At 35.6% G+C, this 131541-nt stretch overlaps 1 protein-coding gene across 2 annotated transcripts; it reads right to left on the bottom strand.

Annotated features, from left to right (window-relative positions):
* Positions 1 to 62502: 62502 nt before the first annotated feature.
* LOC150095127 (uncharacterized) lies at positions 62503 to 130151 on the bottom strand. Of its 2 annotated transcripts, XM_090410909.1 has the most exons (4): positions 130062 to 130151; positions 99794 to 99877; positions 87895 to 88023; positions 62503 to 63978 (listed from the first exon to the last, which is right to left on the bottom strand). In XM_090410909.1, exons 1-4 carry the CDS (start codon positions 130062 to 130064, stop codon positions 63064 to 63066), a joined length of 1131 nt encoding a protein of 376 aa, XP_090267035.1. In that variant the 5' UTR covers positions 130065 to 130151; the 3' UTR covers positions 62503 to 63063. The 2 variants fall into 2 exon arrangements, with proteins under 2 accessions (XP_090267035.1, XP_090267036.1); XM_090410910.1 differs by lacking the exons at positions 99794 to 99877; positions 130062 to 130151 and having other exon boundaries at positions 62503 to 63980; positions 87896 to 88023.
* Positions 130152 to 131541: the final 1390 nt, after the last annotated feature.

The following is a 131541-nucleotide window of genomic DNA, read 5'->3' as shown; positions in this document are numbered from 1 at the left end:
TTGGTTAACTGTCTGACCCTCTGGTACCCATTCAACAATTACCATGCCATTGATATATATATTAAAAAAAAAACGATCAACATTCCCTTCAGTTTTGACTTGCTCATTCTTGCTTTTTTCATTCTCGATGACACGGGAGTTTTCCAGTGCATCTATTGTCTCTTTGTTTTTTCTGGATCGTACTGGAAAATCCATGTCTCATCACATGTGATAATCTTCTCCTGCAAGTCTGGCATTTTCAGTCAGTGGATGAGGTAAAGGAGAAAATGGCAGCAACTGAAGCAGATAACACCTGATGACTTGCAGCACTGTTTCCAACAATGAAAAATTTGTATGCAATGGTGTATAGATAGAGGAGGAGAGTATGCTGAAGGGGATAACAATTAAGTTGTACAATTGTAATAATAAACCACATTTTTTTTTGCAACCAGTCTTGTTATTTAATAGCCACACCTTGTATAATAACATAATAGATTGAAGTTTTTAGTTCTTAAACTAAACAGCTAAAGAAATTAAAATCAATACTGTAGAAGTAGTTAAGAATTTTACATACTTGGGAGCAAATGTAAATACATAAGGTGGAACTGACATGGATATAATGCTAATACTGCTTTTAGAAAATTAAATAACACACACACACACGTATATATATATATATATATGTGTGTGTGTGTGGAAATTGTCCAAATATCATAATAAAACTAAAAGATCTTCAATAGCAATCTCAAGGCTGTATCATATGGATCAGACATGGAAGTTGACTAAAAAGCGAAGTTAAATGAAACAGGTTTTCAAACAAAATGTCTATGTAAAATATTAAAAATATTTTGGCCCCAACATATAACAAACGATGACTTATATATAAGCTGACTGAGCAAAACCATATCACCAATGAAATAAAAAAACTTTGATGGAAATGAATTAGAATGGACAGCAGCAGAGAGATTCCTAGAGTGGCTTTGACATGGATCCCAAAAGGAAAAAGCCTAAATTAACTTGCAAAGAATAACAGAAAAGAAAATAAGAATAGCTGGCTGACAGACTGGAGTTAAGCCGAGCTGGTGGCTCAAGACAGAGGTATCTAGAAGAAACGGATCTCAGTCTTATGTAACATGAGGCACAAAGAGGATAAGTACTTTAAAAAATAAATTTAAAAGTTTATTTTTAAATTCTGAATTCTGCTGAACTAAAACCTTAGGGCAGCATTATGTCATGATGAGTCATTGCCATCATAAATGCACTTACCATGGTAGTGAGTAGCAGAGCTACTAGTACTGGAATAAGGCTGAAGACCCCCCCATTCGCTGTGAGGTGGAAGGAAATGGGAACCAACTACCTATTTTCCCAAGACTACATAGCATAGAAGTTCAACTAAAAGATTACCAAGTTAGGGAAACTAGCTCTCTTGCAAATCAGAGGCAGGCCATTAATCAGCAAAATAGGAACTTGGTATGTGAGATCCATGAAACAATTGTGGAAAACTTAAAATGGAAGAAATGAGACAAATGAATATCAACATTCTTGGAGTAAATGAAGTAAGATAGTCAGACAGTGAAGATTTCTGGAACAAAAATTACAGAATGATCTATTTAGGTGCTCCAAATGACAGCAGATGTTGGATTCCTGGCAAATAAGGAATTAGAAGATTAAAAGCATTTGGGATATAGCAAAAGAATAATCTTGATTAAGGTTGAAGCAGAACAAAGAGGCTTAGGCTCTTATACAAATATACATGCCTACAACAGGAAACAAAAGCATATGAACAAGATTGAAACAGAAAAAGAAAATATAATATACTACAAAGAACTAAGTGGCTGGAATTCTGACACAACTGAAATCCAAACACTTCAGATACTAAACTTTGGAAATTGACTGCTAATCTACAAAGAGACTTACCAAAGGCAAGTGAGACTAACATGCTAAAAGACCCAGATGGAAATATGAAAATTGGAGAAATGGAGATTTCAAATACCTTGGCCTTTCATTTTCAAAATATAACAAACTAGAGATAAATACTAACAAAGACCATCAAATATCAAAACAGGTTCAACAGCAGAAAAATGCAGCAAATTCCCCAAAATATAAGAACAAATTATTTTGGGATCCATTTACAATCTCTGAAGTAAGAGATGCCTTGGAGAGACTCATCATCATCATCAGTCTTGGGACTGGTAGCTCAGCAGCAATTTCCTCCATTCCGCTCTGTCATTGGCTTTCTTCTTAACCTCCTGGTAACTCCTCAAACCCGTGCTATCTTTGACTTGGTCAAATTGTGTGGACTGGATAACACACATGGAATTATGATCAACTACTACTTCACACATACAATGATAGTCTAAAACAAGGCTGGAAACCAGTGAACTGAAAAACTATCTAAACAAAAATTGTATCCTACCACATTTTCAGGTTGCCTTTAGAAGAAATCACTCTACAACTGATCAGTATTTCTATTTAACCCAGTCAATTCAAGATAACTTCCAGATTAAACCTACCAAATCCACCATTGCTGCTTTTATAGATTTTAGCAATGCCTTTGACAAGATGTGGAGGCATAAACTCTTTTCCAAGTTTTGTCATATTGGAATAGAAGGAAAGGTTCTAAACTGGATTTATAGCTTTCTAAGAAATAGAACAATTTGAGTTAGAATAAATAATACCTATAAGAATAAATAAATAATACTTACTTTCAAAGAAAGTGAAAATCAGACAGGGACTCCCTCAAGGCAGAATTTTGAGCCCACTTCTTTTTTCAATATACTTAAATAAAAAGACTTAGATAAAAATATAAATAAAGAAACAAAGATATTTATGTTTGCTCGGTCCTATTCTCAGCTCATAACTTAAAAACAGCTGAAGGCCACTTAAACAAAGCCATTGAAAGTTTATCTATATACTGTCAAAACTAAATTTAACCCTACTAAATCAGAAATTTGTGTATTTACCATAAATAATCATCTCAGAAAGTGGAGACCAAAGATTAAGCTAAACAATCAACTAATTACATTTAATAAAAACCCCAAATACCTTGGAGTTACTCTGGATCCATCATTAAGCTTTAATAACCATATCAACAATTTTGCAGTCAGAGCAAAAAGAAGATTAAATATCATGAAAAGTATCTCTGATAGAGAGTGGGGACTGATGCTAAAACCTTAAAAGTCACATTCACCTCTATTATCTAACCCATAATGGAATATGCTTTGCCCATCTGGATGTAAACATCACAAACTAGTTTAGACAAGCTTACAAAACTTTCAGAAAAATGCAGCTAGAATTATATGTGAACTTAGGAATATAACTGGAAAAAAAAGCAGAATTTGAATCCAACCTTGTTCCTTTGAATATTAGATGGCAAGAAATCTTACAAAATTTGCAGAAAAAAGAGCCAACCTTGCACATCATAGAACAAGTGAACTTTTTAAAAAGTAGCAAACAACAACAAACAAACAAAAAAAACGACAATGCATAAAATCATGGAAAATAAAATTCCCTTAGACTGTCCAAATAAAATAGCCAACTACCAAACATTTCCTCCAAATCATGACAAGAAAAATATAGTTATTAATTTGGAAATAGGGAAACACGAGAATAAAAGCCTAGCCTAGAAAACCCTGAAATTTTGAGATCATTAGCTCTTTCAAAAATAATGAAATATGGAGATGATTCAATAAAGATCTACACAGATGGCTCTAAAAATTCAAATGGCAATTCTGGGAGTGGCTTACTCATATATTATTTTCGCTCTCAAAATATAGAACTAAAAACAACCAAAAGTAGAGGATGCAACTCATACCATGAAGAATTAATAGCCATTAATTGCTGGCCTAGTTGGCCGAGTAGTTAGCATATCCGCTCTCCAGTCAAAAGATTCTGGGTTCGAATCCTACCATGGGCATGGATGTTTGCGATTATATGTGAACATACTAGAGATGGTGATGGACAGTAGATGCCATTGGTGTAGTTGACAACAGTTCGCTGTAGTTGGTGGATGAGTGGTAGAGACAGTGAGTTGTAGAGTGGGTGCCCTCCCTAGATGAGTCTTTGGAGGTGTCACGTAATAATAATAATAATTAACAGAGCACTGCAGCATTTGGATAAACAAAACCCAAAGGAATTTATATTTTTCACAGATTCCTTAGCAGCCCTTCAAGCTATTAAGAAGTGTTACTCTAGCCACCAAGAAATACTCAGAAACATATCAAAAAACATAAACAAACTACATAAGGATTCCAAAATAATTTTTCTGTGGATTCCATCTTATATGGTATTAAAGGGGGAATGAGACTGCAGATGAAATAGTAAAAATGGCTGCAGCATCAAGTGATATCACAGATTTTGATCTTTTTAAAACTTCTCATTTATTTCAAAAAGAAAATGATTTCCAAGACATGACTCACCACTGGTATTCAGCAGAAAAACCAGGAGTTACCATCAACTCCAAGTTTAATCGCTATGCCTCAAGACTGGTCACACAAACCAATCAAGTTTAGCAATGGCATAAAAGTCTTCACTATCTGCAAAATCTGTTACATCAAGGAAGCATCACCATGCATTTACTAACTTGTATGAATATTTCTAAATGTGAACTTTATAACAACCCAGAAAAGGTGCTTTATAAAATACATGAATTTGACCTCTATGATCTGCTGTAATAATACCATGGGATAATAAAAAAAAATTACTAATTAGAATACTTACTCTAGCAATAAACACTGTTACAACTCGAACAATGCATAAACCTTTTAATCTATCATTAAATCATTTACAGCTTTCAACACATACAAACTACATGTATAACGTGCATACAACAGCACTGAATGTTCAAAATGTCTCCATTTTGCCTTCACATACACCTGAAGTCTGTGAGGCCACTGATCGATAGTGGCATGCACAACTTCCAACAGAAACACTACCACTGCTCACTTCAAAGTCACCTTCAGGCTGACAACGCTAGGGTGTTGTCTTTTGCAAGCTACTCTCTCAAGCTCTGACCACAATTTGAAGCCCAACGGATTCAGATAGGGGTTTCCGGACAGCCAATCAGATGGTCGTATGTGGTCAGGCACATTCACCTCCAGCCACTGTTGTGTGGTCCTTGCTTTGCATGCAGGGACTGTCCTGTTGGAAGATCCAATCCCTACCATAAAACAAGATGTTGTTCAGGACTGTACCACAGGTTCCAGAACAGTGTCTTGATACACTTTAGTACACATCCTACTGACCCCATGTTTTTAAGAGGTTGAAACAGGTGGCCATATATCTCAACCTTGTGAAGTGCTATTACCCTGATATGTCATCTCACTCTCACAAACAATCAATGATGCAGGGTGACGACCTCTCTGAATCCTGGGTGTTATGGCATGTACTGTGCGACCATCCAGGGTGTACATCTGATCATTTTGGAAATTAAATGACTCTTCAATTGTGAAAGTCTTCTCATCTGTGAAAAGGATATCTCTGTCTGTTGTTTGCATACTGCCAGAGAAGTGCCTTTGATTTTATCACCCTCTGCTGCATAAGTTGTGGTATTAGGAAGTGTCCAATACAATAACAATAGCTAGTACATATGACACTGTTCTCTGCAAAACATTTATCTCTTGTAACAACACTGCATGCATTCTCACAGGATTATGGCAGAGGCAAGCCCTCACAAACTGTTGTGTCCTAAAGTAGTGTGGTCAACCTGTTCTTTGGTGGTCAGATATGTCTTCTGTATTGTTATAATGGCTAATAGTCCAACTGTCTCTCTTCCATGGTCTTATTACTGTTCTGCTCTCCAAATACCTCTCCAACCAAATAGCAATTCATAGTCATTCTCCACTCAACAGAAAAATCCCAATTACTCTCCAGTCCTGGTTCCCCAACAAGTGTGAAAAAGATGTGAAGATAAATAAAAATTCAGCACAGTCACTCCCCCCCTTCCCCCACTGTACTAAACTTACAATGCAAGACTGCAAAATCTATTAAAAAAAATTCAAAATTCACTTTGAAAGGAGGGAGCCATTTGTGCAGAAAGATGGTTTCTGCACTTGAACCTTCTAGTTTCTTACTAAGGCTACTGGATGTAATTCCTGCTCTTCTATTCTTTCACTACTTACATCCATATAACATCAAAGTAACATCTCAAGATCAAGGTTGCCTCTTGGCATTAATCTTTTCTTCTAACTCTTGTATAGGCAAAATCACCTCTTACTATACCATAAATACTAAACTAGCTATCATCATTCCTATGCTTGCCTCTTAACATCTATACACATATCAGCTTCAAAATTATCAAACCAACTTCTCATCCTCTCATTATAGAATAGCCTTTACCATACTATTTTTCATAACTATGATCTCTAGCTGGTCAAGAAATACATAAGATTCCTTCTTTGTGCGGGTTTTATATATATATATATATAGAAAAAAGTCAACCCAGTGACTTTTTTCTATTTGATCACTTGACAGGCTACATTATTCCACATATTTTGGAATGATGTGTGCACCATTTAATAATTTCTGACAAAATGGCGCACACATCATTCCATTTCTAACATTACTTCAAATACTGTGAAAATTTTAACCCAATTACTCTGAAATGTCCTTCAAAAATTCAGCTTGATTGTGCTAAAACAGGGAGTTCACTCCCTCCACAAGCACCTTTATAGTTCACATTATTCAACTTTTATTATTATTTTTTTATGAAATTGGGCATATATGTTATTTCTTGCAGTTTTTTTATCCTTTGGGATATTCAGCACAAATTTAACTAAAATAAATGCACCCCCCCCCCCCCCAAACACATCTAGAGATCACACTATTCAAACAGTTTTCTAGCAAACTGGGAATGAGTATAGTTGCTTCTTATGTTGCTTTCTAGAAAATTCTATCCAGGCAGATGAAAAATATTTGTGTGTGTGTGTGGGGGGGGGGGATAAGCACTCCTACAGATCATACCATATTCAACTGTTTTCAGCAAAATTTGAATTATAGTTGGTATTAGTATTACTTCCAAGCCCCTATGGGGTTCAAAGACTAATTGCAGGAGGTCAAATACTCATATCACTATAACAATACTTCAGCTCATCTTGCCTTGAAGACATTAAGCATCGGAATACTCACAACCACCCATTCTACACATTCACCACCTGATATGGAAAAAATCTCCATACAATTTCTATATCAAATGACTTTTGCACAGTTTCCAGGGATTCCTTTGTTCTAAAATCCTCCCATCATCATCATCATCAAATCCCTGACATATATCCACTAGGGGTGTACAGGGGGATATGATAATACTACATGAAAAATTTACATCATTACTAACTTCCTATCTACAATTTTCCTCCAAATCAGTCTGATACCTGTCAATACTCCAACATTGTCAGATCTTATATTTCTATATTCTACGCACTTTTTACTGTATCAATCCACCTATATCTTGGTCTTCCTCTGGGTCTTTTTCCTGCAAAGGAAAAAGATCCATAACTTAAAACACAGAATCAACAAAGCTGGTATGGTAGGAAGTCAACTGAATAAATTTATATGGAATAAGAGAAAAATTAGTCAAAACACATTAGTCATACAGCTAATTAAGTGTTTTGACTAATTTTTCTCTTATTCCATATAAATTTATTCAGTTGACTTCCTACCATACCAACTTTGATGATTCTGTTGTCTATTTCCATATTTAGTTTACCATCTTCACTAAAAATCATGCCTAAGTAGCTGAAATGTTTTATTGTCCTAAAGTACTCCAGTTACAATGCAGTTGATATTTTCAATGCTTCTGCCTTTTCATACCATATCTATTACAACAGTTACTCAATTTGGTCAGGGAATCTTGCAGACTTGTAGCAAATTTATTTATAAGTATAACATCATTTCTATAAAGCAAAGAGCTGACATTAACATCTCCAATTTTGATGTCAGGTTTAATATCACTTTCCTTCATAATGTGATCTGTATAGATAATGAATAAGAGAGGGGATAATGTACATACCCATCTGACACCAGATTTAACATTAAACCATCTTCCTGTACTTCCTTCAATTCTAACTACTGACTTACAACTCAAATAAAGACTAAGTATTTCGTGATATAATGCCCCACTGACACCATACAACTGCAGCGTTTTGAATAGCTTCTATCTCTTGGCACCTTGTCATATGCCTTTTCCAGATCTACAAAACTTAAATACAGATCTTTGTTATATTCCCATGACTTCTCAACTATTTGTCGCAAAGTGAAAATATGATTCTGACAGCGTCTATTTGGCTTGAATCCAGCTTGTTCTTCACCAAGCTTCTCTTCCACAATCCCTCTAAACCGTTTCTCGAGTATACTGGCATAAATCTTACAAGGAACACTGAGTAGAGAAATACATCTGTAATTCTCACATTCAGTTTTGTTTCCCTTTTTATATATGGGTGCTATGAGAGCTCTACTCCAATCATCTAGAGTACGTTTCTCTGTCCATAATTTCTTAACTGTGCACCACTGTAAGACTTTTATACCTCCATACTTGAGCATTTCTGGTCGAATGTCATCTACTCCAGCTGCCTTTCTACATTTCAGAATTTTGAGGGCTTTTTCTACTTGAAGTATGAATATGTATTCCTGATTTGCATGCCTAATCAGTGTTTTCTTTTATCACTGTGCTGTCATCACTGCTTGTTTCACTTAGCAATTTTTCGATGTACTTACTCCATAAGTCAAGGATATCTTTTTCTCCTTTTAATATCACCTTTATCATCTCTAATTCCTTTTACAACACTCTTTCCTCCATTTCTGAGCTTCTTCGACAACCTCCGGAATATCTTGCCACCTTCTTGATATTTATTTTCTATGTTCTTACCAAAGTCTTCCTATGACTTTTCTTTGGCTAGTTTCACACAGTATTTAGCTTTCTTACATTTTTCTCTGTATTCTCTAAGAGCACAAGCTGACTTATTTGCAGGAACTTTTATGCTTTCTTCTTTTTCTTCACTGCATCTTTAACTTCCTGTGTCCATTATGGACCAGATTTTTCTATCCTTGCAGACAACCTCACCACATACCTCTCTGGCTGAATCAATCAATGTTTTCTTACTGTTCCAAAACTCTTTCATTTTTTTCTTGAATAATGTTTGTGTATTTTAGTCTACAGTTCACATATAAGAGCTGTTCAATTTTTATTCGCTTTAAAACTTTCTTAAAGATTCAGTGTAGTGGTTGAGACAGTTGTAGGTGTCCTCCCGCGATGAGTCTTCGGACTCCATGGAGGTATCAGGAATAAAAATAATAATGTTCTTCTTTTCAATATGAAATTCAATTTTATCCTGCGCAAGACTAAATGGTGATCACTTCCAATCTGAAATCCTCTGTACACTCTAGTGTCCTGAACTAGAGAGAAAACATCACTATAAAACAATAACACAGTCAATGAGACTTTTCTTATTTCTTGCCTCTTCTCTCCATGTGAATGTGTGCACATTTTTATGTTGGAACATGTTGTCAGTAATAACCAGTCCATGTCCTGAGCAAAAATCCAACAGGGATTTGTCATTATTATTACCTTTGCTCTTTTCTCCATATTTTCCCAAAATATTTTTGTATGTCTGACAATCATTTCCTACTCTGCTATTTAGATTCCCAACAACGACCAACTTTTCATTTTTCATTGTGTCAGTTGCTTTCTGTAAAGCCTCAAAAAATTCCTCCACTTCTACCTTCTGTGGGACCATAGGCACAAATAGGTCTCATTGTCCGGTTCCCCATTTTGATATTTGCCCACATCACTCTACTTGATATTGCCTGCCGTTCAAGAAGATTAGGCTTGTATTTAGTGTTGAATACATGGCTACTCCTTCTTTTCTTTGATTGTCATTGTCCGAATATAACATTTTATACTTACTGCTCAGAAAGATCTCACCAGTTTTTGTCTTTTTTTGTTTTAGTCACCCCTATTATGTCGATCTGGTACTTATCCAATTCCTCACCTAGCTCCATTTCTTTGCCATTCAGGCTTCTTATGTTGACAGCACAGATCTTTACCTCTGGTGATGTTGAGTTGGGGTGTGTTTTCAGATTTGTTCCAGTAGCTTACTTTTCACTGTTTGCCCTGGTTCCCTGGCAAAAACAACGGAGCCTTGTTCAACTGGGTGATGTTCCAGCCGGCATAGTTGCACAGTTTTCAGGGATGACCTTTTGTTCTAAAATCCTCCCATTATCCTATGTAATAATTACCGTGTACTGATCTGATAGACTCCTCCTGTCACAAACTAATCTAATATGTCTCAATCACCTCCAATTTACCAAGCTCCTCTACATATTACATTCTCTTAAATCTGTCCTCATACTCAACATTCCAGAGTCTTGTGACAGTCTTTAATTGCTTCTGCACTCCCCTCCAATGTTTCGTTATCACCAGCATAACTTAGATCTGTGCACAGAAATCCAAATGAAGTCTGATTAATGTCTTATAGAGTGAAACTATCACTTCTTTATCAATACTTGTCTAGATTCTTTGCATTATAGCAGCAATTTTCTGGGTAATCCTTGCAATGTTCACAGTGTGTGTTCTGAATTCAGTTCACTCCACCAAAATCACCAGTTTCCTCATCTCTTCTACCTCCCAAAGTAAAGTTCCTCCAATATGATAAACCTCATTCTCTTTTATGGTCCAAGTACATAACTTTAAACTTAGCAATATTAAAGTGACATTCTTCAGCCAAAAAACATCATCCTATTCAAATCCTCTTGCAATAACTTTCTGACATTGCTTTTCCTAATGTAGCATCATCAGCAACAGGAATTGACTGATGGGTATGGATAGCTACTATCCATCATGTGGTACTTTTTTTTTTTTTAACCACACACACACAAAAGACCTATAGCACAGTGAAGTGTGTGGGCAAGAGGGGAAGAAAGGAGGAGTCTGTTCACATTTTGCTTGAATAGCTGAGGATTGTAATCTCTGGGAAGGCAGAGTAGGATCATTAATTAGACAGATTGCCCTCTTCTATATAGAATTGAGCAATCTGAGAGAGGATTTTGGTCACCATCCCAAATACAGCAGCAATATTCGATGTTCCATGGCTGGGAAGATTTGGGCTTTGTATAGTTAGCAGCTGTGAAGTAGTGTCTTGTGCAAAAAAGTACATTAAGTTTTCTGGCAGCAGCAGAAACTGTAGTTGAAATACGGTTGTGTCAGGAAAGATCGGAGCTGAAGGTCAGTCCAAGCAGAGAAATCTGATTGTGTTTTGATATTTCAGTATTACTGAAGGTAAGGGGAAGGTATGTGAACTCTTTTCTTGGAAGAGATCAGAGAGAACTGAGTTTTGGTGGAATTGAAGTTTACAAGGTTGTCTCTTGCTCCTATGGGACATAGTTAAGAGATTTGAGTTCAGGTCCCTGGTGATGGTAGATCTTGAGGATTCTAATACTTGAGCACTGCAAGATCTGTTGAATGAAAAGGAGGAATGGAGTGTAATGAAAGAACCCTGGGGTATTCCTGCACTGATGGGGAAATCTGAAGAGAGTAAACTGTCCACCATGACACATAGTGAGCGACTAGTGAGAAAGTTGGAGATACAGTTGCAGAGTGTAGAAGGTAGACCATAGGATGACAGTTTGATGAGTAGATCCCTGTGCTAAATCCAATCAAATGCCTTTGAAATGTTGAGGGCAACCACATGAGTTTCTCCAAATTTCTCCATGGATGAGTCCATGTGGGTGGTGAAAGTAAGATCAGCTGTAGATCGTGAGTGGCAGAATCCATACTGCTGGTCATTGATTAGTTGATATGGCTGTAGGTGGTTCAAGAGTTGGTTGTTGATGACTTTCTCCATACTTTTTGAGAGAACAGAAGTGAGAGCAGTTGGATGGTAGTTTGTTGGTTGACTTTTATCACATTTTTATGGAAACAGGTCCACATTGGCTGGATGTGGACCTGTTTCCATGTTGTACGGTGGATGCCAGTTGAATATGATATATTGAAGAGGCGATACAGGATAGGTATTATGCTCTGGGGCACAATTTTTAACATGATAGGTGGGATACCATCAAGACCTGATGCCTTGTTTATGTTCAGGTTATTAAGGATTCTTTGGATTTCTTTTTGTCAGAAGACTATGGGAGACACGAAGAGAACCATTCTTTGTGGAGTGGAGAGAACTTTGCCCAGGTCATCAATGCAGGAAATGGAAGAGAAGAGTGATGCCAGTAAGTTGGCCTTGTCTTTTGGTGAAGTGACCATAGTACCATCGGGATGTGAGTGTGGTGGAAACCTGGGTGGGAAGAAGTTGTGTCCAATGGCCTTGACAATGGACCAGAAGGAACAACTGTCATCTGGGCAGGAAACAAGTTTGCAGCATTTGACCCTTTCAAAGTGGGACTTGACTTGGTAATGATTCTTCTGCACCTGTTATGAGCTGCAATATAGGCAAGGAGGGGAGCTGGAGTTTTGGTCTTGAGCCAATTGTGGTAAGCAGAGGTTTTTTTCTTGTACTGCATTAGCACACTTTTTTTGAGAACCAAGGCTTGGATGGTGGCTGAGAATTTGAAGTGGAATAAGAGATAAAAGATTTCATTCCTGTGAGGGCGATTTCTGTTATTTGGTCTGAGCAGGTGTCTGTATCAGAAGAACTGAAGCAGTAGTCACACCATGAGAAGGAGAAATAGAAGTCATGGAGGTCTTCCCAGTTGGCAGCCTTGTAGTAGCAAAGGACACAAGACTGTGAACTGATGGGTGAAGGTTATTCTGGGGCAAAAGAGACTCATATGAGGTTGCAGTCCAAGTTTTCAAGAGGAGAATTGATAACCACAGTACCTTGTTTGTCTCTCATTGAAATGCTCAACTCCTTGTCTACTCTGCTGCAGAATACTGTGCTCGAGTTTGGATGAATAGTGTCTATGTGAAACTTGTAGATACACAACTGAATAACATCATGCACCTGATCTCAGGTACGATTAAATTGTCCTATTTATTGGAGATAATGCAGAGGTTCTTCTGCATGAACGATGCCTGGTCAGCAAGGTGGTTTGAAGAATCACTAAAAGAGTGCCACACTATGCCACGTATTATGGAGACACCCCCTGGTTTTGAATTACTTCGTAGAATCTGGTCATCTCCCAATAGAATCAGAACAGGACACAGTAGATGTGCCGATGCCACACACAAATGGGATAATACGATTCCCACAAGCTGCGACTGTGGAGCTGAGAATGCATAATCCCTCAAGACCAGTGTTACAGTTGACCTTCATTGTGTTACCTAACAAAGCAAATGCCAAAACTTGTAATGACTATAGAATGATCAGTTTAATGAGTCATGTTCTCAAATGTTTCTGAAAATAATTCAAAAAAGAATATGCAGAAAATACCATCAGTGATACTCGATTCAGCTTTAGAAGTGGTTTGAGAACGAGAGAGGCTGTTTTCTGTTCTCAAATCTTATTCCAAAAATGTAGTAAACCAAAACAAGGAAGTATTCATTTGCTTCATAGACTTCGAGAAAGCATTTGACAAAGTCCAACATACTAAAATGATTGAACTATTAAACAGAATTGGATGAGATGGTAAAGATATTAGGATCATCAAAAACTTATGTTGGAACAAAAAAAGGCATCTGTTCAAGTTGATAACATTATTAGACTCCATTAACACCAAAAGAGGAGTAAGACAAGGATGTGTGCTGTTGCCTCCCCTTTTTAACATATACTCAGAAGCCATAATAATAATATTATTATTATCACATAACACCTCCAGAGAGTTCAAAGACTCATCGAGGGAGGGGTACCTACTCTACAACTCTCCTTCTCCACCAACCGCAATTACCTTCATCATCTACACCAATGCCATCTACCGGCGACCACTACCACTAGTATTTTCACAGACAATCACAAACATCCAAGACCACAGCAGGATTCGAACCCACAGCCTTTTGGCTGGAGAGCGGATATGCTAAGAACTCGGCCAACCAGGCCGGCATTTAAAAAAAATCTTTAAAGAAAGAGAGGAAAGGATTAATGTGAATGGTGAAATCATCAATAATAACCGATATGTTGATGACACAGCTCTCCTGGCTGTCAATATTCAGAATTTTCAAAATCTTCTTGAACTAGCAAACAAAGAGAGGTGAAAAAATGGGATTAAGAATAAATATCACCAAAACTAAATTCATGGTCATAAACAAGAAACCAGTTCTTAATTCAGCACTTTCTTTAAACGGGAAACAAATAGAAAGAGTGACAAAATTTAAATATCTCAGTTGCTGGCTAAATGAAGAATGCAATCCAGAAATAGAAATAAAAGTTAGAATTGAAATGGCAAGAACAAATTTTTTCCTGGTGAAATCAACACTGTATAACCACAAATTAAATTTAGAGCTTCAAGTATGCATGGTTAAATGTATAGTTCTGTACTGCTGTATGGTGTAAAAACTTGGATCTTGAAGCCAACACTTATAAAAAAAATTGAACACTTTAAGATGTGGTTATACAGAAGAATGTTAAAAATACCACGGACAGCAAAAACATCCAATCAAAACGTACTGGAACAATTGGGGAAATCACGTGAACTTTTACATAACATACTTCAACTGATTATAAAAGGGAAGATAAATGGAAGAAGAGGACAAGGAAAATAAAGATCTTGGCTGGAAGACAGACAGTGGACTGACATGAGCTCTGAAAGATTATGCAGAATAGCTGAAGATCGCTAAAAACTTGCCAAGGTGGTTAACAACAAATAGGAGACTGCACTCAAAGAAGAAGATACCCATTGAAGAGAGATAAAGCAGAAATAGCTTATTTGTGAGAGAAAGACTGGAGGAAATCTGTAATAAACAGAGGTTATCAACTTATTGGATTGTTCATCTCTTATGGAAGTTTTAGGTGCAATACTCCAAATGTGTGAGCAGTATTCCAATGGGCATTATTACTAAGGAAAGAGCCAAAAGGCTTCATTTCAGCAATGTAAAATTACATAGGCAGAGTGGATATTAAATCCAACATTATTTCAAAGCCAAATGTCTGTATTAAGTATGAAAGTTTCATAAGTTGACTTGAGAACTCAAGGATTGTATTCTTGTAAGCTTTTAGGTCAATTTACGAAACTTTCAGTTTCTACAAACATTTGGGCTTTGAAATAATGTCGGATTTAGTATCCACTCTGCCTATGTATAGGATTACCAGATGTTTGGGATTGGCCTGGACAGTTCTGGATTTGAAATTATGTCCGGAGCTGTGTTCCAGGAATGAAAAAAGTCCAGGATTTTCAAATTACTGGTGTTTAATGATTTCCTTGTGTTCATTTTCAAAATTATGGATTTTACAACCATGTTATAACTAACTCTTTTTATTATCCTGACGTTTCAATCTTCATATCAAGTTCATCATCTGGAGCATACACAAATATACAAGACAAGCTGAGTTACATTACAAACTGTAAGCTAGAGAAACGATTTAATCACATGCTATTCTACTGGCATGACTTCTAGTGAAAAAAAAATATATATACAGGGTGTTCGGGATAAATTTGACATATTTATAATTAATTATATTTTTCCGTAAGTTACATGTATTAACACACACTTCTCTTCATTTAAAAGTTTGGACCCTTCTTCATTCATATACAAGATGTCAGAAAGGATGGATAGCTGGAACCCACCTGAATCATGGAAGAGAATAACTTGTATCATGATGATTCGTGCCCGCCATCAAAATAAGGATATTACGACTGCTGCCCAATGCTCCCTGAATACAGTAAAAACAATCAGGCATGAACTAGAGACTTGCAATGGTGACTACGAGGATGTAGCAAGAAGAAAGATCCCTAGCAGACGATCTGATTGCGTTCGTACAGCAGAATTCCTCGCAAATCTGCAGGAACAGGTGTTGAAGAACCCTGGCATTGGAATTCGGGCTTTGTTCGTGGAGTTGCTAACTGTAGTCAAGCCCTGGATAACAAGGGTAGCCAATGGTAGGCCGTATGTATGGCAGCAGGATTCGGCCCCTTGCCACACCTCTGGGAAAAGTCAAAAATGGTTGTCTGAAAATTTCTACGACTTCACCAGTCCAAATGTTTGGCCTCCAAACTCCCCAGACCTTAACCCCATGGATTATTTTGTATGGGGCGCAGTTGAAAAAGACACCAATCGCACTTCCAGTAATACAAAAGCCCAGTTAATGGATAAAATTAAAACAGTTTTTGCGGCCCTTCCCAGGGAGACTGTAGCATCAGCTTGTTCGAGGTTCCGAAGCAGAATTGAAGCTGTGATCGATGCTAATGGTGGTTATTTGAGTAAATCTTGTTGATAGTATTGTAATTAACTCTGCCTGTAATGTTTTTTTGTCAATTCATTAAATTTAATAGATACAAAGAAGATTTTCTTTTTCCTTACGAAACTGTCAAATTTATCCCGAACACCCTGTATATATAAATTACATCAAGCTAGATTTAATTTAAGATAACATGAATAAACATTTTTTCTTTTAGATAGTTTTCTTTCAGTAACAGTGATATTCTATTCTTAGTGTTACAATTGTTATTTTTGATTTAGGATCCTGGATTTCCTATAGTCCTGTTTATAGTTGTTCTTAGAGAGGAAGGTTCCATGGGTCAAATACATGCCTTCCATATGTATGGGATTTTTAGACCTTCATTATTGTTCAGATTGGGGTGGTTGATAATGATCTCATAGGCTTCTTTAAATTAGCATTCATACCATGCTTTGGTGTGATGTGGACAACTAGTGTTTCTCCAGTCAATTCTATGTAAGGTGTTCAAGGGCATGATCAGAAAGGCCAGCTTCACCATAATTATTAGTTATAACACGGTTGTAAAATCCATAATTTCAAAAATGAATGCTGATCACCATGCAACACTAAAAGAAAGAATTTCATTGTGTGTTTGATGCTTGTGTCTCAAAAGTCTAACTTTTTTTTTTTTTTTTTAAGTTTTTGTGTTCTTTACTTACTACGGGAAAGAGAACATGTAGTTTAAATGAAAAGTTGCAAGTTGAGCATAAGTTTTTTAAACTCGTATGACAGTTATCATGTAAGTTGCACATTGTGTAATGGAGACTTCTCAGTTGCACACAAGGGAAGAGGTGATATAGAAGATCATATAAAAACACAAGAGAGCAGTAAGTAGTGTTTCATCTTCTAATATTGTTGTTTATTTTAAATCAACAGACATTACTGATTATGACCTTAGTGCTGCTAAAGAAGCCGTAAAGAACAGCAGTTGAATATGGGTCAGTCGGTACTAAGGGATAGGAGAAATCTGTTCTGAAGCAGGACGTTTATAGAGGGAAATGGGGCCAGTGGTTTTCAGGCAGTATGGTGTGAGATAGAGGTGAATAGAATCAAATACTTGGTGGGATGTTGTTATAGACCTGGTAATGTGGATGGTGGTGATAGTGAAATGTATAGTCAAATAAGCCAAGCAAATAAGAAAAGGGTGATCATTATGGGTGATTTTAATTATGGCAATATAGACTGGAATGAAGAGATAGCAACTGGAAGTAAAGAAAATGAGTTTCTTGAGTTTTTGCGGGATAACTACCTCAGACAGTATGTAACAGAGGGCATGTAACAGAGTATGTAACAGAGGATTAAGGGTCTTGGATTTGGTCATCTCATCGGAGGATGTAATTATCAATGAGGTATCAAATCATCCACCAATTGGTGAAAGTGACCATGAGGTGATTACTTGGGTGGTTGCCAGCAGTGCAAGGACCCCTGTGAAAAAAGGGTATATGTGGAACTACAAGGGGGGGGGGGGGTGATTATGAAGAGCTCAGGAGACAGCTTGCAGGTGTAGCATGGAATGAGGAGTTAGCTGGAAAAGAGATCAATGCAGCTTGGGGGATTTTCAAAAACTGTTTAGTAGATGCAATGTCTAAATGTATTCCAAGGGTGAGAAGGTTAAATAAGGTGGGTGTGAGATGGATGAATAAAGAGATTAAGCATGTGATATAGAAAAAGGGCATTGCAGAGGCAGCATAAGAGAAGCGGAAATAACCAATTCCATGAGGTCTACAAAGACTAAGCAAGGAGGGTGACTTGGTTAGTGAGGGTAGCTAAAGAGAGGTATGAACAGCAGTTGGCTAATGAAGCCAAAAAGAATCCTAAGGAGTTCTTTCGATATGTAGCCAGCAAAAGAAAGAATAATTATGGAAGGATGACATTGATTGGAGGAAATGGTATAAAGACAGCTGTTGCAGAATGTGTGGTGGAGATACTTAATGAGCAGTTCATAAAGATCTTTCAATCTTGTAAATGTGACTTCATGGAGAGATTAAGAGCAGTTGATGATGGGGAGGAGAGACTGACTGTAAGTGAGCAAGAGGTGTTTGGGGAGTTGAGTAAACTAGATGTAAATAAGGCTGTGGGACTTGATAATATATCACTGCGTATTCTGAAAAAATGTGCCAGAGAGTTGACACCTGCCTTGACATATTTTTTTAATACGAGTCTTGCACTTGGTCAAGTCCCTAAAGAGTGGAAGGAGGGCAAGATTGTGCCACTTCATAAAGGAGGTGATCGAACTCAAGCATCAAACTATAGGCCTATCTGTGTGTCATGTGTTGTGGTTAAGTTGTTGGAGAAGCTTCTGAGAACTAGGATCCAGAGTTGGGTTGACAACAATGGTATAATCTTTGATGGACAGCATGGATTTGCTAAAGGGAGGTCGTGTTTTAGTAATCTACTTACTTATTACAATAAAGTGACTGCTTCCTTGTACAGAGGAGAAGGATACACAGTGATATACTTGGATTTCACAAAAGCTTTTGATAGAGTACCTCATGATAAGTTGACAGTCAAACTAGAGCAGATGGGGTTGGATATTAGATTAGTGCATTGGATTGGAGACTGGCTATCTGATAGGTATCAACAAGTTGTGTATGGGGGTGCAATATCCAGGAAAAGGAAAGTCACTAGTGGAGTGCCTCAGGGTTTTAGTGTTTTAGGGCCATTACTATTTAACTTGTATATTAATGATATTGGCGAAGATTTGGATGGAGATATTCAGTTGTTTGCAGATGATGCAAAGTTGGGACGAACCATAAAGAGTAGTGAAGATGTTGTGGCCCTGCAAGAAGACTTGAATAAATTGAGTGATTGGGCACGGGAATGGGGATGTGAGTTCAATGTTGCAAAATGTAAGGTTTTAAAATTTGGAAAACAAAGATGGGATGCAGAATTTATGCTTGGTGAGAATATATTGTTGGAAGTAGAGGAAATAAGAGATCTGGGGGTGATAGTGGATAAGGATCTAAAATTTAGGGGACACATCGCCAAAATTGTGAAGACAACACAAAGATTTCTGGGAATGATGCAGAGGACACTGACGTGTAGAAGTAGGGAGATTCTTGTTCCATTGTATAAGGCTTTGATTAGGCCACACATGGACTATTGTGCCCAGATTTGGTCACCTGGTTTTCAGAAGGATGAAGAGATGTTGGAAAGGGTCCAAAGGCGACTGACTAAGGTAGTTTCTGACCTCTGGAATGTCGAGTATGAGGAAAGATTGAAAAGATGTAATTTACAGTCTAGTGAACAGGAGGAAGAGGGGGAGATATGATAGAGACCTACAAGTTGGTAAGGGGTTGTTATAGGATCAATGGTGGAGAAGTTCTACAGAGAATAGTGGGAGATCAGGGGAGAACCAGAGGTCATCCCTGGAAACTGTATAAAGAGGGTGTGCGTAGGGGAGTGAGAGGCAGGTTTTTTTCGTGCAGAGTTGTGAGTGATTGGAATGCCTTGCCTGAGAGTGTGGTGTCTGCAAGGAGTTTGAATGTGTTTAAGATGCGGTATGGTGAGATAAAAGGACCTCCTAGATGAGTCTTTGACTCCATGAGGTCTTGTTTAATAATAAATAATAATAAATTCTGCAATGCATGAAATCAGTTTCAAGACATCAGACTGTACACCTAAGTTAATGAAAAAGTTATTCAAACCAAAATTTTCAGCAGCTCACACAAAAACTGAAGTAATAATTATAAATGTGATATCACCATTAATTTTCAATAAAATGTTGGATATTTAAAACTGTTAGTTACATAGCTGTAACAATTGATAGTTCAAATCATCAAGACATAAAACTAGTCCCTATAGTGGTTCAATAATTTGAAAAATTCAGATAAAATTACATTTTGAAGATGTACCAGGAGAAACTTCAGGCATTCTGGGCAATTATCTTTTGAAAAATGTCAAGATATACTCTCTTGATAAAAAGGTGATATGTTATTGTGCTGACAATACCAATACAAATTCTGGAGGGGCGAGAAAAATGTATTCAGAAAAACAGAAAGCAGTTTGTCTTGTCCTGTCCTAGGCATTGGCTGCTTGACACATATACGAGGGTGGTCTGAGAAGTTCTCGGCCTAACAATGAAAAAACTATTTTCATTGTTAGGCCGAGATTTATTTTTCAATACAATCTCCCTTAAGACTAATTTATTCCAGTGATGCTCCAGTGGCATTATCTCATCCATGTAGTGGTTCTCAGTAAGATCTGCAGCTGCAGTCACCTCTTGATTCGAAGAAAAATGCTGACTAGCGAGGAAGAGCTGTAGTTTAGTGAAGAGATAGACGTCAGAGGGAGCCAAATCTGTGGAATAGGGTGGATGTTCCAACAATTCATAGTTCAGATCCCTTAATTTTCCCATTGCCAAAACACCTTTGTGGGCAGGTGCATTGTCCCGATGAAAGATGATTTTTTCTTCTTCTGCAAATCAGGTCTTTTCTCACGAATTTTTTTGTTGTCTGGTTAAAAGATCGGAATAATATCACCCGGTTATTGTTTTACCCTTTTCAAGATAATTATTAAACAAAATGCCTTTAGCATCTCAAAACATTGATGCCATGACCTTTCTTGCTGATGGAACCAACTTTGTTTAGTGCTGAACAACTGGCTCTGTTCACTGTTTTGACTGCTGTTTGGATTCTGGTGTGTAATGGTGAATCCAAGTCTCATCCATAGTAATAAATTGATGCACAAAATCAGTTTTATTCTTGTTAAAATGCTCCAAGCACTGTTCAGAGATTTTCGTGCGAGTTTTTGATCTGATGTGAGCAAGCGCGACCCCCAACTTTCATAAAGCTTTTTTATTTGCAATTCTTCAAGCAAAATATATCCTACATGTTCTTTTGAAATGCCTATAGTCTCAGCAATTTCACAAACTTTGACTCGCCAGTCATCCAATTCATATCATGCACTTGATCAATGATTTCTGGTGTTGTTATACTTTTTGGACATCCTTCATGCAGACCATCTTCAAGGCTGGTACGGCCACATTTAAATTCGGCAGCCCATTTCTTAATTGTCGAAAATGAAGGAGAAGAGTGCCCATACACTTTTATGTACTTCGAATGAATTTCATGTGGCGTTAAACCCTCTTTTACAAAGAATTTTATAACCGCACAAGACAACAGACAACACTTTTGCTTCAGACAAGTGTATAAAACAAACTACTCGATAGAATGACTTGCAATTTCATATGGAATGCTTATGACAGATATACCAACTTAGAAGAAAAAAAAAAAAAAAAAAAAAAAAGCAGATAGTGTTGCCCTCTGTGGTCGAGGGCGAGAATTTTTCAGACCACCCTGTTAGTAAATAATTGTGCTCAGACTGTTCATATACACTGTCTGCGGATGTGATAGTAATTAATTAACATATACAAATATTTTCATGTATACACAAGTAAGAACAATCCAACTTAAAGAATTCTGTGAATTTGTAGATATTGAATACAAAACAATTTTGTCTCACAGTATTCTGTTTTTGCATGGAACATAAATTATTTCAAACTGTAATCAAATAAGTAGAATCCAATTCAATAACTGCAACAGAGGTGTTAACGAAATATTCTGAATTGGAAAATAAACTTATAAGAACATCAGCAAGTTTTATGAAGTTAGTATAAATTATTTACAGTCCTGGAAGAAAAGTATTGAACAGGCAGAAAAATTTAATTGAATATTTTTAACTTCTGATGTGAAATGAGCTGATTTAGAACAGAGTGCAAATTTTATCAGTATGATAGTACATAATTTAGTAAACACAGATGAATTATTTGATGAAAGGGCAATGTTAAATAAAGTTCTACAACAACAAAAACAAGAATCGGACTCAAAAACTTTAAGCATTCATGATAAATGGTTATCTTTGAGATCTTCAAGAATGCTGGCATCACCTCCAACAGAAAGGATTTTCTCAATTATGAGCAACATCTGGTCACCAGAAAGAGTTCAATTGCAGGTGACAACAGTAAAGGAACTTTTAAATGTGAAAGTGAATTCCAAATATTCTTGTAGTGATTTTTATGACCATGTAAAATCCAACAAACAGTTTTTAATGAAAATACTAGCTAATGAAAAAATATACTGGAGTGGTACATCCACATGATCTTCACAATAGACCTGCTGCAGAAGGCATGCAATCTACTTTTCAATAATTTGAGCATTTTATTGATTGAATTCTTTGCTCTATGATTTCCTTTTATTTCATCATACCAACTTTTGTTTGTCATGCAGGGGTGTATAACTTATAAGTCGTCAGTTTTCTTAATATTGAAATTAATTTTTCATGAAGGGTCCTGGATTATCTTTCAGATCAAGTATGTCAAGATTCTTGGAGATTATGGCTAATGTGTTTGTCCCAGGAGAGGTTAGAAAAGCAAGTCAAATCTGATTCTATTTGCAGATCTGGGTATTATCAAGAGTATGGAGAAGTGAAGCGATATCTTTCTTGGGAGATGAGACAACTGCGATTTGATAGCAATAAAGTTCAAAGGCTCCTCATCTCCACTGAAGAACAGCAAGGACATCAGCGCTCATGATATCCTTGCTGTTTAATGTTGGTTACTTATTGAAGATCTGTTTCTAGTGGTTGTATGCTACAGAATTTATTAAATGAAGAAGAGAAATGGAATGCATTATCATCAGCATAGTTATGAATAAGATTTTAGGCCAGTGGGAGAATGTCATTTATGTACAGGAGGCAGAGAGTGGGTAAAGTAGAGAGCCCCAAGGTACTCCAAGAAGTTGGGGGAATCTATCAAACATAACACCTAGTTAGCAACCCAACTTCAAAGGGTAGAGGGCAGACCATAAAATGGTAGTTTGCAGAGAAGGCTTATGTGCCAGTCACTTGATCAAGTACCCAAGAAACATCAAGAACAATCATGAAGTTTCTCCAACATTTTCCATGGCTTGGATCAAAACACGGGGAATGATGACTAGGATATAGGATATCTGAATTTAAATTCTGATATCTGTATTCAGATATCCCACAAGGAGCATGGCTAGGGAAATTGAGTGGCAGATTTCCATATTGCTAGTCACTGATCAGAGCCTCCATATGACAAAAGGAAGTCTGTAAGATATAGTTTACACAATTGAGATTGCTAGGTATGATCCATTAAGAATAACAAATTTGGTATGGATAACTGTGGTGGTGCATATCTTTGCCAAGGCTATGAATGTTAATAAAATAGATACTGAACCTTTTCTTTTTACATAATTTTTAATAATGTTTATATTTATTAGAAGCCAATAAATTTTATTTTTACATGTGCTGTTATTTCATAATTAGTCCAGAACAGATGCTCTCTTAAAATGTCAAGTTAATTTGAATGTGTTGCCTATGGTCTGTGTTATCACTAAAACCATTTGAATATGGCTTTGGTGTTGCTAGTTGGATGATGTATGACATTAGTGTTTTAATTATTTAGAATGAAATTGGAGCAACCAATGCTGTTAAGCAAAAACAATGAAATCACTAATAAAAAGATCAGTAAATTATTATTATTATTCAGGCCTCCATGGAGTCAAAAGACTCATAGTGGGAGGTCCTTCCTAATAACATAAAGTCTGTCAAGACTCATCAAGGGGAGGTTCCCCCTAAGAAACACAAAATCTATCATACTACTCCTTAAACTCATTGACCGTTCTTGCCCTCACCACTCTATCAGGCAATGCATTCCACGGTTCAACCAGCCTCCATGCAAAGAAACCATTCCTCACCCTCTTGCTCACAGTTTCCTTTCGTAACTTCCAGGGATGGCATCACTCTTTCCCACTGTTCAACCAAGTGAAAGAACTCCACAGTGTCAACTCTGTAACCACCTCTCAACAGTTTAAAAGTCTCAATCATATCACCTCTCCTTCTATCCGCCAAACTCTGCAGTCCACATTCCCTCAGCCGATTCTCATAACTATCCTTGTACAGTCCTGAGACCATCTTTGTATCTTTTCCACAGTTAATTTATCCCCTTCAAATCCTGGGGACCAAATCTGAGAACAATAATCCAAGTGTGGTCTGATCAGAGACTTATACAACGGAATGATAACCCTCTTATCTCTGCAGGTCAGTGCCCTTCTCATAATTGCAGCAATCCTCTGTGTTACCTTCACCACCTTTGCAATATGTCCCCTAAACTTCAGGTTTCTATCAATCATCAACCCCATATCTCTTGTCTCCCCAACTTCCTCCAATGAAATAATTGAGTATGCAGCATCCCATTGATGTTTCCCAAACCTCAAGACCTTACATTTTACTGCATTAAACTGACACCCCCATTCATTTGCCCATCTATCAAGCTTATTCAAATCCTCTTGCAGGGCTACCACATCTGCACTATTACTAATAATCCTTCCCAGCTTCGCATCATCTGCAAACTAAAGAGCCAATAGGCTTCACTTGAGCGATATATAACAATTATTTAAATTAAGGGAATATTAAATCCCACATTATTTCAAAGCCGAATAAGAAACTCAAAGATAGGAATCAAAGAGTTTCATGCTGAATATAGCAAACTATAAAAGTTTTGGCGAATTGTAGCATAAGCTAAAGCACATAGTTCAACACTAGGGCAACTCGTTGCAAAGGTGGGGAAAGTTCTGATCTGAGGTCAGTAAAGTTTACCCACTTCTAAACTACAGCACAACTTGCTTTCTTAGTTTGATTCGTTTTTTTTTTAGATGAGAGGTTTATACTTTTAAAAAGGCATTATATAAAAATACAGAAAAGTTTTTTTGCTTCTTTTCACATTCAGAAAACATCCATACCCATGGTAGAATAATCTGAACCCACAGCCTGCCAAGTGGAGAGTGAATATGGCCTGTAATTTTCAAGCCAAAATATTTGGCTTTATCTAAATAAATAGTATTACTTATTCCTTGTATTTTTGTATAAATAATTAATAGTAACTCTATGGCACAAGCATTTCTAAAAGAGTGGAGAATGAATATGCTCATCAATCAGCCAACGAAGTCACCTAAAAGAGGAGTGCCATTCCTACTAATCTATTCTCTGACCTTGAAAGTTTATTTTTCACTTAGTCAGACTATAATAAATTTAGTTTAATCCTTTATCCAAGTGTGTGTGCAAACAAAGTTTGCACCTGAAAGTATCTTCAGGACTGGGGTAAAGTGTTACAACACCGGGCAACTCCTTGCAAAGGTGGAGCAAGCAAGAGATGGGAGTGTTGGTAGCTTGCTCCACCTTTGCAAGGAGTTGCCCGGTGTTGTAACACTTTACCCCAGTCCTGAAGATACTTTCAGGTGCAAACTTTGTTTGCACACACACTTGGATAAAGGATTAAACTAAATTTATTATTCTCTGACCTTGTTTCCAGTCCTGAGATATACATCCTTTCCTTCTAATACTGAGATATACATGTTACAAGAGATTTCAATGCCTCAATAGGCTTCCATTTGAAGAGGCATTGACTGGACAATATGGCTTTGTATCTCAAACACCTCAGAGGAGAAAAGTTATTGTTTGTATAAGTAAATCCCCGATACTAACAAACTTAAAAGAGAGTGGACATGATGTTCTCCAAAAAAAATTCAACAGCTGAAACATATTAAAATGTGATCCAAAAGTGCAATACTTAGGTATTGCACTTTCTATCTGGAATGGTTAATACTGAGTAATGATCATTTCATTTTCCTCTGGGTAATCCTCAACTTGTTGGTTAATTTTTTTAGTCCTCGATTCATTTCTATCTTGCACTTTATTATGCCACTGAGTTCCAGCCATCTCTTTAATCTCATCCTCCCACTGCCTCTTTGGTCTTCCTGTAGCTCTCTTTTCATCTCTGAGATTCAGATATCAATTATGTCCATTTTTGGGTGTTACTTCTTGCAACATGTCCTGTCCATTGCTATTTGGGTCTTTTAATAGCAGTTATAATGTCTCTCACCCTAATTTGAGCTCATATCTAAGTATTGCACTTTCTATCTGGAATGGTTAATACTGAGTAATGATTATTTCATTTTCCTCTGGATAATCCTCAACTTGTTGGTTAATTTTTTAGTCAAAGTCCATAGTTCACTTCCATATATAATGAACAGAAATATACAAATGTTAAACATTTTTCTTTTAAGGTAGAGTGGGATGTTTCCTTTGAGTGCTTCACAGTATTCATATGCTATTCACTGAAGTTGAATTCTACCTATAATTTCTTCTTTGCAGTCTTCCTCTGATGTGATCTTTTGTCCTAGATGAACATAAGAGGTTACTATATCAATTTCTTGGCGTTCCATTTGTACAGGCTTTTTGGTGATGTATTTATTATATATTACATTTGTTTTGTCTATGCTTATATTTAATCCTTTCAGCATTCAATTCATTGAACATTTGTTGAAGTTCTTCTGCATAGGTTCCTAAAAGAACAATGTCATCAGCAAATCATAAGTGATTTAGTTCTTTCCCATTTAATATAATATAATATAGAATAATATTAATGCATACAAAACTAACATCAATAAAGAATTACAGAATATATTTGAGAACAACACCTACCTACCTATTCTGCAGCCAAACTGAAACAGCAAGTAAAGTCTGAAGTAAACCAATTGTTAACAAGTACTCAAGGGAAAAAACGTTTTTCCCAAAACCCTGAAGATCTATTAAGAAAACAATTACTATTCAAGAGTTGGAATAACTCAAGAAACATATAAAAAAGATAATTAAAAAAGAACATTTGGAATGTTAATACCATATTAGTAAGGTGTGCCTTCAAAAATAATACTAGCTTTAAAATATCAAAACAAGAGAAGGCTACTGGCAAGACATGGATCAACCAACTAAAAATCAAAAATAAGAACCCACAAACAACACAGAAGAAATCATAAAAATAGCATATAATTTTTATAAGAATAAGAAACTGTATTCTGACTCCGACCAACTTTTTTGTGTTACCACAAGTTTGATATTGGATAATAATACAGAAGCCATCAAGATCAACAGAAGAGAAATCAAGAAAGCCACGTAGCAGGATGAATCCTATATAGTCTATCATCATCTTCATGAATGGCATTTAATTTGATGAATTATCTATGTCTGCCTTGAAAAATTGCTTAGATACTCCAAGTTGTATAAAAAGCCTATAACTTAAAATGGAAAAGGAATATTCAAACATTTTGGAACATTAGAATATTCCACCTTTTAATTTAATGTTTGTATACACTTTGATTTTTAACCTACAAGTGTGAAGGACCATCACTAATTTCTTGCTTTTCGTCAGGGCTAAAAAAATAAACACACACGCACGCACAGGGTGTCCACATTGAACCTCTCTAGTTACTACTACTTAAATGTATGACCATGGTGTTGAAATTGTACAAATGAGAAGGAACACTCAGTAAGATTTTGCAAAAAAACTAAGTACAATTCCACATGTGCTCCTTTAGTAGCATGCACAATGTCAAGTTGATGGTCTATCTATGACCAGGTTATCTGAAGCATGTGAGGGGTATGGAAGACATAGCAGCAAAAATGCAATGTTTCAGGTTCTCTAGGCTGTCCACTTTAGTTACGTAGACTGTGTCCTTCATAGATCCCCACAAGAAAAAAATCAAGTGGGGTAAGATTGTGGTGGCCAGGGAATTGGTCCTCCAAATCCAATCCACTGCTGAGGGAAGACCCAGTCAAGAATTGCAAAGACCTCCAAAATGCCAGTGTAGCAGGACACCATCCTGTTGAAAGAAGATGTGCAGTTGCAAGTCTTCAAGTTGTGGAAAGATGAAATTTTCCAGCATGTCGAGGTAAATCATTCCATTGATATTGCTTTCCATGAAAAAAAAAAGAAAAAAAAGGGAAAACGATAGTGTTTCACATTACACCACACCAGATGTCATGTACATGTTCCACGACACACCGTGGATTAGCCCCCTCCCAATATCCTGACATTATGCCTGTTCACTTTTCTGCTGACATGAAAAGTGGCTCACCTGAAAGGCACATCTTGGAAAGAAAATCTGGATTCTCGTTGACACGTTCCAGAATTTCAGGTGCAAACATTTATGCATTGTGACATCATTTTGCTTGATCATGAAGTAATCACCTGTGTTGTGGATAGTCGTATGCAGGCTTTTGCGAGGAAAGGATATATATGTGGAATTATAAGGCTGGTGATTATGACAAGCTTAGGAGACTACCTTGGGCTATAACATGGAAAGAGGAGTTGAGCAGTAAGGAAATAAATGCTGCATGGAAACTTACAAAGAAATACATAACATAACAGCATCAATGTACAAATGTATCCCAAAGGCCAAAAGGTTAAATAAGGTAGGTGTAAAATGGATAAATGTGGAGCTTAAGCATGAAATCTGGAAAAAGAAAGTACTATACTTTGGAGGAAGTACAAGACGAATAATGGTAATCAGTCACACGAAGTATATAAAGAACATGCCAGGAGAGTGACTCAGTTAGTGAGGAAAACAAAAGTAGAGTATGAGCAGAAATTGGCATATCAGGCTAAGAAAATCCCTAGTTTTTTTTTTTAGATATGTGGCAAGTACAAGGAAGAATGATCATGGAAAGATTAAGTTAAGGGACGAAAGCAGTAGAATGGTAACTGCTGCAGAAGACATTGCTGAGTATTCAGTGATCAATTATAAGTATGTTTCATCCTGATCAGGGTGAAATCATGAGGAACTTAAGTGTAGAGGATAGCTTAATTGTGAGTGAGCAGGAAGTATTTGAGGAAATAAATAACCTTCATGTTAATAAGGCGATAGGATTTGATGACATATCACCACGCATCTTAAGGGAATTTTTAGGGAACTGGAATTGTTCTGTATGTTCCAGGGAACTGGCAGTAGCATTGGCATGGTTTTGCAACAGCAGAGGTTCCAAGGGAGTGGGAGGAGGGTAAAATTGTTCCACTTCATAAAGGCTGTAGCTTCAAATTATAGGCTGGTCTGTATATCTGAAGTTGTGAAGGTCTGGAGAGATTGGTGAGAAGTAGGATACAGAAATGGGTCGATAACAGCAATATTCTCTGTGGTTATCAGCATGGGTTTGTTAAGGGGAGATCATGTTTCACTAACTTACTTATGTACTATAACAAGGTGACAAATACCTTGGACAGAGGGGATGCATACAGTGGCGTACTTGGATTTTGCAAAGGCTTTTGATAGACTGCCATATGACAAGCTCTTAAATAAATTGAAACAGATGGGATTGGATAACAGACTTGATAACAAACTGATAACACTTGATAACAGACTGTGTTGGATCAGTGACTGGCAGTCAGACAGGTATCAGAAAGTTTATATGGGGGTGCAGTATCTTGAAAGAGAAAGGTCACCAGTGGTGTGCTGCAGGAGTCAGTTTTGGGGCCATTGCTGTTCAATTTGTATGTTAACGATATTGGGTCGGTTTAACTAGTGATATCCAGCTGTTTGCAGATGATGCAAAACTGGGGAGAGCAATGCACAATGTTGTGAAGTGTAAGGTTTGAGATTTGGTAAGTAACGATGGGATGTAAAGTATACACTTGGTGGAGAAACTTTAACAGAAGTAGAGGAGATGAGAGATCTAGGAGTGATGGTGGACAAGGACCTGAAATTCAGGGGGGGGGGGACCACATTGCACAAGTTGTGAAGACATCATATCGAATAATGGCAATGATGCAGAGAACCCTGACATGTAGAAAGAGAGAGGTTTTGATTCCATTGTATCAGGCCTCATATGGATTATTGTACACAGATTTGGTCACCAGGTTTTCATGGTGATGAGGATATGTTGGAAAGGGTACAGAGAAGATTCACGAATGTAATCGGTGGTCTTTGGAATGTGGAGAACGAGGACAGATTGAGAGAATGTAAGGTGCAGAGCCTCGTGAATAAGAGGAAGGGGGGGGGGGATATGATTGAGACATATAAGCTGGTCAGGGGTTGTTATCAGGTAGACATGGAAGAGATTTTTCATAGAATGGGAGTAGAACAAGAGGCAATTGCTGGAAACTGTATAAGGAGGGTGTGAGAAGCAGGTTCTTTGCATGGAGGGTGGTTGGTGAGTGGAATGCATTGCCTGATTGTGTTCTGGATGTGGACACATTGAATCAGTTTAAGATGCAATTGGATGAGCATTGTATGATAGTGAGTACCTCCCACGATGAGTCTCTGACTCCATAGAGGTCAAATGTTGTTGAAAAAAATAATAATAATAAACAAGCTAACGCCTTTTATTCCCTTATAGGGAGTAGGCGAGGCCTTTATACCCTATCTAGCTTATGGAGACTGAGTGGGCATTTCAATCTCCACCGATAGCCAATCAGAAATCACTATCACTAATTATAGCAGCCACCAATGAAGAGGCTGGCAAACAAGTGCTGCCATCTCTTGGTACCTAACAAGATATGTTATGTTACTGTCTGAAATAATGTGGGTACTACGGTCGATTTTCTTGAGTTTACGGGATGAAAAATCTGCTTGCCCGTGCCAGAGATCAACTCGGGAATTGGTTGCAGAAAGGCTTAGAAAAAGTTCCTCCAGTCGATGACTAGACTTGAACTTAAGTCTGACTTCAAGCGACCAAGCGCCGCTTTGACTGAGCTACACAGGCCTCCAAATGTTGTTGATGATAATAATAACGATTTCCTGCAATACCTGCACTTTGTACATGTGTAAAAGCAACTTATGATGGACGACCTTGTGAACAGTGGAGAAGAGTATTTGCACTTCACATGATGCTCTCCTAATGGATGTCATATTTCGTACAAAGGTCTAGTGAATCCTCCCTATCGTTTCTTCTGATATTGGTGCTTCTTGTTGTGAGGAAATTTTCTTTCCACAAACAGATACTCTTGGGATTGGGTGCTGCCTTTTTTTGTACAACTGATGGAATTTCCGCTGCACTGCTTTGATTGATTTCGGCTCAGCTAACCACCACACAACTTGCGCTTTCTCCATCCCTCACACAATGTTTAAAACTACAATAGCCCTGTTCAGCAGCACCAATGCATTGTGATGCATTAAAAAAAAATTCTGGATGAACCTTGTAGTGTGTCTGGAACGTTTGAACAACCAAACCTTACATATTTCCAAATTTAGATTTTTTACCATTCTTTGAAACTAGGGAGGTCCAATGTTGACACCCTGTATAATAACTTCCAAGAAAGGGACCAAAACCAATAGCTGAGCAGAAAATAAAGTTGATATCCAAGGCTATTCTTCTGGCCACATTAGTCAAATTATGAGATGGTGGCTGTATGTCATATATTTGTCTGAATCCTGTTAAGCAGGATTCAGACAAATAAGCCCTTGAAGATGACGGGCAGTTATTATGCCCATTCAACTGGCATTATTTCTGAATTTAACAATTATGAAAAGAAAAGATCTTAAATGATTGAAAAATTACAAGATCATGTGGTATTGCAGACATCAAAACAGCAAGGATCCATCATCATTCTAAGAAATTATCCATCAGTCAGCTGTGACCATTTCATAAACCTCATGCTGTAAACAAATCATAAGTAAAGGCTCTGAACTATGTCTTCAGATTAAAGATATATCAATTATAACTCCTTATAATGAATGCTCGACATCAAATGTTGGAGGAAAAGGAGAACGATGGCAAGGTCAGGGCAAGAAAGAGGTGTAAGCAGAAGTTATGCCCATTGGCCTCTGAAAGGAACTATATGACATTAATGCCTTTGTAGAGGAAGCAAGTTTTCTGCATTCAACCTTTCGATGTAAATTAAGACTAAAGTTTTTGTATCAATCACTTGCAGTATGCTGTTTCTCTTAGAACAACTTATTGTTAAACCATAGCTTGGATATTGGGCAAGAATTTTGAACAGAGTAGGAAATGAAGATGAGAATTATTCCAATAAATTCACTCAGGGGGCAGGTAATCAGGAGAGCAAGCAGAGTCTGACAGAAGCCTCATTGATCATACAATTTGGCACGCTGCTATGGTACCAAAAAAGGTTGTGAATAGCAGAGCGAAGGATATACATACTATGGGCCAGGAAACTTACAGATTATAGTCTGAGTTACCAAGAGGAAAGATTATCTCTATGACCTTGATATTAAAAAGATCAACAATCATCAATAATCCATCTTGTATTTTGGATGATTTGCATTAGTCATTACTTTCAACAAATACTTCCACATCACTTTCAGCTTGGTCAGTGGAATTGGAAAAAGAGAAGAAAGAGTAGTAAACACTGAAATCATCTAAGATGACTTCACTGTTTAAGTAGACTGTAGGGAGTGTAACGTCAGTGATAGGAAGATGAAGTCAGTGATTTTCAGTATTTGGAGAGCAGTAAAGTGTATGAATGTAACCAAGAAGAGCAGACAAACAAAGTTACATTCATATGCAAGCATATAAATGTAAATGAGTGAGGCAAGAAAACCTTAAGCCAGAGTAGGGGAAAAAAAGGGGATTCTAGATTTGCATTCTCTAGTACATGACATCAAATTACACAAAGGTACAAGTGGTTGTTGAGGTGATGTCTGTAAGCAGCAATGTACATTATTTATGTCAGTAACTGCACTACAAATGTTGTTGAAGTGGATGTATAAATGATTTTTTTATAATTTTTAATGTTTTTAACTGTAGTGACACTATAATTATTTGATAATCTGTTGATATTAATTCAAGCAATTAGTTGAAAGAAAACAGGTACATACATTAGGGAGAAATACTCAGGACATGCCACAATGCAGAGAATACCTATTCTTCTTGTTTAAATAAAGTATAACAACATTTTGCTTTTGACTTGAAATGCATATTCTAATAATCAATATGCAGAACAATATCAAAATAAATGTTTCCTTTACCTATTATTTTACTCATTGTGTCATTGAACTATGTGAGTGACATGTCTCACACTGATATATCTTGTGTAATGTAGACTAAAGGACATCTTTTGACCAATATACCAAACTGCCATCTTACATAATGTCCATACAACATTTTGTATTTAATTACTAGTGTATTATATCTAGCTTCCACTTGCATATTAGAAATAATGAATATTTCAATGTCAAAGTGATTTGATATTTAACATAAAGAAATGTATTACAAATAACATCTTGTAATACAGTCTTCATGTAAAAATTGTGTTCTGTTGATAAATGTTTTGTTTTACTACACTAGAATTATAGATAGTGTCTCCTCTGTTCATCACAATTAAAAACGTCAAAAGCAAAGAACTTTGTTTTTATATGTGAATTATGTATGCACTCTATGTCAGTAGTAAGGTTCATAATGGTTACCAAACTGCACTATATTAAACTTGAACAAATCTTAAACGTTTTAACTATTAACTGCATGTTACATTAACATAGAATATTAATTGCAACTGCAAAGTTTGTGCATTTTTTCCCCTCTTGCCTTCCAAGTAAGCTGTCTCATGCTGATAATGTAATTTTCTTAAAAATTTGAACAGCACAAGCTGAAAGTAGAATGATTTTAGAAATATGTGCGTAGGAAATGACATAACTTTCTACCATGAATATGCACTTTAGAAACAAATGACATATCTAGCAAATTATTCCTAACCTCTGGACAAATGTAAACTTCAAAGATGCAGCTTTTTAATGATCTTACTCATTTTTTAAACCTAGTTATATAATACTAGTGAATATCATTTCAGAGAATTGATGAAGAATACTGCTTTGGATATATGAAAACTATTAGCCAATAAGAGAAGCGAATTAAAAGCTTCGTGCTGATACTTGACAGAAGTCCCCATGTTTTAATTAATGACATCTTACAGAAGGGGGGGGGGATAATTTGTAATAATTATATATAGTTAATGCCAAGACAGATAAGGCAATGAATTAAGTGTATTTATGTAAATACATCAACAGGATGAATACTTACTGGTTTAAAACTTAGATGTTCATTCAGATTTAATATAACATGCATCAAAACCCACGAAACTTGAATAGTTTTAAGTGAAATAAACAGCATTCTCCATTATCCAAGGACATCTACTAGTTGAACACATATCAATATATTTTGTATATCAACATATTTTGTAAATGAAGGTAGCCTTCTACCTACTAAAGTAGAAGATTATCACACTCATTACATTACAAAATAATGGGTGGTAATGAGTTAATGCAATCAGATAATTAATACATTAAAGACTGTCCAAGTTTAATATACTAATCAAAATGTTAATATATATACTGCAAATACATATTAGTATTAAAATGGTTTGGATATAATTACAAGGGAGTTCTTCACTTATCCATGTTGGAAGTTTTTCCACTTGGTTATACTATAAATTAAAGATGCAAGAAATTATATTCTTGGTTTAATCTTTTATCCTCCAAGCATAAGCAATTTGCCCAGCTGTGAAGTTATTTCACACACAAACTTTGTTTATGAACAGCAGAAGTATTTGTTTGCTTACACACTTGGATAAAGGATTAAACCAAAAATATAATTTCTTGGCATGCTTAATTTATCACTTATCCATATTATGTAAGAATGCATAATTGTAACAGTTCTTCTATGAATTACCTGAAAATACATGTCTTGCATATATTTCATGTGTATATAAGCCTTTATAAATGACATGTCTTTGTTTCAATCAAACACAAACTCCTCTTTAAGTTCTAATTTATATCATTGTGGTGTACTATTTTCAGCTAGTTACACAAGCCTTATAAGTGTGACGGGGGCATTAATTTGATGGTGCATAGTATAGAACAGCTCAAATGAACTACTGTCCAAATTTTTGACACACACAAAGTGGTGGGAAGTCATTTGCAATAATTATATAAAGTAAATGCCAAGGCAGATAAAGCCATTCCTTGAGTGTATTCTGTTAGAAGTTTTTTCACTTGGTTTTACTATAAATTAAAGATACCAAGAAATTATATACTTGGCTTAATCCTTTATCCAAGTGTAAGCAAACAAAGTTTGCACTTGAAGTACTTTCTGGATTGAGGTAACTCATATAAAGAAGCTAAAACTTCACATCACTTGCCTTAGTATCCCACAATGCGAAACACATCTCCTTGCAGACATGAATAATACTATGCATTATGGGAAAGGATCACTACCCAGACCCAGAGGTGATACCACTTGGGTATCACCTCTGGAGTAATGCAGAAGTTATATTTTCATATAAAAGTTGCCAAAAGGCATTACACCTTATTATTAAATTACTCTGGATTAGAGAATGAAGTTGGAAGTTTTTTCACTTGGTTATACTATAAATTAAAGATACCAAGAAATTATATACTTGGCTTAATCCTTTATCCAAGTGTAAGCAAACAAAGTTTGCACCTAGTCCTGAAAATACTTCAGTATTTTCAGGACTAGGCAAAAACTTTGTTTGCTTACACTTGGATAAAGGATTAAGCTAAGTACATAATTTTTTTATATCTTTAATTTATAGTCAAGTGAAACAACTTCCAACATCGTTCTCCAATCCAGAGTAATTTAATGATAAGGTATGACACCTTTTGGCAACTCATATATGAAAATATGACTTCTGCATTACTTCAAACCGTGGTAACACCTCTGGATCTGGCTTCCACTGAAGAGACTTCAATAAACATCGCAACTGTTCTGGGTAGTGACCCTTCCCATAATGCATAGCATTATATACATGTCTGCAAGGAGATGTGCTCTGCATTATGGGATACTAAGACGAGTGATGTGAAGTCTTAGCTTCTTTATACGAGTTGCCCCAGTCCTGAAAATACTTCAGGTGCAAACTTTGTTTGCTTACACTTGGATAAAGGATTAAGCCAAATATAATTTCTTGGTATCTTTAATTTATTGAATGTATTATGTCAACTGCACTGGGGGGAGACAATGCTTATTAACTTACTTGGCTTCATTTGGGAAAGATTGAACTGCCAAATACAACTCACAAATATCATGTCTTTACAAGTAATATTGCCTAGAACCATGAAGTGGACTGCAACTCTTGAGCTCTCAAACCCTTTTAGTGTTAGGAGAGAAAAAAGATAGAGAGATAAGGTTATGCTATCTGGAAATTTTCTTCATTCTTCAAGCGTCCAAGGCAGACTGTAAGAATAATCTGATTTATCCCTGAACAGGACTTCCATCACTCTGAGATGAGATCCAATTATGATAGGGTATACATAGTAGCATATTTATATACATAGGTCTTGTCTTATGATGCCAAAGATATATTTTTAAGTAATACAGGTCAGTCAAAATTTTGTATAGGAATACATCCCAGTGCACTAAATTTTTGTATGAAATTCTGGAATAACATAGAAAAGGATACTAAATCCCTACTGATTTGTTTTGTACTCCATCTTTACACAAATATTACTTTTTCACTAATAACTCATTAACATTTCTACTAGAAAAAGTAGTTATCTTGAAATTTAAGGAGTATTAAATTCTCTTTGTAAAATGATTTAAGTAAAACGTTTTTATAAAATGTAAAAACTAAACTCATGAGTAATGTTTCTTGCAACTTCAAAATGATCCCCCTGTTGCATTAGCCGATTAAATGGGAATTACTTAAAAAAATTATAAGAAACTTTTGGTACTAAATTAGTAGAATTAAAATACAAAGGTTCACTGTCAAGCTTTGGATCCAGTATTTTTAAATGGTATCAATGTAAAAGGTTTTCTACAAGCATGAAAAATGGATGGCTGGGAATTGCATATAGATTGTGTAAAAAATTCCATATTATAGGCCCCTTTCCTTACACAACAGCTGCCATCCACACACAGGACTTGCAAAAACGATTGACATGCGCATGCTGAACATGGACAAATCTTAGATATATATATATATATATAAATTTTATCCCATCCAGCTAGAGAGCATTAATTCAATACACAATTTTGGCAGATTTTGTATATGCAACAGTATGACAAACAACTGGGAAGGCATGACAAATTTTTGTAAAGGATTATAAAATTTAACAAAATCCATCTTGTCAGAATCCTAGAATCACTAACTTGCATACAGATGGATGAATAAAACAAATCTTATTATGTACTTATGAATTTTGCAAAATGCACCTAAAGAGAAAAAAGGTGCACAAAAACTGCCTAATTTTAATGTCTCTAGATCAGGCCTGCACAACATATGGCCTGCAATCCTATTTTGGCCCGTCTGCCCTGATCGAAATTAATTAATCATACAGGGGAATATGAAATTAGACAATTTGAATCAAATTCTTACTAAGATTCTGCCTGTTTACATTCATGCGATTAATCATAATCGTGTTTCTTTCAATTTGACAATAAATTGCATTTGGAGTTATTTCCACTGTCGTATTTAATAACAAATTATTACAATTGCTTTGAGGTTTTGTTAGCGCTAGTGTCGTTGCAGGGAAATTCAAAGTTACACCTCTGTGATAATGACTTGATGTCTACGAACGAGAACGAATCGTATTACACAAAGTTGGCCGTGCCTTGTTTGGCTTTGACAGTGTAGTTGTTGGTTGTTAACTGTTATTATAACCTGCATTATTGTGAGTTTTTCAATTAATATTGTCAATCTCGACACAATAAGCTTAAGTAAAAAGTGTAAAATAGATTTGGAACATCGAGCATTTAACCCTGAGTGGACAAACAAATATTTTTTTATGTTGTTTAAAGACAAAATAGTGTGCATTCTTTGTCAGGAATCTATCGCTGTGCCGAAAGAGTACAATCTGAGACATCATTTTGAATCGAAACATCCTAACCTTGGCAAGTTTGATGCAAGTGAAAAGCAGCAAAGTTACTGAAAGTCCTTAGTAGTGAGCAACAAGTCTCTAAAAAAAAGTGACATCTGCAAATGAAGTTGCCACAAAGGTAAGCTTAAAAATATCACAAGAAATAGTTTGTGCTGGCAAATTATTTACTGAGGGAGAGTTGATAAAAAAGTGTCTGATGTTTGCCGTTTCCGAATTCTGCCCTGATAAGAAAAATAATTTTGAAAATATCAGTTTGTCCCTATGACTGTTCAGCGCAGGGTGGCTGATATTGCCAAGGATCTTAAAGATAAAATGCAAAAATTGGCTAGTGAATTTGTCTATTATTCGCTTGCTATGGATAAAAGTACTGACGTGAAAGATACTGCACAGCTTTTAATATATGTAAGAGGCGTTAATAAGAATTTTGGGGTGACAGAGAAGCTTGCTGGTTTGTGTTCAATAAAAGGAAGAACAACAGGAAAGGAGATCACAGAAAATGTAAAGATGTGTGTAACCGAAAAACTATCCTCAAATTTCAAGAATTTAGTAGCAGTTTGCACTGATGATGCCCCATCTGTGTGTGGAAAAAATGTTGATGCTGGAACATTTATTGAACAGTATGCAGGTAAACCATTGACAAAATTTCACTGCCTAATTCATCAGCAGATGTTATGTTCAAATGTTTTGCAGTTTGATCATGTGTGATTAAAGTAGTATTTGCTCTGGTCAACTATATTCGAGCTCGGGGTTTGAAACACACAATGTTTTAGGTGTTTCTAGAAGATAATGATGCTGAGTACAGGGATCTACCATACCACACTGATGTACGTTGGTTGAGCCACAGCAAAGTTTTGTCATGCTTTGTCGCTCTAAAAAAATGAACTAGTTGAACTTTTGGAATCTCAAGAAGATATGGAAAAATTCCCAGAAATAATGGAATCAAGATTTATTTTTCTTGTATGATGTTTTGGGTCACTTGAATGACCTTAACTTACAGCTTCGAGGAAAAAATAAGTTTTTTCAGTTAACACATCCTATAAACGCATTCAAAATGAAATTAAGTTTGTTTGAAAATCAACTTGCTAAGGGGGATATGTCACATTTCCTAACTTGCCGACAGAATATCAGTCAATGGTGGATGGAAAATATAAGAAGCACATATCACTTCTAAGTGAGGAGTTTCAGAAAAGAATGCCATTGAGTAATGAAGACGAATTCCGCATAAAAGTGATTGAGGATCCATTTTCTGTCGAAGCAGGAAATGTACCTGTCGAACTCATTGATCTCCAGTGTTCTGAAACTATCGGGTCAAGTATAGGGAGAGTGCTTTACAAGAGTTTTATTCTATTCTGGATCAGGATAAATTTAAAAGTTTGTTGGATACTGCCTACCAGGTATTTTTTTATGTTTAGGAACACATATACTTGTGAACAAAAATTTTCGATCATGAACTTGAACAAAACCAAACAGCGTTCATCTTTAAGTGATATCACATTACAAGCCATATTAAGAACAGCCACTTCAAGCATGGCACCAAACTTTGATAAAATAGCGGCAACAAAGCAATACAATGTGTCACATTGTGACATTCAGTTACTGATATTTAACTGTGATATTCTCAGTGAAATTATTAGTAAACTTTGTGTTTATGTTTAAGTGGTTTTTATTGAGAAATTTTGCAGCTATATGTTTGTAAATAATTTTGATTATAATTTTAACTCTAAAAAATTTAAATATGCATTATAATTAGTATTTACTGTAGACCTACTAACAAATTTACTTAAGTTTAGCTGCAGTGGAGTAGTCTAAGATTCAAGGTCCGAAGTGATTTAGCCCTCAAAGGCAATGAAGTTCTGCAGGCCTGCTCTAAATATACACACCTAGGGACAAAATTCTTCCCACGTCAGGCAAACATATATATGTGACGGGAAGGTGAACTTAGGTCAAAGCTGGCTTTGCTGTCTAGAGAACTGCAAGTTTCTCCTGGTGGTAGAGCATGGAAGACAGGCAGTGATCACTAGGACCAATTTGCATTGCAAACACAGAAGGCAGCAATGGCAAATCACTTCTGTATATATTTTTCTGTTAACACAGCCTACCGATAGTATTAATACCAATGTACCACAGGTTTCAAAATTTTTTCAGAATATAGACCCTGTTTTGCCAAGAAAATTTTATAACAGACTGTTATCGAGATATAGTAGTGAAAGATGTGAAATCCAGCTCAGAAGACATCAAGCTGGTTACTGGGGAAGAGCAGAGGAAAATTTCCAATGAAATTAACCAGAATGAAGATGAAGTCCTTGGTTAGATCATATTCTGATTAAGTTAATTTCAGAAGCCTCCTTTCCACTGATTTACATAAAATAGGAATGAGTCACTTTAATACTGATTACATGAAAGTTTAAGAAATACAGTGGTATTCATAGTGCAAAGAGAATATAGAATATACATTTTGGGTTACAACCCAGAATTACAACACTCTGACAGAATAATTCTAATCCGAATAAAGGCATATCTAGTAAATGTCACTCATATAGGTATATGCATCCGCTATAGATGAAAGGGAAGATGAGACAGAAGAATTTAACAGTAGATTACAACAAGCAACATAAAGTATTGATAAGGCAGACTTTCTGTTGATACTGGTGACTGGAATGCAAAAGTGGTAGAAAAAGAAGAATGAAGAACCACTGGAAATTTTGGTTTAGGACTGAAGAATGATGCAGGAAAGATGTTGGAGTTTCGTGTCAAGAAAAAAAAAATTATTGTAAACATTTACTTTTCATCAACATAAAATAGGAATAAGATTGTACACATCTAACAATGAATATAGAAATAAAACTACGTTGTTAACAACAGAAGATAGAGAAGTTGCAGAAGCATATTTGTTTAGTATCTACTGTCTAAGACAGTACAGTTCACTTTAACTCGTGCAAATGGCGATGGATTTTTGTAGCTACATGGATTTAAGCAAATTAATTTAATGCTTGCAATTTTACAGATGATAGCTGGATGAAAAAAAGCAACATTAATATAAGAAATCTTAAATTATCAATTTTAATGTGTTAAACTCTCAAAATGTCACTGTTGAAATTAAAAAATAAAATAAAATAATTGCCAGTTTGTTTAAATATTTAAAGCGGCTAGACAAATGTAATGCAATTTGTTTATAAACTGCTTGTATATGCAGTATTTAAGCAGCTTGAGGAGTAAGCATTTACAGTGCCTCTTATAAAAATATTTACAAATTATGTGTACGAAGGTGGTCTGAAATGTTCTCAGCTTAACAATGAAAAAACAAATTTATAACCTAAAAATTATTTTTATTTTTCAATATAATCTCCCTTAAGACTAATACATTTATTCCAGCAATGCTCCAGCACCACTATCCTGTCCCTGTTGTGGTTCTCAGTAAGATGTGCAAAATACCCCTCTACAATCATCTCTTGATTCACTGACCAGTGAAGAAGAGTTTTATTTTTGGGAAGAGATAGAAGTCAGAGGAAGCCAAATCTGGTGAATAGCGCAGTTGCAGATCCCTTAATTTCCCCATTGCCAAACACTTTTGTGGGCAGGTGCATTGTCCTGATGAAAGATGATTTTTTTCTTCTGCAAACCGGGTCTTTTCTCACGAATTTTTTCATCTAGTCTGGTTAAAAGATCGGAACAACATTTCCCGCTTATTGTTTTACTCTTTTCAAGATAATTAATAAACAAAATGCCTTTAGCATCCCAAAACACAATGTCATGACCTTTCCTGCTGATGGAACTGACTTTGTCTTCTTTGGCACCGAACAATGGGCTTCTGTCCACCGTTTTGACTGTTGTTGTTTGGATTCTGGTGTGTAATGGTGAATCCAAGTCTCATCAATAGTAATAAATTGACACATAAAATCAATTTTATTCTTGTTAAAATGCTCCAAGCACTGTTCAGAGATTTTCATGCGAGTGCATTTTTGATCTGCTGTGAGCAAGCATGGCACCCATCTTGTGCAAAGCTCTTAAGTTTTAGGGGTTTTAATATTGTCAGTAGTGTTTTTGAAAATAGGGATTCTCTGTGCAAAAAACAGTGCAGTTATAATATTTGGGTTTATTTTCTTCACAAGTGTAACAAATCCTTTAATAGAGCACCATCCGTACAAATTCCTACACACAGCTCCCATGAAATTTTAAAATTTTCTAAATATAACATAATAGTCAAAAATATCTTGTCCTGTTGTACGTGTGGTAAGTTCTCTGCAGCATAGAAATTGATTATTTCGTTTTCATTAATGACACGAATGAATCCTAGTATATGAGCTTGACTGCTAATGTCAGTGGACTCGTCAATTATCATCATTATTATTACGTGACACCCCAGGGAGTCCAAAGACTTATCGAGGAAGTGATGAGTCATTCTACTCTACAACTCCCTGTCTCCACCACTCAAATCCACAAACTACAACTACCATAATCATCTACCGCCCACTACCATCACTAGTATTATCACACACACAATCACAAACATCCATGCCCAAGACGGGATTTGAACCCGCAGCCTTTTGGCTGGAGAGTGGATACGCTAACCACTAGGCCAACCCCAATCAGGCTGGCAATTTGTAAAGCAAAATGTTGTTTGGAAAGTTTATTGGTAACTGTTTTCTCCATATCATCTGGAATATCTTTAATTTTATTTTTTATTGTATTGTCCAAATGAGTTTTTCATAATTTCCTTTTTTGCTTTGTCGCCAAACATAATGCTGGTAAAATAAGAGATTCTGCTATAGTATGTGGTTTTAATTTTACAGCATGTTGGAAGTTTTTTTTCCAGTTGGTTAGACTATAATAAATTTAGTTTAATCCTTTATCCAAGTGTAAGCAAATTTGGGTGCAAACTTTGTTTGCTTATGCTTGGATAAAGGATTAAACTAAATTTATTATAGTCTAACCAAGTTGGGGAAAAAACTTCCAACATCTTTCTCTAAATCCAGAGTAATTTAATAATAAGGTGAGACACCTTTTGGCAACTCATATAGGTAAATATGACTTCTCCATTATTTAGACCTTCGTATCACCACCTCTGGATCTGACTCCCACTGACAAGACCTCAATAAAGGTCGAAACCGGTCTGGATAGTGGCCTTTCCCTCAAATTATGGGAGATACTAAGACAAATAGTGATGAGAGCTTGGTCCACCTTTACCATGAGTTGCCTCAGTCCAGAAGATACTTCAGGGCAAACTTTGTTTGCTTACACTTGGATAAAGGATTAAACTTTTGTTAGATTAAACCTTTGACCAGGTCTGACACAAAGGCCTACTAGGCAAATTACCATCATTCGGCCTGACCCAGGACTTATGTAGGTGGACTGCCAGTGTTCTGTCTGGACGCACCCTGTGTGTGATGGTGGATGGCTCTTCCTATCCTCTCACCACCCAATTAATGCTGGGGGTCCCACAAGGTTCTGTCCTCTCACCAACCCTCTTATTGCTATATATCAATGACCTCCAACCCAATACACAGTTTTGTAGACGACAGCACACTACACTCCTCACTTGCATTTGATAAGCCTTACCCTACACAACTCACCTCAACCTACAGAACATCAACCACCACCCTCAACTCTGATCTCGAAGCCATCCTACAATGGGGTTTGGATAACCTCATAAATTTCAACACCAATAAAACCCAGTTCTGTACTATTTCCCATAAAAAATAACCATTTTTTCCCAGTATCCTTTTTGACAGTACCCAAATTTCCAGACAGTTTGAGATCCTTGGAATCACCCTCACATCAAACCCTCTCCTAGCACAAACATTGCATCCTCAGCCTAAAAAAAAAAAACTAGGATTTCTCTTTCACTCAAGATTACTTCACCCCCGAACAGCTATTAACATTATACAAGTCACAAATCTGCCAAACTATTGAATACTGCTCCCACATATGGGTGGGGCCCCCAAAAGTTCTCTCAAAATGCTCGACTCAATACAGAGGAGGGCAATTAGACTTATCAACGATCCATCCCTTAGCAACTCCCCCCCCCACTTTCACACAGACGTATGGTCTCTGCAGTATGTATATTCTACAAATATTCCATGGGAAATGCTCATCTGAAATGACATCAATAATTCCTCCGCTCAGCACTAAACTCATTGGAACACGTGCAGCTGCTGCACAACATCCCTTCACAGCACACCTAGAAACAAACAGAACAAATTTCTTTTCCCCTTCCTTCATCCTTGCAACTGCTGCACTGTGGAACAGTCTCCCACCTGCTGTGTTTCTCAAGGAATACAATTTAAAGCCATTCAAATCAAATGTAAACAAATTCCTCCTTTCCCAACCCACTACCCATACACGGTACTAATGTACTATAGGTTGACCAACCAACCTTCAGTGTATGGGCCCAACATGGAAAAAAAAAAAAAAAATTAAATAATTTTACCGCAATTAATTCAGCTTCCTTATATAATGCAAGTTGTGCCTAATCGGAAATTTTAAGTATTTTCAAAATATTTTACTTGTTTAACTCTCTTGAAATAATCTTTAGTTTCTGAAACGAGATTGATGTGCTTCGTAGTAAATGGGCGTTTCAACTTAGCAGGAACCATTGCGATACTGGATAATTTCCCCCCACATACCAGACACTGGGGAATAGGACATTCTTCCTCATTGGTCAATGTAAAACTGCATTAACTGAAAATTGTCTGAATATTGTCTATTAATTTTTCTTATTTTGTTACGTATAATGCTGTCTTCTGTATGAGACGCATTTGCAGCAACATCATTACTACTATACTTCCAGTTGTCCCATCATTAATATTTGCCCCAGAATCACGTTTTCATTTAATAATAAATTTAACCATTGTGTGCTACTATGATGTTAGACAACCCACAAACCAAATATTCTTTAAAATGGACTGTGCACTATTACAATGTTACACAACACATATCACCGAATGACTGTAAAAGAGACGCTCCTGCCCCCCCCCCTCCTGCAAACATGACCTTTAAATTACACTCAGAACTGTCATGTGACATCTTTCACTGGCGGAACACTTGGTAAGAACCACTGGCCTATAGTCTCAGCAATTTCCCACACTTTGACTCGATGGTCATCCAATACCATATCGTGCACTTGGTGAATGATTTTTGGTGTTGTTACAATTTTTGGACGTCCTTCACGTGGATCATCTTCAAGGCTGGTATGGCCATGTTTAAACTTCGCAGCCTATTTCTTAATTGTCGAAAACGAAGGAGAAGAATGCCCATAAACTTTTATGAACATTGAATGAATTTTTTTTGGCATTAAACCTTCTTTTACAAAGAATTTTATAACTGCACGATACTCAATTTTATCCATTTCAAGGGATGCAGACAACACTTTTACTTCAGACAGCTGTATAAAACAAACTACTTGATAGAATCACTTGCAATTTCACATGGATGCTTATGACAGAGGTACCAACTTAGGAAAAATAAAAAAAAAACATCTTGCCAATAGTGTTGCCATCTATGGCCGAGGACTTTTCAGACCACCCTCGTAAACAGCTGAAGGAGTAAATATTTACAATGCCTTGTAGAAATATTTAACATGCAATGTACGTCTTTCAACAAATATGCTGTCACCAATTTTAGGTGTGTCAAATTAAGTTTGCAACCAGTGACTTTCACTATTGTGAGCACAGGGTACCATCCACCCACACACATGTGCACGCATTGAGTTGGAGTCTAGAAACTTGCATGCAAAATATTTTTCGTGTGCAAGTGGGCCAGTAAAAATAGGGAACAATGATAGGGACTGTATCAGATTTGATTTAAATCACATAAATGAAGCATTTAAAGTAGAAGTTAGAAAGAAGTTATTCAGATAAGACTCCATGGAGATACCGGTAATAATAATAATAATAATAATAATAAAATTGGAAGAGAATTAGAACTGTGGGAAGAAACAAATATACAACAAGAAAGTCAAAAATGAAGAAACTGATTAAATCAACAAGAATGGAAGGAAGGCTGTAAATGACTGTTCAAAGAAGTTATTCAAACAGCAGAAGAAAAATGAAACTTCAGGGAAACAAAGGGTTAGCAGACATCCATAGGCAACAGGCTATGAAACATAAAGAAAAAAAAAAACATCTAAACAAATGGTGCAGGGAATGATTTGACAGTACTACTGTTATTTGATAGGCTAGACCATTTCTTTTGCAGGAAAAGAGGGTATCACTTGTTTTACTGGATTTGAAAATCCTTGGAGTTAGATAAATATCACAGAATTCTCATTTTATCTACATCCAAATTAAACAAGAAAGCATGCTAATGTTATCCTAAATCATTATAACACATGAAATTATACTTATTTCCTGAATATGATATATTTGAACAAAGAACAATATTTGCTTTCATGGTATGTATAATATTTAGGCTTTGCTATTCTAACACAGATTCAGTTCTTAGTTCCCACTTATCACCCATATTGTGAAGTATATATATATATATATATATATATATATATATATATATATATATATATATATATATATATATATATATATATACTGCCTTATTATTTTATTTCAAACCACTTCAATGTCAGATACAAATTCATTTGTTTGCCAGCATGTAAAAAGTGTGGTTGCATATTAGTGTACTGAGGTTGGTCAGGCTCACAGTTTAAACAAGCATTTGAAACAAGAACTGCTATTATTCATGACAACAGGAAGCAGAACCTCATGAACCTTATTTAATACATTAAAAAACCATTCTGCCAACTTCCGTTGAATCAGAGAGATTTTTATGCAACAGGATTATTCATAACCAAGTTAAGAATTCATCTTAGTGATAGAAGTTTCAAATGTTAATGTTTTTTAAACTATTTGAAAACTACTTAAAAATATTTTAAGATAAAGAGCAAAATTATTTTTAATGAAGTTTTCTTTTTTCAATTTGCAAATGCATTTAATTATGATTAAAGGAATATAACATTTACCCTTTTATTTCCCCTTTGTTGATGAAAGCATGATAAAAATTATGTTTAATGAACAGCAAATGGCCATCACTAATAGTATTACAATTAAAGCATAACAATGCATAAATGGTCATTCAGGCATAAGTAATTATCCCAATTCTAAAAGAGTATCTTACAGTAAATAATAATAATAAAATATTATTTTAATAAACTACCATTTCCTGAGGATGTTTCTTTTTCCTGGCATGGAGAATGCTGCTGCTTAAAAAGAGAAAGAAACCAATATGGACAAGCTGGTTCTAGTGAAACTTATGATAAAGAATTCCATGTGAATTGAGCAAGCAATTATGGACAATTCTGAGGATGGTTGGATTTCTGTGTGAAGATAACACTGCAGTATATTTTTCAAGTCTGCTTCTCATAGTCTAGATTCTTCAAAATTTACAAGATATATCCTAGCTATTCTACTAATTAACAAACTTCATCTTTCCATAATGTTGCCAACACTATCTCACCAAACTAAATGATCCCTCTTTGAAACTAGTTCAGCTCTCCTCCATGATCCATCCTTGGGTTGTACTCATATTTGTGCTGCTTCTTTCAAACTTTTGTAGCAGCTTTCAATATGGCCAGTCTAATCAACATCTTCTGTATCAGCTGTATATCTGAATGCTAATTTGCCAGCCTGGTTGGCTGAGTGGATAATGTATACACTATTCAACCAACAGGTGGCTTCAAATTCTGCAAGGGGAATGGATGTTTGTCAATGTCTAAGTGTGAGATGAATATCATCACCCATTGTGACCAATGCCTTGTTTACTGGTGGCCTGGAATGGCTTGAAAAAGTTCAAGACATACATGAAACTTTTTTCCAGAGCAGGGTTACCAGATTATCAAAAAAAAAATAAACATAACCTCATAATCTCCCACCCATGATACATATATACTAAATGTTTATAATCTTTTATTGAGTAGAAGTCATAAAAAAAAATAAATAAAAACACTCAGGTGTAACACTAACTGGATTAAAAAACAAGAAAGGACAGTCATGGCAAAAAAAAAAAAAAAGTGTAAATGATACATTAATCAACTTAGGCTGATAAACGTATCATGTACTTTGGTATTATTTGTGCACTTCCAAACCCACAGGACCGTGGGTTTCCAGTCTTGGTACTAATACCAATGTATAGCATAAATGTTTTGAATTCGTGGCATGACTTCATTCTTGTATGTTCGAATATGAAAAGGATAATGTGTGCTGGTGACATGTGATAGCATGAGATCGAAAACATGCATGCTATGATGATTATCAACCGTTATGAACACACACACACACACACACACACACTCTCTCTCTCTCTGTGATAGGACGAAAATGATGCAACTTGTGACAGCACTGCTGCATCCAGGAGGAAACAAGGTTACTTTGTCTACCATACCATTGTTTTGTTCTTCTTATGATGTTAGAAATTGTGAAAGTTAAAGTGAGCATATATTGTGAGCGGTGATATTTCAACCAGATTTTATCATGACGAAAAGTGCAGTTTCACTCGGGATTTAAAAGCAGAATATCCCTTCTTGAAAGATGCTGAAACAACAAACAAGTTACAATGTACTGTGTGTCGTTCGATTTTTTTCAATTGAACATGGAGGCTGTTCTGATATAAAACAGCATTTGACGAAGCAAAAACATAAATTGGCAGCCGCTGCTCGCAGTTCAAATCAAGATGTTACCTCATTTTTCACGAAAAATTCAAAGAGGAAATTAACTGACGAAAGTAAATGCCTTGCAGCTCAAGAAGGTTTGTTTGCATTCATGCAGCAAAACATAACCTTTCTTTGAGGTCAATAGACTGCACCTCTGCAATAGTGAGAAATTTATTTCAAATGTGGACAAACAAAGTGCCAATCAATTTTAGCGAATGTCCTGGCACCTTACACAATGCGAGAAATAGCAATTGAATTGAAACAAGCCAAATATGTGTCAGTTATGATAGACACATTAAATCACAGAGATTTGAAGTTGGTGCCTGTCTTGGTACTTCATCTTGAATAAAGGTATTCAGGTTAAAGTGATAGATTTTTAGAACATAACAGGAGAAACAGCAGTTGACTGAGAAAATTATTGCATTTTCTGCAGATAACTGCAACACCAACTTCAGTGGATACAAACAAGGTGGTTACAACAATGTTAAAATTGCTTATTGATATCAAAACAATTGTAAATAAAATATTTCAGTATTTCCACATTTACTGAAACTGAATACAAGCTTTTTCTAGGTGGCATACAAACAAGATGGTTATCATTACTACCAGCTGTACATAGGATTATTGACATGTATGATGGACTCCTTGGGAGGAGCGGGACCTCACCCCTACCAAGCGCGTCCCTCGGGTGGCCGATGAGGGAAGCCCAAGCGGGCAGCTCCAAATAACGAATAAGGAGTTGTGGATCAAAGGCACACTTCAGAACCATGGTCAGGAGAAGTGCTGTAGGCCACTGTAAATATGCCAGCAAGTAGAAGGGAAAAAAAAAGCCCCCAGTCCTGCATGGCTCTTTGCAATCCCACCAAGGTGGTAGTGAGAAATCTGCAAGAGCAGAGTTTGCTAAGAATCTCGCAGAGGAAGGTAGACCACCATCTGGAAATCCGACCCTATTTCTTGGTTCCTTCAACACTCAAACTCTGTCTTCCGACTCCCATATTGATTTCCTGCTTCAAGAACTGCAAAATGTAAAGTTTGATGTCCTTGCTATTTGTGAAACCCAAAGAAGCTCTGAATTAACAGCAAAATGGAACAATGGCAACCAAATTTTCATGGGAACTTCAGATAATGCTACAAGGGATAGAGGAGTTGGCTTCATCATAAATGAAAAGCTAACTAAAAATATTTCTTGCACAATCCATTCTGAACGACTGGGAACACTAAAATTAAAACTTGGAGAATCCATAACAATAAAAATAATAGTAGCCTATGCACCCATCTCAACAGCTGACAAAGAAGAAATAAAAAATTTCTATGAACACCTACGAGAAACATTACTGAAAAAAAAACAAAAAAACATACACAATAGTGTGCGGAGATTTCAACGCAAAGATTGGTGCAGGATTTATTGAAGAAAAATACATTGGACTGTGGGGGAAAGAAATGAACGAGGTGAACTCCTGAGTTCAGAAGAAAAAAGAAGCAGAAAGGCTCTAAATTATGAATAGTTTCTTTAAAAAGAGAACTGGAAAAAGATGGACTTGGCAATCTCCAAATGGAGAGACAAGAAATGAAATTGATTTCATCCTAACAGATTGAAAAAGAATAATAAAAGATGTCGAAGTCATTGGGAAAACCTACTGCGACATTCATTCAGACCACCGTCCAATAAGAGCCACCCTCAAAATACAGAAAAAAAAAAAGAACGCATACGAGCACAGTCCAACCATCAAAAACGCTGAAACAGATAAACCCAGAAGAATTTAGAAAAAATGTGGAAGAAACCGACTGGAAATTTAAAAAATCACATCGACGGAGATTTAACAAACTTTAACAATCAATTAATGGACTGCAAATAAAGAACCTCATATGAACTTCCTCCTAAGACCAGGAAACGCCTATCTGCAAGAACAATTGAACTACTGAAGAAAAGACGAATACTGAAAGATACAGGAAAAGACCACCTAGAATATAAAATTATTTGTAAACAACTGAGGCAGAATATCAAAGATGACTATAACATATATAGAACAACAAAATTGGCAGAAGCAGCTAGGCTCCGCAGTAGCCTAAAAAAAGTAGAAAAAGAAATAAATCTAAAGCAACCACTACCATCAGCCTTCATAGACAATCAAGAAAACAAACACAAATAGCGGTGAAATGGTAAATCCCGTTTTATTTTATAGCCCGGTACGAAACTCGGGTCGAAATCCATAGAGTTTCAATGCCGAAAAAACTATCGGCGGAACCAAGTGTAAAAGATCAATCAATTAACAAATTTGCTGGTGAAATAGCCTTTCGGCTTATTATCTTTGTAAAACAATATTTAACAATATATAGTACACCACTTCAGCAATTCGATAGTAGAGGTATGTAAGTTTCGGTTCACTTAAAACCTTGATATTCCAGGTCTACGTACTCACTGATGAGACCTCAAAAAAGGTTGAAACCGGTCTGGGTAGTGACCTCTTCTCATAATGTAAAACAGTATTTATACATCTCTTAGGAGCTGGGTTTTACATTATGAGAGAATATTAAAGTTAGTGACAGAGCTTGCTCCACCTTTGCATGGAGTTGTCCTGGTGTTGTACTACCCAAGTGATCATTTACACTTGGTTCCGCCGCTAGTTTTCTCGGCATTGAAACTCTATGGATGTCGATGGATTTCGACCCGAGTTTCGCACCCGGCTATAAAATAAAACTGGATTTACCATCTCCCTCTCAATTAAGAAATTCTGCTGGTAAAATAGCCTTTCGGCTTATTACCTTTGTAATAGTAAAACCGTTTTATGAGAACCTTTACTCATCTAAACAAGTAATCACAGCTCCAGTACCAGACGAAAATTTCCTACCTGAAGAAGTAAAAATGGCTATCCACCATATGAAAAACGATCGATCACCATGAATTGACGGTATAAAATCTAATGAATTAAAAATGGGTGGACAAATACTCTTTAAAGCTTTAGCAGAAAGGTTTACCCGATATATACAATTAAGGAAAGTATCTACTGAATGGAAAACATCAAATACCATAATTCTGCATAAAAAAGGTAATAAAGAAGACATCAGTAACTACAGACCCATTTGTCTATTAGTTAAGACACACAAAATATTCACCAGTCATCCTAAACAGAATACAAACCTCCATCAACGATGGAGGTTTGTATTCAGTTTAGGAAAATAGCTACAAAGAACAGGCTAGTTTCAAAAAAGGCTTTTCAACAATAGATCACATTCAAACTATTACTCAGCTAACAGAAAGATGCAGAGAATACCAGATCCCACTTTGTCTTCTTTTTACAGATTTTAAAAAGGCATTTGACACTGTTGAGCATAACACAGTATTCCAAGCTTTAATAGAACAAGGCGTAGAAAAAGCATACATCCAACTCATAAAAGATATCTCCAAAGAAGGCACAACAAATATCACCCTTTTCAATCACCCGATTAAAATTAACTTAAGTAGAGACGTCAGGGTGATGTCTTATCACCTAATCTCTTCACATCTACTCTGGACATCATTCAAAAAATTGACATGAAAGATGGAATAAACATTGATGGTGAAATGTTAAATATCCTATTATTTGCCAATGATGTGGTATTAATATCTCACTAACCCAAAACTGCCAAAAAATTGGATTGGAAATACACCCAGACAAAACAAGATGGAGGAAAAACAAATACTGTAAAGATCATACAATCACCCTAGAATCTCACACCATTGAAAAAGTTGAAGAGTACATCTACCTCGGCCAGTCTATAAAAATGAATAATGATATATCAAATGAAATAGCAAGGAGAAAAAGAGCTGCTTGGATAGCCGTCACCAAAATAAAATCAACAATTACCAACCAAAACATAGATATGGAAATAAGAGCCGATCTTTTCAATAGTCACATCTTGCCAGCATTAACTGATTGCAGTGAAACATGGAACACAACTTTAAAAGAAGAACAAAGCTCAATAACAACTCAACGTGCAATATAAACAAAATAGACCACGTAAGACACACAGAAATCAGGAAGAAGTCTGGACTCACGAACATAATAAAAGCAATCTACAACAGCAAAAGAAGATCGGCAGGACATCTCGCCAGAACGAGAGACAACAGATGGACAGTCAGAGTTACAAACTGGTATCCGAGAGATACCAAAAAAAACCCTGGAACACCCAATGATTAAGAGAGTTGGAAGAAAATGGAGAAGAAAGGCCCAAGACAGGAATAGCTGGACTCTTTATATGACCTGCAGTCATGGAGAAATCCTGACTGAAACCACATGAAATCTTTACTTTTTTATCACAAGATAAATGTCCTACACTGTCGAAATCATTTTGCAGTAACAAACAATCAATACTTTGGCTCCATTTCATGCAAAGCAAGCTGAAAATATTCTCAGCAACAATAATGAAAATAGAAAGCGAAAATATTTCGGCAACTGAAGTTTTAGAAGAAGTGGAATCGTTCAGACAGAAAATTACAAAGAAAGCTGAGAACTTTCAAACATCTAAAATGTCATCAATTATTTCAGAGTTCAAAGATAAGGGCGTCTTTAATGAAAAAGAATTTTTTAAAAAAAAATCAGCTAACGCCTTTTTATTCCCGTATATACGGGAGTAGGCGAGGCCATTTAGCCCTATCTAACTTTTGGAGACTGAGTGGGCAGTTCAATCTCCACTGGTACCCAATCAGAGACAGATGGCCCAAGCCTATCACTAATTAAGAGGTACGCAGTGAAGAGAGACGGCTCAAATGTGCCGCCATCTCGTGGTGACTAACCCTAACACAATATATTTAATGTCTGAAATAATGTGGGTTCTACGGTCGATTTTCTTGAGTTTACAGGACGAAAAACCCGAGTTTCCGGGAGGAAAAACCTGCTTGCCCGTGCCAGAGATCGACTAACTCGGGAACCGGTCGAAAAAAGGCTTAGAAAAATTTCCTCTAGTCGCCGACTAGACTCAAAACTTTTCTTGATACTTTATGATACTTTTCTTGAATAAGCAAATGGACTTATCATTCCCAGTTATTGAAAGCATTTCACTGGATTAAGTTGCAAACTCCACTAACTTGGGCTAAAGTTGCAAGCAGCCTAAAAGCAATCAGTGATGTTGACAGCAAAATATTCATTATTGTTGATGAAAATGAATTATTTGATGAAGTCAGCAATATAAATAATGTTGTGAACTCCAAGATGGAAGAACACCAATACTGAAGTGGACAAAAAGTGGTGTGACATGTTTAAGGTGCTCCAAGAAAATAACATCCTGCCAGTTATTGCGTTTGTTATGGTAAGCCCAGGAACAAATGCAGCTGTAGAGAGAATTTTTTTCTCTCATGAATTCTTTGAGGTCTGATGAAATGAACACTTCAACACCAAGACTGTGAAAGCAATAATTGTGATCAAGACCCACTTTGACATTTCTTGTATTGACTTTTATGAGTGTATCTTGCAAGAACCAACACTTTTGGAAGAAATAATGTCTTCATATAAATATAATAATAATGCTGATACTCCATAATTATAATGCACACTTCAGTCCTGTGTACTGTAATTGTAATTATATGTTATTCCATTTTTATATAGAGTGTACCTGAAGTGTCCCATTTTTGTCCCTTTTTTTAATTGCTGAAAAATTCAAAATGCCCCCTTTTTTTTTGTATTGAAAATCTGGTCACCATAGCTTTATACTCAGCATACACTGAAGCATGCAATAAATGCAAAACAATCATCAGCAAATCTAAATCTGACTTCATAAGAGCCAATAGTAGAAACTTAATTCCTGTTCAAACGGAAGTCATTCCAAAAGCCATTAGATGCAACTTTAGCTCACCTATACTTCAACTATTCGCTTTCAACTAGGTGGCACCACAAACACCCAAGGTTATGCTGATCTCCTGGCATGACTCTTTTCTTCCAAGTCCTTTTTAAATAACCAAGGCAATTCACCTCATTCTATACTAAAAACAGAGCACCATATATCTCCTTCTGTACCAAAAAAGCAAAAGGAGATCAGGGGAAAAAAAAAAAAAAACTTAATAGCTTGGACACTAAGCAGTTCTCCAGTCTCGATGGCATTTTTCCAATTGTACTCAAACACTGTACTTCACAACTAACACAAGCACTATAACATCTCCATAATCTTTTATATTTAACTGGCACTTATCCCAATTTGGAAGCAAGCATATACTAATTTGTTATATATATAAAGGCATGAAAGTCTACCATCAAACTTCTGACCTCAATCGTGTCCAAAATAATGGAGCTGCATAACTGATCTATTAGTTTGCATCAGCCACCTACTGAACACGTGTAATGGAAAGGGTAACAGAAATATGTTGTCACTCTTGACATTTTTCGGGGCATTTGTCCATGCCCGGCACTGAGGCCTGCTCACTAAACTGGCATCCTTCAGTCTATCTGCCACCCTCTAGCCAGCTTTCTCTCCAATCATTCATCACGTCATAGTGGATCACTCCATTTTGAGCTTCTCTACAATGCAGGACAGCTTTGCTGATGATAATACACCTTATTTATATTATTCATTTGACAAACCATGCAGTGCTCAGCATCCTATGCTTCAAGATCTTTGACCAGTGCTTTAACAGGTTCATTGCCAAACACGCGATGCGAGTTCTCACCAAATAGCCGATCACGCGGTATCGCGTGGACGTCACTAACTAAAAAAAAAAAAACTTGGCCACCACACGAAATTCCAATTTTCAGCTTGGCAATGAATGATATTGTGCGATCACACGATGCGAGTTCTCACCAAACGGCCTATTAAGCGTTATCGCGTGGACATTGCTAACTAAATAAAAAAATTTGGCCACCACACGAAATTCCAATTTTCAGCTTGGCAATGAAAGTGTTAAACACAGATCTTATATATCGGGGGGGGGGAATAACCTGGCAACCTTCATTGCAGCTAAAATGCAGTCTTGACTTTTTTTCCCTCACAAAATGGAACCCACCTCACTTATCCTTACACAAAAATCAACAAATAGGAACAGATCTTGCTCCTTAGACTAACATTTGCCTCCAACTTTTTCTGGCATAAACACATCACATCAATATCTTTCCCAGAATTTAAATAATCAAGCATTCTTTTTTGCTTCATCCACCCAGCTGCCAACTTTGTAACAATTCTCCCTAAAAATTCTCAATGCTTTCCAGAGAAGAGCAATTTAGCTCATAGATGATTCCAACTTTGTGTATATTTCTAATGTACTTTCAATGACACTGCTCCACTGAACTGGCAACAATCCTCCTCTTTCTTTTTGGCCCTATTAAAACAAGAATAATAGCTGCATGTCAATTTTTTCTTTACACTCTCTCCCTTCCCCACCTAACAGCACTGATATTCTATATGTTCTTCTGCTGTATCAGATTGATATAAAAAAAAAAACCTGTAAGTTACAACCTTTTATGAGTAGAAGTCACACAAAAAAATATACAAAATAATGACAAATGGAAATCAACAGCAAGAGGGAATCCAAGAAATATCTGACAGAGAATAACACAACTGGATTTCAAAGATGTGAGCAAACAAAGTTTGCACCTGAAAGTATCTTCAGGACTGGGGTAAGGTGATACAACACCAGGGCAACTCGTTGCAAAGGTGGAGCAAGTTACCAACACTCCTGTCTCAGTATCTCCTATAATGCAAAACACATCTCCTTGCAGATATGTCTAATGTTATGCATTAAGAGAAGGGCCACTACCCAGACTAGTTTCCACCTTTATTGAGGTCTCTTCAGTGGGAGCCAGGCCCAAGCTGAGATACCAGGCAGAAGCATTCGCAGGTCATCTCTACCTATAGGAGTTGCCAAATGGTGTGCCACCCTTTTTTAATAAATTACTCTGGATTTAGAGAAAGATGTTGAAAGTTTATTTTTCACTTGGTTAGAGTATAATAAATTTAGTTTAATCCTTTATCCAAGTGTGAGCAAACAAAGTTTGCGCCTGAAAGTATCTTCAGGACTGGGGTAAGGTGATACAACACCAGGGCAACTCGTTGCAAAGGTGGAGCAAGCTACCAACACTCCTGTCTCAGTATCTCCTATAATGCAAAACACATCTCCTTGCAGATATGTCAAATGTTATGCATTAAGGGAAGGGCCACTATCCAGACTAGTTTTGACCTTTATTGAGGTTCCTTGCTCCACCTTTGCAACGAGTTGGCCTGGTGTTGTATCACCTTACCCCAGTCCTGAAGATACTTTCAGGCGCAAACTTTGTTTGCTCACACTTGGATAAAGGATTAAACTAAATTTATTATACTCTAACCAAGTGAAAAATAAACTTTCAACATCTTTCTCTAAATCCAGAGTAATTTATTAAAAAAGGGTGGCACACCATTTGGCAACTCCTATAGGTAGAGATGACCTGCGAATGCTTCTGCCTGGTATCTCAGCTTGGGCCTGGCTCCCACTGAAGAGACCTCAATAAAGGTTGAAACTAGTCTGGGTAGTGGCCCTTCCCTTAATGCATAACATTAGACATATCTGCAAGGAGATGTGTTTTGCATTATAGGAGATACTGAGACAGGAGTGCTGGTAGCTTGCTACACCTTTGCAACGAGTTGCCCTGGTGTTGTATCACCTTACCCCAGTCCTGAAGATACTTTCAGGCGCAAACTTTGTTTGCTCACACTTGGATAAAGGATTAAACTAAATTTATTATATACTCTAACCAAGTGAAAAATAAACTTTCAATGGATTTCAAAGAGTTTGACATTACCCTGGACAAAATACAGAATAGTGGAAGAATCAATTGGTGTTCCATTAAGAGTTTGTTTACATTTACCAATTTCTGGTTATGGGGTTGAAATCCCACAGTGGCATAAATATCTTTAAGATGGTGATTTTTTAGATTTTTTAATATCTGGTGAGAGACATTCTACTTACTGGAGGGCCAGAAGTAGCTTGAAAAAATGTCTATCTAGCCTCTAGTGCTCCTGGTTTATTTCCATTGATCTTTCCAACCAAAGGACAAATGTTGAGTTTTCCTCAAATTGTTGCTTTATAGATTTGTTTAGCTGAATGAAGAACCCAACACTGTCCAAGTCAAAGAGATGAAGAATTTAAAGCAGTAAACAGGGATTAAAAAAGATGACTGTTAAATTATTCTGAGAAATGCACTACAAAGGCTCAAGTCATTTCTCCAAGGTCCCTATTTCCAATTCGGAGTTTGATGATGGTTATCATTGCAATTCTCATAGTCAACCTGAAGTTACGAGAGAGATGCTCTTTTTATTATTATAGATTTAAATTAATGGAACTCAGGAAAAGTAGACAGCTCAGTTCTTAGAGAAGACAAACAGAGAAAATATAGCTATACCCAAAATAACACTCTAGATAAAATATAATAAGATGCCATATAAACTGTAAGCAATTCTCCATTAGATTAGCTATATAAATGACCTTTTCCCCTCAGTGTTATCACCAAAAGGGATCCTCATTTTTATTTTATCTGGCACTGAACAAATTCTGAACCTTCTACATTATTTTCTGATAAGCTATGGCTACTACACACCCAAAATTTTATTAGCCATTTTATATCTATCTGACAGCTGCACAACAGCTTTCTACAGGTGAAGCATGTATAAATTTTTTATATCAGCATGAAAAATGATGTGCCATTTAAGGTTGCAGAATAAATAAATCAGAAATTTCTCTCTCAGGGTAGTTTTCCCATAGGAACTGATTTTGAATATAACTGACACTGAAATTTTTGTAGTCAATTTGAAGCACTGCTAAATTTTGAAGCTCCTACTTTTATTCTACAAGTTTATCTGTCCACAGTCATTTTTTTTTATTATTATTATTGTGGTCTGCTTGCACAAATTCTGCAACCATCTCTGCCTCTGCAAATAGAGTCTAGCTTGAAGTATTGTACAAAATTTCTCATTCTTATTAGTGGTATGATTCCACATTGGAATCATACCACTAATAATCATACCACTAATTCCAATTGCACTTAAGAGAACTTTAGATAGCGTCTGCCAAAAGGCTCCTTTTTCAGTAAGCCAAATCCTTCGCATTTATCATACATAATGATAAGAAAGGGGAAGGAAGTATCATTACAGTGTAAATGTACTTGGATTCAGCATGAGTGATGTATATCAAATTGCCTGTGATTATTTCAACACTACACAACTTTTTTTTGTAGATGACTAATTACAGGATGGGGTGCTTAAGGATGAAAGCTACAAAACTGAGAGGAGACCTCCATATAGCCTTCAAAGGAATGAAGAGAACCGACCAGGGATTCTGACCTAATGTCCAATCGTCACCTTCTCGTGGTGCACCCCGTTATATCTACCTGGATACTGAACGGACGAGAACGGGCTGTAAATTTGGGATTTAGCTGGCCAAATTGTATTCTTATTGACTTAAACCAAATCAAATGATGATACAACATGAATGTCATGCTGGCTGGGGCGTTGCCCCGTTGTTTTTGCCACAGAACCAGGGCAAACAGCAAAAAGTCAGTTATTGGAACAAATTCTAAAACTTACCCCAACTCAACATCACCAGAGTTAAAGATCGGTACTATCAACATAAGAAGCCTGAATGGCAAAGAAATCGAGCTAGCTGAGGAACTGGATAAGTACCAGATCAACATAATAGGGGTGATTGAAACAAAAACTGGTGATATCTTTCTGAGCAATAAATACACAAAATGTTATATTCAGGCAGTGACAATCAAGGAAAATAAGGAGTAGCCATAGTATTCAACATTAAATACGAGGCTAATCTTCTTGAATGGCAGACAGTCCCAAATAGAGTAATGTGGGCAAATATGAGAATGGGGAACTGGACAATGAGACTTATTTGTGCCTATGGTCACACAGAAGGATCTACTAAGGTAGAAGTGGAGGAATTTTTCGAGTCTTCAGAGAAAGCAACCGACACAGTGAAAATGGAAAAGTTGGTCCTTGTTGGGGATCTAAATACAGAGTAGGAAATGATTGTCAGACATACAAAAATATTTTGGAAAATTTGGAGAAGAGAGCAAAGCTAACAATAATGGCAAATATCTGTTGGATTTCTGCTAAAGACATGGACTGGTTATTACTAACACAATGTTCCAACATAAAAATGTGCATAAATTCACATGGAGAGAAGAGGCAAAGAATAAGAAAAATCTCAATGATTATGTTATTGTTGATAGTGATGTTTTTACACTGGTGTAGGACACCAGAGTGTACAGAGGATTTAAAATTGGAAGTGATCACCATTTAGTCTTGAGTAGGATAAAATTGAATTTCATATTGGAAAAAAAAAAAATAAAAAAATAAAAAAAAAAAAAACCGTAAAAAAGTTTTAAAGAGAATAAAAGTTGAGCAGCTCTCAGATATGAACTGTAGACTAAAATACACAAATATTATTCAAGAAAAAATGAAAGAGTTTGAGAGCAGGAAGCAAACCTTGGAGATTCAGTGGCAAGCAGTGAAGAAAACACTGAGTCAACCACAGAGGCATGAGGTGAAGTTGTGTGCAAGGATAGAAAAATCAGAACTCCATGGTAGACACAGGAAGTTAAAGAGGCTGTGAAGGAAAAGAAGAAAGCATATCAAAAGTTCCTGGCAAATAAATCAGCTTGTGCAAAACTGGCTAAACAAAAGTCATAGGAGGACTTTGAAAAGAACATTGAAAATAAATATCAAGAAGGTGGTAAGATATTCTGGAGGTTGTTGAAGAAGCTCAGAAATGGAGGAAAGAGTGCTGTAAAAGGAATTAGAGATGATAAAGGTGACATGAAAACAGGAGAAAAAGATATCCTTAAAGTATGGAGTAATTACTTTGAAAAACTGCTAAATGAAACAAGCAGTGATAAAAAAGTGGTAAAAAACACAGACCAGGCATGCAGTCAGAAATACATATCCATACTTGAAGTAGAAAAAGCCATCAAAGGCTTGAAATGTGGAAAGGCAGCAGGAGTAGATGATATTCGACCAGAAATGCTCAAGGATGGAGGTATAAAAGTCTTACAGTGGCTGCACTGCATAGTTCAGAAGGCCTGGACAGAGGGATGAATTCCAGATAATTGGAGTAGAGCTCTCATAGTACCCATATATAAAAAGGGAAATAAAACTGAATGTGAGAATTACAGATGTATTTCTCTACTTAGTATTTCTTGTAAGATTTATGGCAGCATACTCGAGTTAAGGATTGTGGAAGAGAAGCTTGGTGAAGAACAAGCTGGATTTCAGCCAAATAGAGGCTGTCAGGATCAAATTTTCACTCTACAATAGATAGTTGAGAAATCATGGGAATATAACAAAGATCTATATTTAAGTTTTGTAGATCTGGAAAAGGCATATGACAAGGTGCCAAAAGAGAAGTTATTCCAAATGCTATGGAATAGCTTAACACCAAATAGGTTATTTGGTGTTAATGGGGCATTATATCAAGCAATACTTAGTCTTTATTTGAGTTGTAAGTCAGCAGTTAGAATTGAAGGAAGTACAGGAAAATGGTTTAATGTTAAATCTGGTGTCAGACAGAAATGTACATTATCCCCTCTCTTATTCATTATTTATATGGATCACATTATGAAGGAAAGTGGTATTAAACCTGATATCAAAATCAGAGGTTAATCTCAGCAATTTTGGAGATGATATTATACTTCTAAATAAATCCGCTTTACACTGACTAAATTGAATAACTGTTGCCATAGATATGGTATGAAGGTCAGCATTAAAAAGACAAAGAAAATAGGCAAAAACATTGAAAATATCAACTGCAGTGAAGATGGTAAGTTAAATATGGAAACAGACAACAGAATCAACAAAGCTGGTACTGCAGGAAGTCAACTGAATAAATTTATATGGAATAAGAGATTAATTAGCCAAAACACTAAATTAGCTGTATACAAGACAGTGTTTAAACCAATTTAACTTATGGATCTGAGAGCTGGGTTGGAATATTGTCAACATCCAGGAATGCATTATCAGAGCTAATCTTAGGTGGTATGGTCACTTAAGCAGAATGGGAGAGAAAAGATTAGCAAAACAAGTGTTCTCTGCCAGGATGGTAGGAAAAAGACCCAGATATAGGTGTATTGATACAATAAAAAGTGCCTTATAAGATGGAAATATAAGACCTGATAATATGGGAGTCTTAACATTTAACAGATTGATTTGGAGGAAAATTGTAGATAGGAAGTAAGCAATGATGTAAATTTTTCATGTATTACTGAATATCCTGTACACCCCTTGAGGGTATATATCAGGAATTCGATGATGATAATTACAGGATTGTTTTTAAATAAGCAAAGAAAACTGAAACAATGATGAAAAAAACTTCAATAAGCTCGACATTCAATTGTCCCTTTTGTGCAATAACTTCATTCATCATACATCACTGAACACATAGTTATGACTAACAACATTCCAGCCTCACTCTAATGTGTCACTTCTGTTTCTCCATTTCTCTTTGTGGCATCTTGAAGACTAGATATTTCTTCAGTCTTTACTCATCAGTCTTATTCATCTTTTCTTATTCACCAGTGTGTATATACACGCACATCCTACATACTTGTGTGATAGATTAAAAAAAAAAAAAAAAGCCTACTAAATCTATTATACAATTATATTCAGCAAAAACATGCTGATTCTAAATATTCACTAAATGAAGTACAAAATCAATACTTCACATTTCATGGAGTCATTTGTTTAATTACACTATCACAAATAATAAAATATGGAGCAATTTACAAGGTGTAATGATAAAATATATTCAACTTCAGTAATATGAACAAGCTAAACCCTATAAAAATAAATCTCTTGTAGGTTTTCTTCTTTTTTATCCTATGATTTAAAAAAAAAAAAAAATACCCACTTGTTAGCAGATAAATTCACCCCTGAAAGTAGAATGACAAGATTTAAAGAATAAGTTATTCACAGTATCATGACAAACTTTTAAGGGTATAACATTCTTTATTTGCTAACATATGCTTTTATATCATATCATAAGCTAGTTGCTGAAAAAAAAAATCAGATAATTTATGGGATTAACATCAGTACACAATGAAGATACTTTCATGCACATACATTTAGTATATCACTTCACAACAGCAACATATGCTAAACTACAATTCTAAAATGTTTCATGAAGATGCTACTGAGAATAAAATGAAATATGACCAAATATCAACATGAAGATCCTAAAATACTACACCTGCAGCATCATGTTTTTATTTTTTCTTCACTCACAATATTCCAACAATTTACAGCAGCTATTGGTTTAAAAAAAAAGTATGGAGTTGACTTTGATCATTACTCTAACATAAAACTATACCACACAGATAATGGCATCAAGTATATTAAGTGTCACAACCCTAGAAGAGGACACATTAAGAAAGAGAGGGAGAGATAGAGGTGTGAAGATATCAAATAAAGGACCCTATTATTATTTAATGGCTTATGCCAGACATAAAGTGAGTACACAAAGACAACTTCCAGAGCAAGTCCATCAGTGTCACGGTGAGGGAGTACTCACAGGTTCCGTCTTCACTTCTGTTTCTCCATTACTCTTTGTGGCATCTTGAAGACTAGATATTTCTTCAGTCTTTTCTGAGACAGTCTTATTCATCTTTTCCACAAGCTTCAGATGTTTCAAACTTTTCATATGTATTTCATAAGGAATAGGGCCAGTAAATTTCTTGTTGCATAACTGACAATGTGGTCGATTTGCATCTCCTTCCTCTTCATTTTGTTCAATGGGTGGGACTTCTCCATTTTCTACTGCTTTTAATTGCTGAATGAACTTTATATGGGCTTTACTCTTCATGTGTATTTTATATGGATAGGGCCCAGAAAATGCCTTTTCACAAGTTTCGCAACGAAGTGTTTCTTTGTTTGAATTTTCAGCTTTCTCTCCATCTTCATTTGATTTATCCCCTGAAGTTTTTGCATCTTCCAATTTCTTTAATGTATTCAAATGCACTTTACTTGTCAAGTGCTCCTGATAAGGAATGGGCCCAGTAAATTTCTTGTGACATAATCCACAAGCATTTGGACAAGCAACATCAACTGGAATAGATACTGCATTTTCATCACCAGATATTGGTCGGTCAGGATCTTGGTTTTCCCCTTGTAAAGCATTAACTGCAGCAACCTTAAGATCATTCAAAATTTGCAATTTCTTGACCTGCTTCAAGTGCTTTCTGCCTTGAACATGCTGCTGATGTGGAACTGACCCATGAAACTTTACATCACATATATCACAAAATAAACTGTTAACTTCTCCTCCACCTGGAGCATCTGTGCCATCATTCAATTTCTGTCTCTTTTTGTGCTTAATACTTTCTAAATGGATATGATAAGGTATTGGTCCAGTGAAATTCTTCTGGCATAGATCACAACGGTAGACTTCATCTGTAGGCATTTTCCTCTAAGAAATAAAAAAAGTAAGTACTTATATTAGCAAATATGTCTGTATTACAGAATTTATGAATAAATTCAAGCTAATAGCACATTTGCTAACAAAGTAAATACCATAAATATATTTTATTCACCATAAAATACACTACAGGAAATATACTATCATCAGACCAACTCAGTTGCATGTACCTGTAAATCAACTTGCTTGCCAGATGATCTGAGAAAAGATTTATGTTTGTAGGTAACAATTATATAGGAGTAAATTGTCCTAATTACTATGTCTTCTAGGAAAATAAATACTCAAGCTGTACATTTGCAATTTGCTTTGCTTCTTGACTTTAACATCTCTGAGAAAGATCATTTACATTAAATTACAATATCATGACCACTAAGATTATAATAATCATTTTTGATTCTAAGATCTTCATTTTTTTTTTTTTTTTTAAATGATGAAAAGCAATGAAATATGTTTTTCTTATATTCTATGGATTTTAACTGCAGAACAAGACACTCTGTCCTGGCCAAATTTATCCACTAGGAGATATTTTTTAAAAAATATTTTCAAATCTGGTCAGACATCATGTAATAAATTCCTTTTGATGTATGTAAATATATTATATATATAAAATACTTTTTTTTTCCAAATATTGTACTAGTCTTGGGAAGAAATGCATTTATAAGGATTTCCCACTGGTTAATAATGAAGTTTTTCTAATAACAAAACTTGATGTTATGCATATTCTTATCAATCCAATTTGAACTCACATTACTACAATGATCACAATTCCATTTCTTTATGGCGTATAAAATGATCCTTGTTCCACTTCAAGATGCCATAATCAAATAACCAAAGTCGCATTTAAGACTATGTTGTGCATTTCTAAACCATCCTAATGTCTGCTGCACCTTGCTATGAAACTGACCTCCCAACTTTTTGCTAAATGAATCTCCGAAATTGGGTGTTGTACATTTATTAATGAAGTAAAAAAAAATATATTTTTTTAAAAATTATTTTATGTTAATATTCTACTGTGCACTAAATTATTTCAACAATTGAGCAAATTTACTGCTTTGCTGTTGAAATATGTCACCTCCAACAAACAGCAAATAATATGTCAGAATCAATACTGCACAAGAACATAAGAAATGTCCAAAAATGAGCATAAGTAACTTTCTGGATCAGATGATTAAGTAAGAACATTTCAAAAACAAAATGGAATATAACATGGTATATACAACAGAACTGAAAACAAGATGTGTGAACAACACTGGAAGAAGAAGAAAAAAAAGAAAAAAAAAGAAGCAAACCATTTGCCAAATTTGTAATAAGAATATTTTCAAATAAAATATAAGCTGCAAAAATTCATAGAACAAAAAGACAAATGCAAAAATAAATATGACAGTTCTTATAAACAAACCGGCTCACTCTGAAAAATCACTATCTTTAATGACTGTCAACTCCAATATGAATAGTAACTAGTTAACAATTACAATTAGTAGCTATGCAAAGCATGATGCACAAACACATAAGAACTTTACTTATTCCTCTTAAAACTCATGGATAACATCAATGCACTGGGATCAAAAAATATAAAAATTATTTTCCTGAATCATAAGTTGACATATAATACCAAAGGCTTTTCCCTAAATAAAAAATTAAAAAAAAAAAAAAGTGAATTCTTTCTATGAACTGAACATTACAAACAAGCTCAGCAAAAAGACCAAAGCTGATTCCTAAATAAAGTAAAGACCTACAGGATTTTTTTTTAATGAACAAAGTCTCTTTATGTCTTTATAATGACATTACCACAAACCTAAAATAAAAAATGCTGTGAAAGCTATGATGCAGAAACAGTTAAAAAAAAATCCTTCCCTATAAATCCAGTTACCATCCACATTTTTTTTTTTTTTTTTTTTTTTATTCTGAAGATAAGCACTATCATGAAACATGTTAAATCCCAACACTGCAGTTGGAGATCTCCATTTTTAATTTTCTTTTCATCTTTCTTTAGATTTTGGTTTCTTCAAGTTTTTTTTTTTTTTTTCTGTTAGCTTAGTATTATTTATAACATACATTTTCAAAAGCCATGTTATTAGTTTCAAAATATCCATCAGAATGTGAAATAACAGATATCTATGACTAACAAAGTAAATCTAAACCCCAAGATAAAAATTAGAAAAGTGGTTAAACATTTCTGAAAGTAAGGTACACTAACAGTACTCTAAAGAGAAAGATCAAACTTAGGTGCTGAAGAATTAAGTCATGGTACTGAAGCAATTAAAAATTCTTATAATTTGGGAGGTCATTTGTCTGTCTACCCTACAACAATGTTAACTTTAAATGAATACATAAAATTTCCTTAGATATCCTACTGACAATAACAACTGCTTGTGAACTTCATGGTGTAGTACTGATATGTTAATTTTATTTAAAAAACTTAACCATACAATACTACACTACATTAATTCTACATATACCCTACTATCACTTGCTCAGTTTAAATTAGATATTCCTACTATCATTTGTACTTTGAAGAAGTCATTCTTGTATTTACTTAAGTTATTTCTATCTTACTTTTTTCTAATATCTATATCTCACTTAAATGACATAAGGTACATCATGGTCTGGTGGTGCCAATTTCATGCAGTCAAAAGCACAATGACATGAGTTCTTTGGTTGGAAAAAGATCCATGTTCAGTTTTCATAACTGATGCAAGGAACATTTATAAAAATTTAACTTTTCAACAGAAGGTAAGTTAGCTAGTCATATATGGAGATGATAAGGTTTTTCCCTCCTGAAAATTAAAGATTTTCATGACAAAACCTGGCCCACACAGTCGGGGATTAATTGTATGTGGTTTAAAGTGTGGAACTTTGGCTTCACAGGATTGCTCCAAAAGGCAGAAATGTTGAATTTGAAACTGAATGTGCCTAAGCATGAACTCAAAAATAGGAGGCATAAAACACACAAGTAGACCCCTTCCCAAAAATATACCAACAAACCAACATTGACTTGCAATTTTATTAAAAATACCCCGTGGCTTAATTTGTTTCCAGAATTTGTTCATCTACCAATAACTGACTAAAGCCTGTACAAGCTTCATATAAAAATTGAGAATTGTGTTACATTCTGAAATTAGCTACCTGTACCTAACTTTTCATGCAAATATGGTTTAGCTAGTTGGTTGTAAAATGAGTGAAGACAGGAAAAGAACAAACTGGTTGCATCAAGTTTTATTTCAAAGTTGGCAAAATTGCTTCAGAGATCATTGAAATGTTGCAAACAATGTTTGGAGATGAATCAATGGTAAGGAAACAAATCATCAGTGATTTTTGAGGTTTGGGACTGGAAAAAATATCAAATATTCTGAGTATTCAAGTTATCCATCATCATCTTTTCAAGCCAAACTCTTGACCCAGCATTATTATTTAGGGTGTCCCTCCCTTAAATGTCTAAAGACATCCTAAGTAATACTTTTGGTAATACTATAACTTAGGACAAGAAAAAATTACCTTAGGACAACCAGAAAAAAAAAAATGTCATATACAGAATTGGTTGTGTCACTATGAAAATATCCCAGTACACACACACACATGCACGACCACTATTTCTGAACAACAACGTTTTGCCAAGAACAACAATAAATTCATTCACCATCACTAGTCCCCAGACCCAACTGGCTTCATCTGACTTCTTGTTCTTCAAGATAAAGCTACATCTTAAAGCACAAGAGATCTGGGGATGTTTCGAGATCAAAACAACTGCAAGCAATGCTGAATGCATTTTCAAAGGAAGACCACCAGTCAGTGGTAGAAATGCTGGACTTAGTAAATAAATGTTAGCATACAAGCTCTCTAACATCCACAATCTATGGATGTTATTCACTTGGCATGGTTGGCCAAGTGAATAACTTGTATATGTTCTCCAACCCAATGTGAGATCACCACCACTCTGCTTTCTAGAGGTCGGAAGTGGTTTTAAAAGTTTCATGTTTGGTCTCTAGAGCAAGATTTCTGGATTAACTAATCCATAACCCGTCTATGCTACTACAACTAATGTACTATGGATTTAAAACTTTTGGTGATGAGATTCACATAAAAAGGATGCTTGAGGGTCTATGACTGGCATGGGATACGCTATTGGCAAATGCTTGCAGCAGCAAATATAATAATACTTGGGGGGAGGGGGGGGAATCCAAATTCGGAAAACTTTGAGTGAGAAATTATATGCTGATGCATATACATAATAATAATATTAATAACTATTATTATTATTAAGAGAGACCTCCAGGGAGTCAAGGACTCATTGAGGAAGGTCACATACTACACACACCAGCAATCATACTTAATTCTTGAATTCATCCACACTGCTTGCACTCATAACATCCAATGGCAATCTATTCCAATCACGCACCACTATCTGAGAGAAAATTCTAGCCCTCACCCAATTCTTACCAGCCTTCATTCTCAGATACCAAGGATGTCCTCTCGTCCTTTCCCCACCTCCACAAATGGAAAAATTCCATCAATTGAAATCCTGTATGACCCTTTCACAAATTTGTAAGTCTCAATCATATCACCCCTCTTTCTCCTGTTTGCTAGTGTCTGCAGTCTACAAATTCTCAATCTGTCTTCATAATCAGTATTCCACAATCCCGATATCATTTTCAACACTCTCCCTTGTACTCTCTCCAATATATCATAATCACAACGGAAACCAAGAGACCAGACCAGTGCACAATAGTCCAAGTGAAGTCTTATGAAGGCCTTGTAAAGAGGCGAAATGACATCCTTATCTTTAGATGTGAACATTCATTTCAGCATTCTAATAAACTTTTGAGTTGTATTTGCAATCTTTGCCACATGGCCCTGAACTTCAACTTCCTATCTATTAACACTCCAAGATCCCTAGCCTCATCAGTTTCTTCTAGCCTAATCCCACCAATATAATACGACATTGGATATCTAATCATGACAAAGTGAATGACTTTACATTTACTGACAATGAACTGACACCCATTTTCTCATGCCCACAATTCCAGCCTATTCAAATCATTCTGCAAGTACTGCATATCAGCAGCATTCCTGCTTACCCTACCTATCTTTGTATCATCTGCAAATAGCTGTATGTCACCTGTCAAATCCTTCCCAACTGAATAACAGTGGACTAAGCACTGATCCTTGTGGTAGTACACCACTTGTTTTTTGAAAATCTTATGGATGAAGACTCACATACCCGCCGTATACAACTTTTTGATATAAGTCAGTCAGCCATCCTCTTATCAAACCCATTTTCTTCAATTTATGCAACAGTCTACCATGCTGTATTCTGTCAAAAGCCTTAGCAAAATCCAAAAGTATCATGGTGTATCCATTCCTCTTGTCTAGTTCAATGGTAACGTTGTTATAGAATGTGAGCAAGTTGCTAAAACACGACCTTCCCTTAATAAACCCATGTTGTTCATTGCAAAGGAGAGCTTCACTGTCAACCCATTTCTGAATGTGAGCCCTAACCAATTTTTCCAAAATCTTCACCACCTCCACTGCTGAGATACTAATTGGTCGATAGTTGTATACATCGGTCTTTGCACCACTCTTGTGCAATGGAATTACCATACATTCCTTCCATTCCTGTGGAATTTTCTCTGTTCTGAGATTCATATTAAACAGCCTGGTCAAAGGAATGGCCAGTTCAGCTGAACACTCTTCTAGCACATGTGCTGATATCCCACCAGTCCCTACTGCCAAATTCTTATTCAATTTGTGCAACAGCTCTATTACCTCGTCCTCATACACCTGTGTTTCTTCATCTAGCGAAGAGGTAACAGTGAGCTCAATGTTGCGTATACCAGATTGATAGCTTTTAAGAAAATGGGCACTCATTAACTGAACAACCTCTTCTACATCTGTAACCCTCACGCCATCAGCATTTAAAAGTTATTCTTTCATATTCATTCATTCATTCTTTTTTTTTTTTTTTTTTTTTTACTTGCAGCATATCAATAGAATTCTTGTGGGTTGTCTTTAGCACACAGAGCCAGTTTCTTTTTGTACAACAGTTGTGACTATTCTAGCCTGCTATTTATAATGTTCGTAATGTATTCTTTCCACATCGTCCTTTTCTTACAAATCTCTTGCTTAATAAGATTACTCATCCATTTGACCCCATTTATTTTTCAAACTCTCAAGACACATTTTGATATTGCATAATTTAAGTATTGTTTAAATGCTTCCCATGCACTGTAAATATTCTTTCCATCCAGCAATCAATCCCATTCCACTAAAGTCAGTGTATACTCCTCAGTTGGTCATAATTTCCTACTTTATAGTTCAGCATGTAACCTTTTCTGAATGGAACATTCACAAACTTAGTGAATGTTCCATTCACTTACGTCTTTAACTGAAACGCCCTCTGACACTATAATCAAATTTAACACTATTTGCCCTTGAGTTCCTTCTTCACATGCTGCTTGAGGAAGTTGTCCCAACAGCTCAAAAAAACGCATTTTCATTCTTCTCGCGAGATTTTACTGCTACCCAATTGATATTTGGATAATTAAAGTCTCACATCATGATTACTTTCTGCACTCATCTTTTCTATTTGGTGATGCATTTCTTCTTCATTAGCAATCGATCCATCAGGTCTGTAACAACACCCCACTATGTAATTGATCTTATTAGATTCCACCTCACACCAGATGGCTTCAAATTCACTGCCACATGAAATATTGTTAGTAGTAGTAGTACTACAATCATAGGTCTCAACTCTAACTGGATTCAAGTCGTCCAATATCATTAGCAGCATGCCCCATCCTCTCTAAAAATACTGTACCCTTGACACTCGATTCCAGTTAGTAGGTCTAATTCTGATAGCCAGGTCTCACTAATACTTACAATCCGAGGTCGCAACATATTGACTAAGGCAACGAACTCTATCCTTTGTTTCTGATACTCCTAGCATTTATCTACAGACATAATAATCTACCTGTTTGTTCTTTATACATTAATACTTATTTGATATTATTCAAAGAACTGTAAATGACAACGTATGTGCCATCTGTGTTGAAGTTCTTAAATTTCTATTCTTTAGTCACTCTGGTAATGGATCAAATAATATAAAATAGTCATTCTTTCAGCTACAAATGGTTTACCAAAGTATGAATACCTTGTGTAATATTTTTTTTAAAATTTGGTTTACAGTCAAAGCAACTAAGGCTATGAGACTAGATGTATCAAATCTGTTAAGTGCTGATGTTTGCCAGGCTGTTGTTGGGATAAATAATCCCTATACATCACCAGCTAACTCACTTCCTTTTGAAAAAGACCTTGTATATTTCCCCAAAGGACATAATCATCACTACCATCTGAGCTACTGAGGATATCTACGATGTCAATGAAGAGTACTTTAGCATTTATACTGTGTATATATATGTACATTTTATTTCCTTGATAATTATGAATTATTAAAAACTGATTCAACATAACATTAAAACATTAATAATAACATGTAAAGAAGCACATTCAAATGAACAAACCAAGAATCATCTATTAAAGTAGAAAATCAAAAAATACAGGGATGAATATTTATCATTTGGATTTATAGGGGGAAGATAAAAAATAATAAGCAGAAACCAAAGTGTGTTCTGTATTATGAAACATTAATTTTAATCTTAAAATAACATTATTTTGCAGAAAGTTTCCAGTATTGAGAACACATGTTTTTAGATAAATAACAAGTTTAATAAAAATGAACAAATATAACCCTACAGAACTGCTAAACCACAGAAGCATATTTAATATGTAAGTTTCTGTTAAGAATATTTTATCATTAATATAAGTAAAGTGAACTAAATTAGATAGTATACAGCATATAACAATGGGTTAAACTTGCATATTATTCTAATATCTCACAATTATCAGTACAATAAATATAAAATAAAATATGATAAATTTATATAAAATTTACTACATGCCCATGGTTGTATTATATATCCAAAAGAATAAAAATGAACTGATTTTGATGAAACTTAATATTTAAGCAATTTTAATTTTTATTAAAATCTAATAACAGTAATATCTGCTATTTTACACAAAGACCAAAATAATTTTTTCAGTGTCACTGACACAAGTAATTCACTGGGTGAGCAATGCACAGTGTAGATACTCCTGGAAAGTGATTTGCACTTATCTTCCATCACTAATCCCCCCCCCATCTCTTTTTTTTTTTATATTATGCAACAGTTGTTTTACCTGTGATAGACAGTTTTTGTATGTGCATGAAAATGAATTTGTATGTGCATGAAAATACAGAAATTTTTTTTTTTTTGCAATTAATTTAATGCTTGGTTTTATTTCTGATATTGACAATGATGATAAAACACACCTGAAATACTACACTTCCTAATGTTTTCTCATGCTTTCAAACTGCTCGGTTTGGTCTCCAACAACCATACAGTAACTACTCATCAAATGACTACTTGGCAGAGATAACAGGTTACAGCATGAATTACTGACACCGTACTAACATTAAATGCCACAACATTATCAAGATAATTTTACATTATTAAAAATAAAAACAACATATCAGTTACAAAAGAAGCTACTATTCTCACCTCATTTACAGCACACGAAAGCATGCTTTATTCATTTTTTTATTAAAGAATTAGGGATAGGGAAACCCTAAGAGCTCATAAGATTTACCTATTTATAGCAAATTTACTCTCTACATAAAAAAATCGGTACTTGTTATTACTGAAGTTAGATGGAAAAATAAATAGAATAACTGCTATAACAAATTTGGTATAAAAATCACCAATAAAAAAACTGAGAATAAGGCTGGAATGATGAAAATATCAGTATCCTGAATGGACAGAACATGTTCTGTAAACTGCTGAAATTTACAGAACATGTAAATAGGGACAGTTTTTAGTGAAGATGACATAATAATCGAAACAGATAACAAGAGTAAGCAAAACAGGTATGGTAGGATGTCAATGAATACATTTATATGGAATAAAAGAGAAATTATTCAAAACATTAATGCAGCTGTATACAAGACAGTTCAAACCAATCTTAATTTATGATCTGGGAGTTCTAACTAATGAATATTAGAAGGAACAGATACAAATGGCAGACTCATTGGAAGGAATTTGACATTTTTAGCATTCAGTAATGTGTAAGCAAAACTAATCTCAGTTTATGGTCACTTAAACAGAAAGAAAGAGGAAAGGTTAGCAAAAACGGGGTTTGATGCCAGGATGGCTGTATAAAGACCAAGAGATAGGTGGACTGATGCAATTAGAAGACCAAAATATAAGATCTGACAATAATGGAGTCCCAACATACAAATTTGGAGGAAGCCTGTTGATAGGAAGTTATTATTATTACTAGAAGTTTAATAGAGACATGCATATTAAACACGGTATAATTTTTTAAATAACAGCTTTACTCATATCAGAGAAATCTAATATTTTGCTCATTATGTCATAAGCTTCATTTAGGGAGAAGGCAGAAGAATCAGCTACAACATTTAAATTATGAACACAAGAACGAGTCACAAAGCATGCATATAATATCTATAATATCACACGTCTCTATCTCAGCTGTACAAGTAGGAGGAAACACTATTAGAGTTCAAAGTAGGTACAGATGTATAATTAATTTTAAAAAAATTATATACAATTAATAACAATAACAGTAATAGCAAATAGGAGTAATAAATTATATTTAGTTTCTCTTACATGTGTTAAGCCATTATTTAAAACATTATATTATTATCATTATTACGTGAAACCTGCAAGAAGCCTAAGGATTAATTGTGGGAAGGCATTCTACTGCACTACAAACATTTCAGTTTCCTCTACTTAATCCTCCAACTATGAAATTGTAGTTCTACCAAACATGCAACACCATCTACTGCCCAAAAGACACTAAAGCCTTTCAGTTCTTGAAATGCTGAGTGTGGCTTTTACAAACATCCATGCCCGATGCAGGTTTGAATCTGCATCGGGCATGGATGTTCAAACCTGCATCTGTACCACATGAACTTGTAACCTGGTTAATGTAAACTTTTCATGCAGTACTATCATGGTTTCCTGCACACCTCTAGAAAGTACATATCAGGAATTTAATGATGATACCCATGGTTGGCCAACCCAATAACTGGAATATTTTGAAACTTAGTTACATTCCTAGAAACATCAATACAATAACAGATGTGTCATTATTCTCATAATTAAAGAACTTATAAGGGTTAGTGTTCTTACTTGTTTCCAAGAGCTTGCACAGTTCTGGAGCAATTGTCAAGGTTCAGAATTTTTGTGAGGAGTAAATCAGCAATAAGCAAGCCTGAATATCTTCATCTTCTTGAGTATTCTGCAATTGAGCAGGTTCTTCTTTTAGTAGCAAAAACGTTTCTTCCACTCTCTTCTGTTCTGAGCCCTTGTCTTTCAAGGTTGTGTACCTGCCTACATTCACAACATGTCATCTAGCATTGTTTTCCTTACTCTTCCTCTGGGTCTTTTTCCCCGACTAATTTTCCTTCAATGGCATGTCTGATGATTCCATTCCCTCTCAGAATATGTCCAATCCAGTTTCTCTTTCTTCTTTTTATCCTCCTTAACAGACTTCTTTCTTCTACTACTCTTTTTAAGACCTCTTCATTAGTTATATTATCTGTCCATTTGATTTTTTCCATCCATCGACATCTCAAAGCTTTCCAAAATCTTAATTTCTTCTTTCTTCAATGTCCAAGTTTCAGTTGTATAGAGGGTAACACTCCACACATAGCATTTTATTAGTCTTTTCTTTATGTTTCTATCCATTTTACTTCTGAATAAATTCCATTTTCTATTAAAGGCATCTCTTCCCATCGCTATTCTTGCTTTTATGTCACTTTTACACCTTCCATCACTGTTAATAACACTTCCTAGATATTTAAATGTCTTTACTTGATTCAATTTTTCCCCATTTATTCTGATATCCATATTTGCCTCTTTCCTTGCTATTTTCATTACCCTTGTTTTTCTGATGTTAATTTTCATTCCATAATTGATACACAATTCCAGTAATCTGTTCAACAGATGTTGTAGTCCTGTTTCAGTATTTAATAATAATGCCTTGTCATCTGCATATCTTATTGCAAATATCTGTCTACCTCCAATCTTTATTCCTTCTTTCAAATTCTCCAGTGCTTCAGAATACATGTTAAACAAAATTGGTGACAGAGAACAGCCTTGTCTTAAGCCTCGTCCAATGATACCTGGTTCTGTTGTACCATATATCTCTCACCATAGCAGTTTGTCCTATATAGTGAAATAATTAGCCTTCTGTCTTTCCAATCTTTTCCATTACTTCCACCATCTTATCCCATTTTATAAAGTCAAAAGCTTTTTCAAATATATAACAGATATTAACCTCTTTATTCAGTTGCAGACTTCTTTCACTCACTATTCTTACCAGTCCAATCACATCTCTTGTTCCCCTACCCCTTCCTGAAACCAAACTGATCTTCTCCAAGAAATTCTTCCACCTTAGATGCAATTCTTCGTGTTAAGATTCTCATAAGTATTTTTGATGTATGGGAAATGAGGCTTATTGTTTTAAAATCCTTGCAGTTCACTGCATTACTTTTCTTTGGTATAGGTATAAATATTAAGGTCATAAAATCTTTTAGTAATTCTCCTTTGTTATAAATTAAATTTATTATTTTGATTATTTCTTCAGTTCCTTTGTTCTGAAGTTGTTTCAGGAATTCTGCAGGTATTTCATCTATTCCTTCTGCCTTTCCACATTTTAGTTCTTTAATGGCCATTTCTATCTTCTGTCTTCAAAATCTCTGGATAACAACTGAAATATGCTTAGATCATCAACCAATATCACAATGTATATTGCATTCCTGTGAAGTTCTTCAGTGATAACAAACACTTTATTAACCAGTTTGTTTTTACTACACACAGCCAATTAAGTATAAATGGACAAATGATATACATGTGGATAAAATAAATTAAAGTAGTCCTGGAAAAGAAGAAAGCATACTGACAATTCCTAGTGAATAAGTTGGCAGATGCCCTAAAAGAATACAGAGATAAATGTAATAGAACTAAGCTATATGTGAAAGTAGCAAATTAAAAGACATGGATAGACTTCAGTAAGAATATAGAAGGTAAATATCAGGAAGACAGAAAAATGTTCTGGAGGCAACTGAAAAAGCTTATGAAAGAGTGCTGCAAAAGGAAGCAAAGATGATAAAGGTGACATAACAATAGAAGACAAGAATGTTCTAGATGTCTGAAGTAATTACTTTGAAAGACTTAAATGACACAAGCACTGAAGAACCATACCAGAAAATTTTCAAGAGGAATGCAAACAGGAGTACATATCAATACTCGCGGTAGAAAAAACTATTCAAGGTATACATTTTTGGTCGTTTTTATAGATAGAAATACACTTTTATTAATACAGACCAGTATTTTACAAATAAACATTTATTAAAACCTACCAGTTTCGCCAGCAAACTGTCTGGCTTTTTCAAGGTATTACGGAGATATGAAAGTAAATGCAAATTAAAAGGAACATAAAAAACGTTGTAAACGTTGTGTACAGATACTAGTTTGGTTTACAACGTTTTTTATGTTCCTTTTAATTTGCATTTACTTTCATATCTCCGTAATACCTTGAAAAAGCCAGACAGTTTGCTGGCGAAACTGGTAGGTTTTAATAAATGTTTATTTGTAAAATACTGGTCTGTATTAATAAAAGTGTATTTCTGGTAGAAAAAACTGTTAAAAACTTGAAATATTGAAGCTCGAGAAGATGATATTTGACCAGAAATGCAGGTATAAAAATTTTTGGAGTGAATACACACATAATTCATAGGATATAATAAATTTAGTTTAATCCTTTATCTAAGTGTAAGCAAACAAAGTTTGCACCTGAAGTATCTTCAGGATTGAGGCAACTCGTGGTAAAGGTGGACCAAGCTCTCATCACTACTTGTTTCAGTATCTCCCATAATGCAAAGCACATCTCCTTGCAGACATCTATAATGCTATGCATTAAGGGAAGGCCACTACCAGACTGGTTTTGACCTTGATTGAGGTCTCGTCAATGGGAGCCAGACCCAGAGGTGGTGATACTAAGGTGGAAGTAATGGAGAAGTCATATTTTACCTATACGATTTGCCAAAAAACTTCCAACATAATTCATAGGGCCTGGAAGGTCAAATTCCATTTGATTGGAGTAAAGCTCTCATAGTTCCCATCTATAAGGAAATAAAGCTGAATGTGAGAATTGCAGAGAAATTTCTCTACTTAGTGTTCCAGGTAAGATTTATGCTCTCATAAATGAAAAGAGGATGAGAAACACCATGGAAGAAAAACTGGTGGTGGTGGTGGTGGGGGGGGAGGACAAGCTGGATTCAGGCCAAATAGAGGTAGTCAAGATCAGATTTTCACTTTACAACAAATAGTTGCAAAATCAATCTTCAGGTTTTTTAGATCTGGAAAACACATATGACAAGGTGTCCATTGAAAAGCTTTTCAAAACACTATAGTTATATGGGGTAAACGGATCATTATACAGGTCAATAGATAGTCTATATTTAAACTGTAAGTTAGCAGTCAGAATTGAAGGGAATACAGGAAGATGGAATAGAAAAATCAAGTGTAAGACAAGGATGCACATTATGAAAGAATGGGGCATTAAACCTGATATTAGAATTGAGAGATATCAAACTAGTTTTTTGCAATGTTGTATTCCTAAACACATCGAGTGCAAGTCTCCAGGCGTCTCTAACTAAATTGAATAAAAGCTGTAACAAATTTGGCATGAAAATCAGCAATAAAAAGACCACAACTATGAAAATAGACAGGAACATACAAAACTTCAGCTGTATTCTGAATGGAAAGCATGAAGAACAAAATATATCAGCTATTAGGCAGTTTTTGTGAAGATGGCAAGTTGAATCTGGAAATAGACAACAGAAAAGTGAAGCTGGTATGGCAGGGAGCCAGTTGAATAAATTTACATGAATTAACCAAAACTAAACTAGCAGTATATAAGACAGGGTTCAAACCAGTTTTAAGTTATATTTGAGATTTGAATTAGAAACAAAGCATTTAATCAAATATTAGAGACCACAGATATAATAGATCTTAAAAAAATTAGGGACCTGAACAGATGGCATAAATGGCAGGATCATATTAAAAATGAAGACATTAGAAAGGAACTTCACATTGTTAGCATGACTAATCGTTGGTATGATCGCTTAAACTGAATGAAAGAGGAAAGGTTAACAAAACAGGTGTTTGATGCAAAGATGGCAGGAAAAAGACCCAGAGGAAGACCAAGGTTAGGTGGATTGATTCAGACAGAAGTGCCTTAGAATGGTTTCCCTTTTTTTTTTTTTTTTTTTTTTTTAAATGTGGTTACTATTACTACCCATGAAAGATTATTACTAAACCTATAGTACATTTGTACCAAGGATGGGCTAAGGATTTTTTCCCCCTCCATTTCATCAGTTATATATATATTTTTGTAATTTTTAAATTTATCTTTACATAGTCTGGAAACATTGCTTTAGAGACCAAACATGGAACTTTTTCAACCACTTCAGGTCTCCAATAAGTGGGAGAGCCGTCTCGCACTGGGCAGTGAAATTTATCTTCCCCCTAAAAGTATTCACAAATGTTCATGTCCATGGCGAGAATTGAATCTGCACTGCAACTCACTGGTTGTAGAGCGGGTACATTAACCACTCGGCCAATTAGATACGACAAACTGGAGGCTGACAAATAATAGACTAACTTGGAAGAAAATTGTTGATAGGAGATTATTTATAATGTAAACTTAATCATGTAGTGCTGTCATAGCTTTTTATGAGGTCTGGCACCTCATAAAAACAACCTACAGAGCATCAACCACCACTGCCCTCAATTCTGATCTCTAAGCCATCTCTCCAATGGGGATTCAGATAACCTCATCCATTCAATGCTAGTAAAACCCAGTTCTGTCTCATTTCTCACAAAAAAAGAACCATTTTATCCCAATATTATTTTTGACAACATTCAAATTTCTAGACAACACAAGATTTCTATTCTTTGAATTACCCTGATACCAAGCCTCTCTCGGCATAATCATATCACAACCACTATACCCCAGCTTCTAAAAAACTAGGATCTCTTTCACTCAAGATGTTACTTTACCTCTGAACAGCTGTTAACCTCATACAAATCACATATCTGTTCAGCTATCAAATATTGCTCTCACATTTGGAGTGGAGCTACTAAAAGCTCCCTCAAAATGCTTGACTCAATACATAGGAGGGCAATTAGATTGATTAATAAAATCCATCACTTACCAACTCACTCGTTTGGTTTCTGCAATGTGTATTCTATAAATATTTCCACCACTCAGTACAGTAAGTCCATTGGATCATGTGCAGCTGCTGCCATCCCTTCACAGTATAACTTGAAACCAAAAGAACAAGTTTCTTTTCCTCTTCCTCCATCCTTGCTACTGCTCTGTATTGTGGAACATTCTTCCCCTGATGAGTTTCCCAAGAAATACAATATACAGCTTTTAAATCAAATGTAAACAAGTTTCCCCTTTTCCCAATCCACTACCCATACATGATACTATAGGTTGATAAAAATAGCCTGAACACCCCTTGAGGGTACATATCAGGAAATTAATGATGACATGTTTTTCAATCAAACTCCACTGTGAAACCGACTGAGCTACAGAGGCACTGTTAGGAGTAATGATAGCAAATTCTTCCATACATATTAAATAATTTTATATAATGAAAATTATTTAATATGCATGTGATAAGAGCTGAGAAGTAAAGTATTTTTCTATATAATCCCCCAGGCCAAACCCTCAAAGCATTTCAAGTACCATTAACTCTTGCTATAACAAATTTGTAGAGACAAAGGAATGTCATGCGAATGGGGAGATGGCACTTATTCATCAAGCTTTTCTGTAGACCACAACTTAAGCCATATGAATAAATCTGGAATATAACTTTAATCCTTTGCACTCATTCGGCATCACAGGAATGACATCCCGAAGAATCCTCTAAGATCATGTGTCTTTGACCAATGGCATACCCTACAGCTGGATTGCACTCTTAGATGATGGCTTAGCTTGGGTTACTACTACACTGTGTATTCTTGCCAGCTCGACCACTGTTTCACCATCAGAGAAGGGAAAACACCTTTGTATACTTTAACATTTTCTTTTGTATCAGATGTATAAATCATTCTCTCTTGAACAGCTCACCAATAAACTAGAAATAGAAATATTTTGTTTAAAAATTGTCCAACTCTTTGTTAGTGCCACTGTAAAAGAAACCATCGCTCAGACAGCTTATGTGTTACAGAGCAATTTGCATGCATCATTTGGGAGATGCCATTCAATCTGTAGGCTATGACATAGTCATGACAGAACCAAGCTAGCAGTAAGGACCAATCTCTCATCTTACAGATGAGGTGAGATGAGACCCGTAGAACTGATCTATTACACACGAGCACCGAGTGCAAAGAGTTAATATTGTTTAAGGTCACTTAGCAATTTCAGTATAACTGAACTAAAATGTAAAAGAAAATTGCTACCAACATCACTACAGGTCACATTCTTCAATAGATTTCGATCATTTATTTTTAGCACCGTTTTACCTATTTAATCTAGAAAAAATAATTTAAAAAAGTGACAAAAAAAATCTCATGCATAAAAAATTAGCCAAGTACTCAAGGTTGACTGCAATTCCAAAGTGGCTACTTGGTTGCCATTATTTTAACTGTTGAGAATGTAAATACTCTTCTGAAATTCGAGCAGCACCATAACAGTAAAAAACAATACCACCAATTATTAAAAACATTGTTAGTAAAATTATATATATATATGCATCTAAACTGCAACAGCCAATCTCCTCCTTTCTCATTATACTTGGCTCACTTTATTATGTCTCCCACTCCAATCTGATTTAATAAACTGATTATGTTCAGCACTAGACATAATTTATTATTCACTAATGCTATAAATACAAATTTTACATTTTACCATATTTTCAAAAAAACTATATGAAATATCAACATTATTGCACTCAGAATATGAAAAACAGATGGATATTTATACATATAATTACCAGGCGCTATTTTAAACTTCTACAAACTACAGAAACAGAAGAATTAAAAGACCAACACCCTACTTTCCTTTGGGATAAATGTTTGCTTCAAAGAAATAGATTAAGCTGTCAAGAAATTCCTGGAAGGAGTAGTTTACTTCTTACTTAAGATTTCAGCCCATGTCCAAAGACTATGACAAGGTCTACTGTAGAACAGGAATAGCAGAATCCATATTGGTGATCACTAATTAACCGATGGGTCTCCAGATAGTGAAGAAGCCAGCTGTTGATGACCCCCCCCCCCATCACTTTCAAGAGTACTGATATGAGAGCAATGGAACAACAGTTGGATGGCTTTATTTCACTTTTTTTTTTTTTTTTTTGCAAAGTAAATGCAGTTAGCTACCTGCAAGATGAGGAGGACAGCTTATATAGGCAATACCAGATGGATATTAATTCTAGAGCACAACTGGAAGGGTACCATCTGGACCAGGAGGCATGTTGGGAGAAGTTTGTGGTAATCTACCTTCACCATCTGCATGAGATGGAGCAAACACCGATTCCAAGAGTCTGTCTGCCTTGTTTTTGGGTGATTTTATCATGGTACTATCAGGATGTGAGAAAGGTAGAAACAAAAGAGGGCAGAAATTACATCGAACAACTTTAGCAATCTGAATGTTACTTGACCAAAAAAAAGCAAGCTCATTGCATTTAGAAACATCTGCTTTGATGATTTCCTTATGCTTGTCAGAGCTACAGCACAAGGCAATTGAAACACTGAAATTCTTGACTTGAGCCACTGAATATATACTGTATTTTTATTACAGAATGCAAGGACACCCCCCCCACACACACACAAAGACCAGGACTTAAATAGAAGTTGGGAGGAGGAAGGATGAAAGCCCTCATTCCTATAAGGATTATTCCAGTTATTTACTCGAACAGGCGTTTGAATCAGGAGAATGGAAACAGTAATCACATCATGTAAAAGAGGCACAGAAATCCCAGTTGGAATCAAAAGAAAAAAAAATCAGCTAATCAACCTGTAGAGATGCCAACAGATGAGCACACATCTGCTTATATTTGGAGGAAGTGGTTCAGAAAAGGTCCCGAGCGATGAAAGAATGATGAGAATTATCTGGCATGCTGGTTAAGAATTTGGTCAAATCATAACTGATGGTCTTATTATCAGTTATGAAGTGATCTGGCTTCCTTTCCAGCTTGATCTGTGAAGTCAGAGAGGAGAAACCAATGTTGTGTTATGATCGTTAAGTTGTGTTAAGTCTGCTAGGAAGATAATGACAGTTTAGATAATTCGACTGTATGACATATCAATTTTTAGATATAAGTTGTCAAAGAGGGCTACATGCATAGTTGTCCAGCATAAGATGAAGTAGACACTTGCTGGTGAGAGCAAGAAATACAAGTCAACCAAGAAAATTAACAGTAATACCTTCTTGTCCTGATTGTCATAAAACTCAGAGGTTCTTAGTTTTGATGCCCAATGCCAGAGGTTTCAGATTCTTTAAACCTTACTCCATTTATGGTACTTAACATCAAAGAAAACTAATTGAAATTGGAACTAAAACTGTGATTATTTGTAAATTGAATCTGGAAGGTTTGCTTTCTTTCACATGCAAATGGATTCATTGCTAGACGTCTACATACACGTGGAAAATTTACCTATCTCTGTGTAGATCATGGTCTCCGCAGTGCCTCCTCCTCCCACACACCACTTCAAGATTCCCTCCAGACATATTTGGCAAAATAGTGGCACCAAGATTATATATTTACTAACTTGGAAGCCTCCTAAAACATCACCACTGAGTTCAATCTAGTAGCCAGCCTGTCGATTTTAAAAATGTATCCTTGAAAAGAAGTTGGGTTTTCCAAAATATCTGGCATAACTATGAAAATATCATTCATAATGTATGCTGAAAGAAATAGGAAAAGGTTAACCTGGTCTTTGCTGTGGAATGAATCCAAAAATGGTTTTAAGCCACTTTAAGCTTCTAATAAATAAGGCAGTTGATTGCTTTTTGATGAAAAATGTTAAAAATTTATTTTTCACTTGGTTAGAGTATAATAAATTTAGTTTAATCCTTTATCCAAGTGTGAGCAAACAAAGTTTGCGCCTGAAAGTATCTTCAGGACTGGGGTAAGGTGGTACAACACTAGGGCACTCCTTGCAAAGGTGGAGCAAGCTACCAGCACTCCTATCTCAGTATCTCCCATAATGCAAAACACATCTCCTTGCAGATATGTCTAATGTTATGCATTAAGTAAGGCTCCCACTGAAGAGACCTCAATAAAGGTCGAAACTAGTCTGGGTTGTGGCTCTTCCCTTAATGCATAACATTAGACATATCTGCAAGGAGATGTGTTTTGCATTATGGGAGATACTGAGATAGGAGTGCTGGTATCTTGCTCCACCTTTGCAAGGAGTGCCCTGGTGTTGTACCACCTTACCCCAGTCCTGAAGATACTTTCAGGCGCAAACTTTGTTTGCTCACACTTGGATAAAGGATTAAACTAAATTTATTATAAATAAGGCAGTGATATTACTCTGGTAAAGAAAATCATCTATCATCTAGCAGTGCCTGGTACCAATGGCTTGGATTTCCACTGAAGGAATGGAGAACACACTTCGAATCATACCTGTGTTAATTCACTTCTAGTTTCTTCCAGTTTGAATGGTTTAATGTCTGTGGACCGATAAATATTCCAAGGCTAATAAAGCTAGACTTCTGGAAAACTGGAGTTAGGCATACTCCACACATGCTGGTCAGAACATCAAGTTCCATCTGCAATTTAGACTTCTGAGGTTTAGATGTAGACAATGCAAACATGCAGTCTATCTTGAAAGAAGAACATCTTCAGCTCTTTGTTCAGATTGAACAACATTAATTAGTTTTGTTCTAATATACTTCTTTTCCCTCTTTGCTATTTGTAACACAATTCTATAATAGGTCCATTTAAAAGTATCTTAACAGAGTAATAACAGAACTCTAATATGTAGAACTAATCCAATGTTAGCTAATTAGAGCGCGAGTTATAAATTGTTTTTTGAAAATAAGATATTAATATTAAAGCAGGAATCCCCTTTATTCATTTTTTAACATCTCTTCTGGAAAGTAATAAACTAAGTATTAAGTAGTGCAAGCTAAGGCAAGTCCGAACATTTATTATACCCAAGGTAAAATACTTTCTACATATATACTGATTGATTCAGCTAGAGAGGCATTTGGTGAGGTTGTCTGCAAGGATAGAAAAATCAGAACTCCTTGGCATATCAAAAGTTCCTGGCAAATAAGTCAGCTTTTACTCTTACAGAATACAGAGACAAATGTAAGAAAGCTAAACACTGTGTAAAACTAGCTAAACAAAAGTCATGGGAGGACTTTGGTAAGAACATTGAAAATAAATATCAAGAAGGTGGTAAGATATTCTGGAGGTTGTTGAAGAAGCTCAGAAATGGAGGAAAGAGTGCTGTAAAAGGAATTAGAGATGTAAAAAGTGACATGAAATCAGGAGAAAAAGATACCCTTGAAGTATGGAGTAATTACTTCGAAAAATTGTTAAATGAAACAAGCAGTGATGACAGCACAGTGTTAAAAAACACTGACCAGGCATGCAGTCAGGAATACATATGCATACTTGAAGTAGAAAAAGCCATCAAAAGCCTGAAATGTGGAAAGGCAGCAGGAGTAGATGATATTCAACCAGAAATGCTCAAGTATGGAGGTATAAAAGTCGTACAGTGGCTGCACTGCATAGCTCAGAGGGACGAATTCCAGATGACTGGAGTAGAGCTCTCATAATATCTATATATAAAAAGGGAAATAAAACTGAATGTGAGAATTACAGAGGTATTTCATTACTAAGTGTTCCTGGTAAGATATACGCAAGTATACTTGAGAAACTGTTGAGAAGGAAGAGAAGCTTGGTGAAGAACAAGCCAGATTCAGGCCAAAATAGAGGCTGTCAGGATCAGATTTTCACTTTACGATAGATAGTTGAGAAATCATGGGAATATAACAAAGATCTGTATTTAAGTTTTGTAGATCTGGAAAAGGCATATGACAAGAAACCAAGAGATCAAACCACTAGTTATATCGTGTCAATGGGGCATTATATCAAGCAATACTTGTCTTGATATAATGCCCCATTGAGTTGTAAGTCAGCAGTTAGAATTGAAGGAAGTATAGAAAGGTAGTTTAATGTTAAATCTGGCGTCAGACAAGGATGTACATTATCCCCTCTGTTATTCATTATCTATATGGATCACATTATGAAGGAAAGTAGTATTAAAAGTGATATCAAAATTGATGATGTTAATGTCAGCTCTTTGCTTTATGCGGATGATGTTCTAAATCCACTACAAGTCTGCAAGATTCATTGACTAAATTGAATAACTGTTGTAATAGATATGCTATGAATGTTAACAACAACAAGACGAAGACAATGAAATTAGGCAGAAGCATTGAAAATATCAATGTTAATATTGTGAATGGAGGAGAACCTATAGAACAAATGAAACATTTCAGCTACTTAGGCATGATTTTTAGTGAAGATGGTAAATTAAATATGGAAATAGACAACAGAATGAACAACGCTGGTATGGTAGAAAGTGAACTGAATAAATTTATATGGAATAAGAGAGAAATTAGCCAAAACACTAAATTAGCTATATACAAGACAGTGTTCAAACCAATTTTAACTTATGGATATGAGAGCTGGGTCAGAAGTAAAACACTTGACCAAAGACTAGAGACTGCAGATATGAGTCCTAAGAAAGATTAGGGGCATTAACAGATGGCATCAATGGCAATATCATATTAAAAACGAGGAAACTTGACATTGTCAGAATCCAGTAATTCATTACCAGAGCTGATCTCAGGTGGTATGGTCACTTAAATAGAATGGGAGAGGAAAGATTAGCAAAACAAGTGTTCTCTGCCAGATTGGCAGGAAAGAAAAAAAAGATTCAGAGGAAGACCAAGATATATGTGGATTGATACAGTGAAAAGTGCCTTAGAAAACAGAAATATAAGATCTGATAATATTGGAGTCTTGATAGGTAACAGACTGATTTGGAGGAAAATTGTAGATATGAAGTTAGTAATGATGTAGTACTATAATATCCTTCACACCCTTTGAGGGTATATACCAGGAATTTGCTGCTGATGACATTGCATAACTCAGATGACTGATTAGAATGTCAAATTCTGGAGGACTGTAGTATAGCTCTCATAGTTCCCATCTGTATAAAAATTATGAGACGACAATTACAGAAAAATTTGTGTAATTGTCATCTATACTTGAGAACAGGTTAAGAAAAACTGTGGAAGAGAAACTTGGCAAAGAAAATGCTCAGTTGGGCCCAAATAGAGAGCATCAAGATCAGATTTTCACTTTATAACAAATCGTTGAGAAATCATGGGAAATACGGCAATGATCTGTATTTAAGTTTTATATATTGTACTTGGAAAAATCAGTGAAGATTGAATTGTCCACTCAGTCTCTAAAAGTTAGATAGGGCTAAAACAGCCTTGCCTACTCCCTATATGGGAATAAAAGGGGTAAGCTGATTTAAAAAAAAAAAAACTGTGTAGTTCAGTGGTGTTTACACTCCTCAGCGCTAAACTGCGTGAAGAAAAAGTACCACAAGGAGTTCCATTCTAGTTGCCAACAAGAGGAACTTTTTCTAAGCCTTTTTGCGACCGGTTCTCGAGTAAGTTGATCTTTTGGCATGAGCAAGTGTGCTTATACTCCCAGAAACTTGGGTTTTTCGTCCCATAAATTCAATAAAATTGACTGTAGAATCCACACGATGGTGGCATATACTGAGCCCTCTTTTCACTGTGTGCCAATTAGTGATAGCCTTGGACCAGCTGTCTCTGATTGGCTACCTGTGGAGATTGAACTGCCCACTCAATCTCTGAAAGTTAGATAGGACTAAAACGGCCTCGCCTACTCCCTATACGGGAATAAAAGGCGTTAGCTGATTTTTTTTTATTTTTTTTTTTTAAAGACCTGGTAAAGTCATGTGAGAAGGTGCCAAGATTTCAGAATGGAATAGTTGTAAATGGATCATTAGACAGAGTAACACATAGTCTATATTTAAGTGAGGTAGCAGTTAGAAACAACACAAATACAAGAAGGGTGGGTGGAAGTAAAATAATATGTGAGAAGACATGAATAAGGTAGCTGCCCTCTTATTCATCTTCTATATGGATCATTATGAAAGAAAGACATTAAACCTCATATCAAAACCAGAGATATCAAACTTAGCTCTGTAGATAGATGATGTTCGAAACAAATCCGATGCAAGTCTACAGGATTCTTTAAGTAAACTGAATAACAGGTGTATAGAAATAACATTTAAGAATGTGTGACCAGAACTACTCTAAGATAGTACAGTCATTAAACAGAATGGAAGAGGAAAAGTAAAAGGATCCAGAGGAAGGCCAAGATTGAAGTGGACTGATTCAGTCAGAAGCATCCCTGAAGGGTGAAATATAAGATCTGATATGACAATATTGGAGTGCTGACAACTGATAGACTAATTTGAAGGAAAACTGCTATCAAGAGATTCATGATAATATAAACTTAATCATCTGTAGTGTCATAGCATTCTATACATCCCTTGAGGGTATATATCAGGAAATCGATGAAATAAAAGAAACACATTCAACCCTCACAATAACAAACTACCAAGAAGTCCAAGCTAAATTCCAACAACAATTCTAGTTATCTAAAGAAAGTTGCTACAATAAACCTTTCTTCAATAGGCTCACCTTTTTTGGAAAACGCTTCCGAAATCCACCTTTAAATTTTGGCCTCAATCCATTTCCCATTAAGGTGTCTTCCTGCTCTCTCATCATTTCTTCATCTGGACCCATGGAATTTTCACCTTTTAATGACATCTGTAACAACAGACACACACATTTTTTTTTTTCAACAGCAAATACAGCTTATCAATTCTTACATTTAGATAATATATTTATCATCAATAATATCAAATATCAATTTCATTATCATTTTTTTATTCCTCTAAGTTAAGCAGTACTGTTTTTAGCCCACTTTTCAGAAACCAACAAGCAACCAGTCACTACTTTTCAATATTGCCACAATTCAATGCAATTCTACAGGATGGTAGATAAAAAGTGATATCCTAATCCTAACTAGCATTTAATTTCAAGTATAGTGTGTGCACGCATATATTCTATAGTCTATTTTGCCAAGTTTCATAATTAAAAATAGTTTCTTCTCAGAGAAAAACTGCTAGCCTGTGAAATATCACAGTAACTATGGCATACATATAACTGTGATATTTCACAGGCTAGCAGTTCAAAATATGATTACTTAATGATTCTGTAGTGCCATACATTATTACTGTCCACTCAGTGACACGTAAAGCTTTCTGCTGCACTCAAAAGAGAAAAATAAAGCTCAGCAGAAAGCTTTACGTGTCACTGAGTGGACAGTAATAATGTATGGTTCCACCTGAGAGAATGCCACTGCAATCGGTGACATGAACGTAGCACACAAGTAGTTCAAAATGGCAGCTGTTATAGATGCACTTACAAAACAGAGTGGTGATTGAATTCTTTACTGCAGAAGATGTAAGCTGGCAGAAATTCTTACTCATTTGAAAAATGTTTACAGAGATGATACTGTTAACACAAGCACAGTTAGATGCTGGATCAGACATATATGTGTGAAGAGTGCTGAAACCAAAGTTAGAGAAGAAATTCTAAGTAGCTAGCCAATGATCACAGTGCATTGATGCACAGATAAGTGAGCATCATTGTATCACAGAATGCACAACACAGCCATTAACAGAAAACAAGGACCTTCAATACTGGTGTAAAAACTTTTATATGGCAGTATTCACCATCTTGTTCAGGGATTGAAAAAGTATATAAAGAGTGATGGGGATGTTTGGTGAAAAATGGCAAAATGCTTTTGTACAGATGTAAGCTGGCAGAAATTCTTACTCATTTGAAAAATGAGTAAGAATTTCTGCCAGCTTACATATTACTTAAAAAAAAAAAAGGAAAGGGAAGCATATAACCATTGTAAACATGAAGTACTCTATAAATATATTTTTCAAAACTTTTTATTATGCTAAAATGCATAATTAGACTTCTGTGGAGTTCAGTCACTGAAGGAGATTAGCTGTGTGCACCAATCTGTCATACCACAGCTTGAACTCATTTACCATTGGAACTCCTAACCCTCTCAGATAATGCATCTCACTCATCACTCCCCTGCAAAAAAATCCTTTGCCTTCCCAGTTTAATCAGTGGAAAAACAGCCCACATTGCTTGTCTAAGAGGCATGACTGTGGTCCCTAAGTGTCAGGAACGAGATCACGGTTGTCTAAGAATCCTTGTATGGACAAAGGAAACTTCCTGTTTGCAGCAATTGACCAAAGCATTTAATGAAAACTATTTCTGATGCATACCTTTCACTGAACTATGCACATGGAATTGAAGAGGATTAGTATTTGCAGTTGCATGCCTATAGGGAAACCACTGTATTAAATAAGTTTCTAATTCAGTGGCCAGTATGTGTACATTTTTCTCTATATTCTCGCAGGGCACATGCTAGCTTACTTTGCCAAAATCTTTCCTTATGTTTCTTCTTTTCCTTCACTGCCTTCCAAGTCTATCATGAAGTTCTAATTTTTTCATCCTTGCATATAACCTATACCTCTAGATGAACTAATCAATGATTTCTTCAGGATCTGCTACTAAATATGTGTGTGTGTGTGTGTGTGTGTGTGTGTGTGTGTGTGTGTGTGTGTGTGTGTGTGTGTGTGTGTGTGTGTGTGTGTGTGTGTGTAAAAAAACTGAATATCATATCAAAAAGAAGTCTGTGAGTAGGTGTTAAACGGAATTTCAGATGATCTGCAAACTCAGACATAGAAATATTATTAAAGAAAACAGGATTCAAACAATGGTGACTTGAATGGTAGATTTAGAAAAAATCAATTGATTGAGAAAGAGGCATGCATGCAGTGAATCCTCAAGGGAGTGTACAGGATACTACCAAGAGAGAAAAATTAAAACTCCATGGTGAACTCAGAAAGTTAGTCAGTCAAGAATACAAAAGAGCACAATGAAAGTTGTTGGCAAGTAAATCAGCATGTGCTCTGAGAGAATATAGAGAAAAATGCAAGAAAATTATGTATAAAAGAAGCAAAACAAGAGTTGTGAGATGATTCTAGTAAGAATGCAGATGCTCAAAATGTTCTGAGGGGTATTGAACAATAAAAACCAAAATGCTATGGTTACTTTAAATGGCATCAAAAATAGGTCTCTGATGGCAGGAAAAAATAAATAAATAAAATAAAATAAAATAAAATAAAATGGAAGACCAATATTTACATGTGTACTGATGCAACTAGAAGTATTTTGGAAGGAAGATCCAAGTATTACATTTGACAATACTATTGGCGTCCTGACAGACTAATTTGGAGAAATAACAACGTAAAGTAAAGTTGTCAATTTCCTGAAACGTGCTGTTTCAGGAAATTGACAACTGTTGGCAGGGTGGACTAAGAATTAAAATTTCCCAAATTTTGGGAAGTTGAACATAACCATATTTATTAAGACAAGACCAGTTAAACAAATCTGCTGCTGATTCTAAAGAAGTCTTTCAAGTTCATATTTGTTGCAGTGAGGCATAGTAGTTTTTTTTTTTTTCATTTGATTTTGTGCAAGGTACAATAGATAATAACTAGAATATTTTAATTATTAATAATTAATTACTGTTACTGCCAAAGTTAAACTGGCACCTTCAGGTATCAATAGACCGGTATCAAATACGTGCATGCAAGCACACCTCAGTAACAAAAATGGAAGAAGAGATAAAGGATAACCTAAAGTCCTATAATTATGCCATCTATTGGCTTTGGTTGGATAATATTTTAGTTATCTACTCTATGTTATCAATTTCCTGAAACAACACAATGCATGAGAATCAATGTATAAGCCTAAACACCAGGAGTAAAGATGCAACGTAGTACTACCATATTGAAAAAAAAAAAAAAAAAAAAAAAAACTATTTTTTTTTTTAGGTTTTATAAGGATAAAATGTCAGTTGAGCCTAGTTAAAAGTTTTTTCACTTGGTTATACTATAAATTAAAGATGCCAAGAAATTATATTCTTGGTATCTTTAATTTATCAGTTGAACCTTGTGGTCCCTTACAAAGGTTATTGGACAAACTGCCCCACTATGTTTCCACCTCTCTCGCTCTTCTCATCCTGATGGAATAATGGCAACACCTCTTGTCATCATTCTTCTCTTCCAACTCTTAGGTGGGTAAGGTGACAACTTATTTAAATCATCACATTTAACACAAGCAATGGAAAAACTTGAGATTGCTCTTGATATTTTCCAAGGTATTTGGTTGTGTTTGGCATCATAACCTTCTTACCAAGCTGTCATTTTGTATCTACAAAGCATTGTCAGCTAGAACAGACTGACCATAGTTATGGTGAAAGATGTATCTCTTGTGTGCTTCTAGGCAAATCTCCCAGTCTGACATAATAAGATAATTTTCAAGAACAAGGAACTTGTAAACACCTTGACCACAGAAGGTAGTCAGCTTCAGATGAGGTTTGAAAGCAGTAGAGATTATTATTTTTTTTTTTTAGAGTTCTGGCTACTTTTTCTGAGGTGCCCTGGATATAGTAAACAGTAATAGCATTACTGTAGTCAGTCTGTAGAGAAGGGAAGAAAAACCAATTTGTTAATCTTTTTAGCATTGTAACCATTGGCTGAGAAGGTCTGTCAAAATAAAGGAGATGTCAGGTGAAGGGGAAACCTGGGAAGAACAGATTGGAGGCTCTGTTGAGAAGGGCTTTGATAACACCATACTATTGTGTGTGTGGGGGGGGAGGGGAGTTTATGTATCTGTGTGGATAGGTTTTCTGTAAATTGAGAAAGAAACGAAGCCAGTGGGAAGATACATGATTAGACTATCTCGAAAAGGAAGGCTATTATTATTTTCTTTTACTTACTATGATGAAGTTGCTTCTGGGGTGCTGGCTGTTGAGGTAGAAGTCAAATATGCCTAACCCATCTCTTAGCCAGAGTGAAGGTTTAAGAATGACAGTATCAGAGGCATGCTTTTCAAAATGTTCCACAAGGAAATTGGCTGGGGAGGGGGGGGGGTCAGAGAGAGAGAGAGAGCCCATGACTGCACCCTCTATCTGTTTATATATGGTGTCCTTCCAGTTTCCGAGAGAAGTAAAGAGATGACATCAAAACTCATCATTTAAAGCTAAATTTTGAATTAAAGACTTAGCTAATTGTTTAGCCAACTTAAAAGAGGAGTCAGTAGCATCAACTATATGTTGATGCTACTGACTTCATCTGTGAGATAAAAATTATTAATTATTTCAGGAGGCTAAGAAGTGGCATTTTTTTAGAAGCCTTTTTAATGCTTTTTGTGAGAACTGGTAAGATCATAAGACTAGCCAACAGCATCCATCCATAGAGGGTGCACCTCATAGGACATTTGGATTTTAGACTGATTTTTTTCCACGTAAGTGTTTTTGTATGTGCTTTTTTCAATTTTGATATCGTAACCCTTACAATGTCTCTGTGTCAGTTACAAAATATAGGATCCAATAAACTTGTATTTTTGTAGAAAGTTTTTTACCTTGGGTATAATATATATATAACATACCCAAGGTAAAAAACTTTCTACATCTATCTCTCATCCTGAGATTTTTATTTAATAATGTCAAGGCACCTTATGGTAACTTGTTTTGGTAAAATACTTATATGCTCTGTATTACTTAACCTTGGTATTTCTAAGGTTAAGTAATACAGAGGGCTCCCACTGATGAGACCTTAATAAAGGTCGAAACTGGTCTGGGTAGTGGCCCCCTTGCCTTTGCATTAAGGGTAAATATTAAGAATAGTGATCAGAGCTTACTCTACCTTTACCACGAGTTGCACTACTTTGCGGGTCACCTAGACTTGCAATACGTGCAGGCGCAAAGTTGACTTATTTGTCTGTTTGCTTACTTGGGAAATGGAGTAAAACCAGGTTTAAAATAGCTTGGCATCTTTAACAAACTTGTATTTTATTATTTCTCTGGTGTATTCATTCCATAACAAGTTTAAACTAAGCACATAAGCCTAAATTGCACATATAATTTCTGACAACTTTTGATAATTTACAGCAAAACATAGCATTTCCCTTAAATATTGTTTCTAATATATACTGCTCCTCAATGGTATCTCCACCTTGCCATGGTGAGGAACTTGTGTGTACCAATGACCCTAAGAACTATGCCAGTGGTAGCATTGCTACTGGTAGGGCCACTGTAGCACCAGACAGGTCATGGGAGAGGTGCCAGACTAAGAGAAATACCTCGGTTCTCCAGGTTGGGGAGGTTGAGCAAGAGGCTGGTAACCTCTTGCTCAGAACATGCAAAAAACAAGATACACTCAGAAGCATTTAAAGGAAAAGAAGGATAGATTTATTGGAAATGACAATAGTAAGAAAAAGGATAAACAATTTGGAATAATGGATATATTAAAATGTCACAGCATGGAATGTTAGGGCTTAGTCAGTAAAGAACAGAACTCAACAAACAGTTAAAAGAAAAAAGAGATAAATATAGCAGTAGTAACTGAAACTAAGAAAAAATTAAAAGGAACTGGATTAAAATGAACTATATGATATATAGTGGGGTATAACAGAATAAAAGAGCAAACTATGGTATAGCTATAATGATACATCAGAAATGGAAGATCAGAATTAAGAGCTGCACTTTTATGAACAGCAATTGTCAGACTGAAATTTGAAAGAGGCTACCTACAGTAATAAGAATATATGCTCTGGAAAAAAGAAAATATTTTACGACTTAGAAAAGTTGATGAAGCACTGTAATAAAAATTATTATTTAATAATTGCTGGAGACTTTAATGCTAGAGGAGGTAACCGAAGCATACCACAGGTTGTAGGTATACTTCAATCCCAAACACATTTTTCAGAAAAAAAGATATCCATAAATGTACTTGGAGCACCAGAGGACTACAATCATTAATATACCATATACTGTGATTATTTGGACAATAGATCAAGTGTCAACTAATAAATATTTATTAAACCTACTAGTTTCACCAAACTTTAGCTGTTGGCATCTTCAGGGTAAAAGCACTGGTTAAAAAACATTACACAAATATGAATAACTGTAAAATTCTAACAATTATAGTTGCAAACTGAAATAGCATTGAACGTGAGTGATACATATATTGTGTGTACATGATTAACTAGTTGTTGCTAAGAAATGTTCTGTAGATTGCATTGAAGTTCATTTCCTGTGTGTTGAGAGATCTAATTAGGGTTTTCCTAATGAACTTCAATGCAACCTACAGAACGTTCCTTAGCAACAACTAGTTAATCATGTACACGCGATACGTGTATCACTCATGTTCAATGCTATTTCGGTTTGCAACTATAATCGTTAGAATTTTACAGTCACTCATATTTGTGTAATGATTTTTTAACCAGTGCTTGTACCCTAAAGATGCCAACAGCTAAAGTTTGGGGAAACTAGTAGGTTTAATAAATATTTATTAGTTAACACTTGATCTATTGTTCAAATAATTACTCTAGTTAGATGATCAAGAAAATAAACATTCATTATACCATATACTGTATTTTTCCGTGTATAATATAAAATTATACTTTTTCCTAAACTTTTTAGACCAAAAATTGTGGGTCATCATATACAAGGTGGGAAGTGCGTGTGTGGGAGGTAACCAGTTGAGAGACCCGCGGTTGCTGTGGCGAAACTGCCAGTATCTTGTCTCTGTGAACAGGCTTCTACCAACCACTAGCCTTTGTTAACTCAGTCAATTGACGTCATTAACGGCTGATTCTGAATAAACCAATCAGAACTCTGAAAGCATTCATAGTCTACAACTTGTTGGCAGAGTAGGTTAATGAATTAACAATATTGTGAACACTAGCCCATAAAAATGTCCGAAAATAAAAAATGATTGTCATAATCTCTAAAATTCAAGTTAAAAGTCACCAATTATGCAAAAGAACACGGAAATAAAGCTTCAGAGAGACAGACAGTTTGGATCTCCTTCCACTGAGTGTATGAGTAGACAGTGGAGAAAACAGGAAGAACAACTACTCAAGATGCCAAAAAAGAAAAGGGAAAACCAGCAAAATGGCCAAACTTGGAGCAGAGACTTAAGACTTGGATTATGGAGCAGTGCCAGAGTGGGATATGTATGTCAACCAAGCTTATTCAATATGAGGCAAAAAGGTTTGCAAAAGAAATGAACATTGTTGATTTCACAGGAAAGGCAAAATAGTACTTCAACTTTATGAGGAGAGAAGGGTTGGCCATGAGAACATGAACCAAGTTAGCCCAGAAAATACCACCAGCTTATGAGAATTACTCCTATGTCATAAAACTTCACAAAAAATATGCTTTTGAACCAAGTCAGATTGCAAACATGGATGAGGTGCCTCTCAATTTTGATGTGCCTTCCAACAGAACTGTTGATATGAAAAGGGGAAAAACAGTGGCAATCAAAACAAGTGATCATGAAATGACACACTTATACTGCTGTCCTTTCATGCTGTGCAGATGGTACCAAACTACCTCCTATGCTCATTTTTAAGAGGAAAACGTATCCTAAAGAGAGCATACCACCGACATTCTTGTCCAAGATCATGGGATCAGCTGAACGAATGAAGAGATCATGGCTATTTGGTTTGCAAAGATTTGGTCCAGAAGACCTGAGGGCTCTCGAAGAGACCAACTCTGCTTGTGTTCGATCAGTTCCAAGCATATTTAACAAAAAAGACAAAAAGTGTTGCAGTGGGTTTGCGAACACAGTTATTCCTGGTGAACTTACAGCTACAGCCACTGGATATTTCTATCAACAAGCCCTTCAAAGGTCTGATGAAAGAAGAATGGAATAAATGGATGCAAAAAGCAGGTAATAACTTGACACAACAAGAAGAGTAAAAAAATCAACCATTACTATGCAAATGGGTCCTAAACTCATGGAATGTAATCAAGCAAGAGGTCCTTCAAGTGAAGTCCTTCAAGAAATGTGGAATCAGCAATGTCATGGATGGAACTGAAGATGAGCTCATATATATATAGACAGTGACTCAGAAGACAGCAGTCATGCAGTAGAGGTTGAAGAAAGTAATATGTCTGGAACTAATAGTGATGAAGAAAATGATATGCCCGGAACTGAGATTGATGCCTAATTTCTTAGTATGTATCTTAAAAACATTATTACTAAATAGACTTTGAATATTTAAAAAATATATCAAATGTGTTCTGCTATATGTTTAAAATATCGATTTCTTAATTTTGGGTTCGTCTTATACACGGAAAAATACTGTAATTGTTAACAAAAAGCTATCTCATAAGAAACACAACAGTTTGTAGATGCAATGACATATTTGGATCATTATCTGGGTCTCAAAAATAGCAATACAAGCAAAATGGAAATCGCAAAAAATACGAGAATCCAAAGATAAGAAAAATGCAGAAAGAAACTACAAAACTTAACTACTCCAGGAAGACAGTGTTAGGAATCACTCAGTACTAATCTCAAATTCCAGTTTCTTCTGACATAAATGAAGAATGGATAAGTATAAGCAAATGAATAAAACAAACAGCAAAAGAGGTTCACGGGACAAAAACAAAGACCAAAAAAAAGGAGTGAAAATTTAGAATAATGAAATAGCAACAGCTATAGAAGAAAAACAAAAAGCATACAAGCTACACTTGCAGAATCCCTAAAGAGCTTATAGAAATAAAAGAAATATTGCAAAAAACATTGTAAGAAAAGCTCACCAAGATTCCTGGGATACATTTATTAGTAATATTGAAAATGACCTACATGGCCTCCAAAACACTGCTTATAAATTAATGAACCATTTGAATAAATCAGAAAAAAATGTAGCAGAAACTTCACATATCTTAAAAGAAGAATGGATACAACATTACAAACAACTATGTTACAATTCATCCCTTAGTAACGAAGAAATAGAAAATAAAAATGTAAGTCATACAGAAAGCTTTATCAACAACAAAAAATAGAAAAGCAGCAGGAACAGATGGAATTACCTCAGAGTTAATTAAGTATAGTGATATCTCTTTTAAAATAAGATTCTTCAACCTGAAATAGTTGTTGGATTATCTGCTACTAATCACACCTTTATTCAACTTCCAGGAATGACCCCTTGTTCTGGCCCCTCTAGCCAACTGCTGAAATATTTCCCCTGTATCTATCCTATAAAACCCTTTAAGCAACTTAAATGTTTCTATCTTATCCTCTCTATTTCTCCTATCAACCAACTTCTGCAATCCACACACCTTCAATGCATCCTCATAGGGAACATTTTACACAGCACTCACCTCTGAATCCTCTCCACCGCTTTCCCAAGAAACCCAGGGGAGCAGACTTGAGAACAGTAATCCAGACGTGGGCGTATTAAGGTCCTATAAAGAGGAATGACAACTTCCTTATCTCTACTTGTTAATGTGTTCTTCAATATTCAAGTAATTGCATGGGCTACCTTAGCAATATGTCCTCGAAACTTTAACTCTCTGTCTACCATCACCCCTAAATCTCTAGCTTCATCTATTTCCTGGAGTACAGTGCCATCAATGTGATACATGGCTTGTAATCTATTTATCCTGAACTGCATAAATTTACATTTCTTGACATTCAACTGACACCTATTAACATTTGTCCATACTGACAACCTATTTAAATCGTCCTGCAAGATCTCCACATCACCTTGATTAACTATTACTTTAATTAATTTCGCATCAGCACATAGCCAAATATTTCCTTTCAGGTTTATTTCCTATATCATTTATCCACGTATTATTCTTTTTATCTAACCCAAGTTATTCCCAAAATGGCTCTTCTCATGTTTCTTTGTGTTGTTTTCAGTTTATCTGGGCATTTTTTAGTCAGGCTCTAGGTTTCACTACCACAGGTCATTGTTGGGAGTACACACTGATTATAATCTTTCTTTTTAGGTAGTTTGGCAAATTTCTTTTAAACACCCCTCTATAATGGTTAAAAACTTTCTATCTTACTGTTATTCTAGCTGAAATTTCATTATCAAGATTACGTTGTTTGAAATTATTTGTCCTAGATATTTTTGTGAATTCACTATTTCAACCTGTCTTTGATTTATTTCAATTTGTTTTCATTCTAGAATATTTCCACTATACATTATCTTTAATTTATCCATATTTATTTTTAGGCCTATCTCCAGACTTAATTCATTCAATTCAATAATCATGTGTTCTAGTTCTTTTGGTGATGATGCTATTAGAATGATATCAGCGAATCATAGATTGCTTAAGTTTTCTCCATCAATATTCCGTCCTCTTTTCTCCCAGTTAAATTTTCTCATAGCATATTCAAGGACTGTAAAAAATAATTTTGGTGAGAGTCTCTCTTCTGACTCCTCTTTTTTTTTTTTTTTTTTTTTAATTTCTATTTCTTTTCGATTTAAATTTATTACTGATGAACCTCTCTCACATATGAATTAATATGTTAATATAAATATTACTATTCCTATCTGTTTAAAAGCTTCAAGCATTTTACACAGGTCTACTGAGATTTTTTTTCATATTCTATAAAATTCAAAGAAGGTGGTATATTATATTCTTCCCCTCCCCATTACTCGACTTAAGGCTTGTAAATGATCTAAAGTTGAGAAGGATGTCCTGAAACCTGCCTGTTCTTTTGGTTGATGCCTATGATTTTTCAGGAAATGACAACAACATATATTAAAATATTAATTAAAAAAAACCTTTAATCAATACCTTCCTATATTTTGGCACTGTTACATTGTCATCTTCTGGGAACATAAAACTATGATTATGTGCATGCAAGCACTAACAACTAGCATTGATCCTAGAGTCCTAAAGGTGCCCCCTAGCAGGCTAAATTGGGTTGATGTTCTAAGGATGCAACCTTCCCAAATTTGGGACAGTCTCATGCACCCAAAGTTGTTGAGATTTAGGAAGTTTTTTAGAGCAGAGGCTGATTCCAAGAACAATCTTTCATATTTATATTTGCTATGGCGTAGTAAAGTGGCTTTCTTCCAGTGTATTCTGTGGTGGGTATCTAGTGAATAGTCTGCAAGTCCTGAGTGGATGAACCTCTCTCATATATGAATTAATAATATAAATATTTTATATTAATATTGGTGGATGCCTATGATATTAATCCTGAATATACAATGGTTATGCACTTGTTACTTTTTTTTTAAACTCATTCAGTGCTCCATTCTCTATATGCTATGCAGCAAATATAAAAATTCAAACATTGCATATGAGCTGTTGACAGAGAAAAATCACTGACCACATTGAAAAGTTGTGATAGAGATTCTAATTTTTTTATCAACTCCTACCCACCTTTTGTGGATGGGAATTGATAAAAAAAAATAAAAATAAAAAGTATGAAAAGAGCTAGTATTCTTGTTCAATAATAGAGAGGAAGATTAAAGAAGTTAACCTAAAAACCTAACTAAAAAATTAACATTTTTAGAAGTACAATTACAATGACTTTTACAATTGATGACAACTGATTACAATGACAATTACAATTGATGACCTTGTTATAATATTATTTAGCATCAATCCTCTACTTACATCTGGTGGTAGAAGAAATCCCATGTTTGCTTCACTTGCATTAAAATCATCTCCCATCATTGAGCCAGGATCCATATCTGACATCTACATTAAAAGAGAGAGAAAAAAAAAATAAAAAGAAATATGCTGAAATTTCAAATATAATAAATACTGAATTTGAAGATAATTTTTTGCACACATGCTATCCCATTTCATGTTATGCTCAATAGTCATGGGAATGTAAAATGGCTTCTTTGAAACCTAATTAGGGCATTAGTGTATTATTGATAGTGTTCTTCTAGCCAGTGTACCTTGTTTTACAAGGTGAAAATCTGAGTTTCCAGGAGGAGAAACCCCATCTCTATATGACAATGGCTAATTCACCTTCAACTGAGAAACTCTAATAAAGATTCATGTCTCCAATGGGATTCAAATCCAGGTCTTTCTAACCAAAGGGCATTGTTGAAACCAACTGGACTACTGAGACACTGTATGAAAACACAAATAAACTAAATCTGAAACCTTTGAACATTTATTCAGTCACCACTCTCATTTAGGAGGCCTGAAGTAGCTTAAAAAAGTTCCATGTTTACTCTTGCAGGGTTTCTAAATTATCTAACTCTTGGACCACCACAGTACTAAATGCACAATAGGTTTATGAAAATTCATGTGGGGTTTATTATTATTATTACATCACACCTCCAGGGAGTCCAAAGACTCATCGAGGGAGGGCATCTATTCAACCAACCTTCATCACTTAACACCAATGACATCTATCGCCGACTAGTACTTATACAGACAATCACAAACATCCATGCCCACGGTGGGATTCGAACCCTCAGCCTTCTGGCTGGAGAGCAGATATGCTAATCACTCAGCCAACCATGACCCCGAGATTAAGAGTCTCGTGCTCTACTGACTGAGCTAGCCGGGCTGATGATAAGAATCGGTAAAAGAATCTAGAGTATGTTGCTTAAAAGCTTTCATATAAAAGTTAGCAATGGTAGCAGGAGAATAATGATACACTCATGGCTGTACTTATGTTTTGCAGGTAAAACAGTCTCTACTGACTGAGCTAGCCAGATTTCACATTAAAAAAAAATAAAAAAATTCTACCTGATATCTAGCTGTGTATAAAATCTATAAGGAACCACATTTGTTATTCCTCAGATCCCAAAAACAAAATAATTACAGACCATAGCAGAAATCATTCCATTTCCTTGTTGACATCATAACACAGAGTGCAAGTATACTGAAAAAATGGCAGCAACTTTATCCCTGCACATAACAATAGAAATCTGCATCTAACACAAATGGGAAACATTTCATTTGAAAATTCTTTATAATTATATTACACCTCATTTTGGTAAAATTATGGAGACTACTACCATGCTAAGAATAATTACTTTAATTTCCTAACATTTCATATTAAGGTCATCACCTGAAGTATACCAAAATGACAATAATTGGATGAGCTGCTATTCTACTAACCTAACTTCTAGAGAGGAAAAAAAAATCCTATTTTTAAATGTCTGATAAAGGGAATGCTACTATCATTTTAAACCAAACTTACCCTCAAATAACAAAAAAACTGTAGAATTACTTAAAATAGTCACTTCCTGGCTCTTTGACACAGTTAAACTACTTGCACGCTATGCTTGCTCATTGAGAATATACGGCCTGCCTAAGATTCATAAAGAAAACATTGATGATGTTCTTTGAGTCTGAAAGTAAAGACTCCATTGGGGTGCCCATGCAATAATAATAACATACTACTTCAGTTGATAGTTGAAAATATTGATCCTAATTATTACCTAGTGTTAGTTGTGGAAAGGAGTTGGTAGGTCATTCCCCACCCCTATAAAAAAATTCACACAACACACTTTGTGAACAAAATTAAAAACATCACACTTGACAAAAATGATTTATTACCAAGTTTTGACATATCTGCTCTTTTCACAAATACTCCAATCAATGACAGTTCTTTTAACAGAACAAATTTCTATTCAATATCATGGCCCTCTTTGCACCTGTACTATGTTCTGGCTATTTTCTGTAACAAAACACATTTTACGTGCAAAACATAAGTACAACCATGAGTGTGTCATTATTCCCCTGCTACCATTGCTCTAGATTCTTTTATTTAAAATCCAAAATCTGGCTTAAGTAAGTTGACAATATTTTCATTATTTAGTCCCATGGCCCCCAGACACCTTCATAAGCCATCTGAACAAATAGCACAAACACATACAATTCATAATTAAAGCTGAAAGTCAAAAACACTCTTCCATTTCTGGATATGCTTGTCACATCTTCCTTCCAATAGTCATTTCACTGTTTACTGTAAGCTTACATATACTGGTCAGTACGAACACAAACTCTTACTACCACCCATCACAAAAACCAGGTGTCGTTAACACAGTATAAAACAGGGCTTTAAAGATTTGTTCTAATGATCAAAAATTCTCAAATTACTTCTAAAAAATGGCCTCTTCCTAGATGTTAAAGTTAGAAGTGGGCTAGAAATTGACACAGATCACTATTTAGTACAGGCAAAACTAAGATTTCCACCAAACTGGCTACAAAAAAATAAACAAAATCTAATTACAAAGTAAGACTACTAAATGATTCAAGTATAAGAAATTTATACCAATGGAGGATTAATAAATACTTAGAAAAATACAAGAAAATGAAGATATTGAGAAAGAATGGAATAATATAAAAGAAATTATCGCAGCAGCAGCATATGAAAGTCTAGGAACAGGCAAACAATATTATAAAAATAAAAAATTACATGGGACAATGAAATAAAAACAATAATTGAAAACAAAAAGCTTGCTTTTAAAAGATGGTTAAGTAGTAAAAAATAAGAAGATGAAGTTGAATATAAAAAAAGAGAAACCAGAAAGAGATAGAGAAAGCTGGGAAAAATTTGTATCATATCTAGAAAATGACATATACATGTGTCATTCATGTGTTTTAGTATTTTGTAAAAATACTAAAACACATGAATGCAGATATAAAAGAAACTGCAAATATAAATTGTGAAATAGATGTAAAAGAATTCTTGGATTATTTTAGATCTTTGGATGGTTAATACTGGCATCAAAAATAATTAGACCAAAAACTTACAAAATACCTTAAATATGATAACAGTGAAAGAATTACAGGACAACCTAAATAAAATTTAAAAAAAAAAAAATGGCAAATCAGCAGAAGATGGGCTAAACTCCAAACTATAAATTTGCTGGGAAAAAATTTCATCAAAGATTACTAAAATTTTTAAATAAAATATATACAAATACCAATAGAATGGCATACAAGCATAGTGATATCTATATTTAAAAAAGGGAATAAAACAAAACCTGCTCACTACAGAGGTATTGGTTTATTGAAAACATGCTACAAAATATAGCAGAATAGTTAATGAAATACTAAAAATATACAGCGAAAAAATACTATTAGAATGTCAAAATGGATTTAGAAAAGGACGCTTTACAATGGATGCAGCTTTCTGTTTAAAACTACTTATAGAAAAAAGAAGAGAATTTAATTTGGAAACTCATCTTTTAAGTTACGGGGATAATAAATCCCTCATTATTTTAAAGCTGGATAAGAAACTCGGAGATCAAAATCTAAGAGTTTCATGCCGAAGAACTTTCGGCAAGTCCAAGCGTAAGCCTGGTAATACAACACTAGGGCAACTCGGAGCAAAGGTGGAGAAAGCTCCATCACTATCCTTAATATTTTCTCATAACGTAAAACGCAGCTCCTAGGAAATGTATTACTGTTTTACATTATGAGGAAGGTAAAACTACTCAGACCATCATAATGTAAAACAGTAATAATACATCTCCTAGGAGCTGCATTTTATATTCTTCTTCTTCTTCTCTTCTGTCTAAGATGGGTTGAGTCTTCTCTTGAGCAGGATCTTCCAGTCTTCTCTATTCCTTGCTGTTCGAAAAAGTTCCTTATATGTTCTGCATCCCGAGATGTTCTTTATTAATTTCAGCCAGGTAATTCTTGGTCTTCCAGGTCTTCTTTTTTCAGTTGGAAAAGTATTGATTAGGACGTTAGGAAGTCTGTCTGCATCCATGCGTACAGTGTGTCCAAACCATCTCAGTTGTTGTTTTCTAATTTTTTCTATTATTGTCTTTTTATACAATAGTTCTTGTCTGACTGTGATGTTTGTTTTCTTTTCTATCCAACTTGTTCTATTTATTTTTCTTAAGCATTTCATTTCAAATGCCAGCAGTTTTTTCTCCTCTCTTTTTTTAACTGTCCACGCTTCTGCTCCATAGATGACTGTTGGTATAATTATTGCTTCATATAGTTTGATTTTGGCTTGTTTAGATATCTTGTTTGTTTTCCAGATTTTCTGTAATTTTCCCATGGTGGTCCATCCTATTGCTATTCTGTGTTTGATTGTTTTGAGTTCATCTATTGTTTCTGTTAGTTTTGATCCAAGGTATATGAAGTTGTCTACTTGTTCTCCGTTTAGGGTGGCTGAGATGGTAGTTCTGTTCCTCCCTATTTTCATCACTTTTGTCTTTTGTATATTTATTGTCATGTCATATGTTTTACAGGTTTCATTTAGCTTGTTGATCAACTTTTGTAGTTCATTTGGGGTTCTTGCAAGAAGGACGAGATCACCTGCATATTTGATATTATTTATGTTTAAACCGTTGACATTGATTCCAGGCTCATTGTCTATTGCTTTCTTTAAAACTTCTTCTAGATATATGTTGAATAGGCATGGGGATAATGGGCATCCTTGCATTACTCCTTTTTGGATCTCTATGGGTTCTGTTGTAAGTGTGTCCTTTTTAATTATTGCATTTGTCTTAGAGTAATGTTTTATCAGAAACTGTATTATATATTTGTCTATTGCTTTTTCTAGTAGAATTTTGAGAAGGATTTCTCTGTTGATGATAAAGTCCACAAAACAACAATATAGTTCTTTATGGTCTTCCCAGCTGAGTTCTGCTAGTTGGTGTAATGTGAAAATTTGGTCTATTGTTGAATAGTTTCCTCGGAAACCAGCTTGTTCTATGCCTATCATTTCTTCGTAGGTGTTTTTTAATCTATTTTGTATAATTCTTATGAATATTTTATAGGTGTGAGGGAGTAAATTGATTGGTCTGTAATTTCTGCAGTCTCTTTTGTCTCCTTTCTTGTATATTGGGATGATCTTTCCAGTTCTCCAGTCATCTGGGATCTCTCCTGTTTGTAGTATTTTATTGAATAGGGTTGTTAAATATTCTATTGATATGCTGCCTCCATATGACCACAGTTCAGTAGGGATAGTATCAATGCCTGGTGCTTTATTGTTTTTCATCTGTTTTATTGTGTATCTAACTTCTTCTTGTAAAATTTTTGGGTGATCATTATTTTCTTCTATTGTTGGCATTGTAGTTTTGTTTCCTTGGTGGAAGATAGTCTTAAAATGGTTTGACCAGATTTTTCTTATATATTCAATATTCCCGGTTTCAGTCATCTTGTTGTTCATCATTGTTACTGCTTTTGCTGAGAATTCCTTTGTAATTTCTCTTACAGTATCATGGAAGACTTTTAGGTTGTTTTGTTGGTATGCTTCTAACCATTTTTCTTTGGCTTTTTTGCATAGGTTATCAACTTTATTTTTTAGTGCTCTGTATTTTTCTCTATTCTCTTCATTGTTTTGTTGGTTCAAGTATCTTGGCCCCTCTTTTCTCTTCTATGGTAGCTATGATTTCTTGGGTTATCCACTGTTTGTTTATTTTGGGTTTGGAGCCTAGAGTGTCTTTTGCAATTGATAACACCGTTTCTTTTCCTTCTTTCCAGAATTTTCCGCTGTTCTGTAAGATGGAGGGTTTTAATTTCAAGCACATCTGTTCTAAAAATCGACTTCTGCTTGAGCTATCTTTTAGTTTTGATAGGTTGATGTTTTCTTCTTTTCTGATATTATTTTTCCTGTTGAATTTTTCACTTTGGCAGTTAATATTTCGTGGTCAGTGTCAAAATCAAAACTTCTTAATGTTCGTACATTATTTACTGATCTTTTCCATTGTTTGTTTATGATGATATAGTCTATGCAGTTCTTTATATTACCATCTGGGGATGTCCATGTATATTTATTATTAGGGCGTTGATAGAACAATGTGTTTGTAATCATTAGATCATTTGCTTTACAGAAGTGGAGTAATTGTTCTCCTCTGTCGTTAAGCTCTCTGTATCCAAATTTCCCCATCACATTTTACATTATGAGAAAATATTAAGGATAGTGATGGAGCTTGCTCCACCTTTGCTCCGAGTTGCACTACCAGGTGTTGACTTATGCTTGGACTCACCGAAACTTCTTTGGCATGAAACTCTTAGATTTTGATCTCCGAGTTTCTTATCCGGCTTTAAAATAATGAGGGTTTTATTATCCCCTTAACTTAATTTATGTTGCCGGAAAAAACCAGCCTCTTGGCTCTTTATTGTAAACTCATCATTTGTTTATAGATTACGAAAAAGCATTTGACAAAGTAAAAAAGATACATACTGTTTGATATATTACATATACCTAATTATGACCTTTTTCTTGACCACTAGTGTTAATAAATTAAAGACTTAATTCTGTATGTTAGTCAAGTAAATAATAGTTTAATATCCGACGTTTCACGGACTAACATCTGTCAGCATTTTCGAAGGATATATGGGTAAGCAATAGAAAGTAACAAAAACTAGGAAACTAACCGACAATTCTAAAAATTATATAAAGTTATCACTGTGCGTGATAACAATACGACGCGTGATACAATACGCGTGTTGCAAGTACAACGTTTTTATTTGTTCATATATTTATTGTAATTTTCATGAAAGTTCGTTTCTTTTTGGTTAAAGGATCTGATTAGAGTTTTCCATATATCTGGTAGGATTAGGCCTCGATTCTTATTTAAGTTACCGGTTGAACGGGCGACTGTAGCAGCTTCTTTGAATGTTCTGGAATGGTAGTTATCTTCTATGTAGGGCATATGACTCATATCCCATTCAATATTATGGTTGGTAGAGGCAAAGTGGGAAGAAAGGCCTGATATATCTTGTCTGTTATTCCTTACATAGCCTATGCGTTGTTTCTTTCTCGTTTCAAAACTTCTAGATGTCTGTCCGATGTAATTGATACCACATGAACAGGGTATGCTATAAACTCCAGAGTATTTGTAGAAAGGATGGCTATCTTTCGGTGATCTTATAAATTAGAATTGTCGGTTAGTTTCCTAGTTTTTGTTACTTTCTATTGCTTACTAGTGTATCCTTTGAAAATGCTGATAGATATTAGTCAGTGAAACGTCGGATATTAAACTATTATTTACTTGACTAACATACAGAATTAAGTCTTTCATTTATTAAATATACCTAATATTTTACTACATGCAATATTGAATATATATAAAGATAATGAAATAAAAATAAATGAAAAGTTGTCTGAAAAACAATCTATAAATGAAGGAGTAAAACAGGGATGCCCTCTGTCTCCAACACTTTTCAATATTTACATTAATACAGTGGAACACCTTAAACAATCAAGGTGTTCCACTATATTAATTTTTAGAAATTTCATGGAATAACAAAATAAATATGCTATTATTTGCAGATGATCAGGTAATAATATCAGATAAGGAAGACAATTTACAAAGAGCAATATATAATTTAAACATTATAGTAGAACAGTTTGGAATGAAAATTTAAATAGATAAAACTAAAACAATGGCATTTTGTGGACAAACTTCAGTTAGAAGCAAAATAGTTATTAATAATAAAATAATAGAGCAGATACATACTTTCAGTTATCTTGGATATGAAGGAGAAAGAGACAAAATTAAAAACATCAAAATTTTTACAGATTATAGGCCTGATCACTCAACCCAAATATAGTACAAAAAGAAACACTTGAAATTATACAATACTTTAGCAGTCCCCACATATTATAGGGCAGTGAAATTTTAGCAATAAACAAAGAATAAAAACAATTTTTATTCTTTGTAGCACCCACAACAGACTCTGGAAGCTTATTCCACTCATTCACCACTCTCCAAGTAAAAAACCTAGCTCTAACTCCCTTGTCAACCACGCTCTTGCCCAGCTTCCATGCATGGCCCCTAGTCCTCCCACCACCACCAGTCATATTTTCAAAAACATCTTCTGGATCAATCTTATAGAAACCCTTCAGTAATTTGAATGTCTCAATCATATCACCCCTCCTTTGCCTATCGTCCAATCTCTGCAACCCACAAATCTTCAACCTATTCTCATAAGGTTCATTCCACAGACCTTCTATCATCTTGGTCACTCGTCTCTGGATCCTCTCCACTTCCTCCCCATCACAAAGAAACCCTGGTGCCCATAACTGGGCACAGTAGTCCAGATGGGGTCTTATCAAGGCTCGATACAGAGAAACAACAACAACTTGTTTGTCTCTGTATGTTAAAGTATTTTTCAGAAGCCAAGTGATTTGATGAGCTGATTTAGTCACTTTTGCAATGTGCCCCCTAAACTTCAATTCCCTATCCACCAACACTCCCAAATCCCTGGCCTCAGCAATCTCCTGGAGTACGGTTCGACCAATGCGATATACTGCTGCTATTCTTTTCACCCCAAAGTGCATAACCTTACACTTTGCCACATTAAATTGACATCCATTTTTCCTAGCCCAGTCCTCCAAACTATCCAAATCACCCTGTAAAATTTTGACATCCTGTGCACTCACAATTGCTCTACCCAACTTTGCATCATCAGCAAACAAGTGAACACTTCCTCTCAAATCCTTTCCTATATCATTGATGAACAAATTGAAAAGCAGGTCCAAGAACAGAGCCCTGCGGCATACCACTAATCACAAGCCATCTTTTAGACTCCACTCCTGCATAAACCACTCTCTGGTATCTCTCCTTCAACCACTCTCCTATCCATCTCACCAACCCTATATCTATTCCCAATCTGCTCCAGTTTACTGATTAGGGTTCCATGTGGTATCCTGTCAAAGGCCTTGACAAGGTCCAGTAGTATCATTACCCCTATCCAGGTCAGCCGTCACTGTGTTATAAAACGTGAGCAAGTTACTGAGGCATGATCTACCCTTCACAAAACCATGTTGTCCCCCCATACAATATCCCATTTTCATCTATCCAATCCTGTATTCTTTTCTTAACTAATTTCTCTAAGACCTTGACAATGATTCCTGATATGCTAATCGGTCGGTAATTTACAACAGCAGCCTTGGAACCACCTTTATGCAGTGGAACTATTTTCCCCTCTTTCCACCCCCTCGGGACTAACCCAGACCCGAGACTCAAATTAAACAAAATGGTCAAGGGTACTGACAATTCTTTAGCTGCCTCTCGTACGACACAAGCTGGTATACCATCCAATCCCACGGATGTATTGACATTGAGGTTATGCAATAGACTACTCACCTCCACTTCATTCACCACAATTCCTGTATAATCTACTGGTTTATTTGTTTCTGCAATGTCACCACCTGGATGATATATACTTGCAAAGTGCTCACTCAGTAACTCAACTATATCAACTGATTCAGTTACCTCCCTACCATCGGCATTCTTTAAAATCATTCTGCCATGTACATTTTTCCTTTTACTTGCTACATATCTAAAAAACTGTTTAGGATTCTCTTTAGCCTGCATGGCCAATGTTCTTTCGTAATTCTCTTTTGCTTTTCTTATCACACTCGTTACCTTTCTGGCCTGCGCTTTATACCATTCATGTTCCTGTTTATAGTTGTTTCTTTTTTTGCAGCTCAAGCTTAATGGTGTTATTCATCCATTTAACTCCTACTTGATTTATTATTCGGACTCTAGGTATACAGTCAGCCATTGCTTCAAGCAAACACTTCTTAACTGCCTCCCATGCACTATCAACTTCTAGTCCTTGCAGTTGTACATGCCATGGCACTAAAGCAATCATTAGATCAAAAAAGGAACGAAGACATTTTAAAAGAACTAAACACAAAATCAATTGAAAAATTAAACAATCATAAACAAAAATGAATTGAACATGTAAACCGAATGGCCAACACTTGACATCCTAAGCAAATACTAAAATATAAGCCAATTGGAAAGAGAAGCAGGGTAGACCTTAAAAAAGGATATTGGATGGATAATGAAACATCGGAACAGACCAATATGGTCTATACCCATAATTAGTGTTATGATGATGATGAGGTAGACAGATATTTGCAATACGACACGCAGATGACAAAGCATTATTATCAAACAGTGAGGAAGGATTACAGCATCTGCTGAATAGATTACTGGAATTCTGTATCAACTATGGAATGAAAATTAACATAAGCAAGACAGAAGTAATGAAAATAACAAGGAAAGAGACAAATAAGGATATAAGAATAAATGGAAAAAAATTGAATCAAGTAAGACCATTTAAATATTTAGGAAGTGTGATTAGCAGCGATGGAAGATGTACAAGTGACATAAAAGCAAGAATAGCAATGGGAAGAGATGGCTTTAACAGAAAATGGAATTTATTCAGAAGTAAAATGGATAGAAATTTAAAGAAAAGACTAATAAAATGTTATGTGTGGAGCATTGTCTTATATGCAGATGAAACCTGGACATTTAAGAAAAAATAAATTAAAATTTTGGAAAGCTTCAAGATGCAGATTTGGAGAAGGATGAAAAAAATCAAATGGACAGATAAAATAAATAATGAAGAGATTTTATAAAGAGTAGAAGAAGAATGAAATCTTTTAAAAAGGAGAAAAGGAAATTGGATTGGACATATCCTGAGAGATAATGAAATAATCAGAGATGCCATTGAGGGAAAAATAGAAGGAAAAAGACCTAGAGGAAGAGTGAAGAAAACAATACTAGATGACATGCTGAATGGAAACAGATATACAACCTTGAAATAGAAGGCTCAGAACAAAAAAAAAAAAAAAAAAAAAAAAAAAAGTGGAAGGAAAGTTTTTGCTACTAATAGAAGAACTTGCTCAATTGCAGAATACATGATTTTTCATACATGAACATGAATCAAAGAGCCAAAAAGTCTTCATTTCGACGTTAAAAAAATAAAAAGAACACTCCATATTTCACAGCCAAATATATATATATATATATATATACATATATATATTACATATATAAACTTTGAGTTTTTCAAGTAGTTCAGGCTAAGGCAACTACAATGTCCAAGATTATATAAGTTCATTGGCCTTCATTTGAAATTTTCCAAGTTTATATATACACAGGTAACCCTCGTATAATGTGGATGTTAGGTTCCTTAGAAATGCCACATCATATAAGTCGCGTTATGAGAGAGTGAGATCACATAGAAAAAGTAGGGTTATGTTCCGAAATCATTTTCTTTTTTTAAATTATATAAACAACAATGACATATCCGACAAAAATTTTTTTTATTTAATTCAGGTAATTCATGTCAATTATGAAACAAATGCATAGTATGAAATTATAAAAGTTAATAAAAGTTACAAATTGTTCGTAAACTTCATTGCACATAATGCATAAACGTTTTAGACAAAATAAAATAAAGTGCATATTTTAATCGTCTTCACTGTCTTAAAAAAATAACATTCCGTAGATGTTCTTTATTTATGAGTGGCCGGACATCATCACTTGAAATTTCTTGGACATAATTTTTTATTAAGTTCATAATATGGAGCTATTGCCTCGCAAATTTTCCGGAGCGCTCCATTGAGGAATCATTATCCGTAAAATAACTTCCTAACTTTTTGCCAAGTCCAATCCCTCTGCTAATTTCTTTAAACAGAATTCTTTAATGGAATCATCACAATCAGAATCTTCAGCAGAACTTTCCCCACCATTTCATAAACGTCATTTATTAACTGTACCAGTCTTCATCATTTAAATCTGTTTCCCAATTTTGTTTTCAACCATATCGTAAAAATGCGTGTGACGTTTATTATACGACTTAGCTCGGCATCCACTGGAGGCGGATGCCAAGCTAAGTCTTATTGATTCATTTATATTCAAAGTCGTCGCAACAATTACTGGTTTTTCTCCATTTTTCAACCAATCCAAGATTTTAATTGTTTCTTCAAGAAAAATGAATTTTCTTTTCAATGTTGGTTTTTTCCCTATCGTTGAAGTTTTCGTGGCCATTACTATAAATATAAATTTTTTACATAAAAAAAGCATTACATATTATTTATAAAACTCACCAGAAAATAAAACACTCAGTTTGAGATTAGCACACTTATGATTTTTAATGCGCTTTCCTGGCAGAAATCAAAGACAATTTGCAAAAATAAATGTTTTATAGGGTAAACAATTGATGTACATGGGTATTTCTCCTAACATAAATTCACTACTTACAACTACTTGACAAGACACAATTTAACAAAGATAAAATTTGATTTTTTAAGTCGTGCGGTGAAAATTATATATGAAAAGATAAAAGACTCCATATAAACTACAATTTATAGATGTCATATCAAAACCAGGGTTACTATAATTTGTAGATTGTGTTATATTGAAACCGCGCTGTATAAATACTGCGTTATACGAAGGTTACCTGTATATATAACCTACTCAGCTATGAAATAAGCATGGTGCTTTAATGTCTCTTGTTTTTATTTATTTACATTGCCAAAACGAAGACTTTTAACTTTTTTTTTTTTTTTTGATAAAAAGAAAATAAAATTTGTACTTTCACTAACATAACTACTGTCAAATATGAAAGTAGAGCAGAAGCAGGCAAATAGCCGTAAATATAATAATATTAAAGTAGAGAACTGAGAGGCTTCAATTTGGCATGAAATTTGAAATGGAAGATATGGACACATTCATATCATATAGCCAAATGTAGAAATAAGCTGGAGCTTCAAAAATTTACCAGAGGATGAGAACATATCTTCTTTAAGCTCTCTAGTAAATTTCATCATAATCAAATTCCTGCATATTTACCCTCGAGGGGTATACAGGATATGACAGTAGTACATGAAAAAATTACATCATTACTAACTTCCTATCTACAATTTTCCTCCAAATCAGTCTCTTACTAGTCAAGACTCCAACATTATCAGATCTTATATTTCTATCGTCTAAGGCACTTTGTACCGTATCAATCCACCTATATCTTGGTCTTCCTCTGGGTCATTTTCCTGCCAACCTGGCAGAGAACAATTGTTTGGCTAATCTTTCCTCTCCCATTCTATTTAAGTGACCATATCACCTGAGATTAGCTCTGCTAACGCATTCCTGGATGCTGACAATGTCAAGTTCTTTCCTAAAATCCTCATTTTTAATATGATATTGGAATTGATGCCATCTGTTCACACCTCTAATCTTTCTCAGGACTCTCATATCTGCGGTCTCTAGTCTTTGGCCAAGTGTTTTACTTCTGACCCAGCTCTCAGATCCATAAGTTAAAACTGGTTTGAACACTGTCTTGTATATATACAGCTAATTTAGTGTTCCGACTAATTTCTCTCTTATTCTATATGAATTTCTTCAATTGACTTCCCACCATACCAGCTTTGCTGATTCTGTTGTCTATTTCTATATTTAATTTACCATCTTCAGTAAAAATCATGCCTAAGTAGCTGAAATGTTTTACTTGTTCCACAGGTTCTCCATTCACAACACAGTTGACATTTTCAATGATTCTGCCTATTTTCATTGTCTTTGTCTTTTTATTGCTGACCTTCATACCATATCTATTACAACAGCAATTGAATTTAGCCAGAGAATCTTGCAGACTTGTAGCAGATTTATTTAGAAGTATAACATCATCCGCATAAAAGCAAAGGGCTGACATTAACATCTCCAATTTTGATATCAGGTTTAATACCACTTTCCTTCCTAATGTGATCAATATAGATAATGAATAACAGAGGGGATAATGTACATCCTTGTCTCACACCAGATTTAACATTAAACCATCTTCCTGTACTTCCTTCAATTCTAACTGCTGACTTACAACTCAAATAAAGACTAAGTATTGCTTGATATAATGCCCCATTGACACCATATAACTGCAGTGTATTGAATAGCTTCTCTCTTGGCACCTTGTCATATGCCTTTTCCAAATCGACAAAACTTAAATACAGATCTTTGTTATATTCCCATGCTTTCTCGACTATTTGTCGTAAAGTGAAGATCTGATCCTGACAGCCTCTATTTGGCCTGAATCCAGCTTGTTCTTCACCAAGCTTTTCTTCCACAATTCTTCTCAACCGTTTCTCAAGTATACTTGCATATAGATCTTGCCAGGTACACTTAGTAGGGAAATACCTCTGTAATTCTCACATTCAGTTTTTTTCCCTTTTTATATATGGGTACTATGACAGCTCTACTCCAATCATCGGGAATTCGTCCCTCTGTCCAGGCTTTCTGAACTATGCAGTGCAGCCACTGTAAGATTCTTATACCACCATACTTCAGCATTTCTGGTCGAATATCATCTACTCCAGCTGCCTTTCCACATTTCAAGCCTTTGATGGCTTTTTCTACTTCAAGTATGGATATGTATTCCCGACTGCATGCCTGGTCGGTGTTTTTTATCACTGTGCTGTGATCACTGCTTGTTTCATTTAGCAGTTTTCCAAAGTAATTACTCCATACTTCAAGGATATCTTTTTCTCCTGTTTTCATGTCACCTTTATCATCTCTAACTCCTTTTACAGCACTCTTTCCTCCATTCCTAAGCTTCTTCAACAACCTCCAGAATATTCTGCCACCTTCTTGATATTTATTTTCTATATTCTTGCCAAAGTCCTCCTCCCATGACTTTTGTTCAGCTAGTTTTACACACTGTTTAGCTTTCTTACATTTGTCTCTGTATTCTGTAAGAGTAAAAGCTGACTTATTTGCCAGGAACTTTTGATATGCTTTCTTCTTTTCCTTCACTGCCTCTTTAACTTCCTGTGTCCACCAGGGAGTTCTGATTTTTTTATCCTTGCACACAACCTCACCACATGCTCTCTGGCAGAATCAATCAATGTTTTCTTCAGAGTTTGCCACTGAATCTCCAAGGTTTGATTCCTGTTCTCATATCTTTCATTTTCTTTTCAATAATCTTTCTGTATTTTAGTCTACAGTTCACATCTGAGAGCTGCTCAACTTTTATTCGCTTTAAAACTTTCTTACATGTTATTCTTTTCAATATGAAATCCAGTTCCCCATTCTCATGTGCCCACATTACTCTACTTGAGACTGACTGCCATTCAAGAAGATTAGCCTCGTATTTTGTGTTGAATACTATGGCTACTCCTTCTTTTCCTTGATGGTAATTGCCTGAATATAACATTTTGTATTGCTCAGAACGATCTCACCAGTTTTGGTCTTTTTTGTTTCAGTCACCCCTATTATGTCGATCTGGTACTTATCTAATTCCTCAGCTAGCTCCATTTCTTTGCCATTCAGACTTCTTACGTTGATAGTACCGATCTTTAACTCTGGTGATGTTGAGTTGGGATTTGTTTTCAGATTTGTTCCAGTAGCTGACTTTTCGCTGTTCGCCCTGGTTCCCTGGCGAAAACAACGGGGGCCTTGTTTAACCGGGCGACGCCCCAGCCAGCATGAAATTTTGTCATGTTGTACCATCATTTTTTATTTTGGTTTAACCAATAAGAATACAATTTGGTGGCTAAATCCCAAATTGCCAGCCCATCCTCATTCGTTCAGTATCAAAGCAGATACCCAACAGGGTGCACCACGAGAAGGTGAGGATTGGACATTAGGTCAGAATCCCTGGTTGGTTCTCTGCATTCCTTTAAAGGCTATGTGGAGGTCTCCTCTCAGTTATACAGCATTGACCCTTAAGCACCCCTAGGTGCTTATGCGATTTATTTCATGCCTTATTTCTTTTCTCCCCATCCCAAAAAATTTCTCAATGGAACCAACGATTGTCAAACAAGTGAAACCCATAAATTTTTTTCTTAAGTGTTTAATATTGCACTTATTTCCAAATAAAAAAAATAAAATAAAAATACAGAACTTTTATTTTATATTGTGTAATATAAAGTGTAAATCTGAATTTAATACTCAAAATAAATTCATGATAAATTATGATCTAGGAAAAGAATTTTTCACTAAAATAAAGAGCCAAAGGCTTCACTTTGGCAATGCAAAATTATCTAAATTAAGTACTGGGCTGGCAAATAAGTTTGTTCGGTTTATGCATTAGTATAAGTTTACACCGTTTCGTCTATTGTTATTGTCGCGCTACCGTGCATCGATATTGCGCAGTTGAAAGGCGACATTTCACATAACCTTTTAAAGAATTTTCATTCGGCCTACTTCAGTTGCGTGTAACATATTTTTAGAAATGGAAGGAAATAACGTATATTACCGGCATATTTTGCTTTATTTCAAAAAAGGTAAACGAGCCACAGAGGCCCATAAAAAAAATATGCAGCTTATATGGGGGTGGTGCCTTAATAGAACACACATGCCAAATGCTGTTCTGGAGATTTCAACGTCAGTGATGTGCCTCGCGCCGGTCGCCCGACCGAGGTTGATTCGAGTGTTGTGAAGGATATCATAAACAAAAATCCATCACAAACAGTGGTGGAGATTGCTGCAGTACTGAACATATCCCACACGTGTTGAAAACCATTTGGACAAGCTGGGATATGTTCAAAACTCAATGTTTGAGTGCCGAATGAATTGACTGAGGCCAATATGATTGTTCGCATATCCATCTGCGATTCGCTGCGATGTTGCCAAGAAAACGACCCATTTTTGAAGTGGATGATTACGGGAGATGAAAAATGGGTCATGTACGATATTGTGGTACATAAAAGATCCCGGGGTCACAAGGGCGAACTGCCGCAAACAACCTCGAAAGCGGGATTGCACCCAAAGATCATGCTCTCTGTGTGGTGGGATTACAAAGGTGTTGTTCACTACGAGGTGTTACCGTCAGGCAGAACGAATGATTCAACTATCTATTGCTCACAGTTAATGCAACTGGCATTAACTGTGAGCAATTAGCACAAAAAGCCCTGAATTGGCAAATCGAAAAGGAGTTGTTTTTCACGACAAAGCTAGCACCACACATCATCAACAACCTGGAGTAAATAGTTACATCTTGGCTGGGATGTTTTGCTGCATCCTCCGTATTCACCGGACCTGGTACCTTCCAATTACCACTTATTCTGATCGTTGCAGAATTCTCTGAACGGGAAAACCTTCGCTAATGAGAAGGCTGTCAAAAGACACCCGGATCAGTTTTTCGCCAGTAAATCTCAGGAGTTTTATGAACACGGCATAATGAAGTTGGTGGACAGATGGCAAGAGGTCACTGATAAAGAGGGTCAATATATAACTGACTAGTATGTATTATATATATTAAATAAAATGTGTTTCATTCCACTCTGAAAAACCGAACGAAATCATTTGCCAATCCAATAGATATTAAATCCAACATCATTTCAAAGACGAATACAGAAACTATAACAGGTTCGTGCGAAAATCGACCAGAGAGCTAGCAGGAATACACCACCACCATACTATGAGTTGCCCTAGCTGAACCGTATAGGCGAACGTTGTGAGCCAATAGGAGGCAAATATACGAATGCTCACAGCGTTCGTCATCACCTATACAGTTCGTCTAGGGCAACTCATAGTATGGTGGTAGTGTATTCCTGCTAGCTCCATGGTCAATTTTCACCAGAAACGTTTAGTTTCTGTATTCTGCTTTGAAATGATGTTGGATTTAATAACCACTTAATTTAGGTAATTTTTCAGCCATTTTTGGGAATAGTCTACACCAGGGGTCGGCAACCATATAGCGGGAATACACCACCGCCATACTACGAGTTGCCCTAGCTGAACCGTATAGGCGAACGCTGTGAGCCAATAGGAGGCAAATATACGAATGCTCACAGCGTTCGTCATCACCTATACAGTTCAGCTAGGGCAACGCATAGTATGGTGGTAGTGTATTCCTGCTAGCTCCCTGGTCAATTTTCACCAGAAACGTTTAGTTTCTGTATTCGGCTTTGAAATGATGTTGGATTTAATAACAATTTAATTTAGGTAATTTTTCAGCCTTTTTTGGGAATAGTCTACACCAGGGGTCGGCAACGGTGGCCTGCAGGTTGCATATGGCCCAAACGTGCATTTTTGGCAGCCCATAAAAGGTTGACCATACTTACTTGGCATGTGTTCCCGTATGTTGAATTATTTAAATAATACATTTTATAATATGAATAATAAATTAAAAATAATTTTATACCTATACTTCTTGATATCGGCATGCAACTTGGTGTGAATCATCATGAGCGGGGATAAGAATGGCGACTTCATCCGATGATAACCGAAATTTTGGCGCAGAATAAAGAATGCATTTTTGTTAGAAAATATCCAAAAATTTTATCGATGCTTGCCAAAAAAAAAGCAGGGAGACACACATATTGTGATGCATAATATATATTACATTGTTTTTACGTGATAATAATTTTTCATGATAAAAATTGATAACTCAATTATTTTTTTTCATTTACTATTTTTGCTTAATTAAATGCTTGCGGCCAGATTATTAAAAATAAAAGTTGAACTGTGGCCCGCGAACCTGAAAAGGTTGCCGACCCCTGGTCTACACCCATTTTTTTTTCAATATATATGATTTTTTGGTTTTTCATAAACATTCAGCTTCTAAAAAAAAAAAAACACTTAATGGCCAAAACAAATTTTCTCTAAGATATTGAACTTGGAACAGGTTCACTCATTAACCCTGGAAATTCTTATTTTAAACAATGACCTGTTATCTAATGCCATTTCAGCCATAGTGTAATGCAAAGATTTTGACTATTTATCATCTACATTCCATTTTTTAGATTATTCGATACACACACACACAGTCGGATCTCTTTTTATGCGGTACATATGTTCTACAGATAACCGCATATAAAAAATCACACAAAAAAGACCTAACGTTAAAAAATTAGGGATATGTTCCATAATTTTCTAAAACCACAACCAAAGCAATAAGTCTCGAGGTTAGGGTTGGGTTCGAGGTTATATCGTAGTGTGTAGTGTTTGTGCAAGCTCCTGATAAGATAAGTATTATTTTCAGTTATCGTTGATAAAATTTACTTAATATTGCGTAGTTTTGTTTGCCTTGCGTATTTTAGCGCGTCTGTGTGTTTTTGATGTGTTATAACTTATTATTTGATAAAACACATTGCAATAATTATGGCACCTGTACGAAGGAAAATGGCAGCCAGTAATGATGGTTCGCCATCTTTATCAAAGAACGGTAGTTTAAAAGAAATGAGTCAGTGTACTAGCTGTGAAATGTACGCTTTGCAGAGTGCGGTCGGAGTGTGGATAGATGATAATAAAGGATTGAATGTGTGTAGAAAATGTAGGGAGAATGAGGAATTGAAGTGTATTTCGGATCATGAGTGTGATATTTTTGTCAAACTTCAGAATGAAGAAAATAGCGATATGACAAGAAACGGCAAGGTTGTACATGAGAATTATGAGAGTGTGAATGCAGAAAGTGTGAATGATAGTATTAATGGTTTCTCACAGAATAAAAAAGATGAGATAGATGCATTGAGTGAGATCCCGTTGTTGAATGGTGCGATAGAACGGGCAAAACAGCAGCTAGAGTGCATGAACAAAAGTCGACTGAATGAACCAACCAATAATAAAAGATATGACAGGAAAAATAGGCGTATGAATGTGAACATGAACAAAATGAAGGATAGAGTGCTGTATGGAGACTCGTTAGTACGAGGTGTGTTAGTAGAGGATTTGACAAAATCGTACCAACCTGGCGCGACCATAAAGGATGTAACTGAATCTATTAGAGAGCAAAAGGAAAGGGTGAAAGAAATGATTGTTGTGGCAGGTACGAATGATTTGAAAGGAGATAAAATGGAAATGATAGAAGACCTGAATGAATTGTTTGAGCTAGCAAAAGAAAAGAGTGAGAGAGTTAGAATGATTAGTCTTCTGCCACGGTATGACAGTGAAATGCTTAAAAGGAGGGCCATAATTGTGAATGACTTTATGCGTGGGTTATGTATGACGAGTGGTGTGGAATTTGTGGACGTGTGGAGTGAGTTTGATGGGCGAAAGGATCTATATAAGATGGATGGCTTGCATTTGAATGGTTACGGTGTAAGAAGACTTGAGAAAATGTTGCTGAATGTAGTGGATGTGCAAATTCAGGGAAACTAGATTTGTTAAGGGGGGGGGAGTAGATATACAGTCCTTAGGGAGGCAGTTGAATGTGTGAATGAATATAATATGCTAGAGCAAATACGGACAACAAACCAGAGTGGGATGGTTAGTATAAGGCATCAAGGTAGGGCTGGAGCAAATGGGGTCTTAAATTCATGTACACTAATACTAGGAGTATTAGGAACAAGAAGGAAGAGATTTTGGCCATGGTTGGCACTTCCAGACCACAGGTTATTGGTATTAGTGAAACATGGCTGACTGTAGATGATATAGCTAGTGGGATTGAATGTGATGGATATAGTGTGTTCAGGAATGACAGAGAGAATAAAATGGGGGGAGGAGTATTGTTGATGATAGCTGATGAGCTACAGCCAAGGAGAATAGAAGATGAATTGCAGGATAGAGAAAAGAGCACATTTAAGGCCATTTGGTGTGAGATTTTGGCTAGCAGAACTAAATATACAATTGGGTGCTGCTATAGAACAGGTGATGGAAAAGATGGTGGTGACAGTATGCACAAGCAACTAGAAGAAATGAGTGGAAGGAGGGTGATTATTATGGGAGATTTCAACTATGGTCGCATTGATTGGAGTGAGGAGAGGACACACGGGAGGAAGGAATTGGATTTTATGCGGTTATTAAGGGATAACTATCTGCGACAGCATGTAATGGAAAATACTAGGAGTCAGAGAGTACTTGACCTAGTAATTACATCTGAGGATTTGGCTGTAACAAATATGACCACATTGCCACCAATCGGTGAGAGTGATCATAGGGTCTTGACTTGGGAGGTGGCTAAAGGTGTAGAATTTTCAATTAAGACAGGGTACATGTGGAATTATCGGGCTGGAAAGTATGACAAGCTTAGGAGTTTGATTGGTTCAGTGCCATGGCATGTACAACTGCAAGGACTAGAAGTTGATAGTGCATGGGAGGTAGTTAAGAAGTGCTTGCATGAAGCAATGGCTGACTGTATACCTAGAGTCCGAATAATAAATGAAGTAGGGGTTAAATGGATGAATAACACCATTAAGCTTGAGCAGCAAAAAAAGAAACAACTATGGAGGGAATTTAAGGAGAAAGGTGACCGGCAGGCACATGAACGGTATAAAGCGCAGGCCAGAAGGGCGACGAGTGTGGTAAGAAAAGCAAAAAAGGAGTACGAAAGAACATTGGCCATGCAGGCTAAAGAGAATCCTAAACAGTTTTTTAGATATGTAGCAAGTAAAAGGAAAAATGTACATGGCAGAATGATTTTAAAGAATGCCGATGGTAGGGAGGTAACTGAATCAGTTGAGATAACTGAGTTACTGAGTGAGCACTTTGCAAGAATATATCATCCAGGTGGTGACATTGCTGAAACGAATAAACCAGTAGATTATACGAGAATTGTGGTGAATGAAGTGGAGGCGAGTAGTCTATTGCATAACCTCAATGTCAATACATCTGTGGGATTGGATGGTATACCAGCTTGTGTAGTACGAGAAGCAGCTAAAGAATTGTCAGTACCCTTGACCATTTTGTTTAATTTGAGTCTCGGGTCTGGGTTAATCCGGAGCGGGTGGAAGGAGGGGAAAATAGTTCCACTGCATAAAGGTGGTTCCAAGACTGCTGTTGTAAATTACCGACCGATTAGCATATCAGGAATCATTGTCAAGGTCTTAGAGAAATTAGTCAAGAAAAGAATACAGGATTGGATAGATGAAAATGGGATATTGTATGGGGGATAACATGGTTTTGTGAAGGGTAGATCATGCCTCAGTAACTTGCTCACGTTTTATAACACAGTGACGGCTGAACTGGATAGGGGAAATGGGTTAACAGTGATACTACTGGACCTAGCCAATGCCTTTGACAGGATACCACATGGAACCCTAATCAGTAAACTGGAGCAGATGGGGATAGATATAGGGTTGGTAAGATGGATAGGAGGGTGGTTGAAGGAGAGATACCAGAGAGTGGTTTATTCAGGAGTGGAGTCAAAAAGACGTCGTGACTAGTGGAGTGCCGCAGGGCTCTGTTCTTGGACCACTGCTTTTCAATTTGTTCATCAATGATATTGGAAAGGATTTGAGAGGAAGTGTTCACTTGTTTGGTGATGATGCAAAGTTGGGTAGAGCAATTGTGAGTGCACTTTGGGGTGAAAAGAATAGCAGCAGTATATCGCATTGGTGGAACCGTACTCCAGGAGATTGATGAGGCCAGGGATTTGGGAGTGCTGGTGGATAGGGAGTTGAAGTTTAGGGGGCACATTGCAAAAGTGACTAAAACAGCTCACCAAATCACTTGGCTTATGAAAAATACTTTAACATACAGAGACAAACAAGTTGTTGTTCCTCTGTATCGAGCCTTGATAAGGCCCCATCTGGACTTCTGTGCCCAGTTATGGGAACCAGGGTTTCTTCGTGATGGGGAGGAAGTGGAGAGGGTCCAGAGACGAGTGACCAAGATGATAGCAGGTCTGTGAAATGAACCTTATGAGAATAGGTTGAGGATTTGTGGGTTGCAGAAATTGGACGATAGGCGAAGGAGGGGTGATATGATTGAGACATTCAAATTACTGAAGGGTTTTTATAAGATTGATCCAGAAGATATTTTTGAAAATATGACTGGTGGTGGGAGGACTAGGGGCCATGCATGGAAGCTGGGCAAGAACGTGATCGACAAGGGTGTTAGAGCTAGGTTTTTTACTTGGAGAGTGGTGAATGAGTGGTTAAGCTTCCAGAGTCTGTTGTGGGTGCTACGACCGTGAATGAGTTCAAGGCAAAATATGATAGATACTGTGTGAATGTTGAATAGTTGTTCCAGACATGATGTTAGGGCCTCCCTCGATGAGTCTGTCGACTCCTTGGAGTTTCCCGGAACAATAATAATAATAATAATAATAAAAACCTAAAATTGCATAAAAAAGTTTATAAAAATTCAGGAAAATAAGAATGCCTAAGTTTGTTTTAAAGCTTTATTCATTTAATTTTATTGAAAAGTAACAATTTTTTTTTACATTTTGTCATCAGAATTATTATCGCTATTAGATAATATTCGGCGACGTTTGCGACATCACTTTCATCACCAGAAGAGATAGTCAGCGCATCAAATCCGTATGGTAAAGGCAATGGTTCTTCACAAACAGAATTAGCTTCACCCGTGTTCTGTGCTGCTTTTTTTCTTCTGACAATGTAATCAGTGATTAAACTTTGCGATGATGATTTTACTAATTTTTATACAGCATGCGATATCCAGATATACAGTTCTTCAGCTCATGTTGTAATTTAAAGGCTTGTTCAGAATTTATCTATAGAAAATGATTTTCCAATTTATTGCACGGTTCAAGACCTCAAATTATATTTGCAGTGAGGGGGGACAGGTTTTTCTTCCGCTTCACTATCATTTTCTGGATCTCCGACGATATCTAAAGTTAATTGATATCCAATATCATCATCACTTAAGGCATTGTCTACAAGCAATTCGTCTACATCATTCTGGCTAAATGTATCGAAACCTTCTCCACCAATTTCCTGTGCTAAAGTAATGATTTTGCTGATAATGTAGATATTTGCAACACATCCAGGAAAGCTGCTTTCCAGCAGGCATTTAAAGTTTGTAGTCTTATTTCAGTGATAGCAGATGCAACATGATTTAAGCAGTCCAAAATTGAAAATTTTTTCCAAACGTCAGTTATTGTTAATGATTCATTTTCTAGTTTATCCAATATAAATTGAAAAGTGTGCTTAAAGTAATATTTTTTAAAAGTAGCAATTATGCCATGATCTAATGGCTGAATAATGCTTGTTGTATTGGACGGAAAAAACACTACCTGCACATTTGGATGTTCTAAATGCGGATGACTTTGTGCATTGTCAACAGTTAATAAAACTTTAAAATCGAGAGCTTTTTGCTTCATATATGTTTCCACTTCTGGTACAAAGCAATTATTGAGCCATTCAGTAAATACAGCAGTTGTTACCCAGGCCTTTGTATTAGCCATCCAATGTATCGGTAGCTGTTTTAGATTTTTGCCTTTTAGAGCACGTGATCTTAGAGATCGATTTACTAGGAGGGGTTTCAACATTCGATTTCCTGATGCACTGCTACAAAGTAACAACGTTACTCGATCTTTGCTTGCTTCAAACCCACTTGCTTTTTTCTCAGACTTTGCGATGTAAGTTCGACTAGGCATTTTCTTCCAAAACAATCCTGTCTCGTCAGCGTTAAACACTTGATCGGGACAATATTCACCTTCAATAATTTTGGCTAACTTCTCTTGAAAAAGTTTGGTTGCTCTTTCATCTGCTGCTTCAACCTCGCCTGTAATTATCACATTATGACATGCACTCCTTAAAACCAGGTTAACCATCCTTTGCTAACCAAAAATTCTTTATCAGCCTGGGAAGCAGATGTAGACGGCTCCAATTACTTCATCTGTCCACAAAACCAAAGAGCTTTTTGTTTAATTAAATAACCACGTATAGGAATTCTTCAATCCAAATTACGAGCGCCCGTAATTTTTTTTTTTACGTTTTTTCTAATAAAGCATCTCTTGAGTATGATGATAATTTGACACTTAGTTTTGTGCCAGAAATGACAGATTTTCTTCTTGCGACTTCATTCTTTTTAATTGCTCTTATAGTAGATTCGCCTAAATTAAAATGTTTACCAGTGATCGACTTTCGATAATGAAAAGACAAACACTTACTCACATGCAAAATTGAACTTCATGGACACTCACTGCTTATTTTATGCCAGAATGTGCTGCAACACGCTGTTCATTATGTACAATGGTACATAAGTTTTGAAGTTATGCACCACATAACTTCAAATCCGCATAAAAAGAGACCCAGGTGTATTTATATATATATATAGATTTTGTGGTTTGATGTTTCAGTTGCATTGTTTTCTTTTACAAATTCATTACTATGCTCGTGTTTTTATATGATTAATCAGACCTTTTTTCTGTATCACCCAGATTTTTTTTTGCATATTTTGAATCTGCATATAAATTGTAAAATTTTGAAATATTGCCCTTTTGTTATTCATTGGCAATATTTTAAGAAAAATTATAATACTTCATAATATAAATGACTTTTAAGATTGCAGATATAGACTAAAATACCAAAGAAAGTACCTACTGCAAACGAAGCCATTGTTTGTAGTTGTGCAAAATAAGGGAAAGCTTTTCCCCAACTAGTTGCATTTGTTATGACTCATTCAGCTGAAGCCAAATATTTATTTGAAAAAAAAAAAACATGCAAAATTGGCTGAATACTGAAGCAAAACCATCGAATATATTCAGCACATCCTTATTATAAATTATAATAAGACTAGTACTCCAGGATCGTACGCTTAATTTAACAAACACATGTTAAATTATTAATTAGGCAGATACTATTGCTGTATTTAAAGATAATATGAATTTATTCTCTGCCCATTTTCCACTATTCTTTAGTGGAACTAATTATAATTAAAATTTATATATAATATAATAACTATCTAATTTGACAATAATGAACTTGCTGGTATGTGTGAATAAATATGTACAGAATAAAACTTAAAAAAAAAAAAAAAACTGAAAACACATGTGAGAATGAAGGAGAAGAAAATGGGTATATATATATACACAATATCAGCTCATACATGATGTGTGGAGGGGGATAATTTATGGTGCATGTACTGGTATGACCACATTGGTGATTAGAATATGGTTCACCATCCTGCTGTTTTTTCCCCACATGTACAGTCAAAATGCTGAGTTTCTGACTGTACAAGTGGAGTTGGATTTGATTTGATTTGGATGCTCCAGTTTTTCCTCTTATTAACATAAATCTCAACTTTAACAGATGTTCATTCCACTGTCACCCTAGATAGACATGTATCCTGACAGGTCCCATAATACTAAAGTAACAACTAGCACCAGCACAGTTCATCTTAACTATCCAAATTAAGCCATGATTTTTTCAACCATAACAGTAGCATTTGTATGTTGATATTTTCTGGCAAATTATTATTATTATCCTAACACCCCATGGAGTCAAACTTATTTAGGTCTCTTTTGTCACGCACACAGCTCATCATAACATACCTTAAACACATTCAAATTCTCTGTGAACAGAATGATCTCAGGCAATGCATTCCAATCATTCACAACTCTCTGTAAAAAACCTGGTTCTCACATCCTCTTTATTCAGCTTCTAGGGATGACCTCTTGTTCTCCCCCTAATTTCCCCCATTTTACGAAAAACCTCAATGTCAATCCCATAGCACCCCTTACCAACTTACGTATGTGCTACCATATCATACCTGTTTATCCACTAGACTGAAAATTGAATCGATCCAATCTTTCATGATATTCAGCATTCCAAAGTTCAGAAACTATTTTGGTCAATTGTCTGTGGACCCTCTTCAACATCTGCTCATCCTTTTGAAAACCTAATGACCAAATCTATGCACAGTAGTCCAGTGGCCTAATCAGAGCCTTATACAATGAAGCCAGAATCTCCTCACTTCTACAAGTCAAGTGTCCTCCCTATCATTGCCAAAATTTGTGTTGACCTCACAATTCTGGCAATATGTTCTCTAAATTTTAAATCCTTATTCACCATCACCCACAAGATCTAATTCCTCTAACTCCAACAATATATCCCCACCGAGAGTAAATTCTACACCCCATCTTTGTTTTCCAAAATTTAAAACTTTACATTTGGCAACACTGAACTGGCATCCCAATTCCCACTCACTCTCAAGTCATTTTGTAAGGCCATAACATCTGCTCTACGTCTTTCTACATAGTTCATCCCAACTTTGCATCATCTGCAAGCAACTGTATATCTCCATTCAAATCTCCCTCAATATCATTAACACACAGGTAAACCAGAAATGGTCCTAAAACAGACACGAGGCACACTACTAATGACTTTCATCTTCTGAGATATTGCTCCCCTATACACAACTTAATATCTATCAACACAGCCAATCTCCAATCCAATGCACTAGTCTAATATCCAACCCCATCTATCAAAAGCCTCTGCAAAACAAGTATACTGCTGTGTATCCATGCTACTGTCACCTTATTGTAATAAGTAGATTACTAAAATATGACCTCCCTTAAGAAAATCCATCAAAGATAATACTACTGTTGTCAACCCAATTCTGGATCCTGATTCTCACTAATCTATCCAACACTTTAACCACAACACCTGACATACAGACTGGACCTATAAAGTGGTACAATTTTGCCTTGCTTCCACTCCTTTGGAACTTGATGCAAAGTAACTCATATTAGACAAATATGTCAAGGCAGATGTCGACTCCTTGGCACGTTCCTTCAAAATAGGTGGTGATATATCACCAAGTCCCAGAGCCTTATTAATATCAAGTTTGCTAATTTCCCATGTACCGCTTCCTCACGCAGTCAGTCCCTCCTCCTCATCTGCTGATCTCAAACTATTGATGATGTCACATTCACAAGGATGAAAGACCTTTATGAACTGCTCATTAAATATTTCAACCATCCTCAGCAGCAGTTGTCCTTATAACATTTTCTCCAATCAATGCCATCCTACCATAATCTTTTCCCACCCCTTGCTGGCTACATACGTTAGCTTATGTAGCCAGCAAAAAGTGAGTCGCCCTCTTTGCCTGTTGTTTGGATTCCACATGGAATTGATTATTACTGCTCCTCTTGCATTGCCTCCATAATACCTTCCCCTCCCCCTCAGTATTGCATGCTTAATATCTTAATTCATCTATTTCACAATTACCTTATTTAACCTTCTGACCTCTGGAACACATTTAGACTTGCTTCTAAATTGATGGAAAGGATATCAATGCAGCAATGATCTCCTTTCCATCCAACTCCTCATTCCATGCTACAGCTGTATCCTGTCTCCTCAGTTTAAGTGTTAGAAGAGAAAGTATTCCAAATGCCAGGTATGCAAAATATCAGTAAGGCAATCGGGGAGAGGGGCAATTTTAACTGTCATTATTTTAGCTATTTAATGAGTTTTGCAAAAGGATAGGTTCCTGGAGAGAGAGTGGAAAGAGGTAAGATAGTGATTTTGCATAAAGGTGGTAGCAGAATACAAGTATCAAACTATAGGCCAATTTGTATTTCTTCTGTAGTTGTTAAGATTTTGAAGAAATTGATAGGAATGTGTACCTGTTAATAATTTGGCTGAGGGCAATGTTATTTATGCATGCCAACATGGATCTATTCAAGAGCACCCTTGTTTTAATAATCTGTTCATGTTTTACGATAGAGTAACAAGAGCAGTGGATGAAGGTATGGCAGACACTCATTTTTTTGGGGGGGGGGGTTCAAAGGCATTTGACAGGGTGTCGCATGACAAGTAGGTTTTTAAGATGCAACATATGGGTTTCAATATCATGCTAGTGCACTGGACTGGTAACTGACTTTCTGACAGATATCAGGGTTATATATTGGGGGAGCAGTATCAGGAAATAGTAAAATAGTAAAGTGGATGTCTACAGGATTCAGTACTGGAGCCATTACTGTTAAATCTCCATGTCAATGATAATGTGACAGGACTATAGGGAAATAGATGTTCAGTTGTGAACAGAGAAGGGAAGGATTATTAGTAATAGTGCTATTTTGGCTCTTCAAGAGGATTTCAATAAGGTGGAAGGATGAGTAAATGAAAGATTTGTTTAAGGTTTAAAATTTGGGATCCACAGGTGGGATGCTTCACACTTATTTTGTGGAGTTCTATTGGAAGAAGTGGAGGAAGCAAGGGATCTTGGAGTGATTGTAGATAGAAATTTGAAGTTCAGAGGGTATAGTGCAAAAGGCTGTGAAGAAATATCAGAGCTGCTGAAATATTGAGGACATTGGTCATGAGAGATAAGTCTCATTGTATAAACCTTTGATCAGACTACATCTGGATTTCTGTGCTCAACTGTATAATGTTGATTACGAGGACAGACTTATGGCATACACAGTTCGGTAGAGAGAAAACAAAGGGGGAATATGATTATATGATTAAGAATTTTAAGCTGTTGAAGGATTATTATTGGATTAACACTGAGATTTTTCATATGATAGAACAATAAGAAGGTACAAGGGTCCATCCCTGGAAGATAAAAATAGGAAGTTGGAAGTAAAAGGGGGAGAATTTTTTTTTTTTTTTTTTTTTTTTTTTGTATGGAGTGTGTTAGGAGCATGGAATGCATTGCCTAAAAGGATGGTGAAATTGTAAATGGTGGTTGAGTTTAAGGAGTGGTATGATAGCTCTTGTATTGACTAGTGCTGACCTCCAACAATGCATCTTGTGACTCAAGACTATGGAGGGATCAAGAAAATATCAATAATTATTACCCAATCAGAAAATACATACATACACACGCTTAACTGTATTGTAATTATTCAACAATCAGAAAATTAATTATCTAAGCTATTCTTCTTTCAAGGTTATACGGTGGTCAGCATTCACAGTGAAGAATTTATGAAGACAAAAACACACGTGTCGGAGTAATTACTTTACTTGTAATTAAGAAAACTAATTATGTAGGAATTCGAAACTCCTCACAACTAAACGTTACACACACTTGCCTTTTAACAATCTACACCAATAGTAAATAGAGCACTGGAAAATATATCTTGTCAAATTCAGCTAGACTGAAATCGCATAACATAAAAATATCTTTGATTCTGAAGTAAACGACAACATTCGCGTTATGAATCTCGTTATCTAATACATGTTATAAAAGAGCGCCTTCTCGATTGCCACTTTTGTTTGTAATTTAATACTAAAGAAATGTCTAGAGTTAGCCCTAACGTATCGCCAAGTAAACACAAAAGAACATGGGTATAATACTTTAATCACAAATATATCATTAAAATCATCTTGAGCAATTCAGTAACAAACGCAAATGGAAACACTTTCTGGACATATACATATAAGATGCTAAGACTAATCATTAAAATAGCAAAAAGCAACGGCCATTTCGCGTACAACAGAGTCGTCATTTTACTTCGAAGACCAATCAAAGAAAACCTTAGCAACACAATGCACAACGAAAATTAGCATCTTCACACAGTAAATTCTTACTCATAACAATTTTTAAGAATTATTTTGACATATACAAATGTTTCTTACCATATTTATAGAGAGAGGACTCCCTTTCCTTTATTAGTTTAAATCACAAACAATACGCGCTCCTTCGATAAGAAAACTGTCCTAAATATTAAAACTACCGCTAGGGTGAGTTTACAATAATCAAATCGTAATATCAACATACCATTCAATTGCTAGGTACTGTTATTTTTATTAATATAGATTGTATAAACAGAATACTTGAGCAATGACAATACACAGTAGCACATATTTTCTAGTCTGCTTCCAGCTAAATAAAATAACGCACATCCATATACTTCTAGATATAAAATTCAAGATGAGTCTTTACTTTAATTAAGCCAAAATTTACAATTGCGGCATAAATTACACTAAAAGTTAATGTCGCAGGTGGATTATAAATATTTTCGAATTCTGTATATTCAGCATTTATCCAACCATCGATGAAGTGAAAGATTAAGTGAAGAACTTTGGTTCTAGGATGTGCATGAAGAATACTAGCACACATAATTACAGAACTAGGGACTTAATGCATTATTAAAGAATCATTCTTCTTCTTTCCCACCCCTCCAAATTATGTCAACATTTTATTATAAACAGAGTTTGATGCCTCTTAATATTCTTAGTGATGCGTCCCTAAGAAATATTTGACGAATAATACACAATATATAGTAAGCCGAACTGTTCATTAGGCAAAATTTCTAACTTATCTGTTTCTGCTTGAAATCTTGAGAGGATCACTTTCTCTGTCACCTTTCTGAGGCTGGACAATAGGCTTATGGATATGTAGCTTTGGGGAAGGAAAGGATTTTTTCCTGGCTTCTTCAGTGGCATGAAGGTGGCTGTTTTCCATGTAGTAGGGAAATGCTGGAATCTAAAGGTGGCATTTGTAATGTTGAAGAGATGAACTATGGCCTTTCTTGGAAATAGTTTTACTATTCTGTTAGTTATGCCATCCGGTCCTGGAGCTTTTTTACTGTTTAGATGGAGATGATATTTATCATTTCTGCCGGATTTGTAGGAATCATATGTTCGGAGTTAACAGTGTTCTGTCTTACGGTTGTCCTAACATGACGATGAATCTTGTACATAAGGTTGATATTTAGATTTGTATAAGATGGATTGCACTGAGATTCTAGGTTATCTACTAGTGCTTTGGCTTTCTCTTCATCTTTGTGAACTGTCCCTTTCTTGGTTTGTATAGGGGGTATGAGTTGCTTTTTGGTGCGGATTGCGCTTACGAATTTCCATACAGAATGATCTTCAGTATTAATGTTAGCCAATTTGGTTTCCCATTGATGTTTTGTGTTTTTGAAGAGATTCCCAGACCTGCCTGTTTAGATTATTCAATACTGTTTTATCTTGTGGGGCTCTGGTATTGTGATATCTCCTTCTTGCTCTATATTTTGCTCTGATTAGCTCCACGATTTCTTCAGGGATATGGTTGGTTGGGCGGAAGACAGTGGAAATATAATATGATTTTATATTTTAACCATACAAATTT

Source organism: Typopeltis vanoorti, chromosome 21 (genome assembly GCF_054136105.1).
Source record: "Typopeltis vanoorti isolate ZY-2024b chromosome 21, IOZ_Tvanoo_1.0, whole genome shotgun sequence".
In the NCBI taxonomy this organism is placed as follows: domain Eukaryota; kingdom Metazoa; phylum Arthropoda; class Arachnida; order Uropygi; family Thelyphonidae; genus Typopeltis; species Typopeltis vanoorti.
Note: the sequence above shows the minus strand (reverse complement) of the source record. Positions and strands in the feature narration are given on the sequence as shown.

Excerpts from the sequence above, each read along its gene's own strand:
- LOC150095127 (XM_090410909.1), bottom strand. Across the intron at positions 88,024-99,793 it reads GATTTCTTCTACCACCAGAT|ATGTCATTAAAAGGTGAAAA; the intron begins GTAAGTAGAGGA and ends CTGTTGTTACAG. Across the intron at positions 63,979-87,894 it reads GGAAGCGTTTTCCAAAAAAG|AGGAAAATGCCTACAGATGA; the intron begins GTGAGCCTATTG and ends TTTATTTCTTAG.